Genomic DNA, 144,179 nt, shown 5'->3' on the forward strand with positions numbered 1-144,179 from the left:
TGTTTACATGAAACCTCCTGTGTTCCATTTTGCACCCATTGCCCCTTGTCCTATCACTGGACATCACAGAAAAAAGCCTGGCTCTCTTCTCCTGACACTCGCCCTTAACATATTTGTAAACATGGATGAGGTCACCCCTCAGTCTCCTCTTCTCCAAGCTAAAGAGACCCAGCTCCCTCAGCCTTTCCTCATAAGGGAGATGTTCCACTCCCTTAATCATCTTTGTGGCTCTGCACTGGACCCTTTCAAGCACTTCCCTGTCCTTCTTGAACTGAGGGGCCCAGAACTGGACACAATATTCCAGATGTGGCCTCACCAGGGCAGAATAGAGGGGGAGAAGAACCTTCCTTGACCTACTAACCACACCCCAGGTTTCTAATACACCTCAGGATGCCAGTGGCCTTCTTAGCCACAAGGGCACACTGCTGGCTCATGGTCATCCTCCTGTCCACCAGGACCTCCAGGTCCCTTTCTCCTACACTGCTCTCCAGCAGGTCAGCCCCCAGCCTCTACTGGTATGTGGGGTTGTTCTTCCCCAGGTGTAAGACTTTACACTTGCCCTTGTTTAATTTAATCAAGTTTCTCCCCGCCCAGCTTCTTTGATCACAAGGTCACAGGTTAAACCAGAAGTAAAATGTTCTGTTATTCTTTTTTTGTTGAGGTTGAAAGGTAATGGGAATGGCTTTTGTTTTCTGAACTTAACTTTCAGCAGTGACTCATTCCCTCCAAAAAAAAACTAACGTCTTGTGACTTTGCTGTTTCGGTAAGACCTGGCAGCTTTAAAATCAGAAAATTTAACCCAGGAGCATCAAATATCCATAACTTTTCTCTGCAGAATTGCCGAAGTTTGCAACTTACTCTTCTATTCACCTTCCTTAGGGATCCAGCTACTGGAATTTGTTATCTCCATTAGCATCCAGCTTTTCCTTCACAAAAAATTTCACTGTTCTGGCCTGGCCTTAATTTATGTGAGAAAAAAAACTTAAAAATGGGAATTCTATAAGTTCCAGAAGGTAGATAAACCAAGTAGCTTATTTTTGAAGTGTGATTATATTTTTTAAAAGTTTAATAATATTTATGAGATTTTCTCTTGTTGTTGTAGGTCTTCACACTGTCTTCAAGTGGAGCTGTCAATACCATAATTTTGGTTCTTAAAGCCACTGTGGCAGGCATCAGGACTTTTTATCTGTGGAACTGGAGTTGTTGAATTTTCTCATGGAGCTGGGCCCCAAGTTTATGTACTCACCCACAGCTGACCTGTTTATTTTTCTGGTACGTTAAATTTGGAAAGCTCTCCAGCAGAAACCATGTTGGTAATTTGCATTGCAGACCAGTGCTTATCAAGAAAATAAATCAGTTGTGTGAGTCCTATGGTTCTTACTTTAATACTATTGTCCACATCTTCCTTAGTGCCTCCACCTAGTTTTAGTCATGATGCATGGTGAAATTTATATTCAATTGCCATTTGTGCTGCAAAAAATGTTCTGATGCTCATGTAATCTGTAGCACTGATACTTTCAGATATGACGTAGTGATGCAGCCTTTCTTATTAAGGTGCCCACTTCACCCGTTTTAACAGCTGCAGGGTGCTGTGCAGCTTGCTCAGGCTGCTTCCATGGGATGTGGTCTCCTGCCTGTTCCTAGTGGGGCAAGAGGACAGGAGCATGGCCTGAGGGCCTCCTGGCCAGCCACAACAGGCATCCATCGACAGCAGCAATGTCATGTCGCCTGCCAGCAGCACCACCCCAACTCAGTTCACAGCACAGAGGGAATTTCTGAATATATTTCAAAGCAAATCCATCCATGGGATAATTTCTTCATGTGGGTTATGACAATGGGGAGACCTGCCCTGGAGAGGCTTTAACATGATGTCTAGATTAGCAAGTACTTCTCAGCTCTCATATTTCATCTGTGCTGATCTTCTGATTGCTAAGAATTTAGATGGTGAGAGTTCTGTCCTGTTTTTATTGGTAATAATTAAAGTAATAAGAACAGAAAACTCTTCCAGAATGGAAAAAATCTATTTGCTCAGACCAGCTCTCTGAAAGCTGTTTTTTTAAGCTGGCAAAATAAATGTTTTTCATTGCAACTCAAAGCCTCTTACACTTTCAGTAAAGGTGGGTGTCCTCATTAAGGTGCTAGGCTATCCAGCCCTTAGGGAATTTAGTCAGAAAGAGACAACATAATAACCCAGGACAGAGATCTTTTCTACTGTTTTTGTATCTTCCCTATCGTTTTGGTCTAGCTGCACCAGGAGAACAGGTAGATGCAGAAAGCCTGTCTTCTGAACCAACAACATGCATGCAACCCAGAAAAACACCGTTGAGGGCTAGGTTGCCCACCCATTTTACTTGTCACTGCTTTTGTTTGGCTGCAGTTCTTATGCCCATCACTCTGCCAACTCAGCTGCTTGCTGTACACAGTTCATTTTATTTAGCAGGAGGGTAGAGGGCGAACACAAAATATGCTTAACACTAGCATTGTGAGAGGTGCGTAGGTGCTTGCGTCTCTTGGTCCTCGCAGCAAGTTTTAAGGAGAAAAGCAGTTCTCTAAAAGCATGTACAGCATCTTGACATTTCAGGGCTGGAGTGGAGCTTGGCAGAGAAAACCTGGACAGGAGCCAGGCTGCTTCAGCAGAGCCTACCTGAAAGTGATCCTGCTTAGTCCTGCTTTAATAGAGTGTTTTGCTGAAGTGGAAGCTTTTATGGCAATTTTCCCAGTGAAACTGAAGTAGAATAAAAAGATAAGTGATATATCGCCTATTGGCTTGACAAAGTAGAACAAATACTTTTTCTTCTGGATAATAATGAGATATTAAGAGCTTTGGTTTATATAATGTGTAAACACAGGCTTTGATTTATTAATTCAAAACAGGTTTATTATTACAAGCAGGTCAATTCTCTTCATTGAGGTGGAAGGGAATTTTTTATCTTTTCACTTTCTGTTTCTAGTGGATTTTCACACATAAAGAAGCCCTTCCAGGGACACTTGTTGCAGAAATGCTCACCAGGTACATTTCCCCATCAATCACCATCTGAAGCGTCATCTCTTCCACAATTCCCACTAAGGTCCCATGGCTTTGGTGGGGAGGAAGGTCCCAGCCCTTGCTAGGGGTGTTTTCCTCCTCTCCAGAGCTGGAGGATGAGAGGACAGAGGGACGCAACCCACCCACGGGACCTTCCCTACGCTGCCCTTGGCATCACAAGTAAACAGGCATTCCACCTTCCATCCCTGCCTCCCATGGTCCAAGCCAGCATGCCCCTGTGCTAGGCAGTGGGGGTCAGCAGGAACCATTGACCAGCTCAGGAGGAGAGGCAAGGAGATGCTGGCACATGGCCACCTCGCCAACCCCCTCAAGGGTGGCAGAGGCAGAGAGATGCCAATAAGGAGGACTCCTGCTGGCAAAACAGGTAGTGCTCTCTTTGTGTGCTTCCCAGCTTGACTGACCCTGCAGCAGCCTCTGATGCTATGTGCCTGGGGGAATACTGAAATATAGCTCGAGCCTTGCCTCTTTGGTGCACTCCCCAGCTTGTGCAACACAGCCTAGGTGACAGCCCAATGTGACTTCAAAAGAAAAGGGGGGGGGACACGACCAATTATAAACATTTAGTTCCAGGCTCTTCTACCTTAAGTAAAAATGGTCACTGCAAGTTAAAAATCTATTTCTAAGTCAACATCCTCCTTAAAACTTTGGCTCTATTGCATTTCCTAATCAGTGTTCCATTATTAACAGAAGAATAATTTTTGGATGATGAGTCCCGTCTGCTGACTGCCTGCATATGTGGCCTGGCAACACTGATCTCCAGAGAACTTCTCCGTAGCCTCTGCACACCTAGCTGACCATCCTCCCAAAGAAAGAGCAGATGCAGCTTCTTCTGCATGCACTGGGCTGAAGCTGAGCTCCTGTATTGCAGCTTCGGTGCTAGCCTGTCAGGTCCAGCAAGTTCATTTTCTGAAAGGCAGCAGCTGGCCCAGCTGAGCTGTTTCTGGAACGCAGCTCACCCATGAGTCATCTCTCCTGCAGCCCAACTCGCTGCACTTCTCTTTTTGACAAGTCATTTCTGTCACTCTGACCGTTGCCCCGCTCTCAGGTTTGCTAAGCCCATCTAACTGAGGAGAGACTCTTCTAGAGGCAAGCAGATAAGCAGTGTTAGGGGCTGAACAAGAAACCTTTTGTGGCATACTATAAGCTGACATCAGTTTTAAGTCACTTGTTCACAAAATTTGCCATCATTGCTGGGGTGATGGTGGGGCTACCAGGGTACTGATGGGGCATATTTATGGGGAAACGGCTGCTGTGTGCAGCTGAAAAAGTGCTGAGTCGGTATTCGAGTGCAGGGGTTCTCAGAACCCTGGGCAGAGTTGCTGTATCACTTTAAAAGAGGTCGTTGGAGGGGAGGGAGGCGGAAAACTGTTGGCTATTAATAGGGAATATGAGTAGGAGCTTTATTTTGAATGGCTTCACTAATTAGAGGCATGCAATGCAGAAGCAAGGCTCACTATGCGCTCCGCCTGCTGACTTCCCAAGCGCAGAACAGAGAGAGGCAGACTGATAAAAAAGCATTGCTGTGCAGGGGAGTTTTAAATAGGCCAAGCTGAAATGCTGAAGTTAAAAAGTTACCAGGAGATCAATCAACCTTGATCTTTGGAGAGACTGTCTCTGAATGTAGGCTAGTGGAGTCCATGCCAGATCAGACTCAGGAAATTAAGTTACCTTCCCAGCCTTACCTGCCCTCTCTGAGGTTTCCCCATTAATCCTATTTCTCTCAGACTGTCTTTTATGTCTGTGTGGATAAGCTCCTGAAGATAATGGCTGTCTTGTCTTGCTCAGTTTTACAGCGCCAGATATAAATGTATCTCACTTTCTCGGGAATGCTGCTCCTGTGCAGTGCTACAAGAAATAATATTGCTCTGTACAGTGCTTCTCCAGTTGCAGAATTTAGTGGTATTTGTGTTTTCAGTATCTCAGAGAAATAAACAACAAACCAGAAACAGCCTTTGAGGTGATTTAAAGTGAGGAGAAGTCTTGTTTTCTTAGCTCTCTAAGTTATGACATGACACCTGGACCCATGAACCCAACTGAACTTAAGAAGTACATTAAATTAGTGGGGCTATTTTGAAAAACTCAACTCAGATGCTTGTGGTTACTATTTGCCTATTTGCACCTTGCTTTAAATAATTACATGTGGGGTGGCAAATCCTCTTTCTAATGAAAGAAGAAAGGAGTACTCCACAGGTATGCATGTTATGGTGCTGATAAGCAGCAAGCAGCCCTGCAGGAAAGTTTTAGTATGCTGGTATCAAAAGCAGAGGCGAAGGCAGGCAGCTGCCAGGCTGAGGCAGAGCTCCTCCTTTCCAGTAAAGTTCTATGGGAATGCTGACTCACCTGCTCCCTGTATAACAGAGGTGGAGAAAAAGCAATTATGTGTAATTTCACGTGTTTCTCTTCCTCCTGCACCACCATTTCACTTGTGGAGTGGATCTGGCTGAAGAGTTCTGTGTTGGAAAGCCTTACAAAATTGTACCTTGGGCTAGATACGTAAAAGACTGATAAGCAGGTGTTAATAGTTCCCAGTCAGTTTCAAAGAAAGGGTAATGTTTCATTGCTTGGCAAGCCAACACTAAATGCACATAAACCAGTTGTAAACAGTTTGTGAAATAATTGCAGAGAACATTTACACAAAAGCTGTTAGCAGATCTGCCTTTGGTATTTGCACAGGTTTCCCCTCTTTTTTTTGACTATTTGAAGTTTTCATCACGCTGTCTGCCTCCTCTTCCTAACATGGGAATCATGCTCCTTAAGAACATGACAGCTCATCTGTGAGTACTTGCTTGTCCACAGGTGCTTGTCCATGGCAAGTTGTCCAAAGTAGTGAGATTTTTAATATCTGGCCCTTTCAGGAGCAACTTCTCACCTCTCCAAGCAAGAAGTCATAGCCTGTCCAGCTGAATGGCTTCTATCCCTTGGCCAAAGCCAAAGGCTGCTGCATTAAGCTGTTTCATGTGCAAAAGATCACAGACATGGAAGTTAGCTCTGAGAAAAGCTTCATTACTTGGCCTTTTGTCCCATCTGATCACTCATGTCAAGTCCTTCAACCATATTGTTGCTCTTCTGCCACTTGACCTGGCAGCATGGCTAAACTATGATATCAACCAAAAAAAGAAGATCAAGATGCACTATTTGTTTTTCTCTTCAAGTCACAGGTTATGGGTTGTGATACTCCTGATAACCAGAGGACCTGAGAAAAGACAAGTTGCTCAAAATGCCTTTGTCCCTCTTTATTAGTGGTTCTTGTGAAAGACTCTCTACAAGCCCGGTGCTGTGAGGTTACTCTTCATCTCATCTCCCTCTTGACACCAAAACTCAGATGCTGTTGCTTGCATGTAAAGCTGCTGGTTATTTTGCTAACTTGAAGGAAATGCCTAAAAGACAAAAGCCACCGGGCTTGGAGGGCTCATTGAGTGTCCATTATCACAGGGCTCCTTCTGTTTGCAGGCCATCTCTCTTACTCCGTGTTTATAGTAACAGGGAACAGCAGAGGCACAGCCCAGACCACCTAACCTGACATGGCTCTCTTTATTTTGGCAGGCCAAAGCCACATAATCCCAGCTGGAAATTAAACCCCTGGAATACAGCAAGCCCCAATGCACATCCCAACAGTAGGTGAGGGCATGCAGGTAAGACCTGTCCTCGCTGCCCAACACAACACTGGTGAGGCTGGCAGGGCTGCCTGTGCCTTAGAACAATGTTGAAAACCTTGGGCTAAATGCTTCTTGATGTTGTTTTGTTTGTTTTCCCCCCTCAGGATCTCACTTTAATCTCATTAGATCTGAGTTTCAGTTTTCCCATCTCCCAACCAAAATCTCTGCAGGACCTCAGTGAGCTGAGTTGTGCAATTTTTGCTGTGTCCATGCTCCTATCTCTCATACATGACTCCAAGACCTGGAGTAAAAGCGGCCTGGAAGTGGGCGGCACCTGCAATGCTGTTGACTTATGCCTGTAATCAGTATTTGGAGTGTTTTGCAACATTCTGCAAGATGGCAAAACAAATGATCCTCTGTTTTAGAAAGGAGGTAAATGGCAAACTCCACTGCAGATACTGTATCTTTTGCAGCTATGGAGAGACTGGGACACAGTCAAAACATGGAGCTTGAGCCAGAGGAAGCTTTGCCTCTGTGATTTTACATTTTTTCAACTCTTATCTTTGGGTTCCAGATGTTTGTGATATTTTGCTCCAATCTTTTGCAGGACCCTTGCACAGAAATGCTTCATCACTCAGTGCCAGCATTTGCACATACATCCATGCTGAAATCTCATTTTCCAACTTAAGCTTGATACCCACCATGGTTTTATTCCCCTATTATCACAATTCATCTGCAGGTGTCATTATGAGCAATGTGGCTTTCAGCTTAAATCCAGAGTAAAGTCAATGAGTTAATTGGCTCCCCATGAAGCTTCCCAGTGCTTCGTACTTGTAACCTAAATGCTAGACAGCAAAAAAAAAAGTGGTTGGTTTGGTGGGGTTATTATCAATCCTGTGAAAAGCAGGTTTGTCTTTCTTTTCAGATCACCTCTGACATTAAAATGAATGAATCCTAGAAGCTTGTGCTCTCTTTACATTGCTTTCACTCTGCTCTGCTGCACACAGGTTTCAACACCGTGTTAATCTCTGGGGCACTGGAGACCCCCATGATGATCCGTGCACGAACAAAGCAGCCATGGCAGCTGTCACCATCACCATCTCCCTGGTGAAGAAACGTGCATAGGAGTAATTTGCTCTGATAAAGTTCTGTGTTTTGCTTTTATTTTGTTTTTCAGCTGGCCTTCCTGAAATAAAGAGGCCACATTTGAGACCCTGGTTTGTCACTGCCTCTTTTCCCTGGCCCTTAGCATCCCAACCAGCTGCATCATCCATCTGCTGCCTGACCCGTGAAGCTCAGAGGTGAGGTGCAGAGGAGCTGCAGTGCTGGGGAGCCAGCTGCAGGGCCAGCCCCACCGCAGCCACAGGCAGTGGCCAAGGCAGGCAGGGCCATGCAGAGCACCTGAAAAACCCTGAGGAGAGCTCATCCCCTTGTACATGTGGCATGAAAGGAACATAAACAGGAAGCATAAAGCCACAGGAAATTCAACGACTGAAGTTTCACCATTCATAGAAGCATTATTTTTTACTAGCTCTATAGCTGTGTCTTATGTGAGTAAAGAGCATTTGTTTTCTCACTCTGTTCAGATCTCGGGTAGGAAAAATATCGTTCCTTTAAGCTATGAATTGCCTTATGTTCTGCCTCCTGCAGTATTCCAACCTGACAATGCTGAGACCTGAAAGTTTACACCAGGGAATGCTAAAGTCCAGCCATAGCTCCAGCCAGAACTTGGGAATACTGGCTTGATGGGAATAATTTATTGATTTAAATGGGTTTATAGAGTTTAGCATCTGTGAAAGTTGCTGTCACATTGTGCATGCACTCAGATGTCAGTAATAAGACATCCTTCAGTTTTTCTCTGCCTTTCAGTCACAAGGACAAGACTGGTAAGTACTATTTTGTTCTGAGTTAAGGAAGAGAAAATTATGTGCCTTGTAGCATCTCTCAGATTATTCCTTTTAATCCTTCACAACATTTTTTTCACTGCTTCTCTCAGCAAAATTCTCCCATCTACAAGTTACACAGATGAGCAGTTTTTCTTCCAAATCTTTCAGCTTTCAGCAGTGAGCTCCATACTTATCTCCTCTTCTTGTTCTAACACACCTCTCCTCAGGGATTTCTTCATCCACAAATCCCATTCCATTCCCTGTGCTGTTGCCTGATGGATCTACTCTCTGCCAGATCTCCATTTTCCTGTCAAACTAAAAACCAGGTGGTCCTCAGAGGCGGGACAGAGAGAAACCTGAAGTTTCCAGGTCTGTCTGTTCTGAATAGTATCTCTCAGTCCATCTGCCTGCACGGTGACCTGGCAGGGAGCCAGCCTGGGGGGACCTCAGCACCTCTCCAAATGCAGGAGCAGCCCGTTAGGGATGCAGACAGAATTTGCCTTACCTACAAACTTGCCTACGAAAGAGCCTGTGACCATTGCTTTCCAAGGCACTCATACAGCTACAGCTCTTGCTCAAGAGCTCCACATCTTGGCCACCGCCAATATTTCGCTGGAGCTTCCCGCAGGTGGTTTTCCCCAGTCAGCTTCCTGGAGGTGGACGTACTGGTGGCTTTCCCAGCCCACTGCTGGTCATCGCAATGTTCCTCTTGCATCTCTCCACTGCTTTATCATTCTCTTCTAAATACGGTTTTCTGATACAGCCTGCCTGTCTTTGCTTTGAAGGCTTTTCCTGGTCCTCATTGCCCACCAAAGCTATCCTTGCCCACTGGCCAAGCCCCACTGCTTTCTTCCCAGTTGTCACCTCCATTTGGACAATGCTCTAGAGCAGCATCCTGCACAACTCCTGGCTCCAGTTCCTCCAGTCTCTCCAATTTCTCCTTGAAACTCTTAATAGTAACTGCAGAAAACCCCACAGCAGGTTGATAGCACTGCCTTTTACACTGCCCAGCACTGTCTCCTTGCCCTCTTTTTCTGCCTGACTGGACCTGCCTGCTGTCCTTCACTTGTAAATTCTTGGAGGTTGTAAAGTTTGTGGCTTTCCAGGAGGCAGTAGCTTTCCTCCACTTGCCAAGGCAGCACAGGTCTGGCAGGAACTCCTGTCCAAACTCATGGCTGATACGATCAGCCATTCCCAGGGACATTTTGTGCCCAACTTGTAGTGCTACCCCAGCTCTCAGCTATCACCGGAGCCCCAGACTGCTGGGTCTCCCAACTCTCGTGCTTCTCCTTCCCCACCTCCTTTGCCCTCTCTTTCTCCCAGGCTCCATCACACACTGACATCTGAACGTACATAAGCACCAATGGTTTATCTGGAGGTTTTTACTTCTGCTTTCTGGGGCATTCACCTGGGTTTGGGGTTTTCCTGGTTTAGTCTTTTTCCTTGCAGAATGTTTAGCTCCAAGCTAAGTCTGCCCCATGCCTGGACCATGATCTTCCTGGACCTTCCTGAACACTTGCAGCCTTCCTCCTCTTTACTTTTCTCTGCTTCCTGGCCTGTTCCCCCTTGTCCCTCACCCCCAGTTTTGCAAGCCAGGCTGCTTCCTCCTTTCCCCTCTTCCTGGGACCATTTTCTGAGTGTTTTTTTTAGCCACTTCCCTTTTTCAGGCTTGCCATGCAGCCATAGTTGACTGAGGGTACAGCATCCTGGGCACACACTGGAGTAACCCTCCACTTCCAACTGCCTGCCACAGCACATTTTAATCTCATCAACAACTGCAACAACTATTTATAATCAGCTCTCTGATTACATTCCTAAGGTCAATGTCCAACTGAAAAGACAGAGTAGCTGATACACTGCTGCAAAGCCTCCCCTACCCTGGAGGTTTCCAGAGCTGCTGGGTGGTATTTAAAGGCTGCAGTCAGAGGTGCCACCTGTCTCTCAGGTCTCCCACCTCACTGCTGCCCCTCTCGCTTCCCCTGCCCTCCCCACTGCCTCCCACAGAGGTACCTTTGAGAAAGCATAATAAATAAGTGCCTGCACTGACATGCCCCAGCAGTTGAAGCCCTGCACACCGTATATCCCAGCAGGGTCTCCCCATGTCACCCAGCCTTGCATCTGGCCCTGAGGAGATACAGCCTTTGAAGCACCCCGCTGGGACCAGTGGCACAGGTGAGGATGCTCACAGGGCTCCTGTCCTCCCTGCTGCTCGGGGTTTCTGCAGTGGCTGTTGTCCTGCCAGCATCACAGACCCAGATCACTTTGGGCAGCGACCTGTTGTTTTTTAACTGATTTCTGCATGACCCAAACCCCACTGCTTTTCCATTACTGCCTTACAAAAGCGAACCAGTTACCACTCTGGGCTTGCCTGCAGAAATGCAGAGTACTGTGGAAAGCCCTGTGCAGCACTGGCCTTTAGACCTGGTCTATAGTTGGACCAGGAAGTCCCACTACAGAGTGTGCCAACCAAGGGGGCTTGTACATCACGTACAGCCCCCAGGAGGATTGCAGGCATAAAATATGTAGCAGGAGGGGGGGGAAGAGTCTGATTTTAATTTCACCCCTAGATACTTTCACTAAGTAGTGCTTCAGCAAGCTGCCACTAAACTAAACGTGAGGCTGAATGGAGAGGGCCACACACGTGGCGTTCCCAACCTTATCAGCAATCTGGTCAATTGGACCAGGAGAACCTGGGTCAGGTGAGGAAAACATGGTCCCCCAAAAGCCTATCTGGGCTCAGGACCTCATGCAGCAGCATCCTCATCCGCTGAAGGTCAGTCCTCACCCAGAAAGCTCATAGCCTCAGCCACAGAAAAGTGGGAGAGCTGAGCTCAGGGAACCTGCTGAAGACAAGGAGGCAAAGAAGGGTGAAAGGGCTCTGCAGGGAACCACTCTACCCAGAGAAGGTTACATCTGCATTTAGCAGGCCTTTCTGCATTGCATCATGCAGGAGAGGTGCGGACTGTGTGTTTGAGGAAGCTGCTTTTAGCTGAATGGGATAAAAGGGAACCCAAGATGTTCTGGTTTTAGTACCAGAAGTAGACAGGGAGAGAAAGAGGAAACTCTTGTCTGTTAAGAAGGATCCTACAAAAATAAATCCCACTGCAAGTTAGCCATGAAAGTTTAGTATTAATTATGGTTTTGTGCAGAGGAGTGTAAACTGCAGTGCTAGTTGTTTCCACTGCTCTCTTTATAGGTCTTGTGGTTCAATACATGGAACTAATACTTTCTTAATGGCCGTGGAATGCTGTGGCAGCACTCTTCATCTAAAGCTACGTCTTTGTATCAGGCACTCTCAAACCACTCAGATACTACTACTATAGCTTTATGTATATGCAGGAAAGCCTGTTACCTGTCCTGCTTGAGAGGTGGTGAGACGGCTTTGCACAGCCCCTTTCTGTATACAGTTTTACAGTTTGAAGCTAGTAGGACCTATTAAATAATCTAGATGGGTCTTCTACAAACCCCATGCTATTGAATTTCACTAGGTAAGTCCCTATGAAGTTTACCATGTTCAGCTAGGCAGAAACAGTCTTGTGTGAAGCAGGCAGAGGGAGCACCATGGCTGGCCCTCTGACATTGGGGCCAGCAGTGGGGAGCTATTGAATCCAATGCCAATTCTTGCCTGCAAAAACTAAGCAGAAACACTTCTGAAAAATGACTGCTGCACACCTTGTTGTCTTTTGAGGTGCTTTAATTATGCAACTGTCTTAATGACAGAATGTCTTGGTCTCAAGCAAGAAAAAAAAAGTATAATCTGTTCAGAAAACCAGGCTTTAATTTTTTGTTTTGTGATTTTCCAGGAGAATCCAAACTTCAGAATTCATTTTTTTTAGACAAAAAAAATAAAATTGAAATGCTTACAAGGCAAGTTCTTTTTCCAGCAATCACATTTCGTAACGCAGGCAAATCAAGCTATTGTACCATCCTTCTGCTTAAAGACCATCACCACAGGTATGGCAGAAGCTTTTTTGGGAGGTGCTGTGGGTGTTTTTATTAAACATTACTGGACCATCAGTAGTACAGCAGGGATCTGCAGTGGGAGATGCTCTAGAGTTTAATGTGTTCTCTGGGTAAGTCTAGGACAGAAGAGACAACAGTTTTCGCTTCAAAATAAGCTGATTTTGGTTTACTCTGATACACAATGAGAAAGACGGAGGTTTTCGTGGGAAGCAGCAATGCAATGCTCTCACTTACTTCAGGATACAAGTCCCAGGATGTGATAATAAACACCCAAGCTGTTTTGGAGATTATTATCCTATCTGCAGCGACACCCTGTGGTGATGAAGCAGTAGTTTATCTGACCTTGTTAACTCGGAAAAACCACAAAAGTTCCGCCGTCACTATCCTAATGCCTGCCCTCATTAGCAGGAGGAAGCATACAGCTGAAAAGTATTTTTTCCTGGTAACATGAAGCATTCCTTATAGGATACGAGGAGATAAGTCTTCTGCTGTTAAGTGTTATAATTTAGTCATTATTATTTGTACTGTCAGTATTTCTAAAAGTTATTTCATATGCAGAAAATAAATACCAGGTTATAGTTAAACTGTGAATTTCAAACAAATATACAGTAATTTAGTTTAAAACATCAGGAAAAACCATATATATACACATAAAAAAAGACCTAATAACTTGTTAACCACTATGTATTTTGAGTAAGTTGCTCAGGTTTTATTCTGTTATGGAGCAGAGTACTAAAGTGTGGATTACTGCTCTCAAGGACAGGCTGTTTCCATACAGGACTTAGCAGCATCAGTGTCCGACTTGCCTTTTTTTCATCAATAAAAGCAGATTTGAAATATGCACTCTCAGAGGTTGTTGTGGGAAGCGAGCAGACTGAGGGTTTGCTTAGGCAGAAGGGAGTACTTGACCTGGTATAAACCGGGCAGCATGAACTGCCTCCTTGGTCTCAGCCTGTCTTTATTTTCTTCATCCTTCCTTTGCTTAGCAGCACACATACAGACCACATATATACACATACACATGACCAGGTATGTAAACACACTCACTGATAACACAGATAGACTCTTATGCTCACAAGAACACAGACAGCATCAATGGCTCTCTCCTGCTCCCTTTGCTGGCTGAGCAGCATGGAGGTCCACTGGTGGGACCACACACGTAGAGACACCCAGAATGCCCCATAGCTAACCCTGAAGCCCAGTCTCCTGTCACTGGCAACGGGACACAGCCACACTCCAGTTGCTGGTACAAACTCTCTCACTCAGGTAGACACATGCATATAGGGAGCTGGCCAGGACTTTCCTGGTCCCCCCAAAAGCCAGCTCCTTCTGTGGCCTTACCTGTAGGCATCCCACCACCACGGGCTCTGAGGACACTTCACCTCCTGCCTGGCTATATCCTCACTGGTGCTCACACACTTGCTTGTGCATCTGCACTTGCTCCAAGTGCTGGCACCACGGCCACAAGGACCCCTATGACCCAAGGTGCTACTCTCCCAGTCCGGGCACATAAATTAGTTCACTCCAGTTACTGTGCCACAGGCACACAAGTGCACTCCAATGAGTGGCACCTGATCCCCCATGCACACACAGAACAGCCCCCTTTTTAGGTATGTTTAACAGGTGCCTACTTAATTTTTCAGTGTAAGTGTGGGTAATAAATCTGCCTGGAAGTGAAGTTTCAGTCAGTTAAAATAGACTAACACTCTCTCACAAAGCATTTCTACAAGAGACACCAGATTCCTCATATTCAGCAGGCAGTCATCAGAGAACTCACCTACAATGTTTTAAATTGCCTTCTCTGCATAACTACCGAACCTGCATTTCCCATGTCTCAATCACTAATCTTAGCACCTGGCTATACAGTACACAACACTTTAAAGTAGCTTATTTTCAAACTTTAGGTGTAAGGCAGATAGGGAAGAAAAGGGAAGGTAGCATTTTGAGACAGAGACATAATTAAAGACAAAATTAATCTGCAAAAACTATCAGATCCTAAATAAATAATACACATAGGAAAGCATAATACAATTTAGGAAACAGTATTTAATTCAAGTTCAAAAAACCCCAAATGCCTCTGGAAGTGAACATCAATTTGCTAACATTGTTTATGCTATACAATTTAAAGAGTTTTAAGTCTTGTTTGCAAGCACCCTGTAGTCATTTACCATTGTCTTCCTCCGATCTTAAAAAGATTGCCACAAGATGAAACATCAACAAAAATGTTATACAATTTTATAAAAACCTGTTCCATAAAATGCAGAGTCAAGAAATACAAATTTACTACTTGTTAACATATTTTAGCTAAAGTCTTGTAATAACTCAAACTGATATTAGAGGTAAGAAGTGAAATTTCTTCAGTACCACAAATCCAGGTTTCCACACAGATTAAATGTGGTACACACGTAGCACTAAGCAAACTCACTCTTATTTAGGATTGGGAAGAGCAAAACAGACTATTCAGAATGTAGACTTCCTTTTGCACTGGCTCTTTTAGATTTTATGATCTTAGAGGTCTTTTCCAACCTCAGCGATTCTATTATTATAGCCCAAAACATCCCCCAACAGCGCCTCCCTTAGGGAGCTGCAGAAAAAGATTTTGAAGACTGGTCCCATAGTCACTCAGCTTCAAGGTCAGAATATAAAATTTACTTTGAAACAGCTACCATGTGGATATAATTGCTTTACCTAATATTAGGTCCATACAAAAAGTTATAAAATTATCAGGAAAAAACTGAATCTATTCTAAATATGCTTCCTAATTGCATGTAAAAAATTAACTGGCGCTTTTCCACAGTTTATGCCCTAAGTTATGAAAACAGTTTAGGTTAGCTTATATAACCTAAACTTCAAGAACTCAAATTAAGAAGAAATACAGTACTAGCATATTACCATAATTAGTAAACATATCACATTCTGAATCTTCTTCCTATTGGCAAAGATACAAAACCAAACTATTTACAAGAACTGCTTCTTTTCTAGGCCCCTTCAGCGAAGTGAAATGTAGCACCAAATAGATCTGGTAAGTGATGTGACCTCCAGTCTCCTCTTCCTGATTTTGAGATACTCAGAGCACTGTTTTCAAATTTGCCTGTGCTTCAGCTACTCAAGTTTGCATTTCTAACACAGCTATACTGTTTTACTTCTAATAACGGACATCTCTAATTCCGAGACAGTTCTTTAAGCCACACACAGTAGTGAACAGCAATTCAGATTTAAAAGTGGTATTCCATACTAAACATTGCATATAAATTACAAATAAAAACATGACCTGAAAAATTACAAGGTGAAATTCTTTCAGCAAGGGAAGTAAAATTCTTTGGTGAGCATAGAGACAATGCAGGGAATCTGTTTCTTTGCATTAAAATCCTGTCTGGTTGAGCAGGACTCGTACTCTGCCACTCTGCGATTTACACGAGTTAAAATCTGCATGAGTTCAAGCTTCCTTGCATGTTCCTTCAGCACTTTACACAGTGACTGAATAAACCAGGAGCCCTCAGCTGAATTCCTCCAAGAGTAATAGCCTGTGGAAGAGAGAGATGTCAAATTCATCAGATGTAGCAGCCCCTGATACGGGACAGGATATCAATTAGGGGGACAATACATAGTTTCCAATAGCAAATCAATGTTTTAAAATAAATCTCAAAACCACTAACCAACAGAATTTATATTTTTTAATCTCTCCAGACTCCAACTCAAAAGATTTTTCTAATCCTCTCATCTTTTCAAATCTAAGAACAGGCAGGAAAACTACCTTCTGCTGCAACAGTCTTAGCCACTATTCACTTATTACTTTTTATAGAGAACACTTATACGAAGTAGAGGTGACAATCTTGATGGAGCCAAGGTGTAAAATGTATTTCAGTGTCACTATCTTCAGGACTCTGTGCATGGAACCTATTTCTGCTAGCTGGTAACCTACAGGGCATAACTGGGGGCTCTGCCACTAATACTTTTGCTTAAGGATGCAACAGAGTTGATAGGCAAATAACATGCTGGTGTTGATCACCGACTTCTGTACATGCATCTGCAGATACCTGACTGGTTTGCTCTCTCAGAACTAATAATATGTTTCACTTCCTGCTGTAAATTATTTGCACAACTCAGTTTAACACAATTAACATCTGAGGGGTTGCTAGTGAGAAAGATGTGTATTTAGGTTTGGGTTTGTAGTTTGTAGGAACTGAGAGTAGTAGCTACCTCAAAAAGTAATCAAATCAGGAGAGAAAAAATGACTGAGGGAAGAAAATTTATGTTTTCATGAAAGAGAACAAATTATTACCCACTGACTGGATACAACTGCAAATGGTCATATACAATATCAATACAAGGCAATATATAAATAAAATTTCAGGGACAAAAATTTATTTGCAAGTCTCTCACCTGGAGCTGTAGAATATGCATACAAGAAGTCTGCTTCTACAGGTATTTTTTGACACATTGTTTCATCTGATCCACTGTCTGCCTCAATACCAGAATCTAACTCTGTCCCTCTACAAGCCTATTTGGGAGAAAGGAGAATGGAAAATAAAATAAAAAATTAAGAAATAAAGGCAACAATTATGATCAGAATACTAGTAGTTTTTTTCCTTTTTAATGGCAATAATATCCAATTAGAAACTGAAAAAATGAGAATTTCGATGTCACATTTCCATTAGACAGACTCAAGAAAAGTAACTAGCACTTATTCAAAACAACTACACAGTTTGGTTAAGCTAGATATTAATTCAAAAGTGCATTCAGAAACTCACTAAAATGTTGGCTAGTGTTCAGGAAGATTTACATAATTAACAGAATTAAGGTAATGCAATCTCAGCTATTGCAAACTGCCTAGCTAACAGGGCAGACTGCCACTTTTAGACCTGAAAAGAATCTTACTCTGAAAGTAATTCCATTTAAATCAATAATTGACTTTTTTCACTAATATAGGGAAACAGTATTTTTTAAATGATCCAGCTGACTGGATTATTGTGCAGTTGTACATCACCTGAATGAAAAAAAGCTTGGGTTTTCCTGCTAAAGTTCTGCACCTGTCACCTCTGAAAAGGCTTGTTAGTGTTTTCAGTTCAAGAGGACCATCTGTACCATAGATCAATCCTTCATCACCATGGCTGAGCAACACACAAACAAAACTGCTTCGCTTGCTGTGATCTTCTTCAGAAACTTGAAAGAAAAAAGAGAATTATCTTAACTTCCTGCATTCCCCAAAACCTGAAAATCTCATGCTTCCTATGTGACAGAAGTCTCCAAGAACTAATTCCCATGTTTAGAAACCTCCAACCAATTTTCACTTCCAAACTAAAGAAGCCAGCCTACTTTACTTCAGGAGGTTGGACACAGAAAACCTCAAATTAAAGGCCATTAAAGACATGGCCACACAACTAGGCCAAGAAAACTGTGAGCAGACAGGAAGTATTCCTACAGCATCTCAAGGTCTGAATGGTACACCCTGGTCATGCAGCAATGGTCAACAGTCTCAAGATCTGGAATTGGACTGATGGGAGCTTCTGAGTTTTGGGAAAGGATGGGCAAGTATTACATCTCTTTCCAATCACAGATGCTTCAACTGCTTGGATTATATGGGAATTCAGTGTAGCATGAAAGTTGTTGCTACTGAAGGGACCTAGGTACTAGCATCACCCCCCTCTCTGTCTCACTCTTGCCTGTAACAAGGTCTAGGAAGCTTTTTCAAGTCTCTGAATTCTTCCTTGAAGACATTTAAGTTAGATATTAAATGTTTGTAAATTTAATTTTTTTCCATCTTGTGGTATGCAAGGAGTATAGAACGGATATTCTCTTATATCTTTTGCTGCCTGACATTGTAAGATGTACTTAAGGACCAAGATGATTCTTGGTTAAATCTATGAAAAGAGACAAATATGGTTTAAATGAAAGAATCCAAAAGGACATCTGAGTGGGAAACTCAGTAAGATGCATGTGTTTGTAGACAAAAAGTGAAACAGTCCCAGGAGCTTGCCAAAACACTGAATTCCTATTCTGGAAAAATAGTCTTTCAAGCAATGCACACTCAGGCATTTCTATAATCTATGGACAAGCACTGCACCTAGAGATAGGAAAGGCTGTTTTTTTGGGAATCTCTAGTTAGGCTGTAGACTGTAGTTTACACTATCTGTTTGGAGGTCTTACACCACAGGTAAGACAGAAACCTTTCCACTTTCAGCTACTGTCAACAGACCGGCTGCAACTATACTTATAAATTAACTAGGCCTGGGAGCATTCTCTGGTATAAACATTAACTGGCACTAAAGAACCTACTTTTATGTTAGCAAACAGTTATACTTAAAAACTAAACCAAAACCACCCCAAAAAAACTCCAAACCAAACACAAATAGAAAAGAACCAGGATTGCAGGTTAACTGGCCGTTAGGAATAATCCCTGGAACGCTTTTACTGTTGAACTATGACCTGGAACAGCCTTGGAGAGTGGTAGCAGGCATGAGCCACAGTCATGCCAGAGTGAACTAGACCAACAGTGAACTAAAATAGACTGTGTTCCAGGGCTACAGATACCTCCAGGCACCATTTAATTTACTGGTCTAGATGTAGCCAAGTCCAAACAAAGCAGGACTAACACAAACAGCAGCATGCAGCTCTCACTTGACAGAAGGATGTTTTGTTTCACAAGTCAAACAAAACATGAGTTGTTCCTCCAAAAGAGTAATTCAATCCACACACTTGCAGTTCTGGGCCCTTGATCAGAACCCCCCTGGATCAGAACACCTCCTGAGCCACACCACGAAGCACACAGCACAGAACCCCTCTACCCAGTTAAGAAGGTTTCTTTCCAACTCAGAGCTTCAGTGATCCCAGGGTCAGAATATAAATCAGTCTGCATTTAAGTGTCAGTGTTTTTTCCAGACTTCTTTAGATGATAAGAAAGAATATGGAGACAACAGTCAAGGCACAAAAGATGCAGAGACACCGAAGATGAATAAACACAGAAAATATGATGTACATGCCAACCTTAGCCATAAACCAATGGTAGGTGTGAAATATCATCTTAAAGAACCAGGGAAGAAGAGATGTGAGGGCTAGAGATGTATCTGAAAACAGTGGTTGATTTAATACACACAGACTGAAATAATTATTACTTACCATTTTTCAATAGTTTAAATATGTCCCTGCATGAAAGATCATTGTTGATTTTTATTTTATATCCCAACTTCATAAAAACTTCTCTGACACTTGCAGCATCTGCATCTGTACCCGAACGGGGTGACATCCCTATATAAAAGAGAAATGTATTATTTTTTTATATGATAGAGATTGAATGGTCTGAACGAGCCAAATTACCTTCTCACTTGTGTATCAATCTGAAATATTATTCCATATCCACTCTAATAGAAAAAAAATGGCACTGTTATACACGTACACCATTCCCCTCTCTCTACCTATATTACAGATTTATGTACTCCTTATTTTATGTCTACCTAGCTATACAAAGACATAAAAAAAAGGATTTAATTTTCAAAACAGAAATCATGACTAAAAGTTAAGACAGACTTGTACTGACTAACCATTTTTTCTCCCCATTCCTGTTATACCCCAACATGTTCCCTATACACATATTTGGAAGAATGCACTGAAATGAGTCACATCCATTCAAACCACTTAATTTTAGATTGCAATCAAAATAGGTCTGCATATTTACTTTGATACTTTGAAGAATAATACATGCTACTAGTTTACCTAAATTAAAGAAAAAAACTTTAAAATTTGGAAGCGGTACCAGTGTCTCTGTGGAAATTCTTATTGTTTATTATTACACATTCCCCCATCTCTGGATAATCCATTCTGTAACTGTCGTCCGGCAGAATTCCAGAGTCCATAGACTTGCTAGGAGGTAGGTTCTTCCTGTATAGAAAACAGACAAACTTTAGGTGTTAATTTCTGATCTCTCTTTTCTAGTTTCAAAATAATAATTAAAAAACATTAGCTTAGCAAAACCAACAAAACTGGCAATATTTACTGCTTGTTCCCTCGGCAAGTTGGCTGACACCAAGCTGTGTGGTACAGTCCACACACTGGAGAGAAGGGATGCCACCCAGAGTGACCTTGCCAGGCTTGAGCAGTGGGCCCATGCCAACCTCACTGAGTTCAACAAGGCCAAGTGCAAGGTCCTGCACCTGGGTCAGGGCAATCCCAAACACGGATACAGGCTCAGTGATGAGTGGATTGAGAGCAACCCTGAGCAGAAGATTTGGAGGTGCTGGTGGACAAAAAACTGAGTATCGGCTGGCAATGTGCATTCACAGCCCAGAAAGCCAACTGTATCCTGGGGACATCAAAAATGTGGCCAGAAGGTTGAGGAAGGTGATTCTCCCTCTCTACTCTGCTCTTGGAGTATTTTGTCCAGTTCTGAGGCTCCCAACATAAGAATGACATGGACCTGCTCGAGCAGGTTCATAGTAGAGCCATGAACATGATCAGAGGGCTGGAGAACCTTCCCTATCAGGGCAGGCTGAGAAAGTTGGGGTAGTTCAGCCTGGAGAAGGCTTAAAGGGAACCCACAGAAAAGACAGGGAGAGACTTTTTATGAGGGAGTCTAGTGACAGGGTTATGGTTTCAAACTGAAAGAGGGTAGACTTAGGTTAGACATTAGGAAGAAATTCTTCACTGTGAGGGTGGTGAGACACTGGAACAGTTTCCCAGAGAAACTGTGCATGGTCCCTCTGTGGAAGTGTTCAAAGCCAGGCTGGATGGAGCTTTGTGCAACCTGGTGTAGTGGGAAGTGTCCCTGCCCATTCAGGGGGGCTGGAACTAGATTATCTTTAAGGTCCTTTCCAACCCAAATAATTTTCTGATTCTAAGTAATGTCTGTGAAATTAATTGGCAGATCTGATTTGACTACTGAAGACTGCACTTGCCCAGAGGTTAAAATAAATAAAACTGCTTTGTATAGTTATGTTCCCAAATAAAACTTTTGTTTCAAGGTAGGTAAAATGTGCACATCCACAAATAATTAAAAAACAAAAATGAAGAGTAATTTGTAGTAATATTCTGTGCGGCTTAAAATTTAAAGACAGCTTTTCAAGACAGCTAATCACGTGATAATGATTTTAAGCCAAGTCTAACTGCATCTCAGCTGTTTTGCTTTTTAATTTCCTCGATATACACATGGTCTGTTCTGTCAGAGACTGTATATTTTCAAAGTCAGTACAACTCTCTAGTTGTTTATGATTATTATTTACCATAATTGAAACTTTACCCTTAGCACTATTTCTTCTATGGCTCTCACCTTCTGTTACAGCACAAGATCCATCAAGACTTAAATTGAAGACTTAAACCAAAAGTCCCTCACTTACCCTTTGGAACCAGGAATAGATTTTGCATCTGTCAGATGTTCCCCTAAATACGGTCCATCTCCTGTATCTGCCATTATAGCTCTCAATTATCAGCTTGAAAACATAAGAAAACAAAAATACAGGAGAGTTAGTATTCATATGAAATAATACCTTCTGATTGCTTAATTTTTGCTAGGTTTCCTTGAAGCCTTACATAATCAGAGAGCAATTTTTTAGAATTATAGAGCAAACCGGAATGTTACAAGGGGATATTAACATAGAATAACCCAGGATTATTAGTTTTGGTAGGCAAAAAAATAGCATTTTAGAGTAATCCCTACATATCTTATATTTGGCAGAAGAACATGAAAAATTTCCCTAAGCTATTGTGTTCTAAAACAACTCTGGAAAAAACAGTCTGCAGATCCCTATGACCAAATAATCGAAAATTATTTTATGAGACACAAACAAATTGAAAATCTTTGAAATATTTTAATGTCCCTACATGCACTAGTAGCATTTTAGTATTATGAATATTGTGTCATATATGGATCCTTCCATCTCGGCAAGACAGAAATTGAGATTCAAAATCAAGCAGTACAAGTTATTGGATTCGTGCAAACACTTTACAGAAGATTACATTTTGGGTCACACTATTTTGGGAAACAAGTAATTTTTCTGCATTCCATTTCAAATGAAACATCACCGCATGCAATCCTAATTGGTGTATGTGAAGGCAACTTCAATATAAATAACATAAAACCACAACAATATAACTTTAAAATAGTTGATGAAGTGAACTCTATGCTGTGGGCTGCTGCTTTCTTTCAGTCAGAACACAGACAAGAAATTACGATTGATAACAAACCAAAAATCAATTTAAAACCAATAAACCTTCCTCCTAGTTACTTTGTATACACTCATGGAATACATTACCGCAAGTGACCTTTAACTCACAGTTCAGGCAAGGATTAAGCATCATAAAGTTACATATAGGATAGGACAAAATAATAAATACTTAGAAGCGAAATAAGCACTTAAGACTTCATGAAACAAACAAGGCACCACAAGACATGAATTTTAAATAAACCGAGCAGATATATTTATTATAAATAGGGACGTATAAATAACCAGACCAAGTAGTAAGATTTGCTGGTCAGATATTATGAAGATACTTATTTAAGGACTAGGCTTTTTAGTGGCAAACCACATTTGCCATCTTATACCATCATGTTATTATTACAAGTCTCTTGCCTTCATATCTATACTCTAGCTAGTACACCATGACACCTGTTTTCTGTGGCAACAATTACTGATGCAGCAGAAGCACTAATCTGGGTAAGTATAACCCTCTTTCTTTCATTGTTTCTTAAAAGACATTTACTTACACTTTTAGTGACTTCAAAATATCTTCAAGGTTACTCTGAGTACTACTTCTTTGTATCCTGGCGCACTGATGTAATGAAGAAATCTTCTTGCTCACAAAAGTATCAAATAAACTTGGTATTTTAGACATAACATTTCTAAAATACATTACTGTTTTATATTTTAGAAATGAATGAGTTAAGAACTGCATCTACGATGCTAAGCTTGCCTGCCTAGCACTATGATCTGGATTAATTCATCCTAAATTCAAAGTCTAACTCCTTAAAAGTTCCCTATGTTTAAAAAACACAAGCGCTTCCAAATTCAACTACCTAAGACCTGTGGCATAACAGTGATCCAACCCTATGAGCTCCCTATCGAGCAGGGAGCATTAGCATTGACAACAAAGTCTAGTCTAGAGTGACAATTGGTGTATCTACTGAGCTGTGACTGAAACAGAACCTCTGATTGACAAGAACACTAGAAGTTCCCCTGCTCCAGCACAGCCCAGCTTTCAGGTGTTTCTAGGCCTCTTTCAACCCTGTCCCTACCACCATCATCCTGAGCTTTGGTTCCCAGCTTTCCCAAACACTCAGCCTGACAATTTTGAACAAAACTTCATCAGGAATACATACAACCAGAGAGACCCACAATTCTGAAGCAACTCATTCTGTTTTGTCCTCCGGTGAAGCACTGTGTGCAGAAGCACAACCCAAACCCTTCACTGTGGCTGGGATTAATAGGAGAGACAGGGAAAAGGTTAACTTTCTTCCTCATTTGTTCTTCATCTGCCAGCGGTAATGCAGAACCACACCATATAAAAAAACCACAGCATTGTGTACCAACTCCATTATCTACACTAGGCAGCAGGTGTCCTGAGAGCAGTGTAGCCATGTCGGCATGGAATTCAGCTTCTGCTAAAAGCCCATCTGCTCATCCCAGCTGTCTGGCACTGTGAAGATCTGCAGTGCCAGCACTGCAAATACATGAATCAGCTAGCGTAAACTAGTAAACATCTGCCTACATGACCTGTGGTCACTTCCTGTCTATCATATGAGACAGCCTGGACTACCAGTAAATACTTAGAGCTTACATACAGGGGAAGCTGACAACTCTCTTTGGCCAACAGATGAGAACTGAATCATAAGGCTGCCCTGGGTTCACATCAGGCATGCTCCAACCAAACTGCTGCATCCCATTGGGACTGGTTTTAGTAAGCTGGTGGCAATAACACTTGTGAACAGCAGCTGACTTAAGTGGGCAAACTGGAGGCCTAACACTGGGACCACTGAATCCTGCTATAACACAAATGTTAAAGCATGCTACAAAACATAAGAAAGACTTTCAACGTTTAAGTGACCTCAAACTAAGTCTAGTCTCCTTGACCCTTCTGCAGCCTTAAGACTCTGAAACTGCTGTCCTTGATCCCATGCCAAAGAAACAATGAAATCTGTAGTAGCTAGCAAAACCTGCAATTACAACAAACTACAGGAGTTGGTTTCTGAAAAAGGCAGAACAGATTTTGTAATACCGTATCATAAAAATCTCCCTTACTAAGAAGCCTTTGCAACTTAGCTCATAGCCTAGTTTCAATTGTTTAATAAAGCGTTAAAGATTACTGCATTCAACCACATCACGACTGGAGCTTGTCTAAGGGTCTTTACAAAAGCTAGAAAGATAGTGAAGAAAAACTGGGTACAATACATTAGGTATTTGAAATACATGTGCTTTATCTTCAGAATAGAATCTGAAACAACGCTAATATTCATCCATTTCTGAGCACCTTAAGGCACTACGTCACCTGCATTTCTTTACAGAACAAAAGACACGCACAAAGAGGTATCGGTTTTGTTGCTAGGTTCTGAAATGCACGTTTCAATTAACAGTATGTTTTCTGCTCTAAAGCACTAGTCAGGGGAACAACAACGCTCCCTGGAGGACACTGCTGATTCTAACAGATACTAAGAATTGCCTCATCTTTGTTTAGATAATGCAATGATGTCATGTTCTGTCTAGCAGAACACATTTCCCTGCAGAGGATGATCTCATGCTATAAGGTATAGGGGGAAAAAAAAATCAGGACAATGCATTAAGAATTTAATTTAAAATTTTTGTCCTGCTCCTTGAAATTGTGTTCTCTGAAAGATTAGGTAAAATGAGCTTTTAACTATAAGGAAACCTAAAAAGTAGCTCAGATGAGCAACAGTATTTTTCTAATCTAGCAGAATACATTCTCAAGGTTTTAGGAAGCTTGTTTTACAGTATTTTTATGAAGAAAAAAAAAGTTTCAAAAAATTCTTCTGAGACAGAGATAGTGAATACAAAGATGATGCTACAATGACCTTTACAGGTACTAAGTAGTAAAAAATAAAGTGGTTCAAAAAGGTTCAAAACTACACTCAACAAGATACCAAAATTGACCACGCTGTCTCTGTGTAGAAATAGAAGCAATAATATATTTTGCCTTATATAAATGTGGTTGTTCCAATGCTTTTCTTTTGACAGGAAAATGATATATACACCAATGTTTTTACTCCTTTCCATCCTGGATTTACTTATTCTACCTGAACCTAATGAAAATAAACTCCCATCATTATATATCACCAATACCATAAGAACTATCACACTGGGGTTTTTTTTTTGAAGTAACATTTATTTGAATTGTGAACCAACAAGAGAAAATGATAGGGTGGTAAAAATAATATCAAAGCTTCTCAGACAGGGAAGGAAGCAAATAACTGAACTGTCTCTAGTTATCAAATATGCAAACTACAGGAGACAACACATGTTCAGTATATGTCAGCTGCTACAAAGCAATTATTGTAGCGGTATTAAAATACATGTGCAAAACAGAAACCAGTATTGTAAAACATGTTCTTAAAGACTGGAAAAGGGCAGTACCCCACCTCACATGACTGCAAGAGAAAATGTCAAGCATTCAAGTACATAAATATATACATGTCACGTTGTGATACTAACAGACATGCAAATTCAGACTTTTTATTTATACAATGCGCAATGATAACCAATAATTATCTAATTAATAATAGGAGGAAAATACATTAGCTGACGGTATGAAAAAAAAAACCCACAACAACCAACAGAAACATTTGAAATAAACCACTCAGTTTGCTGTGTGGCACTATCCCCCTACTACACACTGGTACCACTGACGGAAGCAGGCCAATACCCCTCCACAGTACTTCTGGTCTGAATGTGGTTGCTGGAAAATGCTGGCACTGGGCCAGCACTCTGATCTTCCAAAAGCAAACAGACTTCCAGTTAGTCAGCACTCATCTCCAAAACCAGCAAGGCATGACTTTATTCTGCCAGCAGATGGGACCCCTGCTTACCGATTTACCTATTAACCCCATCACCACCACGACAGGTAACAGCCACGTCAGGCTCCTTTACGTCAAGGGCAAGGTGTGCTATTTTCAAACCTACCAACTGATGAGAATCATTACAGTAGAGAATTACCAGCTGGAAGGTAAAAGACCAGACTACCAGCGATGTCCTTCAGCCCAGCAGGGAACAGACTGCCACCACCTCGGGCCGGGCCTGCTAGGTGCTGCAAGCAGCCGCACACGGCGAGGGCCTCCAGCGTGCCCCCCTGCCCCGGCAGGGCCAGCACCACCCCGGGAAGCTGCTCGGCACCCCGGGAAGCTGCTCGGCACCCCGGGCCGCTGCTCGGCACCCCGGGGAAGCTGCTCGGCACCCCGGGGAAGCTGCTCGGCACCCCGGGGAAGCTGCTCGGCACCCCGGGGAAGCTGCTCGGCACCCGGGAAGCTGCTCGGCACCCCGCCCCAGTGCCTCATCTCGGCGGGAAACCTCTCGGCCGCCGCACACGCACCCTTTGTTAGCAGCCAGCTCGCTGCAGAGCCCTTTCCCACACGAGGCTTAACTCGCGGCCTCCAGAGCCTTATTTTGGTAGATCCAAACGCCGATTTTTGACCCCGTGTTTCCAGTCAGTTAACAGTCGCCCGGAGGAACACCAGAAAGCAGCTTAAAATGTAATGCCCCTCCCCCCCCCCCCCTTTGTTTAGGCAGTTTCTCCAGAAAAAACAGGCTTAAATGAGCCATCATCCGCCTCAGGCTTCTGGGGAACTCACCCCCGAGCCCCCGCGCTCTCCTTCGGGGCGTCTGGGAGCGCCGGGGCGGCCGCTCTCCCGCCGCCGCGGGGCAGACACGGGACATCGCCGCCGCAACCACCGCCCGCAGCCGGAGCCGCCGCAGCCGGAGCCGCCGGCAGCGGGGAGCGGGAAGGCGGCGCCCTGAGCCGGGGTGAGGAGGTTCCCGCTCCCTTCCGCTGGCTGCCCGCGGGGGGCCGGGCCGAACCAGCCCCGCGGAGCCGGAGAGCCCCAGCCTGGCCCCGAGAGGGCGGGCCCCCCATCCCCGCCGCTTCGCGCCCCCAGGCCGGCGCCCCCCGCCGCCGCCACCCACCGGCTCTGCCGCCTGCTGCGCTCCGACCTCCCGTCCCGGGGCTGCCCTCAGCTCGGCGCGGCGCGGCGCGGCAGCAGGCGGGCGGGCGGGCGGGCAGGGCCGCCGCCGCACCCGCGCGTCCCGCAGCGCCTCCGGCTCCTCCCCGCGCGCGCGGCGGCTCCCGCCCCGGGGGGAGGGGCGTGAGGCCGAGCCCAGCGCCCCGACTGAGGCGGGGCGGCCGCGCTGCGCTGCGCGGCGCTCCCCGGGGCCCGCCGGGCTCCGCGGCCGCTTCCTGTGGGGTTGGCCCGGCGCGGCCCCTCGGGCCTGCGCTGTCCCGGGGCAGACAGCAGCCGCGGCGCCCTGGGCTGCTGTGCCCGGCGTGCGGGGGCCCGCGGCGGCCCTGCCGGGCTGCAGCGCGGGGCCTGCCGGTGGTCACCGCCCGGCAGCCGCCCTCAGTGCTGCTGCGTTTGACTCCATGTAAGCCCGACCTCGTCGGCGCCTCTTGTTTGGTTTAGTTCCTCTGTGTGCTGGAGAAGCGCACCTTCCTGCCAGACTGGCGGCTTGTAGAGACAACCGCCGTCTGAAGTGACTCGTGGGGACGAGAGCCAAACGAGAGGCCGTCAGAGTTCAGGGAGCTAGGTAAGTGTGGGTGTCCCGGACTGGGTCGGAGCAGCGCCTTTCCCTCAGGCCAGGGTTCATCTCTCACCGCTGCACGATGGCAGCTGGGAGGTGCTACAGCCGACCGACAGGTACAGTCTGAATGTACCCTTTGACTGGCCGCTGCCATGCAGCCCTGCACAGCAGCTCCCCGAAGGCTGCTTCCAGCTTCATCATCACCTCCCAGATCAGCCGTTTTCGTATCAGGTAGCAGGAGTCACGTAATGTAAGTTTAACATTAGAAACTCAGTTTTTCAGCTTCTTACAACAAGCACGAGGCTAGTTTTGGGGGTCTTACCCCTGTATTTCCCACAAAATTTGTCAAATCTTAATTGTCGAAGGTACTTCTGCTGGTAAGAATGCAAGATGAGAATGTAATAGCCCTTTGTTTTTGTTGAGGGAAGACGAGTACTGGTTGCTGGTATGCCACAGTTCAGCTCAACTTAAGGATAACTAAGGTAATTTTAGTTAATGTTAGGATATTTAACACTAGGGAGAAGGTTATTTAGGAAGTTCTTTTGAGGCTTAATCAGTGGCTGGGAGAAAATCTCATGGATCTATTAGTGTGGAGTAGCATGAATTCTGCCAGAGAGCTATGTTGCGTGATATCCACCAGCCAGGAAACCAATGTACTCATATTGTTTTGAGCAGTGGCTTATTTGCATGTCTGAGCTTCATTTCTCAGCAGGTGTGGATGCTGTGTTTCATCCATAATCGTTACAGATTTTTGTGTATGCTTTTTTTAAAAAAAACAACACAAAAATGTAGGGACACACATGATGAAATCACGCATTTGTGTTTGTTTCCCCTGTAGCACAAGGGAGAAAATTGCCATTTCTGAATTAGTGAGTCCATTTGTTTTATAAAATCCAACAACTATCTGAGGATAGTTGATAGTGATGAGTGTCCTCATCACTAAAAAACAGTTGTCCATCAAAGGGAGGGAATAAAAGAGCAAGTTCTTTAAGTAATCTCCCAGGAGATAGTTTTCCCAGGGTCTTCATGTGGTTGTCCTGCTGAATCAAAGACACTGGTGTCCAGACGTGTTGGGAATAAATTTTTTTTCTGGCAAGTAAGATAATAATAATTACTCCTCTTTCTTTTGGTGGGACAGAAGAGAGGACAACGAAGTGGGAATTTCCCAGTAAGCGCAAAAGGTTAGTCTGTAGTTACATGTCATCTGTAAGTGTAAAGTGTATGTGCTCTAAATAGATGTGTTAGGTGTAGTTGATAAAGGAACTGAAGTCACCTTGAAAGACCCAACACATTGGGCAGCTGAGAATCCAAGAGTTTTTGGACTGCAAGAGCAGTGACATCTCAATTTAGAGTAAGGGTCATCAGACTTCTTCCAAGTACAGATACCCTCACAGCTGTGTTTCTGAAAAAATATGTCACAGTCTTGAAGTTTAAAATGGGCAGAGAATTATGGGTACTGTCCTTCACTTCTCTTCTTTTTAATGGTCAAGGTGTGGGGAGTTACTGATGTGGGGAATGTCTTTTGCACCCAGTTAATTTACAGCAGAGCCAACGGCATCAAAATGAAACTGAGAGTTCTGCTAGCACTTCAGAGAAATGGCGATTGCTGTCTGTAATTTCATTTTTCATTCCCAAAGAAGAAACTCATTGCAAGAAAAGGAAGGGAGTGGAGGAATTTCACAGGTCAGGAGGCTGACAAGTTCTGTAGAGACAATATGTCTGACCCTGGTAAGAGAAAAAGCATTGTTATTTAGGCTTGTCATAGGCACTAAACTGTCAGAGCTCAGGCATGCTTAAGTGTACCATGGGCTGAAATGCAGGCATCCAAGAATCTTGACTGTGGAGAACTTGGGTAGCCGTTCATAGGATCTAAAATTTGGGCTTTGGGCCCTACAAGAGTATTTAAGTACTTACTTTGTGGGTCCAGCTTGTTAAAGGTTTGAATACTTTTGAGTACAGTCAGATTCATTTTTATCTTTCATTGCAACTGGGAAGTTGTTTTGAGAACCAAGGATTGGAAAGTGGTTGTGCTGGACAGACACATGCGCTTTCATCTTTTTTAACTTCTGGCCCCTCTTCCTCTGTTTCTGTTTCTTAGCAGTGCTCTACTAGTTTGCAGGTGTTCAGAGGGGCAATGAATTTTCCTAGAAAAAAAGTTAATTAAATTTACAAACAGTTATGTTAACATGTGCTTATGCTTTGCCACCTAACTTTGTAGTGTTTGGATTAGTTTATGTGACTAGAAGTTTAAAGGTTGCAAGATAGCAAGCGTTAGTGCACCTTGTGCTATTTCTTGAAAAGAGATAAGGTTGCTGTCATAAGCTTGCAAGAAAGTACTTGACACGTATTAATGGTCAATTGCAATGGTTGGCAGTGGAGAACAGAGCCCTCATTTTGGATTTCAGTTCTTTCACTTTGAGATACAGAGCTCAGAGCTAGGGTCACTGAAATCTTAATTTTTCTCAGGAACTCAAGTGCTGGACTGTCCATTCAGATGAATTATCTCATTTGTTTCTCCAGCCATAAAGCAGAAAAAACCAAGTTTTTTTCACTCCTTACTAATGTTATGTGGCTAATTAACACAAAGTTTGTATGCTTTTTGAGGAGGAACGTACTACCATTCTGTAAAAAACAATGAAACTTCTTAGGTCTTCCCTTACTGTGTCTGTTCAGTTGGGTTTGTCTTTAATAGGATTAGTATGAAGATCTACTTCCAGATCTGAGTGGAACATTTAATGATAAAATTAGTATCACGGCAAGGTTGGGTGTTGATTTGGAATATTGGCTACTCTCGGTTAATAAATAAACTATGCTCAACAAAACTAGGATCAAAACAGTGATAAGTACAGGTGCATTGAAAGTGAGTCACAAACAGAAATTGATACTGATTTGACTATTCTTAAATGTTTTAGGACAAATGAAAAGAAAATGGGAAGAAAGACTGAAGAAAGTGGAAGAACTAGCATCTCACTATGAAAGAAATCCTCTTCCTCCAGTTTATAGACCAAAACTGTCCAAGCCCTTTCTGCCATCCCCTGTTTGGAAAATATTTTATCGTCAGGCTGAAGCTTTTGATTATGTAAAAACCTGCAAAGAGGTAAATTACTTGTTAGGTGAATGTCTCTACTCTTTAGGTACTTTAAAGGTTGAACTTAAAAGTTGGGTTGACAGTAAAGTCTTTATCAGATTGCAAGAAGTTCTTTTCCTTTCTTCTTTTTTCTTCCCAATCCTGAAGCAGCATTTTTCTTTTGCTTGTTTGTTTTTTTTGTTGTTGTTGTTGTATGGTTTCTTGTCTTTGTAGGAGTCATGCTAGACTGGAGGTAGCTCTAAGAAGTACTAGTTCTAACATACAAGTTGGTATGTGGTGTGAACCTCTAACAATAGAAGTGTTTTTTGGTAATAATGTAGTGATAGATTTGTTCCTTCTGAGGGTAGGGAAGCTGTCAGGTTGGCAGAAGAGTGGGAAGGTAGGGGGAGTTGAGTAGAAAGAAAGAGGAAGGAAAAACTGAGGAAGAAAAAAAAGGAGGCAAGAGACCATAACAATACAACTCTCCAGTGGTAACCAGGTCAGATGGTAAGAAGTGATGAGCCAGATAAGTGTTAAGCAAAATATATCCTCTGTTTTTGTTTCTCTGCATTTAATAATTTTCAAATTGATCACTGCTTTTAAAGTAAGTACTAAGGTTTCTTCCCACTGTTTTACAAATTTAAGTAATCCCGACAGTCTGTTTTCCAAAATGCACTCTCACTAACTTGGCAGTGTTTTGGGGGTTTGTTTATTTTCTTTTCAGATTTCCATGTTTGGATTTCAGTGATACAGAATATAAAGAGTATTTGCTATAAAGCCATATGTTCTCATCATATCCATATGACTGTTCCTTTCAGGACATTTTTCCTCCTCCTGTTAGATGCATTTGCCACTCATCAGAAAAAAAAGACAACTTTACAGAGAAAACAGAGTTTACACTAAAGCACAGCAAAGAAAAGTTCTGATTTTTACTCATGTAACTGAAATCAGGATGACATTCTTAATTAAAAACAGGTGCTACTTGGGTTGAAAAGGGATAAGTGATCTACTTACAGTTTTCTCATAATTACTAACCTTTAACCAAAGAAAATAATGTCAAATAGGAACTTTGTAAGATTTTAACTATTTTTTTGAATAAAAAAGCTTCAATATTTTTATTTTAATAGGATGTTCATGTATTTGCCTTGGAAAAGAGCACACAAAGTAGACAGAGGTTTTACCTTGTGACAACATATAAAGAGCTTTGGTTTTATTACACGTGAGTATTTGAAATGGTACCCTATGCTTTACTTTAAGGTAGTGATATACTGGTATACAATTATCTAGTAATAGCTATTACTGGGTAGCTATCCCCAGTAACTGCTACTCTGATTAGCACAGAGCTATAAATGGGTGGCCAGAGGTTTGATCTTGTCCATGGGGAAAATCTGTATAAGGACAAACCAATCTATTCTGTTGAGGGTGTGGGAAACAGCCCCACATAAAACTAAATAACTTCAATTTTCTTTTGATGTGCAGACTGCTTTTATTTCCTGGGCATTAAGGACCCTGTCTACTGAACTTAAATCTAATAGCAGTAGAATTGCTTTTGCTGTCAGCTTTCCTTAGGGGCTCATAGCAACACGTGACACAAACATATTTCTATGGTTAGTCATATATCAGTTTAAATGGGCATTAATACAAATGTCCAGTTACCACTTTATGGTTATGTAGTTTCAAGTATTGACAATTTGATCGTGTGTTGAACTTTTTTTCCCCCAATTTCTGCTTGACAATAAAACAAAGAAAGTAAACAAAATCTAAGAGTCAGTTTTTATATGAAAACTAAGCTTGATTTTTTTTCTTAATTTGAAAATTAGATTAATTTTTAATTTAGTTCAAAAAAGTCTGTTTAATCTTATTTTTAGTGCTTAACACCTGTGAGTGATAACCTACTAAGTTTTTTTACTGTATTTTCCATCATTCCTTAAATTCTTAACAGCATTTCTGTTGACAGTATGAATGGTAAGACTTAGGGGAGGATGGGAGGAGAGTACTTTGCAAACTTAAATTCTAGGCCAGACAGGTATCTTTGTTGGTATTTGATGATGACTTTAGTTACAAATTTTTTTAAGCATTATAGGGCTGCTACTTTTTTATTTCGGGTGGTTGATTGAAAAATAAAACAATATTGCTCTTCACCAGCTTTGTTGCCCTCCTCTGTACTTGCTCCAGCACCTCAATACCTCTCTTGAATTGAGGTGCCCAAAACTGGACACAAGACTCCAGGGGTGGCCTCACCAGTGCTGAGTACAGGGGGATGATCACCTCTCTGCTTCTGCTGGTCACACTATTTCTAACACAATCCAGGATGCCATTGGCTTTCTTGGCCACCTGGGCACACTGCTGGCTCATATTCAGCTGCTTGTCAGTTAGAACCCCCAGGTCCTTTTCTGCCAGACACTTTCCAGCTACACTTTCCCAGGCCTGTAGTGTTGCCTGGGGTTGTTGTGGCCTGAGTGCAGGACCTGGCACTTGGCCTTGTCGAAGCCCAGACCATTAACATGAGCCCAGTGATCTCCTGGATGTGTTTATGGGTCGTTTGGATGTGGTATTGGTGGATATAGTTTAGGGGAGAACTTTGTAGAGTAGGGATGATGGTTGGACTCGGTGATCCCAAGGGTCTTTTCCAACCTGAATAGTTCCATGATTGTCTGATTTAGGACTTGTGGAATCCTCATTTGCAACTGATCAGTATGTGTAGTGTTTATTGTGAGAAGCTGTGACTTGGTTCTGTTTTTCTTTAGGAAAGATTATAAAACAAGTCTTATGCATTGCTATGAAGTAATTCCTGAAAAAGATGCTTGCAAACTTTATTTTGATTTGGAGTTCTACAAACCAGCAAATCCTGGTGCGGATGGCAAGAGTATGGTTGCAAAGCTAATTGAGGTAATATGCATTTATTGGTTTAATATGAAACCAAAGTATTTACCCATTTTGTCTTGATTATTCTGTAGTAAAACAAAATTAAAGCAAAGGTTCTCTCCTTGAAGTAAAAAAAGAAAACAGAGGATGATGGTTGTCGAAATGCTTGTGTGCACTGTCATTTTACTGATACGGTGGTTGCTTTTGCAGATTGTTTTATGTCCTGTGCCACTTAGAAGCTGTAAAACTGAAGGAGTGTGAAGGGTGGGGGACATGAGATGCTAAAATCCTAAGCTTCCAGACCCTTAAGTTCTGAGTCCTTGTCCTAAACATGTATAATTCCATGCTTAGTTTATAGAAGGTTTTTGGAGCTATTTTAGAGCCAGACAGTTATGTTTTCTCCTTAGTGTTCATTGGGTCATACCAGTAATTAGCTAAATCATAACAGCAAGTTAGCCTACCAGCCTTTTACATCATGATAGCCTCTATCTTCCATTCTAGGTAAGCCCGCATTACAAACATTGTTACTGTGGGTGTGAACTGCTTTGTGGTGGAAAAAAACAGAAGATAAAGACACTAATTTAGACTTTGACCTGGAAAACTGCAAATCTGCTCAGCTTGTCACTCTTAGCATATGCAGTGATTTGCTTATTTCAGGAAATAAAATCTGTGTCGAGTTTGGTTAAAATTTGCTATGTTATGACTTAGTTTAAGTTAATTGTATGCTCTAAATGAGAAAAAAAAGCTTGGGAAAAAAAAAAAGTAGAATCTGCTTTTTTTAAGTTTTATAGATACAACTATTAAAAAGGTTAGCGGAAATAGCCTAATTAATGTTTATAATTTCAGCTTGTCAGCGAGAAATTAAAAGAATTTTATGATGTTACTTGTGCAGCCAAAGATGTCTTGAATTTAGATTCCAGTACTGATGAAAAATTTAGTCGACACTTAATATTTCTACCACAAAAGACTGTATTTAAGGACAATATTCATGTTGGTAAGTGTGTTCTTTTTTCTTACACCTAGAAATAAAAGGTGAGGTTTTGACTTGGTACAGTGCCATCTCACATTTGAATATTTATTTTAATGGAATTACATGTGGAAACCAATATCTGGTCCCAGCAGAAATGACTACCTATTTCTATTTCATGAAGCCTTATTATTTTTCAAATCATCTCCTACTTCCTTTTTCTATAGTTAGCATTTGTGTTTGCAAAAATGTAATTTTTTTGTGCCTGTGTGTATTATTTACAAAATTACTGGCAAGACTGGCTTTTGGCTTGAGAATTGTTTTAAAATATGGCTACAATTCCTTAATTTTCAGGTTAATGTCAGTCTTAACAATTAAAGTTAAGATTATGAGCTGCAAATACAGTTGGTTTGTGCTCTGCTCAGGGTCAGAAATGCAGGACAAAGGTGGTTTCAAGCCACCTGTGCATAAACATGATTAAGAGAAAGCTGAAAGCTATTTTAATTGTTGATACAAGTTGGGATTTTATGGGATATGGCAACTCCAATACAAAGAATTGCCAGTTCAAAGTTGTCTTTACTCAATTTTAAAAAATAAGTGTAATACCTCCTCATTTCACAGAATTATTTTGAACATACTTTTAAAATACTGTTTATTACCACCAGCCTTGGTATAGTTAGGTTAATATTTGAACTCTGATCTTAAAGGTCTTTACCAACCAAAAGAATTCTGCAATTCTCTTCCATTACTCACTGAGGTGCTCATGGTGAGCATTAAGAAAAGTTTATTACTTCTTCCTGTACATACAGTGTGTATGGGTGCAGTATAGCAGGCTTATAGACATACATTGAACAATGAGGGCACAACAGAGTATCAGCTGAGTTTTGTCTGAGTGAAGTAGGAACTGATGGGAAACAGCTTGCCCAGTGGTGGAAAAAAATCTGTATCTGCCTACAAATGCAGAAATTGGGGTTATTTAACATTGCATTTGCAGCCTTGGTTTTGCCATTTCTTAATATTTGAGTGTTTGTTTTTTAACTTCTGTTTCTTACCATGTTTGTTTCAAACAAACAGAGTGAGGGACAGGAAGCAGAAATGCCATGTTAGAGTAACATCTTAATAATCTCAAGGGTTTTTAGAAGGAATGGCATTTAGATTTGTGAGGTTTAGCTCTACCATTTGTGTTCAGGAAGAACTGTGACAACAGCAGCAGAATGACATAGAATCATAGAACCATTCAGGTTGGAAAAGACCCTTGGGATCACCGAGTCCAGCCATCATCCTTACTCTAGAAAGTTCTCCCCTAAACCATATCCACCAACACCACATCCAAACGACCCTTGAACACATCCAGGGATGGCGACTCAACCACCTCCCTGGGCAGCCTATTCCAGTGTCTGACCACTCTTGCTGTGAATTTTTTTTTTCCCTAATGTCCAGTGTAAACCTCCCCTGTTGCAGCTTGAAGCCATTCCCTCTTGTTCTGTGGCTAATTACCTGTGAGAAGAGACCAGCACCTACCTCTCTACAATGACCTTTCAGGTAGTTGTAGAGACTGATGAGGTCTCCCCTCAGCCTCCTCTTCCCGAAGCTAAACATTCCCAGCTCCTTCAAGCGTTCTTCATAAGATGTATCAGAGAAAGATAAATTTTGTGCTTTGTTACTTTAGTGGGTTTCCACTGCTTGTAGAATAGGAAGAACTATGGGTTCATAGGATGTTGGGTTCATAATATTGGTCCTGCTCATGCCCCTGCTTTTATTCTGCTATCTGCTTGGTCACAATCTGACTGTCTTTGTGTATTCCTCTTCCTTTCTCACCCTTACATCTTTTTTTAGCTCTGCTCCTTCCTTCATTCCACTCTTGAGTAAAGCTTATACTGTATTTCTTTTTTATCTTTTTTCTTTTTTTCTCTGAAAACTCTGGTTTATAGTTTCTTACTGTGCACTGTGTGTCTCCTAGCAGGGGATTGTAGAGAGCACAGGGAAGACGGACTGTGATGCTGTCATTAAAGACACTCTGCTGGATTTCTTTCTAGCCCATTACAGCACTAGGGAAAATCTTATTTTCCTTTTGAATTGTGTAGTTATTTCATGGGGACAACAAGTGCTGTTGGATCAAAGTTGTGTAGGGTTGACACATGTTTTGTGCAGCTTTCCAGAATCATCTATGAAAGGTCTTGTCAGCATAAACAGCTGGAGGAGCAAAGCACTGCAAGGAGAGGCTGGATCTTGTAGGCCTGCCTGCATGTACAACGTGTTTTTCCCCAATATTTTTAATATACACATGCGATCCGTGGCCTAAGCATCACTTCAGAACAAAATTCAGATCCTCACTCCAACACAAAGAGGCCATAGGATTTCTCAGAGACATTTTTTTTTTCAGCTTTTTTTAACATTAAAAAACGTATTTCTCATTCTTAAGAGCAGTGGAATCTGTATTCCTAAACCTTTTGAGGAGTAGCTGACAGGGCAGCCTAAGCAGATTGCCAAAGTTATAAGCAAATGCCTGTAATTCTGGCTGCCAGCCCCAGTGTGACACAGAGGAGTTACTGCTTAGGTGAGACCATGGTGACAGCTGCAAACCCCACAGACTTGGATGGGATTACTGCAGTTTTTAGTTCAGAACTGTGGCCTTTAACTCCTCTGCCACTCTCAAACTTCTAAGTAGTACATGGATGGTAAATAATTTGTTATGACAGCAATTTTAGCCTATGATTTTGATAACTCAATTACATGAGTCAGTTCTCTCAGTAGAAGGGAGAACTGTTTGTTCTAGTCCATTAGTTGTGTTCTGCGTTTCCACCCTGATAGAAATTTGACATTTTTACTGTCACACTTGGAATATGTTTAGCGATTGTGTTATTTGTGTTCTGCCTTTGCCTTTCCAACAGGAAGTTGAAGTTGCAGTAAAAATTGATTTTTTAATAATTGAGAACTGAAATATCAGTATTTAATTCATGCATGTGACCAGACTTATTACACTCTAGACTTTTCAGTTAAAGCATATTCGGTTTGTACTTTGTGCAAAATACTCTGCTGTAGTAAATAGTAACTAAAAAAGCAGATAACTTCACAAAGTAATTCTGCAGAATCTATATGAAAATACATATATACTGTATATTCTGATAGAAGGATTTTGTCTAATATTGAACTTAAAAGGGGTAGTATATTTTTCAGACACATTCAGGTCTTGTCTTTTTTTAAAAACTAATCATTGTGTTCTGTCTAATAAAAATTACCTTGAGTTAGAGGTATTTCTGTGGGATAAACTAGAATGTGAACTCTCACATCTTGGATGATATTGTTTTGTGAGCGTTTCATGTCAGGGATCATGCATAAAGTGTATAAGCTTAAAAATAAGTATGATTTAATATATTTAGTATACAATATTTTCAATTAGGTACTAGTTAGAATTAAAATACAGGGAGTGAGTTCATAGTTTATGTAAGAAAGTGCAGGAGATCATGTAGATCCACAGGGAAGCTGCAGAGATCAAGAAATTGACGTTGATCTACACAACTGAAAAACATCCTAGATACAAAAATGCAAAATTCAAGGATCAAAATTGTGAAACGCAGGGTTTGGTTCTACATCTGACCAGTTAAAATGGGAAGAGAGAAAACAGAGACGTGTGTGAATGATAAAGAACTAACTCCCCAAACAATCTTTCACTGACAAAAAACCTTGCTATTCTGACACCAGAGTGATTGTTACTTAATTACATGTATAAAAAAAAGGAAGTGGTGAACCAGGACTTTAAAAGATACTTTCACTTTTGTGATAATGGCAATAAACCTCAGTTCTGAAAAAGGGACATTTTCTCCCTGAATTAAAGATCTGAGTAACTGTTGTTATAAACCTAAGAAATGTGTCTATTTGAACATACAGGGTTAAAAATGTCTGTGAATCATTTGTGTGCCTCAGTAGTCCTGGAATGAATTATGAGGATGGTGATACTAATGCTTGATCTATTGAGTCATTCTGCTGATGTGTAGCATAGGAGGACTGATATTTCATGTTCTTTCAGGTTCTCCATTGAAGCTTCAACAGCAGAATCCTCCTTGCCAGTATTCCTTTCACTTCATATTTTTTCTGCCACACCTGTATTTATTCTCTTCTTTCTCCCTGCAAATAATTTGGCCATGGTTTCCTTTTGTCTTTCTGTAGTTACCATCTAGCAGAGGCTGAAATACAATGGAACTTGCATTACAATACTGGAATTTTGAAAAGTCATTACAAAATACTTTTGTAAAAGTAATTTGTTGTTCAAGTAGCCCTGGTCAAACTCTGACACCAGTTAATACACCGTAAAGCTGCAAGTGAACCTTTGTAAGCATTCTGAAAGTGAAATTTATGTGAGAAGTAGTGAGAGGGACAATCACGGGATCTTCAGAATCCTAAATCTGAGCTTGGTTGTGTCATTGCAAGCAGACATTAAGTACTGTAAAAATATTCTACAAAAATGATTAAAAACTACCTATGTTTGGATTAAAAAAATAAGTTGTGTAATAGCAAAGCTGTTTGAATGCTTTATTTGTGTATTGTGGAGTTTCACTAAGTGGTACTTGAAATACTAAATTAAGCTACATTATATAAAGTACCTTTACTACTTATTTTTTATATAATTGTTAGTAACAAAATGGTCCTACATTAAACATTTGAATAAGTCTTACTATTAATAGTCTAATTCATACACAAAATGTTTGGGCTAAGCTAGCATGAAGATCTGAATTGAACTTGTTCAGTAAGTTTCTGTCACTCTAGTGGAAAATTCAGGTTCACAGAAGTTTCGGTGCAAAAGTCTTCCTCGTGTTAGTCATTAGTCAAGATCATTTGTGCTCCAGGCATAAGAGTAGCTGGAGACCTTGTCTGTCAGAGGCTTTAGGAACTGCAGTGGTATAGATGTATGGTTAGGTGAAATTCTTTTGAAAGATCCAAAAGATATTTATTTCAGTTTTGCGCGTTTATTGCGTCCTTGAATGTAGTTTGGGTATGTGGTGACAGTCTGTGTACTTCGGTTATGTCATGTTGTCTTGATTTCCAAAGAGGTGATTGCCAAGCCAGCTCACTTCTCAGTTCTCTCTGTTCCTAGTAGTAAAATAGCAAATACAATAAATGATACAATCAATATACACACAATTGTTCATTTTCTTATGTTAAAAAAAAAAAAAAGCTGTTTTAGTAAAAATTCTTGCCAAGCATGGGTTTCTTTCTTACTAACAAGAACCATTTTGTGCACTGGACTGGTCCAAAAGATTCTTTTAAAAAATTCAAGAGGGGAACCTCCTTTCCCCCCAAACTCAAACCACTTCCATCTTGGCTGTTAAATGTTTGCACAGGAACTATTAAGTTCTTTCTGGATTAATAAATGACATCTGCTTTTGTGTTTTTTTGTTTTTGAGGTAACTTTGTGAGAACCATTTTGCAGCCTGCCATAAGGCTAATGGAGAGTAAAGGTGCTGTTGTGATTCCGGAAGAAGGAGCAGGACATGTTTTCCAGTGTTCTGCAGAAACACTTGGATTAGATGGTTCTTTTTCCAAAGGCTGGCCAGCCGTTGCTCACAAAACAAAGGATATGGAAACATCACACCAGGGAGAAAATTCAGAATACTCCTTTCTAATAGTAAATGATAAAGAAGGACACCAGCAACTTTTTGTGGATCTAGGTAAATATAAGAAGTACTTTGGAACCTCTTTGGAATGCACAAAAGCTTACAAAAGGAGATGTTCCTTAATCTTTGATTACAAAGAGTAAGAACAACAGTGTTCTATTTTTGTGCTCACGGTCAGAATTTAAACCAAATATAATGTGCTGAAACTGTCCTCATAAATGCTGTACTTTAAAGGAGCCTTAGATTCTTGGTCCATGGCACTTCCTATACTGCTACATTTAATCACTTTGTTCTGAAGTTTGAGGACACTCTTAAATCTGGACTTGGTGCTCCTATTTAAATTAAAAGAGAGTGGTATGTATTGCATTTTGGCAATTTCAGTTGAATGGCAAGTTGCTTGATTGTGGAACAGGGTCTTACAGATGTGGCATTCCATATTGTTCTGCATGCATGAATTAAGCCTTCTTCCCCACTTTGGAGTGGCAGTTTTTAGGTTTTAATGTCAGAATTTGGGGCTGGGCACGTCATGCCCCAGTTGTGCTTAGCCTGTTCGTGGTATTAAAATGTTTAAAATCTGAAGCACAACATCCATAGTCAGTCTGAAGTTTTATAGCTGCACCTTTCTCCATTTCCGTATCTGGTTTCTCTGCATTTTTGCCCCATCTCAGTGAAATGAAAATAGCTTAGCACTCTTTTGTACAGCAGTGGTTTAGGTTTTTAAGGACTGTTTTTTCTCAGACTTCTCTGAAGAACCCCCACTCCTTCAAATTCTTTTCATGGCATTCAGGGTCAGTGTTACTGCTGGCCTCTTCAGTATGTCCGAGTTGTTGAAATGTTGGCCCAAAGTTGGCCCTACTTCACACCCACTGATTAAAATCCATTCAAACATAATCATGAATGGAAATTAAAGAAAACTAAATTTTTAACCTTTTAAGAATTTGATGTTAGTCCCAATTAAATATGGAGGATGGTTATGTTAGAGTTCAAAACTGGAAGGCTAAAATTAAAATAGCTGGAATACTGAGTTACATTGTGAGGCTGCCATGATAGAAAGGGATGTGACATTATTGTTTTATGAGGTCTTTTATCTTCATGAAAATGAAATGTAACCCACAAATAGTGCATGATCTTTTCTTGTTGCATTTCTTTTATGGGAGGTGAGTTGAAGTCAGCAAGTTTTTTTTGTCCATTCATTAGACCCCCAGCTGGGTCTAAGGAAAATTAATTAACACATACTCAGTATCTTAAATTCTAGCAGCATTGTTATGTTAAGAAGTATTTGTTTTTCTGTAGGAGTTTATACAAGGAATAGAAATTTCCGGATGTATAAATCATCAAAAGCAGGAAAAAATGTGATTCTGAAGATAGCAGAGGATAATAAATTTGTCCCTAACTGTGAAGACAGTGTTTCCCTGGAAGAAGCGTATTTTCTTTCCTCTTTGATCTGCAACATCAGGTAATTGTTTCATTCCAGTGGAAGTGAAAATACTTTAAAATACATACTTTAGTGGGGTTTTTTTTTTGTCTTGCAGCAGTTAGAAATAACTACCATAAATGGGCAGTTATTTAATGACTGTGGTTACAGTGTAATTTAGGAGTTTCCCGTAGAATTCCTTGGTTTTGAAGAAAAAAATTACTGGGATGCAGGTTTGTTTTTTCTTTAAGCCTACCTTGAAATGTTTAAAGAACACAACATGAGGTACGGCTTCTGAGTTGTGCCTTACTTGTCTGCACACACTCAAAATGTAACCATAATTAGGGTGGATACTAGTATATATAATAATCAAGTTTTCTGTATCTACTCTAAACCCCTGATACATCTTGCAGTGCTCTGACTGTATCTTAAAATTATCATTACTGTAGCAGAAAGGAGGTTAAAATGGTACATTGATCCTTATGATATTACCTATAATGTTTTTATTAAAACATGTTTGTTGTAACATCATTTTTTTTAATATCCTGACATGTTCGTTATCCTGCACAAATGCCAGGAGCCCTGTAGAATAAATTGTGTAGCGTATTGGCTGAGTCTCATCGGTATGGATGAGAAATTCTGCTGTGTGATCATCTGGCTAGTAATACAGCAAGGAAAAGAAGAAAAATACAGTGAAAACTTTCCCAGAGTGCATATGCTGAATTATTACACCTAGAGCAAATAATGTTGCAGGAGTAGTACTGCAGTCTTTAAATTAGTCTTTAAATGGCTGGTTCCTGGGATTTTTGGCAGGAACCGAATTTTGCTGTACAGAAGGAGAAAGCCATGCCCTCTGCTGGTAGGAGTTAGAGGAAACCATCAAAACGAGACGAAAAAGTGCTTTGGGGTAGAGAAGGGTAGTGCAGAGAATCACAGCCTGGTTCAGGTTGGCAGGGACCTCTGGAGTTTGTCTGGTCCAACCACCCTGCTCCAGCAGGGCCACCTAGAGCAGGCTGCCCAGGACTTTGTCCTGTTCTGCCATACTGTGGTAGGCTGCAAGAATCACATATTTTCCCTTGTGATCTCTCTTCAGAGTGAGGGATGACACACAAGTCCTGTCATCTGTCTTTTCAGAGGAGGAGAGGAAAATGTCTGCTTTTATAAACAGTAAAACTACCAGAAGCAGTAGAGGTACCTCAAGCCTTTTCTACTGTATAGAAAGTGCTCTTGAATTAGATGTGCTGTGACTTAGACACTTGAGTAGCTCCAGGAGAGCTTTGCTTTGCTAGCTTTCTGCATGGGGTGGAATACTGCTGGAATGCAGGATGCTCTGCAGTGCTTGGATGCCCTTTACCCTCCCCTCCTGCTCCCATAGCTGTCCTGCTTTGTCCCAGTTCCCCTGTACCTTGTGGGAGGGGTGTTCAGTTTCAGTATCTGCAGGAAATTACACTGGATTTATTCCTGGTTTTATTTAAAGATTTTGTGTGATTTCTGTACATTTTCTGTCGTCCATATAATGTGCAACAATTACATATTACAGTGACAAAACCAATAATTATATGTATCTGTGGTCTTGGTTTTACAGATTCCATGGAAGGTTATCAGGATTCACCATATCCAGAAATTGATTCTTTTGTTCGTTCTTTGGTTAACAAAGATGGGGTGCAAGGAGGTAAAGACCCCTTTACTATTTAAAAATTAGTATTCCACAGCAGTATTTTTAAAGACATAATTTTTTTTTCCCCAGGGATACGACGATGGAATTATTTCTCTCTGGAAGAAATACTTGTATATGATATTTCTGGTTACCGTTGGTGTGAAAATATTGGAAGAGCTCACAAAAGTAACAATATAATGTACGTTCTTTATTCACTTTAAACAATTTTATTTTCCTGCTCAACTGTTATTCTATAAAAACAAAACGTATGGATAGAATCAGCATCTGCTACAGCTTCTACTCTTCTCACTCTGTGGGGATATAATGGGTTTTTGTTCCCTTTTTTTTAAAAAAAGCAACTTCTCCCCCAAATTTACTTTGTGATAATTGAACTTGCACTTTTAATCTCTGTGAAGAAATCTTCGTGCTTTTTAAAATATGTGTCTAAACATACTAACATACAAGTCAGAGTATGTTAAAGCTGTTAAGTGGTACCATGATTTGTTACTTTTAGCTAGGAAGCTGAACAATCAGAAATAAGAGAAAGTAAACAGACCACTTCTAAATTCCTTTACAGTGCATCTTAAATTACATTCTTATGTTACTAAAATGGCAAAGGTAACTCTTGCCATCACTTCAGTCAAGGTGAATTTGGCCAGTGCCTCTACAAGAGCTCAGACTTACTAGTTCTAGCAAAATAAGTGTTGAAAAGTCAGGTTTTCTAAATGACATTAGAATTGCAGTATACAATTAGAAATATTTGAACTTCAAAATAAGTCTACATAACACTGGAAATAACTGAAGAAATGTGGTTTTGAGAAATACAGGTATAAAAAAAATTCCACTACACCAGATGAACTTGGTATTTCTCAAGCAAGTTGCTTGAAGCTTCGTGTTTCTAAAGCACAGCTGAAAAATCTGGGTTGTCTCATCAGTTGACAGGAAATGGTGATTTTATCTGGCTTTTATAATTAAATTATCTGTAACAGCAGCAACAAAATCTTACCTTACAGTTGGTTCCCATATACTTAAGTTACTTGAATTACTTTTTCTTCCAAGCTCAATGTAATGAAGTTGACTACATTTCATTTTCAAATGTTAGTCTTGTAAGAAATATATTTTTTAAGTTAAGAAGCCTGAAGTTTATTGAAAGAAAGAAGACTGTGCAAAACAGGAATGTAATAAGTATGTCAGAGTATGAAAGCAATATCTGTAGATATGGGGACAAACAAACTGGTGTGAGTTCTTTATTGCATTCATTCACTTCACTTATGTACTAACAACTGAACTGTTTCTTTCTTAGGATTCTGGTAGATCTAAAGAAGGAAGTCTGGTATCAAAAATGTCATGATCCAGTCTGCAGAGAAAGTAACTTCAAATCACAAAGTATGTATTCTGAGATTTCAAAGCAGTTACACTTAATACTTTTTGGAATGTTAACTTTAATTAATGCTGTATATTTGATTTAGGTTTTCCATTGCCACCTCAGCTACGTCTCCCTTTTCTTTTCAAAGAGGTATGTTTTTGTCCTATTGCTGTGGTAAAGCTCTGGTGAGTAAAGCTGCCTCTGGGAGTCACTGAAAAGCCCCACTAGTGCAGTCTGTTACTTACACCGGTGAAGAATAGTCCCCAGAACAACTGTGCTGGTGTGGTAGCTCCATATATTTCTTTTTAAGTTCTCCAGCAGCAGATCTAGCACAAAAATTGTCAGCACAGATAAAGCTAAGTTACTGAATAGCCTTACTTCACCTGGGACTAAATATTTTCTTCTGGTTTGGTCTGAACAGCAATTCCCAGTGCATAAAACACAAGACCACTGCAGGTGCAGAATGGAAAAACTGTCCAAGTTAAGCTCTGATGTGCATGTTTGACTACATGCTGGGCCAGCTAAATAGAAGTGCTCCTGGAACACTTGAGTCAGTCAGATTTGCATCAGTGACCTTCAGCATTGTTCACTTAACTCCATTTAGTGTATTAAAGCAGTTTATGTTTACCCACATGGGTACAATGTTTAAACCAACCTGATACTGCACCTAGATTCTAAGCCCTGAACATAAAAGCTTTTTCACTGAGTAGGCAATGAAAGTTGCAAAGAGGTCAAACTCTTAAGTTTTCGCTTCTAATTTTCACGCTGCAGATTGGCACGTTAAGCTCTGCTTAAGCAGAACAATAGCTATTAAGTGTTATTTCCTGGAAAGTAAACTTGAAATGCATTTTCAGATCCTGACAGGATTTTTAAAGAGACACTGAAATCAGTTTTGACCTGTATGATTTTAAGAAGCTGTATATAACACACTACTTGTATTTTGCTAGAAAAACAGCAGATTTCTATTCCAATGAAAATTGGCTCTTACAGATTTCATGGTTATAAATTAACCTGCTGGAAAATCTGTCTTGTTGGCCAGCTTTCTGTGGGATCCATTGTATAGGACAGGAGGAGTTTCAGGCTTTCCGGCCAGAGCAGTTAAAGGCATGAAGGCCATTTTCACATGGACTAAATAGTAATATTTTTTCCAAAAGGAAGAAGAATATACACTGACGGATGAAAGGGGGAACACAGAAGAAAAAGTAACACCACATTCTAATGCAGCAGACTTGACAGAAAGCTCAGAATCTCTAGAAAAAAGCTTGTCTCAAAACTTCCTGTTGTCAGACAGTGAGTGGGACGATGCAAGCGATGATGCTTGTCTCCTAGAAGCTACTGAAGATGTAGAACTAGCTGAAGCTGCAAATGATAGTCTGAATTATGACATGGAAGAAATTCCTGATGAAGTTCTTTTGGAAGTTTTAAGGAAACAGGACACGTGCAATAAAGAAGAGAGCTAGGCACCTTTGGCAAGCACAAGGTGATCACAAAAGATTACACAGGGACTGAAGAGTACTGGACTGAAAACTTGTCATGAATGCTGCAGCAAATTTAAGCACTTTTAACACTGGCTTCTGTATAGTGTCTCTTTTCTTAGCTGTATGTCTGAGTTTTACTGATAAGCCAAGTAAGATAGATTACTTCCAGAAGTGGAAGAAAATTATTTATTTAAAATACAAATTTAATAAAAAAGATTTGTCTAACAATGTTTTAACCAATGTCTGTGTGTTCTCTTTTAAAAGTATATATTGCTTTCAATATCACATTAATAGCCTAAGATTAGAAACAGACACTGTCAACAGAGCACAAGTTTTACTAAAATTGCTGTTTTATTAATTTCATTGACCATCTGAGTAAGTTCTCACACAGACCATCTGACAGTATAGAGTCTCTCATTAAGCTGCTGACTTCTCTGAAGCAAAATACAGCAACAATGATTAAACAAGTTTTAAGCACTGACCATTCTAATGGATGTTCCTAACAAATGTCCAAAAGTTGATTAAAAAATACTTAATGTTTCTTTGATGACTTTCCTCTTTGTACAGCCAGAGCCTCTTCCAGTTTCATATTAATATTGTGAAAGTGTCTTTCTGCTCCTAGAATTCTCCGTGACTCCACCAGAAGAGCAGGTAGGCTGGAAGTTCCATACTGTTGTTAAGGAAATAAAGGCAACATTTTTAAATCTTAGAGGAAAACAAATACAGATAAGTAGATGATTTTTCTATCTGAAATGATGCCATTTGATTTTTCAAAGGGAAGAAGAGCCAACTTTAAGGTCTTCTGAAATGGCAGAATTTTCTCACACACGGCAGACACATAGCACTGTCTACAGAAACCACCACAGCAGGTCCTGAGCCATGGTAAAGGCAAAGGAGTTCTGAGACTACATGAGAAGTTCATCTGGTCATGAAATACAAGTGTGGTTCCTAGCATTAAACACCTTACAGAACAGACAGGCAAGTTCCAGAGCTTTCCCTGCCTTTCAACAATAGCAGCAAAAGAAAGTGTTTACTTGTCACCATTAATCTTTCTTCAATTTCTATTAAAAAATATTAGACCTGAGGAGAACCATTCTGCTTCTGTCCTTTGAATTCCTTGACACAAGACAGCAAAATCCCCTCTGAAATACTTCAGTTTTTAACATGACACCAAAAAAAGAGAGATCCTGCATTACAGTTACAGCAGTGGTTCTCAAGTTGCTTCCACAAAGACAATGAACAAAATACTGCTATTCAGTGTAAGTTAAACATTAAGAGAAATGCTCATGTGTCCAGGGAAAAAAAAAAAACAAACAGAGGGGCTGATCCAGAAGAGTTCAGAAACACACACAAAATATGTACTTACTACCACTTCTTCTTTTGGGTTTTCTTCTCTATAATCCAAACAGTCTTGCTGTAGCTCCTTTAAATCAGTAAGTAATTCAGTTGCTTGCCTCAAGGAAGTTTTCCTTTCCTGGATCTCTGCATATTCTCTTTGTAGTTTTATCAGTTGTTGTTCAGCTCTGAAAAAGATGGAGGCTTTGTTTGATAACTATATTGCATCTTTATTTCATGAGTAACTACAAACATATTTCCTCTGAAGCCTCAAAGGAAAGGATTGTCAGATATACAAAGCATAGGTTAGTGTTACCTACTGTTTCATTAGACTAACTAGCATATTTCAACAGGAGCATGGCTCCAAATCCACAAAAAACCCCTACACTTTTTCTCACATCTCACTTTTGAGTCTGACAAAATAACCACTCTCACTCTTAAGCAATTAAGTTTTTCAAGTGAAGTTTCTTAAGTACCCAGTGTTCTGCTCCTGCACACACCTGCTTGCAGGCTGAGGTCTTCAGTGCTTACACTGAAGCACACTCAGGAACTACAAACTAATTACTACTCTGCCTAAGAAAACCAGAGCTCGATTTGTTAAATTAGCACTCAAAAAACTGAGCATCAACAGCCATTTTTATTTAACAGTCTTGCAGCAAAAATGTCTTTAAATGATCAAAGGATGAAAACACAACAAATTAAAAAATGAGAAGACAGCTTTCAGTCTTTTGAGGATGTTCAAACCCATGTTGCGAGATGCTTTGAATGAGTTCTTGGAGTGAAGTTTGTCCACAGTACTGCAAAAAAAACCCAAGACTCTCATGGCCAATGAGAAATGCCTTTTAATCTGCCTTAGTAGATCCAAGCCCATGGTTCCCTACAGAGTTAACATTACAGAATGGTTTAGGTTGGAAGGGACCTTAAAGATCATCTAGTTCCAATCCCCCTGCATGGGCAAGGACACCTCCCACTAGATCATGTTGCTCAGAGCCCCATCCAACCTGGCCTTGAACACTTCCAAGGAGGCACCCACAGCTTCCCTGGGCAACCTGTGCCAGTAGCTCACCACCCTCACACTAAACAATTTTCTCCTAATGTCTAACCAGCTTCACTATAAAGCTTGTCACTAGTAACCCACTGGATTTAGGGAACTCTAGCGGTTCCTCCAAAGTACGTAATTTCTTTGTTGTGTATCTCAGTGATACTTAAGATTCATCCCAAATTAGAGAAGGGGAATTGTGCAGCCACATGAGATGGAAGCAAACCATGTATGCAGCGGTATCCCTGCCAGTCTGCAGAGGTGAAGGACATTCTCCCACCTCTAAACCAAAAAAGGCCTCTGTATTAGCTTTGTAAATTTATGATTCATCACTTTTGCATTTCCAGGGGAACATTAGTGTTTTTCTTGTGAACATACGGTCTGAAACACCAGTTAGTAGTTACCTAAGTGAAGTTGCAAGAATGGCTATCTAAGGCAACTGAAATATGGAACGGAGAGGTTAACTGGAGCTTTTGCCAAAACAGAAATCAATAGAGAATAGAAGCAGAGTTGGAAGAACAAAATCAGTTACTTTAAAAATAGCAGACTCCTTAAGCTCTTCAGGCTTTTACTGTTCATTATTAGAAACATACCCAATTAGCTCTTCTCTGAGTTGCAAGAGTTGCTGCCTTTTCTTTTTGATGTCTGTTATTACCTGAAACAAATAGTGAGGAAAGCCTTTGAAACAGTGTCTGTAACTTCAAAGGCAAACAATTAAAATTTCATTCGCTTTTTTTCTTTGATGCTTTATACTTCTGATTCTGGGTGTGGAAGATTGTGAGATATCAGACCTTATAAGCTGTCGTACTTTGTATTTCAACCACTTTCAAGCTCTTTAAAATGTCAGACTTGTCACCACCATCCAAAATTTCTCTTCAGGAACGTTGGATTTATGAGCATACAAGAGGAGTGTGTGACATTTTGAACCGAAACATGACCAACGCTGGGAGGTTTTTGTTTGTTTCTGTTTTAAAAATGCAGGCTAATAGAAATGTATGTTAAGTCCAATTGCCATGCCCAGGGAGATGAGCATAATTAAGCTTTCTTTAATACAACATCCAATAAAAAAAAACCAAGCTAATAATAAATTTAAATTTAGCAACTGCAAATCTGGTTTTAAACTAATGTATACGAGGCAAAATGAAGGTAACTCCGAGTGGCTGTGAATGCTAGATGTGTATTCAAATGTTCATTTCACATGCAGAGTAGCTTATATCTACCTGAAATTAACAAGACTTGAGCACATTAATGGCCACTTGCCAGAATAAATATGCTGTTGACTTGTTAAAAGCTATTTTGTCACCGAAAAGCTTGTGGAAGAGCTTCATCTGGGCAGAAGGCCTCTAGCACACAGTGCCAAACCTGCTCTTGAATCTCCCTTTGCTGCAGGAGATTCACTTCTCCTGATGAAACCACTCCAATATCCTTCTGCTCTTACACTAGTTCCTCCTCCTGTTGATATCCTCAGTCACATTTTCAGTCACCTACTACTTGCTCTGAATGAACAGGGGAACTGCCTTCCTCTGAACAGAAAGTTTGCACATATCTAGGGAATGTAGCTCCTTTAAACAAAGCAATCAAATTCTACTCTCACAGGTCACCATCTTTGCTGCTCTCCTAGATTTTATATTCATCTGAGTTTCTTAAAGGTTAACTCTCAATATTTAATTTGCTCTCCAGAGGCCTCACCACTGCTCATTAAAATAAATAAACAAATATGTTAATTAACATCCATAGATACCTCCACATCCTAACATGCATTCCTTCTTTTTTCTTTCTGTATGGAGTCTACAATCGATCATATTTACTCAGATAATTTCCAGAAAAAATCTGGTGGTTCCTCATCCTCTATTTGTGCAGCTCATTCTGTAGTACAGTCCACTTCTGTGATTTCTTTTTTTTTTTTATTTCTTCTAGTCAACTTCTTGACATTTCAATAACCACCTCTATATGCTGTACAACCCAGTGATATATATGTATTTACCTTAGCATTTTTTTTCTTCGTATTCTTTAATTCCTGAATGTCCACTATCTACAGAGGAAAAAAAGAATTACAGATTGACTATGGATCTTGATTTCATCCCTATCTTCCTAAAAACATTGTTGCAAGAATTACTTTGGAATAACAAAAAGCTATTTAAAAAAACCCATTACACTAGTTCAAAGGAAGACTACAAGTGTATCAGTTGTGTGTCAATTCTTTCTTCTCATGCCAGAGGAAGACTGTTCCACAAAACTAGTCATCTTGCACAAGTTGGTGCAATTAACACTCCTTGTACCAATTAGCATAATACTATCTAGCACAGTTTTTCTGTAAGTTTATGTAAAATGTATAAATCTAGTAATTCTAAAGCTCTAGTAATTCTAAATCTCTCAGAACTACAGTTTTAGTACTTATCCACTGGACTTACCACAGCTCCTACAAGTTGAATTTTACTCGTAATCAGTGAGAAAAAATGTTAGTCTTCTAAGCTAATGAGCTTTTTACAGTTAGGTTCAAACTCTTAATTAAAAAAGGATTCTTTTCCCTGATCTATGTTAGAGGCCTTAGCCAGGCCTCAACACTGAGACACAGTATAAAGATTAAATCATCAACCTTGTAGAACTCTAGTCTGTAAGTTTTTTAAACAGTGTTTGCTCATTCAACTGTTCCAGCTCTCCAGTTTTACTACACAGTGCTTTAGACATGACAAATACTATTGCTTCCCTATTCTCAAAAGCTGAACATTTTGCAAGGTACTTGCAGGACAACAGTGCTGTGTCTAAAGACAATTCTCATAAAAGCCAGCACAGAGGCTGCACAAAACAAACCATTTTAATATTATTTATCATGACAAGAGATTAGAAAATTTCAAGTATCATAAAATAAAGGTGAACAGGACAATGTAAAACCATAGGCATTTTGACTACAACGTAATACACAGCTCTATAATCACTACCACAACACTGATTTTATTTATGGTGTACTTACGAGATCGGTGATTTGGTCCTTGAAAGCAGAACAGAAGCCACTGATAGCTTTTTTGCAAGTGTCTGATTCTATGCTTTGTCTGGAGAAGTCAGGGGGACAAAACACAACACATTTGGTTTAGTAAAGGAGAAATCTCATCCAAAAACATTCCTTTAAGTAATGAATAAAACCCAGCGTTCAGCAGCTAGTAGCACAGGCAAGTGCGGATCTTTCACGTATTAGCAGTAGCTTAATTTCTACATTGACAAACATAACCTGTGTTGTTCCTGTGTTTGGAAAAATACCAAATTCCTGGAGACCACCTGAAGATCACATATGAGAAATATTTGTATCACAGAAACCTAGTGATCATTAAAATAACATCAGAATGTAACCAGGCACTACTGCATTCCCTAAAGGACAGCTCACTAGCAAAAACACGGGTAATTTTATTTTTTAAAAACTCTGCGTATTCAGCCATAGGGAAGCAGAATATTTACTTGTAATTTGCTGCTATCTTCTCAAACTCAGCCAGAACAACATCCAGTTCTGTAATATCTCTGGGAGATCTCTTCATCTCTTTGGGACACCAAACTTGTACAGAACATGGGCTATCCACTGAAACAACAAAACAAAGATAAGCACTGTACAATTCAGGTACGTATTCTAGAACAACAGAAAAGTTACTGTGCCCACCATTAAAATAACCATCTAAAAGTTATTAATATATCAAAATTAAACTTGAGAAGAGAGAAATACCAACTATTGAATGTGTCTTTGGCTGAGCAACTATGACAGACTTATCTGGAGATACTTAAGACTTTGGATGATCAATTATATACAACTTATTACATACAACTTATTTTTTATTCTTCATCATTTCAGACAAGTCCAGAACACATAATTACATCAAATGACAAACTATACAGTGTGCTGTAGATACAGCTGTTTGTGCTACTAAAACAACTTGCCTGAGTTTGGGCAACCTGCACTCCTTAAGGAATCATGAGTTGTTATATTGTATTTGAATACATTTTGTACTAATACCATATATGCCTCAAAAAAAGTGATATATGTTTCTTTAAACTTTGCAATAGTATTATTAGCTAATTCCACAAAACCTTAAACCATGTTTCTTCACACACTCCCAAATGTAATTCTAGTACTTGACTGTGACTGGGTACAGTTCAAAGGAAGCAAGATGACAACTGAGAAACAGTTTCTCTATACCAAAAATTGCCACTGTCTTGAAGTTCCCTATCTCAAAGGTCTCTATACTAACAGCTGTGCCTACACTGTAAGTCAGTGGCACTCCAAGCTCTGCTCCACAGCCTGGTGCTCCAGGCTTCCAGATGAAGGGACATACTCAAGTGTCCTACAGCTCTGTACCCATGGGAGGGATAATGCAGACCTGTGCTTTACCCCTTCAGGGGAGTAACAGGCAAGTCCAGGGATGCAAACCATGGGGATGAGAGCTGCATGGCACAGGAGCTCCATGATGTAGCCATTGCTAATTGTCTAGATTGTCCAGAACAAAGCTGCAACGAAAACCTCCCATTTCTAGAAGCATTATGCTGCTATGTCTCGGAAGTGAAAACCATTAAGCTGTGGAAAAGCACTCATGTTGAAAGAGGAAAAGCCATATGGGAGTTTTGAAGGGTCTACCTTACCAGAAGGATCTGACATATTCTCCTCTGAAGGCCGCTTCTTTTTTGCCTGGAATTCAGTAGTTTTCAGAGCCTTCTGTGATACAAAAAGCAGATTAACTTAAAAAAACAACCCCTAGGTTTACTAATTTAAAATTCTAAGAGATGGCAAGTAGGCAGAACATGGGACAGTATTTCAGCCTTTGATGACTGAACCATCAGTCACATTTCTTAGGGTTATTTCACCAGAAATGCAGCACAGTGGTAGCACTGCTGGGGGGCAGCAGCTGCCTGACTGTCCGACTGACACCTCAGCCACTGGCCGTGCAGCAGGAGGAACATTTTAAGGAGCAGAAGGCCCCTCAGTTCAGCACAGCCCTCACCCTGTACTGACAGTTCTCTGATCAACAGTGCCTCCTTACCTTCTTTTTCACCCACATTCTGTCCCAATCCTTTCTCTACTTATACTTTGTCACACAGACACAAAGCAGTAGTTCCACAAGAATGCTTCAGTTTACTGATGGAAGACTACAGTTCTGTACTGAATGTTACAATTCCAATGAATTTCAGTATGTAAAAAAACTTCTGTGCAAACTATGGCATATCTTCTTTTATCCCAGGCCTGCTTTCCCAGATCTGCAGAGAGTTAACTCTTACTCTGTGTGCCTGGAGTGCTATGTGAGCCAAAAGCACTTTACATTAATTGCAGTCTATGTGTGCCAGTCAAAAAACAAGTGTTTTTTGTCTAATTCTAATATATTAAAAATTAATTTTATCAATAAAAAAAATGCAATTCTTTCATAAATATGTCCTTTCTTCAATACTGAACAAGCATAAGGGATTTATATTCATTTACTATGCCATTCTTTAAGAATATATATTCCAGATATAACAGAAATATTTGAAATAAGAACAGAATCCAAAATGAGCAAGAGAATGGGCTACAGGTCACAGGGACAACTGGCTAATATACTCCCCACTGACATGATGACTCTAAGCATTTCATTTGGCCACCTCACAAGAATGCTTGGAGGATTAATTATCTGGGACACAATTCAGTACTAAGGAAGTACCAAGAAACAAATTAAAGGTCTTGCCCTCCCCTACTCTCTAACGCAGGGATGGCATGAAGTAAGTTAAATTGACTGATATACTCCTGCAACTTTCTCTGTACCACATTCTCCTTAAGGGGTTCATCTTCAGGATCAGCTGTGCTGGATTTCTGATCATCATCACCAGACGTTGTCGAGCAACACATTTTTTTACTAGGAAAAGAAAAATATCCACATGTAAACCCACTACATCCTGAGAAAGAATCTTCAACCACATAAACAAAAACATCTTAGGCTCTGGGGGACATTTTGTACTGTATTGTCATTCAGTTTGTGTCTCCTAAATCAACTACATACGAAGTTGAAAATGGCATATAAAGGGAATAAAATCTTTATCCCTCAACAGCAACCCTTGTGACAATTAGAAATCCATTAGTAACTGACCACTGGGATAGCCATGTTATTTTGAAGATATGTTAGTAGGAAAGGAGAAGGCTTTCCTAGTGGTTGGGTTAGAAATAATAAAAAAAAACCCCACCCAAAAAACCCCACACTCTCATAATGCTCTATTATTGTCTTGCTGCTTCATTCAAATAAGAACTGCTTCAGAGTAAAACCAGATTTGATTTAGCAAATGAGGAACATACTAAAATTTGTATTAAAAGATCTTTTAAAACTATTTTATTTGTTACATGTAGTCTATCTGGCTTTTACCTATTTTTTAACATTTTAACTTTAAAGACACCAGCATTTAAATTACTAACTCTTATCTCTCAGATATTTTTTAATCATTTAATTTGGGGGGGGGAAAGGACTTAAATCAATGTACTGCTTGCAGAAGTTAAACACTAATTTATTCTCCCATTTCTTTTCTACATTCCCCAATCTTACTTATTATTTTGGTTTCTCATCTGGGAAATTTTAAGTTAAAGCATCTTTTTAATAAGCAGTCTGGAAACCTGACAAACATAAGACTTTTTCCTATTTAATCTAAAAATCTAAAGATTAAATGCTGGCAGCAATTCTCTTTTTTCACCAGACCTTCTTCCTGTACTTTTCCTTTGTTGAGCTGAAACATGACCAAGGGACTTGTTTTGTGAATGCTCCTCTCCATAAGCATCCACAGCCGTGCTGTGCAAAGGGTGATCTGTAAGAACAGAAAATAAACTGTATGGAAATTGTTCCATCTGTACAGGCAAAGAACACAGGCATGCTAGCACTGTCTGCCTTCAGCATTTAGTAAGAATTTCTGTGCTTTGCTCACTAATGCAAAGGGAGTCTCAGTAGAAGTGTTACTTAATGATTAGGAAAAAATATAGAGTGAAAAGCTTCATAGTTTCTGTACTCATCCACCTCCTGTTTATTTACAAACTGAAACCAAAAGTGCAAGAAAGCTTGGCCCAGACCTATGACATATAGCAACAAAACATTTTTTAAAAGCTTATTTCAAGTCTCTCTTTGCTATGGCATACATCAATCTTCTATACATTTAAACAACTGCTTCCTAAATTTTACCTTTTTGTTTGTTTTGAAGATGGATTTTTAACTGCTTTATTGGATACTATAAGATGACAGTTACAGCTGCTACAGGAAGTTTGTAAATGTAAAATGCTTGAAGGTAGCTACCAGAACAGATTAAAACTCTGAGAACCTTAAGCTTTTAGCCTGCCTACCATGGTATATATTTCTTTTTTCAAGCACAAAAATTGCCACAAAAATTCAGCATTGGCTTAATTAACATTAGTGGGCACCCTTTTTATAGTTTTAACACACACCACAGAAGTGAGGAAAAGAAGAGCCTTTAATTTGGCAGCCTTACCCACATGTCAACCCTTTTGCTAGATTGTTCTTTACAGCTCATTTTCAACGCTGTTTCTATAGTTATGTGGATATTTCCTTTATTTTCTCAAAGTAATAAATACTACACCAGAGACACAGCTCTTAGCATTTTCTCTACATCTTCTAATTACAGTTTTTCAAAGACTCTTCTCACCAACATTGACATATAAGAACTATATATATTTAGTAACAGAGACCTTCACACAGGGGCATCTATTCTATCTAAATTGATTCTCCTCCAGTGCACTGAGGCAAAAGCCCAACATGGAGCATGAAAGTGGTTTCAACGCTTCACCAAAAAAGTATATTTTTATGATGTTACTTTTAAGTAGAACAACATCCCTGTTAATGCCTAAGCTTGCTGCCATACATACTCTTACAATAGCAAACCATTTCACTCTGTAATTTAATTGAGTAACTTAAGATCTTAAACTTCCCTTTTAAATTGCAAACCCTACACAACTTCAGTGTTATATTGCATTAAATTCTGCCATTCAGACTATAAAACTTAAACAGCCAGCATTTTTCTTTCAACTTTTACACATGTATTGCAGCATTATTCCTGTTACTTCCTCAATGGCAGGAAACACCACCACTCTCAAAAAACCCTCTGTCTCTCCTGCCCGTAATTTTCCCTGGCAAAGAAACTGTACCTTTCCCTAAGTAAGCATTGAAATATTTTGCCCATATGGTTTGTTCATAAAAATCGTATGTTAAATGACACTGAAATTAATACTAACCAAATGAATCATCAAGCTCCTCAAGCTGATTTGCTTCTGCTACCTTCAATATCCTTGAGACATCTGGTTCCTCAAGTGGAACCGATTTCCAGTGAGGACGGGGGTTGGTCTGGGGTTCCTGGATGGATATGAAATTAACAGCTAGTTCATCCAGCGTTTTAGGTGTAAAGCAGATGAAATATAACAATGAATTTTACAAACATTTCACCAAAAATACATTTAACCTTGACCATACTGACTACTGAGCTACAATATGTCCAGTGACAGGACAAGGGGCAGTGGGTACAAACTGGAACACAGGAGGTTCCATGTAAACACCAGAAAAAACTTATCTTCTGTGAGAGTGACAGAGCACTGGAACAGGCTGCCCAGAGAGGTTGTGGAGTCTCCTTCACTGGAGACATTCAAAACCCGCCTGGACACGTTCCCGTGTGATGTGCTCTAGGTGACCCTGCTCTGGCAGGGGAGTTGGACTAGATGATCTTTCGAGGCTCCTTCCAACCCCCAAGATTCTGTGATTCTGTGATATAAAGCAATTAAAGAATATGTTTTTTCCTCAGGCTATGCTTTTCTTCTCCTAAGAGAAGAGATGGCAAAACCAGTTATATTCTGCTATTTGACATTATGCTGCAGCATCAGCTTTCTATTTATTTTATAAAACCAAGCATGTAAGCTTAGAAACATTATTAACAGTCCAGTATCTGGTTTCTATGATCTGTGACCTTTTTCTTCTCAGGCTTTTAAATATTTCTTCTTTCATCTCTCTTTTACATTATTGTCCGTGCTAGTTCAATTTAACGATTCTCACTTTAAGAAAACAAAATGCTACACATAACTTCTTGTGAAGGTGGAATTTGTAAATCGAGCCTTACTCAGGAAGTTCTGCAGAGCAGAAGAGCACGTTTATCTGTAAACGTGCCACCCGCACCCTGAGCAACTTTCCTCTTACTTCTTTCTATGTGTGCTCTGTAAACTGCTCTCCTGAATTTCACACGGCTGCCTTCAAAGCTTTCCCCGCTCGAAAGCCGGCAGCTCGTGCTGCCTGATGCTGCGCTCCCTAGAAGAGCACCGAGAACGAGAAGCTCCGCAGGCCCCGCACCCGCCGCAGCCCCGCACGGTCCCGCACGGCCCCGCTCCCCGCACAGCCCCGCACAGCCCCGCGCGGCCGCAGCAAAACCCGCGCCACGTCAGCTCTGTTCACACCAGCAAAACTCACCAGTGATTTCTTTCCAGAATGATTTCTCTTCGCTTTCTTCGAGGACATTTCACTATTCACTTTAACACACAACGCAGAGTGAAGCCACTGGCAGGTCGTCCCCCATGCAAATCCGCCTGCTGCCTCGAAACCTGAGGGGGGACAGAAAACCTTCCATAATTCAACGCACGATTCATGACTTGCTTTAAAAGCAGTAAAACCGGCTGCGTGAGACCAGCCCGACACCCACGAAATACAGCGCACGGAAGGCAGCGACGCGGCAAAACGCTTTTAACGCCTTCACCGTCGCTTCACAGATGCTGCTCCTCTCCTGCCGCCGACCAGGCCAGGCCCCGCCTCGCCGGGCGCCCAGAGGCGGCCCCGGCCCGTGCAGGCCCGGCCCGGCCCGGCGGCTCGGAACGGGCCCCCCTGCCCTGCCCGGCCCGGCCCCCCCGGCCACCCCCGCCCCCCGGCCCGGCGCTGCGGGGCCCACCCGGCGGCCACAGCCCCGCCTCCCGCCTTCCCGCCGCGATTCAAACGCGCGGGGCGGGCGGCGGGAAGGGGCGGCGCAGGCCCGGAAGGGGAAGCGGGAGCGGCGGGGCCGCCGGGACGCGCCCGCTCCGGCCCCGCTCCGGCCCCGCTCCGGCCCCGCTGCCTCTGGGCGCCCCTGCGGCCTGGGCTGCGATCCTCTCTGCTTTACAACCTGCAGTACCGGGGAACCCGCCGTGTTTTCTTCTTCCCCCCCCGGGCCCCACGCCCGGAGGCTGCGCACGGGTGACGGGACAGACAGCGCTGCTCGCCCGTGTCCGTGCCTGTCTGGAAAAACAGGTGAAGAGGGCAAACTCCGCAACGATAACCTGACATCTCAGGTCACAAACTTGTATTCTTGTGTGTTTTGAATTGGTTTCTTACATGCTACAAGGGCGTGCCAAGACAAGTAGGATTCAGGTTGAAAACTTGTTAATTTCAAATCTGTCCCTTAGAATGACAGGAAGGACAGCAATTCGGCAAGCCTGAGGAGTGCCACATCTCTTCATGCACAGGTGAGGGTGTTCTTACAAAGACCATCTGCTGCTGCCCCACCACGCTGGGGCTCTGAACCAGGATAGAACCAGTTCTCTTTCCAGTGATTTTCCTTTTGAGGTAAGTCTCTTCTAAGTAGTCACATTTGCTCAGATGAACAGCTTGTCTTGCAGTCACTGCTTCTAGGCCTGATAATGCTCCGTGCTTATAGTGACTGCTAGAGAATGGTATGTAGGACCAAAGCCACTGCTTCAGAACCAGCTGGGAGGAGAGGGGTTATCTGTGACCCTTCTTTGGGGAGGAGCAGACCAGACAAGTGACCAAAGGAAGTATTCCATCCCAAACATGTCATACTTGGAATAAATTTGAGGGATCAAAAGGGTCAAGCTCTTTTCATCCAGGGCTGGCTGGCTGCCTGGGAGGACTCCATCCATTCATCTGCCTTTGATCCTGATCCGTGCAGCGTGTCCCTGAATCCCTGCATTCCAGCACCCAGCTCCCATCTGCTGCTGACTCCAGGAATCAAGTCCAGGACTTTTCCAGGGCCTTGGTGGTCACATTCTTTTCCTTTTCATCATTTATTGTTTCATTTAAACTGTGTAGTTTAGCTTCCAACCCATATTTCTGTCCCTTAATCTCACTTCTTCCCCTATAGAGGGTAAGGAGAGGGGTCAATAGAGAGCATCTGTCATTCAATTGCCAGCCCAGCTTTAAGCCATTACACCCTTTGTCCCACCAAATAAGTCAAAGCCACAGTGAAATATCACTTTGGGATTACCAGGAAGAGTGGTCTCTTTATGCTGCCTATAGCACCCAGCCCATGTAGCAGTCCACGTGCCAAAGGTAACAAGCCATAGGACAGCCTATCTACAGCATAGCTTTGTTTCTGTAGTGATAATTCTTAAAGGTCTTTTCCAACCAAAACAATTCTAAGATCACCAAGTCCAACCATTAACCAAACACTGCCAAGTCCACCACGAGACCATGTCCCTACGCACCGCATATACACATCTTTTAAACACTTCCAGGGATGGTGACTCCACTACTTCCCTGGGCAGCCTGTTCCAGTGCCTCACAACCCTTTCACAGTAAAGGAATTTTTCTTCATTTCCAATCTAAACCTCCCCTGGCATAACTTGAGGTAATTTCCTCTTGTTGTATCACTTGTACTTTGGGATAAGAGACCAACCCCCACCTTGCTACAACCTCCTTTCAGGTAGTTGTAGAGAGTTACAAGGTCTCCCCTCAGCCTCCTTTTCTCCAGACTAAACAACCCCAGTTCCCTCAGGTTCTTCTCACAAGACTTGTGCTCTAGACCCTTCACCAGCTTTGTTGCCCTTCTTTGGACATGCTCCAGCACCTCCATGTCCTTTCTGTAGTGAGATGCCCAAAAGTGAACACAGTATTTGAGGTGTGGCCTGACCAGTGCCAAGTACTGGTGGGCACAAGCACTTCTCTAGTCCTGCTGGCCACACTATTTCTGATACAAGCCAGGATGCTGTTGGCCTTCTTGGCCACACTGCTGGCTCACGTGCATCTGACAATCAATGAATTGCCCCAGGCCCTTTTCCACTGGGCAGGTTTCTGGCTACTCTTCCCCAAACCTGTAGCACTGCTTGGGGTTTTTGTGACCCAAGTGCAGAAGACAGCACTTGGTCTTGTTGAATCTCATACATTTGGCCTCAGCCCATCAATCCAGATCCCTCTGTAGAGCCTTCCTATCCTCAAGCAGATCAACAGTGCCTCACAACTTGGTGGTACACTAAGTCCCCTCATCTAGACCTTAGATCCAGCTCCTCAATCATCTCCATCAGGAGAAGTGTGGTGACAACTTCACTGTCTTTCCATGCAGCACACCCATATATTTGAATATTATATTAAGTGACAAAAATTCGGTTTACGTGTCCTTCAGCAGGGAAGAAATGCATAAGGAACATATAAAATTACTCAAAAGGAGAAAGTCTACCATGGCTAGGAACATAAGTGTGCTTATTCTCTTACAGTAACTTGTGTTAACACTGAGCTCTACGTATTGTCTTGGTGGCAATGCTTCATCTACCCTGGTCTATCTGTCCATAAAGTCTTTCCTACCATACCAAATTAAAGCCAGATGCACAGTAAAAGGGGGGAAGTGGAAGAATGATCACACAGGAAAGACAACCAGTACCACCCAAAAGCAGCATAAGAATTTAAAAAAAAAAAGCCCTCCAGAGTTCACTCAGAAGTTGTTTATGATGATGATAAGAATACTACCTAACTCTCAGAAACCATACTGAAGAAAAAAAATAAAGAAGATTTTGTTTAAAAATACTCATGGAGCAAGTTACATACAACACCATCCCTTTCTTACAGATATTGGCCAGAAACTTACACGTGAATATCAGAACAAAGCAGAAAGTTACCTTCCAAAAGTAAAGTGTCAACAACCAGCATTTATCCTCCATTTGTAGCAGTGGAGTTTTGCAGCTTGTCAGTTACCAAATTACACCTTGGTTTGTTAGTCAGCAGTACCTTCCCTTGATAAACAAACATTTCACTGAATTGAAATGCAGAAACATTTATTTTGGTTTCCTTCATTGGTTTTGAAAATTGTTTTGGTTTTATAAAACATAGAAATAGCCAACACTACGCAAACATTTGAATTCCAATGTAACAAACTACTGCTCTAACATTTGACTTGGATTTGTGTACCTTAATTGCACACATGTATGAAATTATGCTACAGAGTAGTGCATTACAATCACACACAAATCTTAGTGCAAACCTTGTTGTGCTTGTATTTTACATATATCCATGTTTTCAGGAAACAGCAATGTATGCTAACGCAAAACCAACTCTGTTAAGGATAGCAAAAGACTTATGCTGTAATAAGGCTTATTTCTGCTGATTTCTCAAACAAAAAGGTAACTAGTTGTTTTGTAATTTATCTGGGAATTAGGTTTTTATCCCTGAACAAACACCTAATCCTGTACCAACACACAGTTCTGTTGGCATATTTAAATACTTCCAATTTCTGCAAAGCATCAGGCAAAAACCTTACACCTGACCTATTTTGCTATTCAGTGAAGAATACTCAGTGGCTCATACATGAAGCACAGAAAACTAAGAGGTTATGTCAGAAGCTCTTCTGCCTATGGAGAACCTGGCACATTTTTTAAAAATGCATTTTAAATACATGTTTATTACAGGGGAAAAATGTGGCTAGTACAGGTGCAATGTTTACCTGGCTGTTAGCATAGCCTAGCCTCCTGAATGGTGTTGGTTTTAAGTCTCTAGTGTTCTTGCCAGAGTTATGATCTATTATTCATTTACAGGGCTGGCACCACTCTGAAACTGTGTTAACGTAGCAAAGGCTACATGTGCTAAAATAACTGTATCCACACTTTCAGTGCAGGACCACCGCGTGCAGACTTACTCTGAGGTATTCATCCATCTCCTTGGGGTGGAGTACTGACTTCTACCTTATAAAAGTTCATCTCAGAACTGTCTGCAGATAAAAAGAAGGGAGAAAAAACACTGACTAATGCAAGCTGTGATACCAGCTATACAACCGCAGGGGGTTGGTTTGGTGGTTGTTCATTTGTTGGTTTGCTGTGGTTTGTTTGTTTGTTTTTTTAACATATTAAGTAATCCTTCTGAGGATGCAAGATACTTAGAGGCATTTTCAAAACTGCCAAACCCTTTGTGGAATTGACAACTGCAAAATACACTGCAGACAGCAAAACACACTGGCAATAAGAAAACCTTAGCTCCTTGGTGAAGGACAGTCCCATTTTTGGCCAAGGAAGTCTTAAATAACTTACATATAGTTACCATTTATAGTTAAGGCTCTTTTTGGAAATTGTAGGTCACCATAAAAACAGTATACAACACAACTTGACAGTAAGGCAGTGTTGCATTTCTTCAGTGTTCCTATGGTAAGTACCCATTTTTGTACAAGTTAATGATTGCACAGATTCCTTCCCTATATTTGCTGTAGTCAAATTACAGATATGAAGGCCGACAGTAGACAGACGTGTGCCACTCTCCTCGTTCTGTTCTCAGTTACATTTTGGCATTAGCATAGAGTTCATCTATCTGCGACTGGAAACACTTCCTCAGTTCTGGTCTCTTTGCCTTCAGTGTTGGTGTCAGCAGGCCGTTTTCAATAGAAAACATTTCAGTGTGCACAACGATGTCTTTGACCTGGAAAGTAAAGAGTTACTAGCCAAGCTGCACCCTTGGAATAGACAGGGCTATTAAAAAGATCACCCAGACATCATAACAAAGCCCATTACTTCAAAGGTTTTCCAGATACAAATTCCAACCAGCTTCTGCAGTCATTTTTTACTGGTATCAAGAAGTTTAAAGGATTGTGTTCAGTTCTTACTAGCATCTTACCTGTTCAAATGACTTCAAACCAGATTCTTTCCCAACCCTCACCATGTCTTCCAGAATGTGTTTTTTGACATCCTGTGGATACAAGAATACATTGTAGAGCTTGAAAACGTTGATGCAAAACAGCTAACTCTGTGGTCAGATATGACTCACCTTGTTTTTGCATAGCTCTTCATATGAGCCTTCAAATCCCCTTTTCTTGGCCCAGTTGCGCAAAGTCTCAGGATCAGGTACCACAACAGCAACTAAGAAGGCCTGAAAAGGGAAATTTTGTCAAGCTTTTTTTTTTTTCTTTTTTTAAAGTTAACACTTTACTTCCTACACACTTCTTACTACTTGGTGTTAGGTTTCAGACAGCTGTTCTGGCCGTGCTGTAAAAGTCAGCAGCTTTCTGCTGCTTGAACACAGGAGTGCAGATCAGAAGCTGGCACTTAAGAGCACTACACTCTTGTTAAGATCCACATTTCAATTTCCACTTGCAACAAAATGAACATATTGTTTTGTTTATTTTCCCTGCACTGTTAGCAACTTATGTACGGTCATTAATGATCAGTTAAGTTAATCCAGCTCTACCACCTGGCCTGAAGCTACATCCAGAAACATGTTATAGAATTGCTGGATTTGAAAGTGAATTCAGAACCCAAATGTGTAACGTTAAAAACAGATTCTAGTCCCAAAGTTTAGGGTCAGAGGAGGGAGGAAAGGAAGACTCTTCTGCAGTCTCTACTTGTATTAATTTTTTTAATTACCTGAGGAATGCTTACCTGCAAGCTCTCTCCATGGACAAACACCTGACCCAGTGCTTCACATCTCAGATACACATTTTCTATTTTCTCTGGTGCTATGTACTCTCCCTGGGCTAGTTTAAATATGTGTTTTTTCCGGTCAATGATCTTCAACGTACCATTCTGTTGACAGAATTAACACTCAGAAGAGGCACTTCAAGTGAAAATCCAATCTACACAGCTTAAGCATACCACACTAGTACAGTAAAATTGTACTAGAGCCAGAGTAATGTTTGAGGAAAACAGGCTCTGCACCCATCTAACCTAAACTATTGGTACTGCTAATAGTCTTCTAGCTCCAGACACACAGATTTATCTACAACAGTAATTATCCTTCTCATAAAAGTACTTCTCTTTCACCTAATTCCTGGTTTTCAATACTAAATATGTTATATTTTATTTGTTCAATTACTGCTAATAACTACAGAAGGACATTTCAGCTATGTAAGTTAACTTACTGGTAGCCATTTCCCAATATCTCCTGTATGAAGCCATCCATCTTTGTCCAGAGCTTCTGCTGTTTTTTCTGGATCTTTCAAATAGCCACGAAATACATTTGGCCCTTTCACACACACCTGAAAACAGTAATTTGTTAATGTATGATACTATAAAGGAAATTTAAACTCTATTTGCAATGAATGCTTTCTCCAGTGGTTCTCAATAACCCTCCACTAACAAGAGAAGGTGAAGTTCATGCAGTACAGAAATCTCTACTCATTGTTTTTGGAGAACATTTTCCATTGGTATAAAGGATAATAAGAAGCAACTGGAAACATCTGTTCTCTTCCAGCCTAGTAGCAGTGTTCCTACCTGCTATCTGAATAATCTGAATTTATCAGAGGAAACTTATTTGTATGTATCTGAAGAAATTCTGCTGGATCCAGAAATATTACCACTCAGCCTGGAAATGTGCTCATTTCAGCTTTGGTAAGCAGCAGGAACATTGTGAGAAAAGTAATTATGAAAAAGCTGTATATCAAGCAAATCACACGTTTGTTGTCCACGAGTAAACCAGTTAATACCTTGGGGCTTAGAGCACTCAAGACTCCTCTACAGAAGAAATGTGCAATTACCTTAAATGGAAGGTTGTCTGGATTTATGTACCAAGTAGAAAACTAAAAACAACTTCTCTGGATCTAACTGGATACATGGGAATTATCAGGATCAAAAAAGGTGCTTACATGGTATGAGAAAATGACCAACAAGATTAAAGGTTTATAGGTGAAGAGGCTACCAAATAATCAGGTCAGACCTTACAAGTAAAATTAAAACAATTAGTAGAGCATTTGTCAGTAAGATAACAGAAAAGTAAAGCAACTAGTCAGGAACATGGAGCAGAGCCTGAAGTATCCAAAGATGGTCCTATATTCAAGTATTTTCTAGTCATTAGAACACCCATGCTTGTGTAAGTTTTCTTCAGCGGGGAAAAGGACAGGACCATTGTTATTCAAGGCTCAGCAGGACAATAAAATACCTCCTTAAAAAAAGAGGATAGAGGCAAGATAAACAAGATTGAAGCAAAACTTAAAGATGCCCACTGCACACAAGTGTTGGGGAATGAGAAGTCTACAAACTCTGAAAGCTCTACACAGGAGTCCTCAGAAACAAAGGATTCAAGCTGACATATTAGCTTGGGAGTGGCTTGGCATACATGGATGACAGGAGACAAATTCTGGAATAGTATCAGAACTCTAGAACAAATCTAGAAGAATAGGATAGAAAACCCAATTTTAAGTTAAGGTCAAATAAATATCAATAGGGGCTTATAAAATACTAGGCCAACTCTTAGTCTAGAGGATTAGTACAATTATAAAATGGGCAAGGAACTGGCTACAGAATCTTCAAGCAGTAGTATCAAATCTCAGACTACAGGAAATTACTAATGTAGTTCAGAGACCAACTACTGAAAAACTCATCCCAAGTATTTTCAGTGCTTACCTCAGTATAAAAATACAGGCATTCTGGTAAAATACAATATAGCAAACAGATGTTATCAATGTGAGAGAGATCAGAGTATTAGTGAGGGTTCTGATGCTTGTGTAGAGATGGTACCAAACAACAGACCTTGGTTTGGTCACAGGTAAGAACCAACTAATTTCTGGTATAAAACAGCTTATCTGGGAGGATAGGAGCAGAGTAGAACTCTGTCCCAGTCAAGTCAAAGGCTGACTGATCAAAGATTTCATTTGTTATGGCTCCTACAGTCACAGGAGGGCAGTAGGTGACAACTTTTCTCCATTGAGACAGCAAACCATTTATCTGTATCCTGCCAACTGTCACTAAGCCTTCATCTGCATGTGAGCATATGCAATTCAGTTTACAAATTTATCCTTCTTGAACATGGATAACTGGCAAAAAATTAAAAACAAGGCTGACAGAACAGAAAATATTGAAAGCTTACTCTCAGGAAGTACAACTAGAAGTGTTTAATCCAGCAGAAGCTCTGATAGACAATGAGGAGGAAGATCTATTTTAGGCAAAGGATAGTAAGAAACTATTCTCTGTCTGTGGGCTTCAGTTCAGTGAAACTGGTTTGCTAAATTAGTAGCAGTTCACACTGAGGAAGTTAGGACCAAAAGACTAAGATGGTACCTGATATATTAAGGGGCTACCATATTTATTCAAGTTCAAAGTAACTCCTAATGCAGCAAACCTTCACAGTGAGTGGAAGCAAAGCATTTTTAGAAATTTATTTAAAAGCTATGTAACAGTTTCTCAGTTGGACAATTGGCCTGCCTCTAGCAGACCAAGCTCTAAAAGCATATTTGAAGAAAAAATTACTGATGAAGACTAAACATGGGGTGATAATACAAGACAAAGGAATCTTGACATTGCTTCCCACTTGCAAACAGTTTCACACCACTAAGCCAAATTAAATCCTTAAGTATTTTTGAGAATTACAGCTGAATTATTGGTCTCTGGTGTCATCCAAATTACAACCAAAACAAATAAAGATTATATATTGCTTGCAGTCAATTGATTACTTGCTTAAGATACTTTTGATTTCTCACCCCCAAAATGCCCCAAGGCCTCTCAAAAGCATGAAAGACACCACAGTTAATTTGCTTTAAGGGCTTGGGGAAAATAAAATACTACATGGACATCTGTTCAACTTATGTACATAAAGGTCAAGCTATATATATTTTACTTGTAAAAAATATTGAAAAAAACAGTATATAGCATTATATACAAAGTTCCTCAAAATGTAATTTGTAAAACATACATGTTCAATTTGTGCAGGTTGCAGAAAAAAAGTTCAGAAGAATGTGCAGGCTGTTGTCACAAGTCATTAGCAGCCTTCCTGGCATTTTATCTCAATTTCTCTTAACAATGCTCCAGCCACTTTAAATCACCTATCTCACACATCACAAGCTAAGTAACAAGCTATATGCATTAGCTAATCTGCACTTGGCTGTGGGGGTGGGGGGGAAGCCCTCTGATAGCATTTTACTAAAGAATACATGTAGTATGAGGTAGCTTCTCAGCTGTTCTGCAGCTGTAAGATGGGATGTTGGTCATACAACCATAAATACATAGTAATTTGTTATCCCACAGTAAGCTGCTTTTTGTCTTCTTCAATACACTAATTTCCATCTTGCTTTTCTAAGTCATTAGCTGACACTGCCTGCATGCAAGACAGGAGTCTGATTTTAGGCCACATTTAGCACTTTTATTAAACTCAGACAGTTCCTTGTTATTTCAGGAACACAAAAATGTTTACTAAGAATTCCTAAGAGGCTCATATCGACCTTTTATAGTTACTTACCTCACCCTCTCCTTTGGCAGCAGAGTAATTCATTTCTTGTACATCAACAAGCTTGATGATACTGCATGGCATGGGTGCTCCAACATGACCTATTAAATAGAGTAACACTTCAATAATCTGAACTGCTTTTTAGTCAGGTTCTTAAAGCAATAAGCTGGTTACATGCTAAAGTAAAAAAAGATGGAAAACTGAATGCTGGTAATGCACTACACCAGTATCAGCACAGTAGTAGCTTAAATTTGCTGAGACTGAAACATTAACTTCAGATATCCCTGGAACATTACAAATTGAACCACGTATTCAGGCTTGCTTTCTTATAATGAGAATCCTCGCTCTATGGACATATGAAAGTAGCAGAAGTCCAACTGTAGTTTCAATTATCAGTATTATTTCACTTAGGGGACTAGAGATGTAACAACTGACAGAAATTTAGACTGTTTGATCTAACATTAAAAAAATGCCATTTAATTTTCCAGTGTGGTTTCATACACAGCAAATACCTGTAAAAATTACAAGGGTTGATACTGTGACCTCCCCTCTCCTATATGCACTTCAGCTTACAAGGACAACGCTATCCTAGCTATTTAGGGGTACAAACTTCAAGGGATCCCTTTCAAAGTTTTTTACTTCTCTTGAAGAAAAATAGAACTTTATGCTTCATGATAGGTGTACTGCAGACTAATAATGTAATCAGGGACCTCTATAGCATCCTGAAATTTACTAGACAGGCACACTATTGAACACCTGACCTGCTGTCCAGTCGCCAGGCAGTGACAGTGAGCACCCAGCTGTGCATTCAGTCTGTCCATAACCTTCATAGAACTAGAACATTAAATCAAATTATTACATTTAACTTTTCAACATAGTTTCTTCATTAAAATGAAGTTAATATTTTGCCTCTTTTGTTATTTAAATTTGCATTTAGCAAAATCCCCAGCATCTTCTAGAAAAAGAACATCATTATATTTTAGTTTTATCACAACACAATTTTAAGTGCCAATATTCCAACTTCAGTTCCAGTATTTATGTTTCACTCAATTTCACATGCTGTGTCTAGATCATAAGAGAAAGCAACAGAGGAAGCAAGAAGAAGAATCTAAGAACAGTGACACTAGCAATAACTTCATTCATATAATTTAAGGACAGATTTGTCCAAGACAGCTGGGAACAGAGTCCCTGTACACCACCACAGTGCTGTGATTATTATATAAAAGACAGGCAGAATGCATTGCTACACTATAACACTACTGAACAACTTCAAGACTTCACAGAAGCCACACATCTTAGTCTTTTCTATCCTTGCAATATATTTCACCACATTTGTTCCATCCTGTGCCATTGTTATTCATATTTTACCTCAAAAAAACATACAGTTTGCAGAGGCTCTGAAGATATATGCAGTGTGTTAAATCAGACTTTCCCCAGTCTTATCTTCAAAGCAGCATTACTACAATATCATGTTGATTAGATTCTCTGAGGTAGTTATGAATACTTCTCTAAGCATTCCCAGAAACTTCAGGAACTTAATTCAAGAATATTAATTATTGCTTACAGCAGCCCCCATTAATCTTAAGACAGTTCAGTTGGTTACTTTAGTTATAATACTTTGGCATGAATACAGAAATACCAGGGGACAGAAAAGCTCTGGAAAGGAATATGCACTTGTGTAGCCTCCAAGAAGAATGCCAGAAAGAGTTAATAATATAAATAGACTACTAGAAACGCTCTAACATCAAAGCTCAAATGAGGTAGTAGAATCTTTAGGTTTTAGGATTAAGGCCAGGAAACTCACCTGACAGCCAAGAGCTGCTCTCAGGAAGGTAAGTACACTTGCAGATACAGGTGCTGCTCCTGTGACCATCAGCCTCACTTTTCCTCCCAAACTTGCCTACAACAGACACAAGATACTGTGGACACCAAAAGCATTTTAGAGGTATTTCCAGAGTATTTTTCTGTCCCACCCTCAGACACTATTCACCTACAGTGTTATCCATAAATGTTAAAAGTTTAGTCACCTATTGCAAGCTGTCTTTCTCAGAGTTTTTAGAAATGGCATCACAAACATACAGTATCTAGAAAGACGGTGCTGTGGTGTTCTGATTCAGACTCTGACAAAAGTCTAAAGAGCTTTAAGTCATGTCTGTGCTGCAGTGGTTTTATTTTTAACTGCCTTATATCAGCTTCTCATACATCCTGAATGCTATAGAAAAAAAAAACAGCCACAGGGGCATGTTGTACAACCAAGGTTAGGGCCATATGAGTGAGTGCCAGATACAATAGCAGGCATAACTTAGTAATGACCAACAGTGAGAAGACAGCAGGGGCTACATGTGGCACTAAGTAATATTTAGCATTTCTCCTTCAGAAGGACAGCGTTGGCTTTCAAAGTGGTGAGAGAAGCACCAGACTGTTGTAGAGAAACCTCCCTATTACAGTTATGCAATATTTCACAACAAAGGAAACTGAAGAGTTTTGATTTTTATTCTGAGTAGCCATGTTACCTTTAATCAGTGATTAAACCATATCAGACTATAAGCATTCGTATGAAATACAGCAATTGCAAACTGATGCCTATAAATTAGTAATAAGATAGGATATATAGTGATATTTCACAATTTCAACACAAAAGCATGTTAAACCATTGTTGTGTAACACAGTAGGCACCTTCTCAAAATAACTATGCACAAATAAATAATGTACTAAAATAAAAGTTCCACTATCCACCACACAAAGACTCTTAAGTCAGGAGGCTATCAAACATACCTGTATTTTGCGGAAGATTACTTTATCCCAGAAACTGTTATTTCTAACTATACCACTTCTGAGTTCTGCTTCTTTCCTCTTGGAAGCAAAATCCAGCATCCACCTTTTTAATGAAGTATCTGCCTGTCCAAAAATCTATTAAGAAAAATGATCTGTGGTTAGAAGCCTCACAGACTACCAGTCCCTTTCTTACATAAGCATGCATAGAGACCCTTAACAGGGAAAACCAAATATATTAAACAACCTTTACTGGTAAGCACCTTAATTCTGGTAAGAAGTACTTACTGATTTTGATTTTGGCTTATCTACCTCTGTTCAAGAGATATCCACCAAAATCAGCACTTAACTAATTCTTGATTCCCATTCAATTGTGTAATTCTTTTTCAACATCCAGTTGCTTCATTAACATTTATGAATGAAAGTGGATGTTTTACTTTTCTATTCCAGTTTGATCAAAAGCCAAACTATTTATAATCATCAGCATAAAGAGCCCATTATTGTAATATGTAAAGGAACACAGGGTTTTCTGAGGAAATGCAGGTCCCTTCAAAAATACCAGAGAGATATATCTTGTATATCTAAACTTGCTTTTTAGATCGGCTTTCAAAGGCTCCTTCTACTTGTTCTCAAAGTCAGAGCAGACTCAACAGCAGACCACAGATGACTAGATTGACTTGGAAAGAGACAGACCAAGCAGCTCTACAACATCAGCCTCTCACTCCCAGCAATCTCCTACTTAACATTACATGCGAGGCTACTGCAAGGCTGGGTGAACCAGTGTAACAGAAGTGCAAAAGCCTCAAGGCACCAGAGTCAACAAGCAAGATACATCATGAAAGAAAAGAGTCCCAGGCTTTGGCTCCATTTCTCCAATTCCAGTACAGAATGTGTGAGCAGAATGAGGGGCTAAGTTTTAAGTACTACAGGCAAGGCTTAGAATTTCCTTCCCTTCAAATATATCAGAGTTGCACTATTTGTTCCTAGGGCCAAACAGAACCTTGTATTACTCGCTGTTCCTGTAGCCTCATGATTAGAGCAGTGTCCTAGCTAAGACATCTTAGATGGGTCTGTCATTTCTCAAGCAGCCACAGGACTTCTTGTTGCATTCTTCAACTCCTCTGGCTGTATCCTAAGAAGAGTCAGTCATCCACACACAAGGATTATTTAAAAATCCTTAATTCAAGAAAGAATCTGCTGCTGAATTCCTATCTCAGATGACCCTAAGCAAGCAAGCAGCAACCACAGGAGAGACCGGGGCTGCTGACATGCCCTCTCTCCAGCACTCTCAACTAGCTGATGGATGGTTCTCCCTGCTAGAACATGTTGGCTGCCATGTAGGAAACTTGTGGGCATCCACACAAACACAGGCAAACACCTGACGATGGTTTGCAGATTTCACTTCATGAGTCAGATGCTAAAAAGTGTGGCATGCAGATGGTAAGCCTCAACTTTGTGTTGTAGACAACTTAAATAACTTGCTCAGAGCAAAACAGTAAGTCATTAATCAACCTAGAGAACCAAGTCCCCTAGTCAGCATTTTCAACACTAGTATTTGCTGCCTGAAAGTGTTTTAATACACCTAGTACTTCTCCCTGCACTTTCAGCTCTAATTTTCTCAAAAGATACACCAATTAGTTAGCATGCTGGTTCAGCATCCCAGAGTACAATAGTTTCTCCTATCATGTCAGCACAGGGTTCATTAAGTCCTTTACAACTTGGCACAGGTCTAGATGCATGCCTGTGAACTTACCTTGTCAAACATTCTGTTTAACAGTCTTGGTACTACAGGAAATACAGTTGGCTGCAGTGTTTTCAGATCATCCATAAGTAGTCTGATATCCCCTTGAAAGAATCCTATCCGAGCTCCATGGCACAGAACCACACACTGTTTAGGAAAAAAAAGTGGAAAGTCTGAAAACACAGCATATATAATGTGTTCTAGCTCAACATGTATGAGAACCCTATGCAGAGTGGACAGTGCAGTATCTACCTTAAATCCTCTCAGCTTCTGGACAAGTTCTGCAGCATTCTAAGAGCATAGGATGGGACTGGAAAGACCAAGCAGCAAGACATGCCTGGTGTACACAGGCCAAGGACTTTGACAGAATGAGATACAGCACAAAAGCCCTATCCAAAAAGGGACAGTTGGCCCACTAAGACAATGCCAGCCACCCAGATGCAGCAGGAGAGTGAAAAGCAGAACTTTCCTATTTAAAATATTTATCAGGCTTATTTTAAAATACTAGAAATTTGTTTGTTTCCTGCTATATACTAAAAAAGTCAGCACATACTATGTACTGGTCCAGCAGGAATTTCTGAAAAGCAGGCAGCACAAGGCATTCTCCTGTACTCTGGTTTTCCTTCCTGTTTCACAAGATGATCAAATAATAACAAATCTGTCTACGTTCAAGGTGCTCTTTGGAAGATTACAGCAGAGCCACTGATTTTTGCATCACTTTGGACCTGGACCAAGGAAGACAGACTTAATTCCATCACCTTCTGTATTCTCTGTGTTATAGTCCAGAAGCTCCACCTTCCACACCTCTATTCTATTTCTTCTTATTTTGTTTCGGTTTTATTTATTTTTTAAAAATAACATCCGTACTCTTCTTGTGTTTCTCCATACCTACTTGTTTTACTTCTGCTTCCTCTGTAACACCTCTTCCTTCATTCCTTGCCATCCATTCTCATCCTTTCTGCACATGAGATATACTAAAACATAACTTTTCTTCTACATCTGTGCTTTGCCACCATAGCTGTAAATGCATCAGTTCAGATAGAGTGAGCAGCAACTGCCTCTGCTATGTGGGAACACCTTTGTCCTGTTAAGTTCACTGATCCTCTGGGTCCACAAAAATCAGCAAACATGAACTTTACAAGAGGCAGACTCTCAAGACTGCTTCTCAGAGAGCCTGTGTTCATATCTAGCCCAAGGAGTAGCAAGTATTTTCTCCTTTCTATTGACCGTGTCCTTGCTTAATCTCCTTATGTAAACCTATAGGTAAATATCTACATTGTAAAGACCTCTAACAGCAGAGGAACACAGATCCAGACACTTTCTTCTCATTTTATCCTTTAGAACACAAGTTTCCATCCCATTTCTACTGCATGATCAAGAGCAGTGCTGTTACCTACAGAACTTGTACCTTTCAGTGCAAGGCAGGCATCAGTAAAACATATAGTGAAGTGTAACTGGTATCCAGGTTACTAGGCGAAAGAGTGCTGAAAGCCTAAGGACACCTGTACACCACAGCAACACTCTATTCCTAATCTTCATAACATACATATATACAGACATACAGGCATTTGTACGTTTTAATCCATGTGTATAAAGACACTTTTTTGGTAGAAAGCTCAGGATTCCTACCTGAAAACACAGGACAGTTTCTGGCCCCATGAGCCTTTTCACACTCGCACAGAGGCTGTGTATTTCCCTACATAAATTGGGACATGACTATCTTCAATATAAATATTTTCAGTCTCACCCAAGGGAAAGGTGTTAGTTCAGCTTCAGTAAGTATGGTAATTAAATACTTGTTCCTCTACTGTATGTAAGAAGTTTGAGAAAATTGCATCCTTTCAGTTATGCATAACACCTAATTATGGGCTCAGAGATTCTTATTAAGGCTGCCAGTATTCAGACAACCTGAGACCCCTCATCCTCAAAAACTAAGCCCCAGGTCTTGCTATATATTAAAATAATTTATGCAAGAGAAGCCATTCTCATTTCCAGGAAGAGAACTCCACTGAAACAAAATCCTCTTTTTATGGAAGTTTCTTGGAAGCAATGGGAAGTTTAACAAACTTAAAATTAATTTCATGTAAACAAGCAGGATGCCACACTTTTAAGTTTGCAGATGGCATAGATTTTTGATAGTCCACTGATTATATTAGAGGGAATTTCTAGGCAGTGTACATTTGGTAAGGAATTGTCTCATGTTCTAGCAAACAGGTTTCTTATTAACACTAGAGCTAGGGTTAATGTTTATATTTCAGCATGGAAACGAATTGTCTCATCCTCACAGGATATTGTTTATGGGGTATTTTTTTCCTGAGCCTTACTTCATTCTTTCATACACATGTGCAAGAGTCAAAAAGGAATAGCATGTACCACTGGGATTTAGGAGACAAACATTCTATAAGAAAAGCAAGCTTCTCAGTTCTAAGATCAATACAACAAACAGATACTCACCTCAACAATTCTCTCAAACATGTGAGCCAAGGGCAGGAATGATATCAGAACATCATCAGAGCAAGGCATAAATGTTTTCTGAAAGTTAGTAAAATTAAATTTAATTCTCATTGATGTTCTATTTTGCTTAAGTTAAACACACACTGCAGAAATGTTAATCTTTTAGAGTTGAGTACTGTGACCATATTATTACAACTAATCATTCATATGATTATAAACAGAAACAAAGTCTGAAAGAAACCACAAAGTTCCATTGCATACTTTGGGAGGGAGGAGAAACTAAAAAGGTTAAAGTAGTACACCTTGGGGGCTTAAAAAATACAGACTTTCATCTTTGATCAGAAAGTTTCCTATCCTATTTACTCTAATGATGACATCAAAAGTACCCTGCATGATCTAACTGTGAGATCAGTTGCTTAATTTAAAAAGTTTAAAAAAAGGTTAGCATCTACACAAACCCTCTGATAAAGAGCTTGCACTAATGACAAACACTGTGACTCTGCAGCAGAATGTAATTTAGATCCACATCAAGATCTTTGTAGCATTTTGCTTGCATGAAACCAAATTGTACATGTGTCAGGTTCTTGACCCTGAATGAAGAAACTGGCAAACAGACTTCTGACCTAGCAGAGTGCTGTCGAGTTACATTTGCACTTGACTCCTACTAACAGTTAAGACCAAACTGAATGAGATTTCAATGTTGGCTTTACTCCTGAGATTCTTCCCTTCATGCAAATCCACAATTTTAACCTTTGTGGTTTACCTCTGTAGTTTTCACAAAAGCTGAAGCATTGCTGACTATGTTTTGATGAGTGATCATAGCTCCTTTGGGGTTTCCTAAGGAAGAAGCACATCAGGATGCAACAGTGAAATTTTTCAATCCTTAAAGTTACCAAGCAGCGGTAAAACTAATCCAACAGCATTTAAATCAATCAATTCCTTCTTTGTTTAACTGACACACAAATAAATTAATATAAGAGAACTTGCTAACACACTTTCAAGAATAGCTGGTAATAATTTAGTAAGTTTGTGTCAAAGTGTTCAAATTCCATAAGGAGAGAAATTGCCAGGATTCTCATGTAAGCTCACTCAAAATTCAATACTTCTACAAAGATGCAGCTATCAAACCCAGACTAACGTCTGTTTTCATATCTGCTTTAAAGAAATGTAGCTTGTCATTGTACTCTTCCCCTTTGCTCCCTGTCAGTGTTAGATATTAACTCACAAGTGTCAAGCACATGACATCTAGACATTAGTCTTTCTGCTTTGGTCTTACAGCAAGGTTGTGTAGAGCTAAGGAAAAAGTTTTGCTAATATAGTGCAAAGAAAAAAAAAAGACTACAGAAGAACTGAAAGTCTGGAGTCTGATGCAGAGTCCTTTTATAATGGAAACACATTTTTGGGCTTGGAAATAAATACTGAATCTGTAACGACTCCAACCCCGATACTGCCACTTTGTATTGATCGATGGGATATATCTAAAGGGAGCCTTACTATAAAGCCTCCCCAGCTACTACTTGCCAAAAAGAAGTAGAAGGGCTTCTGAATTAATTTTGTACATAGAGGATAATAAATTCTGCATAATGTAATGAAGTGTACCTGTTGTTCCACTGGTGAAACAGATGACTGCTAGATCTTCTGGCTTTGGAGGCTGTGAGAGTAAAGATAGTATTAGTATGGTTAAGATATGAAGGAAAAATATTTTCTTGGACAAAAGCATGGAATCATTAAGGTTGGAAGGGACCTTAAAGATCAATTTCCAAGCCCCCTGCCATGAACAGGGAACCCTACCACTAGACCAGGTTGCACAAAACCTCATCCAACCTGGCCTTAAAAACCTCCAGGGATGGGGCATGAACAACCTCCCTGGGCAACCTATTCCAGTTCCTCACCACCCCTACAGTGAAGAATTTCTTCCTAATATCTAACCTAAACCTCCCCTCTCTCAGTTTAAAGCCATTGCCCCTTGTCCTATCACTATCTTCTCTGATGAAAAGCCTCTCCCCAGCTTTCCTGTAGCCCCTTCAGGTACTGGAAGGCCACTATAAGGTCACCCCAGAGCCTTCTCTTCTCTAGGCTGAACAGCCCCTATTCTCTTAGCCTGTCTTCACAGTAGAGGTGCTCCAGGCCTTTGATCATCTTGGTGGTCCTTCTCTGGACCCTCTCCAACAGGTCTATATCTTTCTTGTGCTGAGGGCACCAGAGCTGTACGCCATACAAAATACTGAAATACTAATGTTACTTTTGAGCTATGAGAGACAGGGAGATTGGCTAGTTTGATCTACAGAACACTATCAATCTTCAGATTAAGTAATTTGAACTAATTTCATACTTACCATAGGTTTTTGCCTGTGTGCTCTTCCCAGCTCCTACAGAAAGGAGAGAAAGGAGAGAGAGACAGTTTGGACATGAGCACATGACTTTTTTTCTTTTATGTTTACCACAAACATTACCAAACACCATTATATTCCATTATTTAGACTGCCTATTAAGACATTTTAACTTTTGAAAAGGTAACAAAGGCTTTAAAGGATGTTTTAAAGATATATAGAATAACTACCATGTTCTACAAATAAAAAAGTGATAACTAATCTAGAATTCCTGTGGTGTGTTTTTTTCCAGTTAGTAAACTAGAAGTCACTCACTGGAGAACCTCAAGGTTAAGCAGTGTTATTGTTGTCCCGAACAACATTATGACAAGCCTCAGCAGGCAATCAACCCTATACTTCATGCAGAAGATACATGGCACTGACAACCATTGAACAGATGAAACAAGATTTATCTCAGTAAGCACCTCACATCAACATCACTGCATGTGAGAAGACTGAATTTCCCCATGAATGGTCATTGTTGGTTTGTACTACTTTTACACAGGGGAATGAAGAGCACAAGATTCTCTCCTCTAGAACCTCTTCCCCTTCCTTCTCCCCTCCTTATTCAGGCCTGACCATTAATGATGGCATAATTCTTTAGGTAGAAGGGAATGGATACCAAGAAGATCCTTTTATCTAAGGATATCATCACAGAACTACAGAATCATCAGAGCCAACTCAGATGGTCCCCGATGAAGGGATCTCCAGAGATCTAGTCCAACCTTCCTGCTAAAGCAGGATTGCCTAGAGCACATTACACAGGATTGCATCCAGATGGATTCTTATTATCTCTAGAGAAGAAGACTCCTTTGTCAATCTCACAGTAAAGAAGTTTTTCCTCGATGGTGATTAAGAGGAAAGATTTGAAAGCTGATGTTGAGTATCTATAAGCTTTAAAGATTCAAATAAAGGCTTATTATCATATTGTGTATTTAAGACTAGAAACAATACTATCTTAAGGACATACACAAATTAAAATACACCTTCTGTTAAGTACAGCTTTAGAAGCATCCTTTGAGGGGAGACACATCAACTTCACCATTGCCTTTACATTCCAAGTACACAACAATAACACTAGGCATTCTTTTACTAGCTCTACACTTTCTTTAGTACAATGTACCTCTTACATTACCCAAAAGAGGTTTGAGAAAAACAAGTGTCCAGAAACAGTTAACATTCCCCCACCTATGAGTCTGCCCTTCGGAAACAGTGCTTTTATGCAAGAATTTGCCACTGTGATAACACAGCTGTCTGCTCAAAACAACAAAACAACAGGATCTGCCTTTCAAGTACCATCAGAAGCTCAATACTTCTCTAGAGCCTGTTTTGAGTAAGATCCGATATTGACTGAATGTACAGCTAAGACCTCCACACACACTTTTGATCTCCCAGAACACAACATTTGCTCAACTTCAACACCTGCCCTTATTGAAGAACCATTTATTCACAGCTAGTCAGGTCTGAGTACCCACAGCATGCACACAAATATCAGGCAAAAGATATCAAGCTTATGGCATCAGGGAGATACACAGGGGAACTGGTCTCATAACCTGTAACACACAGCTGAGCAAAAATTGAAGTTAGAAATCCAGAAAACAAGTACTTAAAGGTAAAAATAGTAATTCTGTTATAATCTAAGCTCCTAAATATTTTGGAGCTGTCCTCAGGAAACACTGAAATCCTTTACCTCTTATTAAAAAAAAAGTGACAAAAACTTAATCCTGTTCACTGAAACACTATTACAAATTTTTCATCAACGACCTGGATGAGGGAACAGAGCGTGCCCTCAGCAAGTTTGCTGGTGACACTGAACTGGGAGGAGTAGCTGACACACCAGAAGGCTGTGCTGCCATTCAGAGAGACCTAGACAGGCTGGAGAGTTGGGTGCGGAGAAACTTGATGAAATTCAACAAGGGCAAGTGTAGAATCTTGCATCTGGGGAAGGACAACCGCATGTACCAGTACTGGCTGGGGGCTGACCTGCTGGAGAGCAGTGTAGGAGAAAGGGACCTGGGGGTCCTGGTGGACAGGAGGATGACCATGAGCCAGCAATGTGCCCTTGTAGCCAAGAAGGCCAATGGCATCCTGGGGTGTATTAGAAAGGGTGTGGTTAGTAGGTCAAGAGAGGTTCTCCTCCCCCTCTATTCTGCACTGATGAGGCCACATCTGGAGTATTGTGTCCAGTTCCGGGCCTCACAGTTCAAGAAGGACAGGGAACTGCTTGAAAGGGTCCAGTGCAGAGCCACAAAGATGATTAAGGGAGTGGAACATCTCCCTTATGAGGAAAGGCTGAGGGAGCTGGGTCTCTTTAGCTTGGAGAAAAGGAGACTGAGGGGTGACCTCATCAATGTTTACAAATATGTAAAGGGCAAGTGTCAGGAGAAGAGAGCCAGGCTTTTTTTCTGTGATGTCCAGTGATAAGATAAGGGGCAATGGGTGCAAACTGGAGCATAGGAGGTTTCATGTAAACATCAGAAAAAACTTCTTTCCTGTGAGAGTGACAGAGCACTGGAACAGGCTGCCCAGAGAGGTTGTGGAGTCTCCTTCACTGGAGACATTCAAAACCCACCTGGACACATTCCTGTGTGATGTGCTCTAGGTGATCCTGCTCTGGCAGGGGGGTTGGACTAGATGATCTTTTGAGGCCCCTTCCAACCCCTAAGATTCTGTGACTTTGTGATATTAAGTTAGCCTGACTTCTGAAATTCAGACAAGAAGCTCCTGGAGCACCTATTAATCTAAGTATCCATAAAGAGCTGTTTTAAGCAAAAGCTACAAAGTACTACTGGAAGTCATTACTTAAGCATCTAAACTTCTAAATAAAAGGTAATTCACGCCCAGTTTTGCTTCTCTGTTGCTAGAAGATCTTTTAGCCTCATTTCAATCTAGCAGTCTTACTGAAGATCGTTGGCTACAATACAGTTAATTATCTTTTAAAAGACACACTAGCATTGTTTTTTATCTTTACCAGAAGGTGGCCCTGTTAACATAGTAATTAAAACTGCTGTGAAAACAAGTTCAGTGAAATGAAGTGTTTCACACCAGTTACTGACACCTGCACAAAGACAAGCACACTTATTTGGAGATACTCAAGTCCTAGGGAGCCAAGCCTTCACCAGAACTCCAGCTGGAACTGGGCTAAACCTGGTTTCATAATTTCACTGTGAAGATGCACTTCACGCAATTTGATCCTGAGACAGAGTTCTCCAAATAATGAGTAAGGTTATGAAATAAACTTGCATAAGAGACCTATGCAGACAAAATATTCTGTAGATTCAATGTACAGGGGAAGAAACCATTTTTCACAAGAACAAAACCCACACAGGCTCTTCCCAAAATAAGTATTTCTGAAGTATTAGTCACAGTATCCAATCATAATGCTACTGCTTCACATGGGCAGGCCTTAACACTCAGATCTGACATTCAGCCTGGACTATGTTAACAAGCTTTCATTCCATCATCTTGGCATATGTACTTCTACATTTTGAGCATTGTTAAACACTCTTAGCAAGTTGTTTTCCTTCAATCCAGGTGTGAGCTTCAATCCAGGAGGTAAGTATTTTGGAACTAATCACCACATTTTGTTCACAGTCCTAAAATCTGTTCAACAGACACTGTCTTCTTCCTCCACAAGTAAATGGGATTAAAACAGTAAAGCAGGCTAAACGTGCTTACCTCTAATTCTCTCATGCTGAAAACTTCTACCCCACACTTTTTGCCACGTTCCACAAGATCTGTGCCAAAAGACTCCATGATAACAATGGTGTTGAGTATTGGTGTCTCCCCTTTTTCCACACTGGTTAGCAGAAGTTTGGCCTTGTCAGGTTTGTCACAGAAAACCAACGACAAGTCAGCTATGAGAGAGAACAACATTATCTATATGAGACATTGAGTTTACATTAGATCATACATACTTCAGGACCATTGTAAGAGAAGACTCTTCCGAGGGAGGCTGCAGTTCTGCCCTCAGTCAGCTCTGCCATCACATATTCAGTTGCTGAACGACTGAAAGTATCCTACCTTTGTTCACAATGTAAGCAATTGCTTCAGTTCCCAAGGTATCATAGAGGGGCACCACCACCATGGAATATGCATAGCATCCTTGTTCAATGATAACCCACTGCACAGAAAGGAGAGATACCAGTTACTGTGTTTGCTTATCATAACAGACCTCCAAAACAGACTCATACTTGGATTCTAACATGGAAGCTAACATGACAGAGCTCATTTGGACATGTCTTTCTGAAAAAAGAAGTGGCAGTTTGTATAATTTGTTTATTTTTAAGACCTAATATGTTTTTATCTGTGGAAGTAGGAAAGAAAAAATAGACAATAAGGAGCTATGGATAAGAATCCAATCCAATAAAATTCAGTTCTGACCTTAAAAGTAATTTTAAGTACTTTTGAAGAGCAGTTAATGTTAACTATCTCATTAGTTTACCTATTAATAAAAGGAGACTGAGTACACTATTTTTTTCTTGGTTTTAGGTTATCAAGGTAGCCAGGCCTTCAATATTTTATATTACCATGGTATATGAATGAGTTAAGGACTTGCTTGTGTCTTGAAACACAAACAGATATACATTAAATATACACGATACATTAAATATATATATATACACACACAGTATTCCTACCTCTACACTATCTGCCACTATTTGATGGCAAGACATGCAACATATGCAGTTAAACTAGAAGTCTTTCAGATATCCAGCCCCACGAAGTTTTTCACCATTTTTCAAGACTAACCATTCTTCTTTAAAGGAATCTAAACTGAAGAGTCCTATAAAAAAATGCAATTACATCCCTGCAAGCTGCAATAAGGAAGATTTGCCTGCTAATGAGAGCAGTACTCAGTAAACATAATGAACATTGCAACTTTATTGTTTGTAATACAAACTGACAATACTTTACAGCAAACCTCATTTTATCCCAAGTACCACCAGCTAAAACAGTAATGGAATTCTTTTTCCGGATACTAGCTATTTGGTATAGCTTGTAAATAATGAGCTGCACCAAAATACAGGGTAGCATGCAACTCCTGAAATGGGAGCCTCTGGACTCCTGAAGAGACCAGTGGAACTGGAACATTTCAATGTTCCCCATCAAAGAAGAGTGACAAATTTTCATACACGGTACCTTTAGTCAGTTACAGGAACAAAACAACATGTACCTTTAAAAGTTATCAAAACTTACAATTAAACATGGATTGCATTAACAAGGATGCTTGTCTCCCTTCCCCATCCCAAAACTTTGCCACACTTTCCTGTGTTTTTGCAGGACACTAGCCAGTTACCTCACCCCCATATGAGGACAAGTTTAAACATTATTGAGCTAGCTATTGCATTTAATATTAATACAGAGGCTATATTAACAAAGTTGCTACATCTTGGATTCACAAACTGTTTATCACAGGCAAGTTTCCTAACAGAAGCTCTCTACTGATGAGACAGCCTTAAATGCAGGGAATTTTTCTGAATGTATTTATGCAAGAGGCAAATTGCACACCTCTTGTCCAAAAAGACTTCTTATAAAACTAGTACAAGGTCAGCTAACAGGTAACTAGACTTTCATGCAGACATTAGACATACTGGTAAGTCCAAGCAGACAGACCTATACGAGCCATGAAAGGGTCTAGTGAATATGTCTTCCTAGACGGAATCCACCTGTACATGTAACAGTGGTGTAGCTGTTCAGCAGCCTGAAGTTTAGTAGTTATTTTAATAGGACGGTGGTCTACTACAGTAGACTTCAGAAGCTGCACAGAGTGATAAAAGCCTCCTGTTGCAGCCTCCAACAACTCCAGCATTGTTCTCAATACAACAACCAGCATCTTTATTTTCTATACTACCATGACATATTTCTCTCATTTTTTCTTCTGAAGCTGAATATTTAAATACAAGTATCAAATCTCAATACTCGAGTTTTCTCCCAAAGCCCAAGCAAGCAACTAGTACTGAATGCAGACAGCAATCTCACAGTTTCAGTTTCTCTGACATGGCTCTGATCTTCTAAGGGACACTGTGTATTTTTCACTGTCCTGTTTTCTCAATCCAAAACACAACTTCCTTGCTTGCAGAAGATAATCTGTTTTCCAGTTAGTCAAAGAGAAAGTAATATTTTTGTTTATAAATCCAAGTGGCCTTTTTTTTTTAGTGAACATTCCACCCAGTAACATGCTAGGATTTTCCCCATATGGGGATTTCCCCAGCAGTTGTTCCCTGAACTAAGTGTGAATCATTTCACACAAAAAACCTTCACATAATCTGCTGTCCAGATTAGTGATTATGTTGGAGATGTCACAACACCCACTCAGTAGTTTTCAGCAGGGAAAATCCCAGATTTAAAATTGTGGGTTTAAACAAATCTTTCCAGCTCATTCCTGACCCAACTCAGAGCCTGCTAGAGCACTGCAACTGAAGCACATTTTGTCTCTGTGATCCAAGAGCAGACCACTCTGTGCTCGCCTTTAGAAAATCTACCAACCCAACAGTGAAAGACTGCACCTGAAAGTCTGCAGAGAAACAGTTCAAACTGGCACAACACCAACATCTGACTCCCTTTTTACTTCCAGTTCATAATATTAAAAGCACAGGAGACAGAAGAGTCTGTAATACTGTCATTTAATAACTTCCTAGTTGGAGACATCACAGCCTTTATTACAGAAATAGAACTGTAGCTGTTAGAAATGAACAGCAGCAGGAAAATCCAAACAGCAAACTACTGCAGATAAGAGTCTGGAAAACATGCTGGCTTTTTTCTTCATCTGTACAAGACTAGAGTTAGGGGTTTGGATTTTTTTGTGGTGTGGGTCAGAGAAGAGGAAGAGGGTCAAGGTCACTTGTCACACAGTTTGCATTTTAGTAACAGCAGGGAAGGCTCTGTGACAAAGTGAAATCAGAAGAGATCCAACGGCAAGCTGTTGTCCAGCATGACCAAGATCCGGATACAACTTCTACCCCTGTCAACACTGTAGATGGCTCTAGATGATAGCCTCCAACTGAGAGGATTTAATCAAGAGGGACAGCATATTTTTGACAAAACTTAAGAACCAGTCCCGTCTTAATACAGGTTTGGATTGAACTAGCTTAATGCAGCAAGTACCAGCTCAAGCTATTGAGCACATAACATAGGTTAGATAAATTCAATCCCATTAAATAGATTAAATAAACGAATCCAGAGAATAAATGTTTACTGAACATTTAATATTTAATAATATTTCTAGAAACAGCAATCTAGAACCACCCTATGGGTTCATAACATCATTTTGCTTTGTCAGGTGATCTTTAATTATGTAACTTTCGTTAGGCTTTCTGTCCCTTTATTAAACTGTTATTTATTTTTAGTTTTTGCCTTTGTCAACACTTCTCCCTCCCAGAAACTTTGTGCTGAGGTCCTCTGGCAGAGATAGTACAATCACTTTTAGCCATCTTCTGTTTGCCCAAATACTTAATCCCTAAGTGTTTCTTCGGGTTTTGAAAGGTTTAAACACCCGTGGCTTCCAACCACTTTCAATTACCTTGTACTCTAAAGTCAATTTTTAAGAGACAGCAAATGGTGATTACATTCACCAAGTACCACATGAGCTTCCCATTAAACAGCCCTCTTTTATAAGCCGGAGAGAGGAGCAGAGAGTGAGTTAAGTTCTTCTGGATTCCCTGATTCCCTTCCTGCTCTCCAGTCTTCTGCATTCAGCTCTGGGAGCAAAAAACCAATATAAGACACTGGCAGTTGTGTCAATCATCAGTTTTGGTTTGTGGGTCTGCAGTGGTAGCCTTTAGCCTTTTCCAAACGCCAAATGGACTCTTAGTAGGGTAGCTCAGTATACTGCCAAAAAACAACCGATAAAAAAGCGGGACACTTCAGTAACAGCTAGACCACCAATACACACACTCAATTAAATTACCTCTGGTCTGTTTTGTGAAAAGATTCCTATGTACTGAGCATGAGAGGGTTTGAAGCCTCGGTGAAGTAATGCAGAGCCTACACACTCAGCTCTGTCTGACACCTGGAAGGGCAAAACAAGAGAAGACAAAAAGTTTGAGAGCAAGCTCATCACTATAAACTTCTCAACATTATTGTACTTCTAAGTCCTACAAAACGGCAAATAATTGGCACGAAGTGGACAGAAATTTCCTAGGCTACTTCAGATGCCCCCTGTGACTTTGATAACCTAAACATGGTACTGCCATTACACTGAACTGATTGCAGATATTACTTGCACTCAATATGCAGCAGCAACTACACTTTACTTGAAAGTTTTAAGTCCAAGTTTAAATATTAAACTCCCATACACAGAAAAGGCTGTTTAGTTGTACTTGTATTAAACCCCAGCAGTGCCCCTGAAATGATTCAGCATTATATTTCTGCCCAATTAGAAGCACTACATATGCCATCCTGCTTCATTCATTGCCTATGGGAACAGCATTACACCCTTCAAGAAACTGGAGAAAAAGGAGGGAAAACACAGCTAGTTCTATAAATAAAGCTTTGGAAAGCAATTTTCTAAATTCTTTCCATATAGCACATGACGTGAATCCCTGTTATTCACATTACTCAAACAGAAAAGCTTTAATAAAGAGAGGTTGCACCTAAGTGTTGTCAAAATCACCTTGAAAAGAGTGAGGTGTGCTACATAAAAAGGTGTTTAATGACTTCAACAGTATGAAATAGGCAAAATTGCCATTTATGCAAATTTGAAGACAATAACTGACTAAATCAGGAATGAGCTATAAGTGCACAGATGAAGATTTGCATAAAGATATTTTTAGCAATCATGAAGGAGCACGCCACTAGTTAGAAGCATATCCATTAGGACTCTATACATCCATCATTCAACACTGAGGAGACAAGTCAAGAAGCACAATAACTAAGAACTTTAGATATGACATTCCCTGGTGTAAAATGAGCCTCTCAGAAGCAAGCACCTAAAGCACTACTAGCAGCCTGAGTTCCTGAATACTGCTTCAAAGCTGCAGCCTTTCAGAGGCTGTGTCCCAGTTCTAAATAAGTCAGTAATAAGATGCTAAAAGCTGCCAAAGTAACCCAAAACAATTCTAAAGGAAAACTGTTAATAAACCAAGTGCAGGAGATACTCTTCTCTCCCTTGCACATACCCAAGGCTGATCCTTTAAAATGCTCTAATAGGAATGAGAACCTTTCTGCAATATTTTACCACTTTTTAAAAACACCTATAAATAATTAAGATTTGCTGTATCGCATTACTGGATGTTGTATCAATGGTCTCAGCAAGCAGCTGCAGGTCTAGCACTAATTTAAAGAGACTACTTACCTCTTTATAGGAGATCCACTCATAGGGCTGGTTTGGTTTTCTAACACCTAGACATGGACCATTATCTAAAAAAGATAATTAAAAAAATAAATCACAATTTAATACCTCCGACTCCTCCATCCTGACACTGCACTAACTACACTCCCAGTGTTAAATCTCTAGATTCCTTGCAGATACCTTCAGAAGACAAACCTTTTTTTAAAGGGGGGCAAGAGGTGGAAGCTGGGGAAGGACAGAAGCAACAAGCTTGGTTTAGTCAAGGAACAGAACACAGGACTGACCTTACTCATACCACTCCGCTTCACAAGAGCTCATTTAAATTTGCCTTCAAGAAAGCTCCCTTCCAATTCATTCACCATATTGGTAGGCAGACACCTTCTATCTGCAACTACATTTCAAATGAGCCCAGACCTTTAGTACTTGACACTGTTGAAAAAAATATCTTTAATTTTAGACTTACTTGATACTTGCACACCCCTTTGGAAGATATCATAAGCTGTTCTCACATCATCATAGTAGTAAATCAACAGTTCATTGCTGTTAAGAAGAGAGGACCTTCGAGCATGCTCACCACCCTAAGAAAACCAATTAGAAAGGTTAGACACACTTGTTGATTATAAATGAAAAGGAGTTTCCTGGAGGAATAAAAACTTCTCATCCGTTAATTCTGTAATGAGCCTTGGTAAATTCTGCTTGAGAGGACTTCAGTTCTTTTTACCAGCAACAGAGAGATCTGCAAGGTTTCCCAGGACATGTTTTCAAGAGACAGACCACCGTCTACTAAAAACCTGGCATGCAAAATCTTACTCCAGCTACCTACGATAGCACAGAACAAATGAGAACCATAAAATGCCCTTTGACACTCCTTACTAGACATGGGGTGTTTCCTAAGAAATGTTTTACTCTATTATTGTAGTATATAGCATAATTAATTCCATCAAGCTTTCTAAATCACTCCAGTCTCAGAGCTCTCTCTATACAATATAAATGCTGAGATCTTAATCTACTACTCTAAGATTACAAAACATAATCACACTTCTAACTGTGGTTTCAAAACCTAAACGATTTTAAGGGCTGTAAACAGCACCCTAAAACAAGTGTTCTCCTGAGTGAAATACTCTGTACTGGATGAAAACTGAGTCCTTTAATCCAATTTAAAGTTCCATCTAACATAAAAGGTTTCCTCATGATCTAGTTAGACACAGTCAAGACACTAATACCTTGAGGATTAAAATCACTGTTTTTCAGCAGGTGAGTGTTTACACAGGCTACAACTGGAAGCCAATATATGAAATCACACTTTTTCATAGCCTTTTTTAGAGTGACTGATTAAATAATCTCATTTTTTAATCAATTGAGTTTCATAAATTGCTATTACTCAAGTATTACTGGGTCACATTTATCAATCCTGCTATGATGACAGACACCCACAAGCAAGCTCTTAGTAGGATGAGCCTACCTCATTAAACAGAGGGTCTTGAGTAAACATTGCATAAGATTGTCTCTGTCGGTGGTTGTAGTCAACTCCTGGCTCTTCCACAAAGTCAAACCCTGGACTAACTAAACCTGTGCCTGAATTGTGCCGTCATCCAGAACGTCAAAAACCTATTAACATGCAATCATAGGCTCTTCTTGGCCATTGGCTTATTCTCCTGTTTTCAAAGTACCCTGGAAGACCAGAAAGCATCTGTTCATGTAAAATCTAGACAAACACAGGTTTACCTGCAGAAGGTGTCATATTGCCTGTGGCCAAAGACAGGAGCTAGCACATTAAAAGCACATCAGAGGGAAAAGAACATTTTAACATTAAAACAAGTCTAACTTGTTTTAGCAGAACACTATGTGTAATGCAGTGCATGCCACTCCTGCGAGAGTAAGCAGAAACGTACAGTGTGAACATGACCCAGAAAAAGTTAATGACTGGCTTATCTCTAAAAGTTTGTAACATTACAAATTCAAGAACATACTTGCACTCAAACTAACATCTACTCTACAGGAAATGAACAGATCACTAATACACATCTCTACCTGGAAAGAAAAGCAAGACCACTTGATTTATTGTGCTGGTTTCACAGACATTGGATAACCAAGGGCATTTTCCCAGTTTCACCACATCCAGAGCTAACCTGAGGAAGATCACACAAGGCAGTTTGTAACCACAGGCATAAGTAATGTCAACAAGTGCAATGCATCAGTACCATGCTTGATGTGCTACAAGTCCTGCATCAGGTGAAATATCCTAAGCCATTCCTTGGCAGCAGTCAGGAAATATGTTTTATCCTCATCTGAGCTACTACTGTTTTGTTGACATGGCCTATTATTACTCAGCACCACAAAAGAAGTTATTGCAGGGCCTGAGGCACTAACCAATTTTGAGAATGAGACTTAGACAGCACACTGCTTAGATAAAAGACTGACTGCACAGTCCTTCTGAAAAAAAAAAAAACAACACAAAACCAAGCAAACTCTAAAGCAGACTACTATGAAAAAGATCCCATCAGTCCTCATAATTTTTCAGTGAAGGGAAACATAACCAACTCATGGTTCTGCTTACTTTGCTCTTTTTCCCAAAGTAAAGTGGAATTAACTTAATTTTTATATAAATACATCTAGATACGCTAGATCTTCCCTTATGCCACAGTTTGAGGTAATGCTCAAATATTGCAAATGCAATATTATGGTACTGGTCTACACTTCACTTGAAAATACTAGTTCTTTTTACTCTAAGAGCCTGTCCAAAGGTTCCTTATCCAGAATAATTTGTGCAATATCAGGCAAAGTCCTGTTTCCAGCAAACTTCATGAAAATTAACTGGTCATTACAAACACTAAATATCTGAATCCCAGAACTGGAATGTTTGCCTAATTTCACACAAGTAACCTAACAAATCTGTCTGGTGCAAAGTAAACACTCAAAAGGGTTGTCAGTTTTACCAAAGTGTTTTTAAGGAGCTAGGCAATAAAATCTTATTAATGCAAGAAAGGCCTCTGGTTACTCATGTAAGGCAGCCTTTTCAGCAGCTCAGGGAGTTGCAGAAAATTGACCCATTACACAGCAAGTGCTGGACATTAAGTAAAACCTTGACATCGGTTCAGAACAGCAGCAGCTGAAGGAAACACTTTATTCTACAACAGAGTCATATATTATTCTATCAATGCCTATTTGGGTCACATAACAAGATAGCTCTTTTGTTCAAGTCACAGGTTTGCTCCTCGTTGACACAGGCTGCTCAGGATTAGCAGTAATATCAAAACACACTGTTGGCTCCACCATGCCTCTAAAGCAAGAGATACAATTCCCATTTTGCTGAGAGGGAAAGTACACCAGCAAGTGGTACTTAGGTCACCAACATCCATATTCTGAGCAGCAAGAAGTATAAACAAGAGTTTTCAAAGCAGCCATATAATTTTAAGCATGCTAATTTTTAGGTAAGCACACAAGAGCTAAAACTGATCACTTAATAGGGAGAAAAGTACACTTCTAACTAAGTGTTTCTTTAAAGACAAGGCAAGCTAAAGTTCTAGTCACTTATCAAAAGAAGGCAACTGAGTTTAAAAGTCCTCATAAATTGAATATCTCTCCATATTTGAATGTCTCTTCTTAAGGGAAGGAAAAAGCCAGAGTCACAAATCCACACTCTTACTAGTAGAAAATACTGACATCCTATTGTTTATTTATATGCTATCCTTTTATATGCTTTAGCAGAACTTGAGCCAAACAGAAGTATTTGGGCTTTTAAAGCAAGATTTAATGTATTTGACAGCCATACACCTGCACTCAAATCAACAGCCAAAGTTGTTCAGCTATCAGTCACCACTGGAAAAAGCAGTCTACAAGTAGATAGATCTAGGTGTGCCTATAATTACAGACATTAAAGGTGCACAAGCTTTGCAAGACAAAGGACCAACATCCTATTTTCCACCATTACTGTAGCACTCAAATGCCTAATACAGTGTATGATTGAGTATAGCGTGAGTCTCAGCAAAGCAGAATCACACTAGTCAGGCTTTATTTAGTATTACTCCTCACTAATCTTGTCTCCTTTCCTACACAGAGGGGATTCAAGTGGATCCTAAAAGATTTTCACCTACAGCTCTGAGAAATTCCCCTGAAGAGAGATGAGGTTGGGAGCTCTGAGGGCAAGTGGGTTGATTTTTTTCCAGTGAAGCTTAACTGTAGTATGCATACTTTAAAGAATGAACTCCACACTTTTGATTGTGGCATCTACTGTAGAAGAGTTGATACTTTCTGCAACTCTTTGTACCGATATTCAGCTAAACATTAAATCTCTATATTCTCTCAGTAATGGTTAAAACAGGTCAGAGGGTGCAGGCCTACCAAATTAAAGCTTTCCAGATAAGGGAAGTGATCTGTAACAGCAGTAAATAGGATATTTTCCCTCCCATATAAAGTTATGAAGACTTATTATCAGAACATGTAGAAACCCCACTCCAGTCACCAACTTCATTTACCTTTGTGAGAGGCCAAGGAAATAAGTCAGAAGAATTAAGCATTAAGAAGCTTATTTATAGTTCAAAATTATTACCATTAACCAACAGGTGTATTAGATATTAAAACAGTGAAGAAGAGAAACATCTTCTGCCACGTCTGTTTTGGAGTGCATAGCTTAATCCTTAGACCTTTTAATATTGTATTGCTTAGCCAGAAAAAAGTTTTAAGACTTCATTGGAGAGTAGTATTTGATAATTTTCTTCCGTTGAAGTGACTACCTTAATGCATGTGTAAGAAAATGAAGTAAATGAAGTATAATTCTAAGCAAAATGTAATGACAAACTGAATCCCAAGCACTGTATCACACTCTTGTTATACAGTACCAATTCCGACAGACACTTAAAACTTGCTTCAAAAACACATGCTCATTGGACTACAGTTTGGTACAGTTTACAAGCTTACATTAAGGGCTGTATCTGAATTGTCAATAAACAAAACTCGAAAGATCTTGCTCATTTCAACACATTCTCAAAGTGTGAGCTCTTTTATCACCAAGACATACTAATGCGCTCAGCTGTTTTTCATTCAAGATTTACTACTGTTCAGTCTCCCTATTAAAATGTATTTTCAGAAGAGGCAATGAAAAATAATGTTGTTATACCTATCTTGCTCTGATGTTACTTAGCACAATGTGGATCAATGATGCATCAAGTAGTTCAGTGAAGTCTCATACTACCAATTATTTCATTCACAGAACCCAACAGTGCCAACAATTTAGCTTGAAAAAGTAAAGGCAGTGAACTGAGACTGCTGTCAAGGGTCTCAAGCAGATAAGCATTTGTTTTATGGCCAGGTAAGAGTCACTGTTTTACCATTCTTCAATGCAACCTGCCCCACCCCCAAAATGTGATGAAGTCTGCACTGCCTAGTGAGGCCCTCCACAGCTGGAAAGCTTTCACTGCTAGTTTATTCCAGCCACCAAAATGTGCTGCTCTGCAAGCCTGTCTCACCCACTGTCATTCCTCCATTTCAATACAATGGAAAAATCACACAGAAAGTGTCCCATTTGTGGCATTTCATGGAATTTTACCCACTCTAAGTCTCAAACTACTGTGCCGCATTTGTTTACATAAGTTTGTAGTCACATCTACTCTTAACTACAAGGGAAAGATATGTTATAATTGCACTTGATAATGGACAACTGGATGCAGTCTATTTATATAGAAGAATGTGTTGTAAAGGGGGATTTCAGCTGCAAGTATTTTTATAAATAAAGAGACTATAGTGATAGTTTCTGGCTATCAAGAATAATGCAAGAAACTGACAGCCTTATAGTCCTACAATTTATTTTTTTTTTAAGTATCTCCCTTGAAGATCATGACTTTTTAAAGCTGTCTTCTTTCAAAAAAGGAAACACTTTGTCTACCTTGAAATAGAGGCACTCTTGAAAAAATGAAATTATAAAAACCTTGATTCTGTGAACATGGAAATTGATATAACTGCTGCTCAGGAAACCTTAGCCATGTAATAGTTGTCTATATTTGCTTCTAAGCAACAGCTCCTCCCAGTCAGACCGTTTCCAAATTTAACTTCACTATTAAAAACCAACCACTTAACAGCAACTCGGTCTGCCTCTAAAAAGCATAAAACAAAAGCTAGGATAGCATATCTGGAGTTTAGCAGGTAGTTACCTTAATTTCAACTTACTTTATGGCTGGGATCTCTTGGCAGGACTAACGTATCTTTCCACAGTTCCTTTCAGGACAGTTAGTACCCTATTCATGCTTGTAACCCAATATAAAGGCTCATCTGTCAGCTATTATAAACTAAATATTATAACAGAAAATTATTAGCCTCATTGGTATACACCAGCATACATACTGTGACCTCAAGATCTAACTGAACAGGCCATCACCTAAACACATGTCCAGGAATTGAAAACTATACTGTGCCAGTTCTAGCATTAAGAAGTTTCCTCCTACCAGTCAGATCAGAAGCTCAGTTTTCTCAGCTGTCTTTTACTCCCATGCTAGTTACCAGCATGATGACCTCAACAGTCAAACTGGTTTTCAAATTCAGAAAGCTGAAGAACTGATTTCCAGCCATATTAAAGAAAACTAACAAACAACAAATACAAACAACCCAAAAAACAAACATGCCCTGAAATGTATTCCCCACACACTACAAGCTCAGAAACACTCACGTAAATGAGTGTTTGGTCTCTCTCAGTGCTGCCATTAAGCTTCAAAACTGAGTGAACAGCAGCATCCATTAAGTGTCACTTACCTCTACTTCCACGGATTGCATTGCTAGATCACATGGTGGTTTTAGTGCCTTCGGCCTTGTCGCATACCAGTAGGTGGTGAGAGCTGCGAAAGCACCGAAGCCCATCAGCGTGTTTGTCGGAAGGGTGCGCACGTACTGTCTGACATCCCCAAGTTCTGGCATTCGTAGGTATCTAAACAACTCATGTGCTTGCATGGCAGCTCAGTGGGGCTGTCCTGATGCTGGAATCTGTTAACATGAAATAACGTTACACACAAAGATTTTAAATCCCCTTTCAATTCCCTGGTATTGTAGGAGAGCAAGGTATGCTTTGTCCTGCTAGCTTCCCATTATCAAAATTATTTGATCTGCCACTATCTAGGCAGGCAATACCTTTAGACTCCTGTGCTGCAATTAAGCAAGCTATTTTGGTTCACACTCTAGAAAAACAGGTGGGGTCGACAGGGAGCAATTTCTGTAGAGATTTTAGGCTACTTTTAAAAGCCAGTGCATTTTAACAAACCTTTTATTTTTTCTGAAGGACAGCAATTAAAAATTGCTATTTACTTGTAGAGTACCTGCACTGTAAGACTTCTTAAGCATCAAACAGGGAAGTCAGGGGTATAAGATGTTAACTTTCCTGCATTAACCTAACAGAGAGCATCCTAATGCTATAGTAGCATAGCAGGAGCAGGACTTTTCATCTCTTTAAGTCCATCAAATAAGCACTCTCTCTTCCTACTCTCCCTTCAGTTGTGCATAGAAAGCTTGTTACAGGAAGCTGCCTTCACAGCTGATATCCTCCCATAGCCTCTCTATGCTAGCAAGCTTCCTATTTCTCCCAGCAGCATGCCAGCATGGTGCTGCCTGTCATGCGGCAGACAAAGCAGCATCTGAGGAGGCCCAAGGCAGCAGCACACAGCAACATAATCAAGCACAGGAAGCACATTTGATTTGTCACGTTCACACAGAAGGAAGAGCCGAAAGAGGCTGCTCCCTGCCAGCCCTCGCTGACATGGATATTCCACAGCAAGAACCAGCTGTGGAAAAAAAAAAAAAAAAAAAAAGAGGGGGATTGCTGTCAGCTCAACTGGTGCTCTCCTCTACAGCCAAGGTCTCCTGGGACGTTTGTCACATGCCAAACCCACCAGCTGCTGCCCACTAGGTGAGAGGTAAGCAGCAGGCAGCTGGCCTGCCTGGGGCCAATAGCAGCCTGCACCCAGCCACCCCACTGCCGGTGCAGGGCCCCTGCCTGCCATTCTGCCCAGCTGGCAGCAGCCCTCATGGGTGCCTGCCACCCCTTCAGCCTCCTGCCACTCCAGGGACGGCAGGCAACTGTCCCAGTCAGATGGGGGGGCAAAGAAGCACTTTCCTGTGATAAGCTCTACCTGCTTGAAGAGCACAGACCTATGTTCTCAGGTAGTTTAGCTCCAGCCATTATCTGTGGATAATAAAATTAAACAAAGGACGAAAGAGTGTCAAAATGTGTGGTTAAACATATTGTGTAACAACACAGCACTGCAGAATGCCAGTACAGGAGATTCCTAAATCCAAACAGGCAGAATTATATTCTCCTTAGTTTTTAAAACCACCCATAACAGGTTAAGATTTCATATTTCTACACGAAAACCTCTGGTTTCCAGTCTGCCCTTGAAATCTTTACTGCTGCAGTAATTTATTCAACCAGGCAACAGAAGAGTTGTCTAGTTCAGTGAACGTCTAACCAGTATTTGGACAAGGATTTGCTACGGACAGCAAAAAAGCCATAAAAATAGTTCAAAGGGCCCATGGTGTCACAATGTTAGCAGAAGGGCAGGCTGAAGTAAGGTCATGGATGGGGGCAGTGTCAGGATGGAATCAAGTTCCATCTCTGGAAGGGTCCCAGACCCATAGAGCACTCCCTAGCTTGCAGGCACTACCTTTGTTTCCCACCACTTTCCTTTGCTTTCATGGCATCACCTCAGGATACAGGGCTGCACCACCCAGACATGCAGCACAGGGCCACTACAGAAATACCTTTTGGTTATTTGCACTGCAATACACAGCAGAGTATGCTCAAAATCCACAACACACCAGACTGCAGTAATGGAAGATAGAGAAGAAATGTCAAGGAACCTCTTCACCTTCCCTCGGCATAAATAAAACAATCAATCACTGACTTAATAAGTAGGATTACCATGCTGTTGCTTTTTATGCATCAAATTACGCTCATTAGCATTGAAGGCATTAAAACTATCTCCTAAGTTTTAATATCAGAAATTAATGGTAGAAATAAAAATCACTCCAAATGGGAAGCCCTGGCTTACAAGTTAATTTTGGGTATATTACAGACACAATGTTATGAAACTAGAAAGAGGGGACTATGATGTATCTAAGAGCTATGACCAAGCTTATTAGCTCTTTTCTCCTCAAGGCTCTCAATAAGCACCTTTGACTCAGCATTAGTCACGTTATATCCACACACGCTATACGATTCACGAATGCAATGTAATTAGAGAGTTACACTTTCAAAAGGCAGTGGTGCCATTATAGCTAACATGAACTGAAGTAAACATGATCATTTTTCATTCACATAAGAGTCCCATTGTAGTCGCAGAGCTACTACGATTTCAGGCTAGGTGAAGAGAAGAGATGCACATCGCTACTTTCTATTTCCTTGTGCAGCTGTTTGTAGAGCAGCCTGTAACACAAAACCTTTCTTGAGCAGTTACTCTGCAAGTTATCAGTTACGCAATGATACATTTTACTGCTTCGGTTTATACTGAGGATGACTTTATTACTCCTTCTGCCTCATCAGCACAAAAAAAAAAATGAGGTTAGGACAGAATTTTCTGCAAGACTAAGCAATTTCTAGCTTTAACACTACCTGCTAAGTCCTACCAGCTCTTGTTTTCTGTATTTAAGACAAAGCAAAAGATGCAACAGAGAGTGTTACCATATTCACACTGTTAACATATGCATCCAAATATGCCCCATCAAGAAAGGAGGCTTTAATGCCTCCCAGCCTTCTTTGACCCATCTCAATATTTACTTGGCTTATGCTTCAGTCACATCAGACATCCAGAGGCTTTACTGTGACCAGGGTGAGCAGTTCAGAGCCTTCAGATTGAGATACAAAGATCCTCCCAGTGGAGCTAGGACCTGGCTTTCAGTCCTTTTACTCAAGGAAGCACCCAGCTAAGTCTGTTCAACCAAGACAAGTGAAAAAAATCACACCCTCTTCACAGACTCAGGTCCTGCAATTACTTCTCATCCAGACAGAATCTGGACCACCAAGAACAGACCCAGATACTCAGCCCCAGTGCAAGACAGGACAAATTATTGGAAGCCACAGCTGAAGATCCAAAAATGATGATCCAGGATAAGAAAAGTACCAGTCTGTGATATTCAGCTTGCTGCATGAAGCAAAAACTTTGGAGCAGAATGGACAACATTTGAGGTCAAAAGCACTTTTTCCTCAATGCAACCACTAAATCTTGGTTTGTTTGTAAGTGTAGAACAAATAATACACAGATGTGGAAAAGTGGTTTTCACAGCAGGGCAAAACATCTGCAGAAATAACTGCCTGTCCTGGCTGCCTCATCTGAAACGGCAGTTCCCAAAATCCAGCCCACAAAAGTATCCCTCCGAACTCATCCTATCAGTTTGGTTAAAGAGCTCAGACAAAGCCAGCTCTCTCTGCTCACACACACACACACACCCCAGCACCCAAGACTCATTCTTTACAGCAGAGCCAGTATCTCAAGGCAACATCCCAAGTTGGCAGGACTCCGCCGTTCTTTGCTGCTCCTACTCTCCGCACACAATGGGCTATTTACAGCGGGCAGCAGCGTGCCTATTGTCTATCCATAGCCAGACATCGTTCGAGTGCAACGGAAGAGAACAGGAGAGCAGCCGTCAGCTTCTGTATTGCAAAGAAAACAACCCCAAGAACCAATGGCCTCTCTTCCTCTCTATCCTAATATTTAGATGGACAGCACAGTAGCACTGCAGTGGCCTGACAAAAAGGCAGGTCCACCACATGATGTAAAAGGAGTGGTTGTGTTATTTCTACAGCCTCTTGCAGGCAGGAGAAAGCTACAAGACAAATTGTCTATTTCTTATTAGTATGTCCCTAAGATGTTTTCACTATGATATGCTGGACCAGAGGATCAGCCACCCATATACCTCTGAGTTATCCTGACAGCTACTTGCCATTGCAGTTTGTTTACTTACTGTTTCAGGTTATACTGCGCAGTTCTCACAGATTGTTTTACTTGAGTCTTTCTCCACTCATCCTTTGAAAGAGCATGTAGAGAATGACATTCTAGCTCCTTTATTGCATATAGGAGAGGGTGTAACAAATAGCTTTGGCTATGAACAAGAAAAATCCTTTTGTCTGTATAAAATACATAATCCTAATCTCAGAGTGCATTTACAATCAGCTTAAATTTGAGTCAGTCCAACCTGTCCCAGATACACACTCCCACAAGCCTCTCGTGCTGGCCAGGCACTCATCTGGTTGTGCAGTCATATTAGGGAGGTGATCTGGAAAATGACATTTTCATGGGTGAGTTCTGATGGCAATTCTCAGTCTCGATGACCAGATAGTCATTTACTCCCAGAATGGAAACAAGACAGCACAGCTGGGGAAAGGGATGGATATTGTAATACTGCACCCTTAAGCACACAACTACAAACACTGCATGCAAGTCTTCCCAGGATTTTCTCCCCATGCCCTGCAGTCAAGGTACTACCTTGACTGAGGTCTTGCAACCACCTCTGACAGAGCTGTAACCAGCAAAGAAACCACAACGACCCTCAAGAAACAAAGGAACACTGATAATAGAGACCTGAAGGAGAATTCTCAGTTTAAGCCCTGTATAACATGAATAGAACAGCCAGATGTCTCCTGCAGTGCAGCCTGTCATGTGTGACACTGACAGGACAGTGTCCCTAGCCACAAAGGACTTCCCTGAACAAACCAAGTACTGCTGAACTGTCTGCTCTACTACTCTGCCACCCTTCTCCTCCACCTACACACTCCCCTCCTAAACAAGAAACTGTCTAAGAAAACTCTCATCTTACCCAGAATCACACAGATTGTCCACAAAGACTCCAGAGTCATAAACTCTCCTTTTAAAGCAGTAAGTGACAGATTAGACTTTCCTGCAACAGTGAAGAAGGAGTAACTAAAAAAAAAAGCTGAGGAACCCATCCCATGCACAGAGAGAAACCAGCAGGTCCTTAACACTCACCCCCCACCTCCAGTCCTCCTTCAGCCAGCCAGTCTGGCTGTGAGCAACCAAAGGGGATCACACAGTGTTCAGGTTGCCTCTGCTGGTTCAGTTTCCGATTCTGCTTTTGGGACAAGACAGGACCAGAGGTAAGTAGCCTACATGCTAGATTCAGCCCCATCAGGTGGCACATGGTGATTTACTTCATAAGCTTCAACTGAAGTTAAGACTCTTGCTGAAACCTCTAAGGAGCACTACAACTGATACTGATGTGTCAAGGCCCTGTCTCCCTCTACAAGGAAAGTCACAGTCCCATCCCCAGACATCTGCTGCAATCCTCTTGCAACCTAATGGAAGACCTGGATTCTTGCCTCTTCGTAGTGTCCAACAAGTAATCCAAGTGCACACCAATGAGGTCATTGGAGTTTATTCAAGTTCAGAAGCTGAATCACATGACAAGAACCTGCTCGATGCCTTTTGTGCAATTACAGTCCTTTATCAGCTCTTGGTAACCCTGTATATTCAGGAAAACCAATACTTCCCACTAAAACCTTGGACAGTGATTGATTTAGGTTCCCTTTGATCCATAGCTGTACACACACAACATGTCCATGCACAGTCTTAAGAGTTTCTCATCTTCAAAGACCACAGAGGATACTTACAAATATCCATTTTGCAGCCTAAATTACTATCCATTAGAATCACCTCCCTACAACTCTGATTTGCTAGTACATCATGGCACTGCTCTGTTAATTTACCCTCAATCCAAACGGAGTTTAAATGAAAATCACCCTACAGAAGCAAACTGCTACAAACCAGAGGCTTTCTGGTGGCATTAACAGCTAGAGTAGATCATATCAACTTACTTGTTCAACTCCTCCCAAGCAAAGGCTACTCTTTAGAAAGCTTGGTATGCAACATAAGAACTACATATGCTTGAAGACTGCAAGAATGAGCTTCTTACTCATACTTTTGTCACCTGAAGTCTAGCAGAAAACAACCTGGGTCAGGCATACTAAGCCACACTGCATTACACTAGATGGTATTAACACTCAGATGATTTAAAAACAAAACAAACAAACATAACCCTTAGCACTATGAGGCCAGACAGATCAGCAAGTACTTATGAGAAGCAACTGGTTCACTGTGTGTTCACCAAGTGACCTCCTGACACCAGCATCACAAGAAAGAGTATGACAAACCAAGCAACCCCTTGACCTCAGGTATTACAGTATCACTATTTCCTCTGAGTCAGTGATAGTAAGCATTTTCTTCTAGCTCTCCTAGGAAACTAATCCATCCTTACCAGGCTTATTTGGCTAACGCAGCCCAACTGCAGAGGCAAAGTTTTGACAACGAGGCACGTGCAGTATCAAACGAAAAAGCTTAAGAGGTCTGTGGTTAAGAACTTGTATTAAAAAGCCAGAAGTCCTTTTCTGCAAACAGAACATCATGCACTTCTGCTATAAGCATTAAACAGTCCAAACACAAAAACAAAAAACCATTTTTCCTCTAATTCTCTCTCAAAAACCATGCAAGCTGTTTTCAGTCAGTTTTGGACAAACAACCAGTACTAGAGTGAAGAGTGAAATCCTAATCAAAAAGGAGTATTTTACGATCATATTTTACTCTCTGTAAACTGCTATCTCCCAACATGAAAGGCCTCAAGAGAGCGGAAACCTCATGTTACCAAGTGTCCTTGTTTCAGGACTCAGGCAGGATCTGCAGAAATGCAAGCCCCCCATCTGCAGCCAGGTTCAGCCTACTGCCTGTAAAGGTCACTGCTGTACAGCAGCACTTCCCCGAGCCACTTGGTATTGTCAACTCCCACATAAAAACATTTACCAATGAACAAACCACCTTTCCTCCTATATGTGAGGATTTCTAGGGAGTTACTGCTGGTTATATTTAACACATTAAAATATTTAACATATCTAAACTCGTAATTTAATACAGCAGGGAAGTAGGATGTGGCAGGCAGTTTATTCATCGGACTACCAGAAGCCAAATTTATCAAGCAATGCATCCCCTTAGGCCAGAATCTCTCTCCCTCTCTGCTGCACATTTGTAAAAAAATTGGTGCTATGAGCCTTTTTGAGTCTAGCCATTTCAATCAACTGTAGCACTCAAATTAAAAAAAAAAAACAAACAAAAACCACAGTAACTTACAAATATCTTCTATTGCTCACATTAGTCAAAACAGTGTTTTCTCAGAGGAGAAAGAAAAGAAACCGCTTACTCTTCCCCACTGGAATTCAACACAACGAGAACAGAGCAAGTCTAACCCACCCCCATCTCCTCAAAAAAATCTCAGGAGGTATTAATTACTAGGGGAGCAACGGGGTAGGAGAGTCAGCTACAAGGACTTTACTAAAGAAACAGTAGAGTCACTTACCCAGATAAGTATTTTAAAGTTTTCTCTCTTTCCACTTGAATTACTGGTTTTGTTTTTCCACTGATACCAACCTTGTACTTGCCCTTGAAGCAAAAGGCTGCTTGGGCATTTGCTTCTCAAGAACTGAAGACTTACTTCCAACCTCATGTTGGTCAATTTGTAGTTGCAAAACAGTATTTACCAAATTTAGAAGCTGCCTTTTAGATTCATTATAGTCACACAGTCCTCAGAATAGGATGAGGCCATTCACTGAAGACCGTGAATTGAGTATATTACACACAACAGCTACTTGTAATGACATGTTTTAGATCTTCCCCATCAGCCATCCTCAGACATTTTCATATTCCAATACAGGCAAGCTAAATATCCTTGGACTTTAAAAAAACTGGCAGTAACAACACAGTTCTATGAGGACCTTTGTATTTCAGTTTTTGTATTATTAATACTGCTGTTCTTACAAGAGAAAAATAAAGGTATTTTTAAGTAAACTGAATGTCTCCTTACACTCAGTATTTCTTGATCCAAGAAATCTGATCCAAACCTATTGAGCGAAAAAATCTCAGCTCGTGAGTTTAAGAACAAGTTCTGAAGCTGCGTGGTGAATACAAACACTCCCGAGCAGGCTCAGGAGACTGCAGGGTTCTGTGTAAAGTAACGTGGTTAAAACAAATTCTGCTAACAACACATGGCAGAGCTGTTGTCCAGGTACAGATACAGAACCAAGGAGCTTCAGTAACTGTTTCTTTATATGTCACTCTTCCCTAAGACGGGACATAACCATCGTATCTCAGACTCTAAGGAAGGCGAGGCATATGTTTAGATGGATTGCCAGGTCCAAGAGGGTGCCTGTAATACCCCAGACACCTCGCTGGACTGCCCTTTAGAAATTCAGAAGGCTCCAAGTGTTGCCATTCCTGTTCAACAGGAACAAGAAACGTATGCACCCTAGCACAGAAACACCACGTAACCAAGCTAAATCGCTGCACTGTAGCACTGCAAGTCCTACCTCACAGCAGAGAGGAGGCCCGCAAGTCAAAGCCACTCAACCTTCCATTTTAGGCCGGTTTGCCTCACGCCACATTCCCATACGTGCTCACAACTGCTTAAACAAAACAAAACAAAACGAAGCCGCTCCGAGGACAGGCTGTATCCATGCCCGTAAGCACAACCCAGCTGAAGATGGGGTCCCCCGACCGACCGACCAGAGCCCCGCGCCCCCGGGCCGCGGCAGCCCCGCGCTCCCCACCCGCAGCGCCAGGCCCCGCTCCCCGCGGCCCCCGCTCTCTACCCCGGGCCGGGGAAGGGGCAGCGCCGGGGCCAGAACAATGCGCTGCCCGCCGGAGCTGCCGCAGCGCGGGGAGGAGGCCGGGGACAGCTGGCTGCGCCTTCCCGACGGCTTCTGTGCCGAGGGGAAGCGGGGAAGGCTCCGCAGGACGCGGATCGCACCGCGGAGCAGAAGAGCCCCAGGGCGGCAGCCCGAGGAGGTCGGCGGGGCCGCCCCGCCCGCTCCCGGCCGCCAACCGCCGGGCCCCGCAGGTGACAGCGGCCCGCAGGCCGCCCCAGCCCCGCGGCGACGGGCCGGGCAGCGGCGGCTCCGGCAGGCCCGGCGGAGCCAGCCCCCCTCAGCCGCGGCCGGGCACGCTGCGGCCGGCGCGGCGCTGACAGCCCCGGCCTGGCGCCGCGGCCCCCGGCCCCGGGCAGCTGCGGCGCCCCAAGACGCCTCGCTCACCTCCCGGCGGCGGCAGCAGCAGCAACGACCACGACTGTGCGCGGAACCCCCCGGCGCCGCCCTATTTAAGCCGAGCACGGCGGGAGCGGTGTGTGCGTGTGCCGAGCCCGCCTCCTCCGCCCGCCCTCCTGCCCGCCGGGCGCTACGGCCCGGCCCACCCGCCCGGCCCCTCCGCCGCCCGGCCCTGCCCGGCCGGTCCCCTCACGGCCTCCCGCGCCCGCCCTGCTGTGCCCGGCAGGGTCTGGCAGCGCCGGCCCGCGGAGCCGCAGCACTTCGTGCCAAACGCCGGTGAGGGCGGAGGGAGGGAACGCTGCCCGTGTGGGCACGAATGGCGGGGGAATCACAGGTGAGCGGGGCACCGGCACTGCGGGGGCGTTACTTCGTCCCTAGAAACCTGCGGTGGCAGCTTGCAGGGGAGGTTTTCCTTACGGCTGTGCAAAAGCTGCCCGCATCTGGTGTAACGAGGCTGGAACGCCGTGTTTCCGCATGGAAGCATTGGAGGAGGACAATGACCTTGTGCCGCTAAGCCCGGTGAGGGGGCTGCGGGCCTGAGGTGCACCCCGGGGCGGCAGGGGCGCTCGGGGCCCCCGCAGCGGGCTCTGGCAGCCCGGCCCCGCAGCGGGCTCTGGCAGCCCCGCAGCGGGCTCTGGCAGCCCGGCCCCGCAGCGGGCTCTGGCGTGGCCCCGCGCTTGGCCAGCCCGCCGGACCTGCGCATCCTCAGCCTGCAACTCCACGTCCCGCTGTGCCGCGCTGCCACAGCTGCCTCCCGCGTCTCGTGGGCATTACTGGGATGGTTTTAAGTGTCTGTGGGACTAAGTCTATACGCATTCATACATAAATCTGTAACATTTTATAAAATATTCTGAGGTACTTTTATAAAAGGGCAACTGCTGTTTTCTTGGTGCTTCAGTTTATACTGGAGTATAGCAGGCTTAGGACTTCCTGCAAAATACAGGTTTTTAACAAATGAGCAAGCCTATATCAATGTTTTAGCACAAAGGAGGACAGTGCTTGTGAAACTGCTGATAGACACCACTTAACTGCACTTGGGTTCAATTGTGGGTGGACTCAGAAATGCAAAATAAATTACCTCCTCAGTCAAGTAAGTGGAAGCACATAATCCAGGAATGCATCTGACTGACTGCAGCTGATAGTGGACACGGAGTCCACACCACTAAAGTTAGTCCAAATAGAGCACATGTCCACACCACTAAAGCTAGTCCAAACAAAGTCCCAAAGCACAAGCAGCACAGATGTCAGCTGCTCTGTCACAGGAGGGCTCTGCTGGTTTGTTCCAATTGCACCAGAATTCATGCTCATGTAGACACAGCCAGACTCTGCCAAGTGATTTTTTGCATTGTGTCCAGGGATTTGCATGAAGGACCAAGTGATGTAGAAATACACTACCATCTCAGGCACTGGTGATTTCATGTTTTGTCCTGAATGCATCTAGCTTTCATCTGCCAACCACCAAAACTCATTATGATTTTATCTCCTGTGCTAATTAATCCTTCATTATCATATCTTCACATCTGGGTTTCTAAAGTTCATAAACCACATGTTTTAGAAACTTCAGTGAACTAATTTTCTACTGTCTCTCACTAGAAAGAGGGTTTCTAAAAAGTCTCTGTCTCTCATATATACCTTTTCATTAATCCTGTAATCAACATTAAATTGTGAAATTCCCAGCTATGCAATATTTAAATAAGTATCTCACTAAAGCCAGGTATCACTTGTCCACTCCTTCTTGACACTCACCAGGTTATACATCCAGGGACTATGTTAGTCTCTGAAACTGGCATTTTTCCAGCTGATCAGAAAAGAGAGGGACCCAGCCTCAACCAAACTACTAAGAGAAACATATACAGGAAACAGGAAAACAAGGAAGTCGGAACTGTACATTAAAAAAAATCTACAATGACAATATTGGAGTGTCGTACACAAGGGAGCTAAGGAACCTGGCTCCTGGGGATCAGCATGGACTAGGACCCTTTAACAACTACATTTGCATTTTACATTACATTTGAGATGTCACCAACTCTTTTTATGGATGTACATGGCATACCAGCTCTGAATCCCTTTCACTAGGGAAATCTGCTCTTGTTAAGTACATCAGATAAACCAAATAAATAAAGACATCTGAAAGGAACTTCTGGCTTTCCTGTTTAAAGGGATTTCCCTGTATTCTAGTCTGTGCCCACTGCCTCTTGTCCTTTCACTTGGCACTGTTGAGAAGAGTCTTCCTCCATCTCCCCTCCCCTCAAAAAAAAAAAAAAAAAAAAGGTATTTATACACACCAGTAAGATCTCCCCTACACCAAAGCTTTCCCAGCTTGCTCAGCCTACCTTTGTATGACAAAAGCTCCAATCTCTTTACCATATTCATGGCCTTCACTGGCCAGTCTCCAGTATGTCCATCTCTCCCTTGTACTGAGGAGCCCAGACTGGACACAGCTCTTCATGTGTGATCTCACTGGCGCTGAGTAGAGTGGGAAGAACATCTTTGCATGGGGACCATCTTCCTGCACATGAGGATAGACCACTGTTGAGCTTGGAGAAGGCAATCCTTGAAACATCAACCAGCTTCCTTGGACCCCTCTTCTCCTCAGGGCCATTTAATTAACAGGGCAATTATCCTGTAAACAGATTCTCCAAAATATTTCCATTTTTGCAATGTATGGATTTTATAGAATTTTCATCATCAGCATTTGCTTCTACCAATAATATTGATATTGAAGGACTGTTCTTATGTACATCTTCTGGCTGTCACTGACAATGTAAATTAAGCATCTGCCAGAAGAAAAATCACTTAGCTGTGTTCTTTTTACTTGGATTTACAGGGCGTGCACATCACTCTACGGAACTGGGTTATCCCAAGTGTATGATTTGAGAGCCATCCCAAGTGTATAATTTTTATACAAAACAGACTGCCTAGGTATCTACCATACTGTATCTGCATCTGCTTACACTTGCACGGAATCTCAAGAGAAGAAAAACAAAGAAATTTTATGTAAATAAGCTCTTCAACACGTCCAGCATATATTGCAATTAAAAAACATGAGCTTCAGAGTCCATGGAGCAGGCATAGTTCCTTATGTTTTGTCAACCCTCTTCTGAGTGGGAAATGGAATCATGTTTGTTTTACATTTGTGACTGTTTCATACACTTGAAAAAGGGAATAAAAATGCTGGTAGGAAATGCCAGGGAGCAAGACGAGGGAGTGAGGTGACTCCACAGTGGGCAGTGGGCAACTCTGGCAGAGGCAATTCTGTCTCCCAAGGCACAGGGCACCCATGGAGGTGACACCAACTGGTTTTGCCAACAGCCCCCATCAAATTGAGGTTAAAAGTATGGGCTAGGGTCCACACAGAGACCCAGTGAGGAGCAGCAGGAGCCAGCACCAGGACTGAAGGCAAGGATTGAAGGTACATGCCTGGGGCTCATTCAGGAGACACAGCTTTAGAAAAGCTACCCACAATGTCTCTTCAGGCTCCATCCATGAAAAACAAATCAGGAAGCTGGGAGAGCAAGGGACAGGGCTGGGAATGGCAGAGCCCAGGCCTGGGCTTAAGTGGAGTCGCTGGACCACTGGGGAGGGTGTAGGTCCCAGGTGAGGCTGCTCAGGGTCATGAAGGTCTAGAGGAGTCCTCAGGGTGCTGGCAGTGACACTAGTGCTGCACACTGTCAGAAATATATGGCATGTGTCTGATACACGTCACCTGGGGTGTTCCTGCTACCCATTGAAAGATAGTGGTGACATGGAGACCTAAGATGCTTTGAGGTTATATGACAGCTAGGGCTGGAGAAAAAAAAAATACTGTGTGAAGAAAAGACTAGCATATGATATTGTAGGCTCACAACAGATGAACTGGTTTGTTGAGCACAGCTGAATCTGGTTATTTCTATGCCATTTTTTTTCTAAGTTTCTGTCAGTATACAGGTGCATTTTCATCTAAGAAAGACATGATATTGAGCAAAACAGCAAATATCTCAAAGTAAGAAATCTGTCTTAGGTCAGAGAGAAAAATACATTGGGGGGATTCCTGAAGACCACAGACATCTATCTTACTTGCAGACAAATGAACACAAACTCAAACATGCTGATGTCACGAATGAGCTGTATTGGCAGAACTCTGGGTAAAGGTTGTGCAGAGCCACCCTAAACCATGCTTTGGTCACACTCATTATGTTACCTTAAATAGTTCTTCAACTTAGAAAGAAGTAGTCATTAATGTATTGAGTTCCATGAAATACAGGTCTTCTGAACACTGAGATACCTAACCAGGGAAAGAAAATGTTTACAAAGTTCCCTGTGTAAAAGCACAGGAAAAAACGCAACCCAAAACCAAACCAAACATCAAAACATTTGCAAAACTTCTATTGCATACCAGAATTGAGACTGATATATGTATATATATTTACAAACAAAACTAGAATGGCAACTTATGTAACAACTACATGTTTTTTAACGTAATGATTTTGTTGGGGGTTGAGGATTTATTTTTTTTTTTAAATACAGGAAGGTTTTTTCAGCTATGCTGATTATTACTTCCACTTTCTGTTACTGTTTCTGTTAAACAAATATTTCTTCTCCTGTCCTCTACCCCCTTGAAGATAAGTAAGTAGCTTATGGTTTTGTATCTTCTGATGACCAGCAGCTATATGAACTGACAAAGTCTCAATTTAATTCACACTCAGCACATAGGAACTGCCCTTCCCACAGCACTGGGTTGCCCATTTGTTCACTTTTCCTCTTGTGAAGTATTTTCCCCAGTCACTGTTCCTCTGCATATCTGTCCTTTGGAGGAGGGTCAAAGGAATCACATAAAAAAGATAAAAGTTTACATTCTTCTAAAATCTGCTTGGGAACAGAAGCTGCAATGTACAAAGCTACATTACAGAAATACAGAAACTCACAATAAAGTTCCATTTGCTTAACTGAATATTAAGTAAAATATTACACAGAGATAATCAGAGCAAGAAAGTTCAGAAGTTAAGTATTTATTATGTTTAAACTCCAACTAAGAAATGAAATGTCAAAAAATAAACCACCATTTCCTCAGCAGGAACATATCCTGAACACAGTCTTTTCTGTCTGACAAAAGGAGTAAGTTGTTTTATTTGCTGCAGTTTACAGTTCACCAGCACACACTTAACACAAAACTGAACGGCAGAGCCCTAAGTAGTGCCAGACCACAGTCTATTGAATGTCCCTCACCAACAATGACCTCCAAAAGCACATTCTTCATGCACCCACACCTCCTCACAACTATTTCTGACGAATATTGATGCAGAAGCACAAGCTCAGCCCCAGGAGCCAGCTGGATGTCATGGCAAGGACATTGCAGGTTGAGTATACTCACTTCCCCAGTCCTGTCAGCTAACCAGTGCGCTCCACCACTGCAAGGATTCTTTTGGGCTCTTCCAACTCAATGTTAGTACCTACAGGGATTAGAAAAGGAACACAGAAAAAAATTAATGAGGAGCAAGCCAAAGAGTTTGTACATAGTGATTTTGATGCTCTGATTTTAAATTAGTGCCTAGTATTCAAAAGAGCCTCAACAAACCTTATTTCTTACAAAATACATCTGCGTACTGGAACATACACACAAATGCTTTCACTTGCTTTTTCACATACCACCTATGTCACAACACCTAAACTATGTGTGTAAACAGAGCTCTGCTTTTGGAAGCAAAGCTCCACATCTCATTTGCCTAAGCCCATCAAGTGCCAAACAAGACAAGCCTGCAGATGCCAGCCCAAGATCATGGGCAAGCAGGCCTTGGAGGTTATTAGCTGCCTACCTTCAACAGAGGGAGAAGACCCACAGGAGCCATGCATGTAAGCCACTGAGCATTAAAAGACACTGAAGCACAGGCTTCTGGAAAAACACTACAATTCCCATGTGCTGCAAGCCCTATGCCAGTGCTTGGCTCCTGTGGGAAAGGGAGACTAAGTGCAGGGAGCTCAGGTTGGCAGCCAGAGTAGCTAAGGCTTTAGTTAATGCTCCTTCTTGGCTACAAAACTGAGGCTGCACACTCCTTCATGCTTCAGCACAAGGCTGTGTTTAGACTGGGCGAGAGCAAGAGCCAACACACAGGTTAACACTCTGGGGAAGATGAGCCCTGGGAATGTTTTTAATAAAAGTCTTGTAGGCCATGGATAAGATCAGCATGGCCAACATACACCCCATTCAAGTATTCCACAACAATGTACGTCAGTAAACTACATCTTCATTTGGGATAAGAGCCAATTCGGGGATTAAAGGAAAAACTTGTCAAGGCCCTTCATCATAAATCACCTGTATTGTCTCTGGAAATGGGTGGAAACAATTCCACCCTCCACACTGTGATGGTGTGATTCATCTAGTTGTGCTGCACAGAAAAACAAATAGGTCTGGCTTGTGAATAACAAACCTTCCTATGAAAACTCCCAGTTACAGGAAACAAACAGACAAGAAAAACAGGCTAAATAGGACTCTCCTTGGTAAAATGGTGTTAATAAGTAGAAAATAAGCATAACATGTCAGTGTTATCAAGAACCCACAACTTTTCTCACTTTTACCTTTCCTATTGTGTCCCCCACCCGTGAGGAGAGGCAGCAAGCAGCTGCATGGGGCTTAGTTGCTGGCTGGGGTTAAACCACACCACCACCTTGGAGAACACACTTTATCACACCCCTGCTCTTCCCTGGCTACAGCCATGGCCTGCCATCAGTGGCACCCTCCATTGTTCCATGCAACAACTGCCAGTGCAGAGAGATCCCTGGTATGGGATGCAGAAGCCTCTGTAGGCAGGGCAGGGAGGCCCTGTTTGGGAAGGTATTATTATTATTATTATTATTATTATTATTATTATTATTATTATTATTATTATTATTATTATTATTATTATTATTATTATTTCTTTGAAGGGACTGTGGAGAATGAGGGCCCAAGGGTATTAGTGCAAAGCGCTGGGTATATTTTTTTAAAAAAGGCAAGTTTAAAATAGACTTCCAGCTGATAGGGTTGAAATATATGATTTGGCTCATTGAGGAATACAGCAGATATCAGCTTAGCTTGACCAAGTTAATGACAAGCTGAAATTATCTAATAAGCCCAGACAAGGAAGTTTTTGCTTACTTGTTTTTGAGTTTAGGTTATTAACTGCACACCTACATGGTTAACTGCAGGTGCTGGTCTTTTCACTAAACCCATGGTGTCTTAGAGTAAAACCACAAACTTCACAATTATTTAGCAAATCTCAAATGTGGTAAAAAGTTTGGCACCCTATACTTCCCTTCAGGTTCTGATGTGTAAAAAATAAAAATTGCAAATGCACAGGTTGCATAGGCTCTTTCACTTTACAAGAGTGCAAATGCAAACTTTCCTCTGCTCTCTGACTAACACACTCTAACAGGCAATATAAAATGGAGGTAACCTTTAGATAACAATTTAGAGATTAGGCAGTAACAAATTAGAAAATTTAGACATTTTAAATAGCTGTTAATAAAAAGTAAAGGAAAAAAATAATGCAAGAACCAGTAACTGTTCTGGAAAGTGGGATAATATTTTTCCCCTCATGGCAACTGCTTTATCCTCTGTAATAGCCCAGCCCAGCTCTGCCTTCAGCTGTCCTATGACCTTCTCAGTTGAGGCTGCAGGGCACCCTGCAGGTGAGCACGAAAGATCCCCACATTCTTTACCCCTCTTGGAAAGAAAGCAACGTTACACCAGGTGCATCCTGTAGCAAGTCCCTCTTACTGTGCACGGACTCACACTGAACCGTCAGTGGTAACTGCAAAAGCTGAAAGTTATCTTTTAGCTTTGTAGAAATAAGAGTTCATTAATTTTCCTTCATTACACTCTATATTATGTGGTTTTTTTCTGTTTAAAGGCTTGAAGGATGCAGCTTCCTCTTATCTACCTCGCTAAGCCCCCAAAAAACCAAACCCTTTCAAAGCCCAGGCTATAACCAAAGTCACAAACTATGCTGAGTTATCAGAGATATTTGCTTTTGCAGGGATGAAAGGACCTTTGTCGTGTTCCCAGAAAGTGGTGGAGGGCATGGCTTTGCCCCATGCAGAAGGAGTTTTCCCTCAGATGAGAAGGCCATCCAAGCTTGCCTAGAGTGCCACAAAAATGTGCCAGCATCTAGCAGCATTGTGCAGACATTCAGAACACAAAGTAAAAGCTACATCATCCCAAATTTTGGGAAAATCTACCCAACTAAAGCATGGGAACTGATGTTTGATGACATTTGTTATTGCCTACACCAGCACAGAACAGGGAACCATGAGGACATTTCTGACAGGTTAATTTGATAAGAATTGTGAAATGGAAATACAAAGGAGCAGGGAGGGAATGCAGAAATCATCTTCAAGCTTTTTCAACCCATTGAAACAGGGCATTTAACGTAAAGGTCTCCTTATCACTATAGCAACTAGTAAGTCAGCACTCAATTTTTAGCAGTCCTTTAGCATGATTATGCACACACATGAACACTGGGGGCCAGCTAACAGGCTTATTAAACCACTTCTGGAGTTGTTAAAAATCTTTCCCCTAGCTTCAACAGAAACTAGACTGGGATATTAATAATTCACAGTGGGTGCAGTGTACTGTCTAGAACTTGCTGCTCTGTTTTTATCTACAGTAAGATGGCACTGGTTTTCCACACTCATATACACCCTTGGTATGATCAGATTTTAAATGCACACATAACTTAAGAATATGTAAGTCTTAAAATGCAAGTTCTCCAGCAAGTAAAAAATTCCATTCAGCCTCCATAAAGGATTCCCACAGAGTTTTACAGTACCAAAGCAAAGTGTCTCTGAAAATTTATAAACTATCCAAACTCTTCATGTTTTTAAAAAAACTTCTCAAGCAAGAAGCATTACTGAGCTTTTCCACTGATATGGATGTGGTGCATTGGCAGAGCAGCCGCACCCTCCCACGTAGCAGTGGGACAGTGTCTCTAGTAGTGTCTCTGCAGGACATGGAAATACAAAAGGATAGGGATATAAGAAAATATAGGAAGCTGTGGGTAGTTAGGGTCTGGTGGCTGGAAGATTTCGTGCTGTACGGAAAGGTAAGGCCCCTCTCCTAATAGCCAATAGCACTTAGTTCGCGATGTAAGCAGATGGAAGTGACACCACAAACCTAACTCATATAACGCCGCGGTAAACACTAATAAACGCCATTTGCCGTCCACCACATTGGTGTCTGTGAGCTGATGTCCGAGCGGCCTGGGGTTGGCCGCCGTGCCGTTCCTGAACCAGGTCGCCACGCCTTCCCGAAAGGCAACAGGAAGCTACTTATATCTTTCAGATAACACTCCATTTTAAAGATTTATGTAATTAATTCTGTGCATAAAAATTCTTTACAAACGAGTCCTAGTCCAACTGAAGCAAGTTCATGTTTGGTGCTGAGAGACTGTCAGATTAGTCTGACTGTCTCATCCTTACTTCTGCTGAAATCCAGGACAAGATTCCCCTGGCTTTCCACATGGAAGGACACCATCTCAAATTTGCTTAATGTTTCCTCTTTTAACCAGCAACTCAGAAGCCAGACCTAAATCCCTACTAAAATTTAAATAAATAAAAAAATGAGCTCATTCTTCTTCCTCAGACACCCTTGCTCAGCTCAATGTACACTTGCTTCTCCTTTTGGTAATCTTCTGGCACTGAAGTGCTCCAGCTTCTCAGGTAGGGAAAGTGGGGGGATATTTATAAAACTTTATATTGGGATCCTTTTTTTTTCCTGCAAAGTGGGAAGAGGGTCAAGAGTTAGAAGACATGGTCAGTGGCAAGAACCAGAGGGGATTTGCAGCCCTGTTATATTCCCTTTTATACTGTGGAGTCACATTTCTGTCTTGCTTCCTTCCACACAGAAGAATGGACTATTTTCCAAAGCAACAAATTAATTTAATTTCAGTCCTTCAGGTCACAGTAAAAAAAGCACTTGCTTGGGATAGGTTCTTTTTCGTGTTTGCAAGTATTAGAAATAAGACTAGTGGGGCTGGAATTAGATGATCTTAAAGGGTCCCTTCTAAACCAAAATATACTATGATTCTATGAAATCACATGCTGTATTTCGGGATGGTCACAAAATACTCATTTTCAACATCATGCTTTCTTGTAGACTTTCCCTTTCCTTTATCTGTTCTATTCATACACAGTTTAGGTATATAGATTTGAAGTATAGATTATTCAGAAAACTAAATGCATTTAATAATACTAGACTTGCTACAAATGTCACAAGCAACAAGAATACTTGGGTTGAGTGGAAAGAAAAAAAGAGGTTCAATCAATATCCAAGTTTGTCATGGGACCAACAAAGTGGGGAATATTCTCATCTATATGTACAGCACCTGAAAGTACATAGTGTGAATGAAATTCAGAAAGATTATGGAGAGATGGTTAATCAAAAGATCTCTGAACAACTAAGAAGCATGAAATTGGTATCACACCCTGGCTGAATGGGCTTGCAAATAAGTACACACCTTATCAGTCTTGTAAGAGCATAACTAAAGCACCAGGCATCTAATGGCATATCCATCCTAAATTTTGTCAGGTTTCTTGTCCTGATAATATGCAGAGTGCCTTCCAAGTAAAGTCAATAGCAACAGCAAAATCTTTGGATTGTGGAGAGGAGGAAGATATTGTCAGGGTAAACCCATTACTTGATGAAAATTTGTTTAAATATCTTACTCATTACTGCCTAGCTTATTTGTTTTTTCTTTTGTTCCAGTAAGAGTCTGTGCACTGAGAGTCTGCATGCCGTTGTCACACCACAGCTGCATCTTCCAGAAGCCCTTTCCTCCACTGCACTGCTACTCCAGCACAGTTATTCCATATCTCCCACAGCAGGACAATGGGCCAGTCTCGACATCAAAAGTTATTCTGTAGCATAAGAAATTATCAGCCTTACACAGGTTGTGTATCACATTGGTAAACTGGGGATCAAGCTGAAAGATGCAATATTTAAAACAACATTTATCTGAGGCTCCTGGGGACTACGGTATGTAGCCAGTAACAGGGTTGAGCTGACACATGCACTGCTGGGAAATCCAAATCCCACACTGAACAAAAAGAGCAAGCCAGAAAGGACTTTGGAGACCAACATCACCAAGTTACTTATAACCATCATATACTCTGCTCCTCTTTCTGCAGCAGGGTCCCCCAGAGAGCTGCTATCACATCTGGACTCGGAATCACAGAATCACTCCCAATTTGGCTCTCAGGAGCACAGCTGAAGCCAGGAGAGATAAATCAGAAATCAAAACCTTCATGAGCAGCTGCTGAGTTAAGTAAGGTTATAAGGAAGGAAAACCAAGGACCTTTCCACAAGCCAGGGGAAAATAATAATTCTCATGACAAAGCTTCCACCCTGTGCCTTGGGTGCAAAACCCCAATCCAGTGAAGCCTTCCAGAGCCTCACCTTTCAGTTCATCCAAGCCCTGCAGGCAGCTGACATGGTGCAGCAAAATAAAGAAAGGATTGGTATAAACTGAGTAAAAAACAACCAAATGAATAAGCCAAACAGAGACATCTCTGCGCTAGTACTCAGTGGTACAAGACAATTAGATAACTGGCAAGATTAGCCTAGAGCTTACACTCTACTTAAAGAGACAAATAAGTCCAGATGGCTTTGAATAGCTGATTATCCAGCGTTGTGTAGAATAAGCATGACCTGAGAAGCACAACAAACACAGTTCCCTCTCTGCAATCACTAGGAGCTAGAGAGGCTCAGCCCTCAGTGGCCATTTATCTCCCTGTCACAGCAGAGCACAGCATAGAGCAGTTCTTCAGACAGTGCCTCTGCCCCAGACCATGCTTTAGCTTTATTCTCCTCCAATACAGCAGATCCAAGGCCCTGCACAGCGGGCTGCGCAGAACTGAGTGTGGATCACCTGCAAGGGAAGGGAACAGCAGCAGGAGAGCAATGAGCAAAGACTTGCTTTTGCTTTGAGTTCCAGGCCATCACCACTGCATGAGTATAGAGAGCTGGTCATTATGATGTGTGGCCATTACAAGATGGGAAGTTGGTTAGTGCCATCGCAGAAAGGGAAAAGCAGAGGTGTCTCCAACTTCAGGGAATCCTTCCAAAGTTTTCTACCCTCTGCAGCATCCCACAGCTCACAGTCGGGAACAGAAAAATGCCAAATACTGTATGCCAGTGCAGTTGACTGTGCTCCAATTCATAGGAAGGTGACGTTCAACCAGCACATCCAAACCTAGCATCAACTTCCATTATACAACGCAAGGCACAACAGTTCCTGGACTAATGAGGTTTGCTGGCAAGCTTCCCTATTCTTTTTCTGCTCCCCTACTAGTTATGCTACCACTTTCCAGAAAATGCAGATCTGTTTCCATTAGGAAATAACTAGTGCAAAGCATCTACAGAGAGATTATTTATTACTTCTGAGTACTATATTGATATCTGTACCTCAAACACCTAGAGTCTTTTACCATCAAAGCACTTGACAAGCATCAGTAATAGACTCCCAGTGAGACAGGAGTGGGTACTACTGTGCTAGGTTAGACCTCAAAACAGATGGCCCCAGATGCCTTCTGACTGATAGGAAGTGCAGTTCTGACTGTTACATTTTAGCAAACTAGCAATGATCTTCACAATGATTTAGCACCTTCTTTCTGTGGTAGGTCATAATGGGTTAAAATGCAACCCTGGATTTTATTATTAAGACTTTACCACTTTAAACAAAGGAAACAAAAAATACCAAGCAGACAGGGCTTGGGTGAGATGAAGAAGAGAAAAAGCAATGCTGATTTTCAGCCCATTGTGACATTTCAACAGTGGCAGGGCAATTGATCACTATCCCTTAGGGGAGACAGCACTGGAAAACACAATTGGCCAGAGCACAACAGAAGAGGAGAACAAAAGAGTGAAAAGTCACAACTACATCTCCAAGAGGCCCCTTAGTGTCCATAGGAAGCAACCACAACTCTGACCTACCCTTTTACATCATCAACCTGTACACAGGAGTCTGGCTCTTACCTCCTGACTAGCAGAAAAAACTCCATGACTACTCAAACAAAATGTTAGCTACAGTTATATCTTGAAAGAAGGTATTCAAGTAGCTCCTACTCCCCTGGATTAGCTCTATCAGCTTAGTCAGTGTAGATTGCTAATGCTTCATTTATATGGTTACCCATTCACATCCACACCACGCAGACATGGTGTTTCCAGAGGGTGGAGCTGGCAACCTGCAAGGTTTACAAAGTAATTTAAAGATGATGGGTAGGAAACTATTTTCCATTTTAAATTGTAACTGTCTGGTAATTATAATCATAATATCCAACCTAAAACTACTCTCTTTAAGCTTCACACCATTGCCCCTTGTCCTCTCACTATACACCTGTGTAAAAAGCCCTACCCCAGCTTTCTCATAGGCCCCCTCCAGATATTGGAAAGTTGCTGTAAGGTCATGGAGCCTTCTCTTCTCTAGGCTGAACAACCCCAACTTCCTCAGCCTATCTTCATAGGGGAGGTGCTCCAGCCCTCTGATCACCTTCGTGGCTCCCCTCTGGACATGCTCAAGGAGTTCTATGTCCTTCTTATGTTGAGAACTCCATAATTGGACACAATACTCCAGGTGGGGTCTCATCAGAGCAGAGTAGAGAGGGAGAATAATCTCTCTCGATTGGCTGGCTATGCTTCTTTTGATGCAGTCCAGGATACAGTTGGCTTTCTGGGCTGCAAGTGCACATTGATGGCTCATGTTAAACTTCTGGTCCGCCACTACCCTCAAGTCCTTCTCCTCTGGGCTGTCTACAATCCTTACTCCTCCCAACCTGTATTCGTACATGGGATTGCCTTGAGCCAGGTGCAGAACCTTGCACTTGGCCTTGCTGAACTTCACGCAGTTTGCATGAATTACATACCTCTTGCTTCCCTCCTTCTTAACACACGTGCCCATAGTGATAGGAACTTCATTGGAGATTTAGCCCCCAGCTCTAAACCCACCAGGTCCAAAGGCAGCTCTCTTACATTTCTGCACTACTGATCACAGCCAGAAAAACCAGACTATCATTTCCCACATCAATTCAGCAATAATGGTAAAAGTTCACTGAACCCTTGGCGCTTGCCTTCTCTTCTGGGTAAAAAATCTACTTTGAGGTCAGTTCAATAACTTTATATGTCAATAAGTTGAGAAGGGGAAAAGTGCTTAGGGTTCATTTGTTTCCAGAGGGTGGCTATTCCCTACCTTTCCTGGCTGGAGAAAGGAACTTAGCTCTGAAATGTTTGTTTATAGGGCTGACACCTCTTCAGAAAGGACAGAGCAGACGAGTTCTGAATTCACCATCTCTCTCTGCAGCAGGGTTCCATAGCTTTGCCACTTGGCAGCCATGCTGCTGGTATGCACTTCACACCACAGCAGTCTGATACACCGAGGGCTTGAGCCACATACTTATCCATGTGCGCCATGCAACTCTAAGAAAAATAGTATTTGTTCAGGTTTTTACATGTGCTGGTATGTTTGTTTAAGGATGTGTCAAAGAAACAAGGAGTCCTGAGCTGTCATCTGTGGTACAAAGATATCCTAATACTACAGCTGCCTTTAAGGAGGAACTCCTCTTGCTTCAGAGAGTTCTTGTGGTGCAAGGCACGGGTGTGAGGTCTGACTGGATTAAGTTTTGCTACAGCAACGCTGAGACCAAACTGCCCTGACTAGGCTTCAAGCCTTCAGATATACTCAGCTAATTTACATGAGTGCAGGAGGAAAAGAAAAACTTTCAATGCTATCAGAGAAGGAGGAACAGAGTAAGAAGCAAATTAATACCTATGCACTGCAGTATGGTGAGAAAAGTTTGACACACCTGAAAAAAAAAAGTGCACAGTCTCAGAATTTTAAAGTATTTATTACAGTTTTGAAACAGGAACAGAAATAGCATCTGATGCAGAAATCAGGAATTTGGGAGATGGGGCAGTACCTGACTGACTCTTGCACAAATCTAGGCTATAAAACCCTTTTGTCCCCTTCTCTAGGTAGCACTCTGGATATACAAGAGGGGAGGATAAACATCCAAGAAAAAGATCCCTAATTCCCTCCTCATTTCAGATCAGAATTTGAGCAACAAATTTCTGGGAGAGAGGGAGACATCCACGTGATACACTTCTTCAGCAACAGCTCTGGCCTCCACTCTGCAGGGACACAGCCCAGTCAAAGCCCTGAGGACATGGTGGGGAGGACCCACAGCATGAGCACCAGCATGACACTCCTTCCAGCATGCTCCCTGAGCCCAGTTCTCCTTTGTGTTAAGGCTCACAAAACCAGAGCCCTACATTCAGCAAGGTTGCACATCCCCATCCTCCCTTTTCCGAGAGATACAAGGGCAGGCTCTGGTCCATACCATCCTGCATCAAGTCGAGCCCTGATCTGCATGGGGCTACAACCCAGGAGTGACTCTGGTCGTAACTCCTGGTGATGGATCTGCAGCAGCAGCTGCCAGGAGAAGCCACCTGCTTCCACTGCATGGCACCATGAGTCATCAGCCTCTTACGCATGTGTTGCAGTAAAAGAGAAGAGGAAGTCCTGACCCATTCTGTGTCAGCATGAGTTTCTGGTATGTTAAGAAACTTCCTGGGGGCTGTGCAGCCAGACAAGTGTGGTCAATGGGACCCTGCAAATCCTAATGGCTTAAAACTGAAGGGAGATGATTTTCAGCTATAATGTCACTCCTTGTATGCATCGGTTCTCTGATGACCACTTCCTACCCCAAGCACCATTCAGGGAGAAACTGAGAGTGTTCCAGCTACATCAGACAGCAGCTAAGCAGCAAAAGCTCTGGCACAGACTCCTTGCAGGGCTTGCTTGGAGAATGGAGGGCTAGAAACAAGTATGTGTGAGAACACCATTCTATCACTCCAACAAATGCTCTGTGGGTTTTTACTTTTCAGATAACGTGTCACGTTAGACCAAAGCCCTACAGTATGTTAAATCTCCTGCAGAGGTTTTGTCTGATCTCTTTTTGCTGCCTGGATAGTTTTAAAAAAACACACCATCTGCATATAAGCTGAAGCGGAGCCATTCAGATACACTGTACCCTTCAAAGCAGAGAGGAATGAGAGTAGTATGGGAGCTTAAAAGCCTCCACAGTGGCAGAAAGACAATTTCCCACATGGAAGGTATGGCCTGCAGCTCCAGCTATCTTTCCAGCATCTTCTCCCAGTTTTAAAGGGGAGGTGGTGGGGCTATAAACAAACCCTGGACAACTTTACAGGGCTGCCCAGAGGGCAAACGGAGTGTGACTGAGGAGAGAGAGAGGCTGGTATAACTGAGCCAACCTTTGAAGAACTCGCTTTGAAGTTGAATATATCTTCTTTCCGATTGTTAAAGAAAACAGTCAATTCTTGTTTTCCTGTAAAAAAGAAACTAATCAACTCCTAGTGCTCTAGTCAACTTTTTTTTTTTTCTTTCACAACCACATTTCCTAATTTCCTTTCAAATCTGCAGCTACCACAAAAGCAATCACAAGACACTTACATCTTTGATTACATCAAAAGTGTGTCTCTTTAACAATGCAGACCCTTCCTTGTATTTCATGGCATTATCGTCACTGGTTGAAAAATCACAGTTTCAGAGTCACCCTCCTGAGGTCAATTTTCCTGCTTACATGTACCCAGACCAAACCAGGACTGTTCCCAAGTAAGTCAGAGTGTTGCTGACTCCTTTAGTTTTCTGAAACTGCCCTGGGACTTAGCCCACAGTGGCATTGTCCAGCCATCTCAAATCTCAGAGCAGCATTATCTCCATTTCACAGATTGAGAAAGAAGGGCAAAGAGAAGTGGACTGATTTGCCCACACAGCAAAATGAATACCAAGAATATGAGCAAAACCCAGAAATGTTTCTGCCTCTATGCCTGCTACTAAGACTCCATGAAAAGTAGCAAAATAAAAGTATATATTTGCTATCTATTACTCTAATACCTACTCATTAGAGAATAAAGCTGAAAAAACAAAGATCTTTTCTTCTATTTCAAATTCAACAGATCAGATCTATGTTATAAAACTTCCCTGATGTAATTCAGGCAAAGGTGGCATAAGATACAATCCCATATCAACACAGTTTGGCAGGGGCCTCTGGTGTCAACACAATGACACTCAGAAGAGGTGGCATGGTTCATTTCACCCAGAGAAATAAGGAGTCTTGCCATGTCTGCACTGGTAAGTAAATACCCTGGCAAAACAATCCTTCCACAGGCTTGGCTGTGCTGCTCCACTCAGGATGCTCAGGCAAAAACAGCTGGTAGGACAGGACCCCACCTGGAGTACTGTGTTCAGCTCTGAAGCTGCCAACACAAGAAGGCCATGGAGCTGCTGGAGCAAGTCCAGAGAAGGGCCACAAAGATGGTCAGAGGGCTGGAGCACCTCTTCTATAAACACAGGCTGAGAGAGTTGGGGCTGTTCAGCCTGGAGAAGAGAAGGCTCTGAGGAGACTTTATAGTGGCCTTCCAGTACCTGAAGGGGCTACAGGAAAGCTGGGGAGGGACTGTTTACAAAGGTATGTAGGGATAGGACAAGGGGTAATGGCTTTAAACTGGAACAGGGGAGATTTAGGTTAGAAATTAGGAAGCAATTCTTCACTGTGAGGGTGGTGAGACATTGGAACAAGTTTCCCGGGGAAGTTGTGGATGCCCCTTGCCTGGAAGTGCTCAAGGCCAGGCTGGACAGGGCTCTAAAAGTCCTGGTCTAGCAGGAGGTGTCTCTGTCCATGCAGGGGGGTTGGAACTAGATGATCTTTCAGGTCCCTTCCAATTCAAACCATTCTATGATTCTACGAGTTTGTGCTCTGGGGATTTTTGGTTACTTCAAGCAGTATTTGGTGTTGAAGATGACCTTTCTCCATGAAAAAAAATATCCAAAACACTGGAACATCTGAAGGAATGAAGCCAAGGCTGAATGTAGAGTGGCTAATGTCATCAACACACTGAGCTAATACGTGACTGAGTTTTGACTTACCTCATACTGTCACACAAAGCTCTTCTGTGTCCTCTTCCTCTTGAAGCTCCCCAGCAGCTTTCAGCAGCACTTGCCCTTCCCTGGATTAGCCCAAAGTAGGTCAGAGTTTATCTGAGGAGGGGAGGGACTCTCTTTTCTGCTTTCTGTTAGCACACTGCAGGGGTTGAGAAGATCAGTCACTCCTTCAAGTTGTAAAAATAAGAACTAGTGTCGGGATCTATCAAATATGCTAGCATAAAGCCAGAAAAACTCTCCACATTTACAATAATTCAGAGATGAGAAACAAACTTCGGAGTTCATACCCAGATTCCCCCTTGTGCCTACAAAACCCCAGGATAGCAGCACTGAACTCGAGGAATTATTCTCCCTCTAAGCTGATGAACAGAAATCTGGATTTCCAGTGGTTGCATTTATTTTTTGTCTTTCATAAATTCTTTTTTCTCATAAACTTGAAGGTGAGCATGTCACTTGTGTTGAATTTTAATATTTATTTATTTTAATAAGGGAATTTAAGCTCATTTGAATACCCTGAGATATACTGGAAACCTGTTCAAATTAGTCTTATTCAAGGATAAAGCCTCCAGTGATTTCAAATCCGTTTATACTACCAATTGTTTTAGTGACATGAGCTCCCCTCCTGTCACCACGCATCCAAAAAAAGAAAAGGAATTCGGAATTTTCATTTTTCACTGCAAACAGGTAACATCTGCCCAGCACCATCAGGGTGTAGTGGCAGAAGCAAGTCTTTTGGCCTAAGCTTGAACAGGGTATTGGTGCAGCTCCTGGTACTTGGCCCTGCAAGGCTGTGCTCACCACGCTGTCTCCTCCCCAAGTTGTAAATGATGGAGAACAAGGGAGCTGAACAAAATGAACCCAAAAACAAATTGAGAAGACATGAATAAATTAAAAATGTACTTGCTAATACATCATCGTCCAACTAATCTGCTGTAATTTCAGGGTACGTGCATCCTGCTTTTGCAGCCAATATAGCTTACGGGGAGCAATCCTGTTGCCTGCAATCAGGTTACTTTTATGTACAATCAGGTGTCTGGATCCTGCCCTTAAACAGAAAATCATTCAAGACACATGCAGACTAGACCAAAAAGTGAAGTGCCTGCAGCAGAGTTTGCAACTTCATTTCACAGACTTGCCATCACATGGCTTTTCTTCCCACAAGCCCACATTATTATTGCTTACAATAAAGGTGTGTAATAATCTACAGTTTAATAAACAAGAATACTCAAGAATTAGTTATCCATCTACAAGGAAGAGTCTTCTTATCCACTGTCTACAGAAATTTATTTAAATATCAGCCACACACTATTTTTGGGCAGAACTTACTATCAGTTCCTACTAGGAGTCATATAGATATACACACACATATATCAGATAGATAGATAGATAGATAGATAGATAGATAGATAGATAGATAGATAGATAGATAATCAAACTGATATTTCAATGTAATATAAACTAGCAATCTACAGAAATCCCAGATTCACTAATGACGAGCGCTTTTTTTCCTGCAGGACTCCTTCCTAAGGAAAAGTCATCTCAGCTGGTAAAGCTGAATTGGGGATTATCTTTATACAGCAAGATCTTGGCTGCATGACAGAAAAATTAAAGAAGTCTGCTGATCAGCTAAATACTACAGCTCCAAGTATGTTTGGATGACAGCCAAAGTCTTGGAATTGTTTTGCCATGGAATCTGCTTTTAGACAGGAAGAACAGGAAAGTTTTCAGTCTGGAAGAGGCTTCGTGATGAAAAGCTTGGAAATCAAGCCCATTATTCACACCCAATCAAGCCTGCCCCTCCCTGCTCCTTGCTCCCCTCTCCATCCCCAGCACAGGCATGCCCATGCACCCCACACACCACACAGACTCTGCGCCTCTTACATGCTTTTGAATGTCTTTTTCAACCAGTCTCTCAATATTTAATACAAAATTATATTGCTGATTTACCATTTGAGTGAGCTATGCTTCCTCCACACAATACAGTTCATAGACATTACTGTCCTTTAATAAGTTCTTTGACAGTATTATATATATTATACCCACTTCAAACCTCCTGGCCCCTAAAGACAAATAAAGCTCAGTGTTACAAAGAGGCCCCACCTGCTTTTTCCTGTCTGCCTGCTCTGGAGTCTTGGTCTGCAGTTACATTTCAGACATCACATACTCGTATCTGACACCTTGGTTTCTGTACAGGCAAATACAGCACAGATATGTATTTCAAATGCAGATTATGTCTAAGGCTGCACTGCTTTTGTGACCATAATTCAGGGAGATCTCCACGGCCACTGCCGCTGGTGAATTCTTGCAGTCATACTCTCACTGAAGGCAGCAAGAACACAGCCGAGGGTCTAATCCTGGAAATCACAGGCAATTAAAAAGCAGAGCCTGCACACTCCAAGCCAGAGCATTCTGACCGGAGTTGGTTCACCTGGGACATCCAAGGAGTGCCCTCCACCCCTACTCAGGCCTGCAGGCAGTAGGCCCAGCAAGGACTGGATGCGGTGGAGCAGCAGAATCAGCAGTTGCAAGCACGCCTTCTCTGCTCCATACAAGTTGTTGAAAAGGTTTTCATAACACCAGCTTGTCACCACCCCAGATATTAGACTATGTAGATATTGCTGTCATTTCAGAACAATAAATCTAGTCTCACAACTCCTGCTATTAAATCAAAATTACCTTATGACAGCCTGAAGTTTTGCTAAGCCTAGTTTCTGTAAGAAGCTGTGACAGGTTAACAGTGCAGTAGCAGGCTTGGGACTAGCTCCAGAACCGTCCCTTCCTTTTTCACACTGGCATCAGAATGCAGGGACACCAAGAACTCCATGTCAGCTGCCCTTGTGCATGGAAAGGCAGTTGCGTGTCCTCAGCTGATCTGTGCTCTGCTATTACTGGCACTGCTGGGGCTGCGCTGGAGCAGTGCGCATGCCTTTCCAAGAGCCCCGTGGAAATTCATGATCTCTGACACAGGGCACTGCTATCTGATTTTAATCCAAATATGATCAAGCTTGTCTCACACCCAGTCTTGCCCTCCCTCTCTTTCTCCCTCCCACAGAACTGCCAAACAATTTAAATTGGATCTTAAGTCTGAATTTTCAAGTAAGCCACTCTGTCCCTACCACCCCATGAGTGGTGTAACAGCCACTTGACCTAGAAAATTAACTTCATGAAAAGACTTATTGGTGTAATTTACATTATTAAAATAGAGCTTTTAGACAGAGAAAATAATTTTAAATTAACCAATAGAGGCTGTTTGCCTTCAAGTTAATTTTGTTCCAAGCTTGGGAGGGCATGAAAATTGTCACACACACATTTGGCAGAGAATGTAGCAGAGGTTTTAGTAACTGAAGGTTAAGCATGACTGGGAGACATTTATACATTGCTTTGAAGCCTTTTGTCTGTGCTAGGGTTACACTTAGCAAACTGTAGGCAGTTTCACAATTACAGGTTTACCCAGCTGTCTCTACAATCACTTGCAGCTACTACAGAAATCCTGAAGTGGTCACACAGCCTCTCATGGCTTTGAGAACTGAAGAGAGTTCATTACAACCCCAAACGTAGTTAATTCACAGCTACTGAGCATCTCCTTAGCAAGTAGTGGGAGGCAAAGTCTACCTACCTTGGCTCACAGAAGTTGTTTACAGCTGTCACCTGCCTGATCTTCACTTGTCCATTCTGCCATCAGGAGGAAGAGAGCCCTTTCGGATGAGACAGCTCCTGTAGCTCTGAAAGAAACTTACCAAGTTTAATGAGGAACAAGTTATAACTCCATGACCTGGCACCTTGCAGCACAACCTCCCTGGGCTGCCCTATGCAGAGTTCTCTTGCATACAGCCAGTCCTAATGTCATGGAGAACCTGAAGTTACTTTACTGCTTCATTACTTCTTTTTGATCCTGAATATCCCCAGGAATAAAATGTTCCATTTAAATACCTTGCCTGTCTTTTGAAACATGCAGAATAAGCCATTACAAACATTCCCAAAGGCAATACCTTGAAGCATGATTTATTTCCTCTGAGCTCTGCTAACTCAGGTTGCCTGAGTCACAGATTTGCTGCCTTCCTAAATATGTAGTCTAACTATTACTCCTAGGTACAGTGCTGAAGTTCCATGTTGCAAGTCCAAGGGTTTCTGTTTCCTTCATACATACAGCCAGAGATTTGACTTTGCTCTGGCAGCCCTGTTGTACCAGTCACACATGGCTGGTCCTTAGTGGTCAGCATTTCTCAGCAGTCTAGGCACAGCTGAGCTGTGCTTGCTCTGAGGATGAAGCAGAACTTCTTGCTCTCCCTTCCAGAGAGGTCAAAATACAAACAAAAAGCGGTGGCAGAAGGGTCCTGACAGACATCGTTGCTGCAGAGAGGCTCATGGTCCTAAATCTAGGGGAGCTCCCTGATACAAGGAAAAGGAGGAAACTGTCTAGTTCAGCAATTTGCATACTTACATGTCCACAGTATTCAGCCTGTTCTTGCTTCCCTTCTCATCACCTGCAAAATACATATGTGTGTGTGTATCTCTGTATATAGCTGCTGACCTGCAGAGAAGAGAAAAGGGAAAAGCAGCCACCCTGCAGCCCATAAGTCCCCTCACCTCACTACTGGCATAACCTGAGATTTGGAGGATCTATCTGCCTGGTTCCCCTTTCCAGCCCAACTTCTTTAGGTCATCAGTTTTACACCCATGTCTGTCTACCCTTGGGCAACTGTCAACTTTTCTTGCATCCAATGCCAGATTTAGATACTACCAAATAATTTAACATACTATAAAGATGCAAAAATTCAGGTGTGACCTTGAGATCTAGTGCTATCCTGACCAAGACATTCAGTAGAAGTTTTCCCCTTCTCTAAAATCAAGTGACAACCAAGTTCTCCTTTGAAGACTACTGTGCTGGTGCTACTTAAGAGTGATGAGGTGCTCTGATACACTGGTATCAAAGTCCACAGAAACACCATATATATAGTCTGGTCTTCAAAAGGGATCACCTTTTCCAGTTTATTGATTGGCTTTGTAGTTTCTTGGGTGTGACATTAATTTTATGCTTACACGTGTTTGTATTTATCACTTTCAAAGCATTTTGACATAGTATCGTGCAAACGGACATGTTGCTGCATGAAAACTGATAGTTTGTTTGCACAAATAAATCAGATTAATTAGACTAAAATAGCTTCCAAATCAATTTCATTTGATAAATCTGTACAGCTCTCCTCTGTGGATATTACCAAAAGTGCTTAGGAATACTTAGGCTGGCATCATATCATGCACTGATAGCAGAGTATTCATGTAAAGGAATTCAACTGTTGAGCAGTTATGTATTAGCAGATACTATTTTATTAAATCATATTTCATCTCAAGAGAGGTTGGGAAAGAGAAAGGGAAGGGAGTGCTAGGCTGTTATCATTCTTTGCATCTTATTTGCACTGTTAAGTTGCTCTGCGGCATGGTTATGTTGGTATTCTTGCAGAACTAATTTTAATTCACTGCATAATCCTATTTGTTTACTTTGGTTTCAAAGAAAGGCCAAGTGGAACATGTCAGTGTATGCGTTCTCAACACTAGGTCTCTCCTACATGTCACCACAGGTATATTTTATCTCACAGCTGGCATCTACACATTTATTTTATTTCCCAAACAGTCATAGGATAACGGTTTCAGAGAGACAAAAGGAAAATACCTATTCTGTTTAGGAGTCACAAGTGAGCAGGAAAAACTTAAGAGTGAGCAAAACTATGCATTGTTTTGTTTGCAGTTGAAGTCCAAAGTGATTCCAAATTATGCCCAAACCCAACCCACTTTGGCTGAAAGAGGATCACTGCGTTTGAGAGTGAGTCAAGAAAGGGATGCTTAATCACAGTCAAGGCTTCTGCCTTTGAGCACTGCAGCTAAACTTATGAAGGCAAATATATCCTGACCTGAAAATCCAGTACAGTATCTAATTTTTCTCACACTTCTCATCTTGGATCAAACCCAAGAAAAGGAGGAGAACAGACTGAAGGATGTGGGTAGTCTCTGCTGTGTTGCTACTGCTTGCAATCCCAGGTATTTCCAATATCCTCATGCAGCCCTGTACTCTCTCTTCTCTCCTATGTTATCACCTGAACTTAACCTAGCTCTTTCCAGCTAGCCTTCTCTTTCTCAGTCTTCTCAATTTGTCACAATCATCCACAGCAATTCCATTTTCTGCTTGAGGAATCACCCCATTCCTCAGCTGCATGATCATCATCACTTAAATTCACAGCCTTTTTTTTCTTCCATTCAAAAGAAGATTGTTGAATTAAGATGTTCTTTGCAAACAGTTCTTCTCCAATTCCTCGTCTAATGTATAGCTGCTCTCTGGCCACCAGCTCCCTAAGCTTTTTCCTGAGACACTCTTCTACCCTGTGAGACCTGGTTTGCAAGCAGTGATTACACTTTGGCCCTTTCTCCTTGGCTTCACCTACTCTTATCCCTTAGCATGGTGATATTTATCATCATTCCATATCCTCTTGTACCTTTTATTCCTTTTCCCTTCCCTTTTATTTCATCTTCTGTCTAGCAAATCAGTCCTACTAGTTCATTAACACATGGATTGATGCCATAGATAATCTCCAAGAGAAATCCTGTAGCAAGGATGGTCTTTCTCATCACAAGTGTCCTCTCCTTTTCCAGAGACACCATCTCATCCTCTAACATTATGCCTTTCCACCAGTCCTCTTGGCACAAGATGTTGCTGATTTAATTTTTATTCAATTCATTAATTCATTCATTCAATTTAAGCATATTAATTTCCCCAAAACTCTTCTTTCATCCTCCCACATCACTAGATCAGAAATCTCTCATCTTCACAGGGGATGATCTTCCAGCCTGGGACAACAAATGCCATCAGTACTCAAAATCAAACCAACCAAAACAAAAAATCCAAACAAAACCATGCCCTAAAACAAACATAATCCATCAGAGCTCATTCCATAAGCAAGAGAGGAAAAAGAGAATTCAGATCCCTGAATAAAATGTCTGTGTCCTTGCAGAGGACAGTACTTCCCTCTAAATAATCCAGAGGGGAACCACCAGCTACAAACATTGTTTTTCTGCAGGACCTTTCCTAGGGTACACAAGTAGTCCTAAGAAGAGCCTCAAACCAATCCTGCTCCTTCTGTGCTGGGGCCCAGTATATCAGCTAGGTATCATACTCCTGGGCTCACTTCCAACACCTCCATGCTGTTTGGTTAAACAGGATCAGCTGCTTCTCTACATCCTTAAAAGCCTTTGCTCTTTTCTCCAACTCCTCACTTGCACCCCATCCCATCTGAGTGATGGATGTGACTCACACCTGCTCCCATCTCCTTGCATTTGTCCTAAACCTGCCATTCTCCCCTCCCAATGCAGACCTTTTAGGCTCTCCCAGCTACTGACATCCACGCTTGGTCACTGCCTTCCTGAGATGCTTCCATGTGCTCCTTGTTCCTTTCATCTCAATGCTTTCTCAATGCACTGCTACACTAAGAAGGCCTTCAGAAAAACCTTCAGAAAAGGTCTGCTGGGACCACCACTTATTAAGCTGGACTAGAGTTTCTCAGTTTCCTTCTGCCCTGCCAAAATGCCTTTAGGCTTGGACCCAGACTGAGCTCCTTGGGGTGGGAATATTTGTTTGTTCAGAACCTATTAACACCTGGTCCAAGAGCATTGTCTGACTGCTTTACATAAGGAGACATTTCCTTTCTGTTTTGTTTTTAAGTATCTGCTTTACTCAACTGTCTTATTGGTCCTCAGGCTAAGTGGATGGAAAGGACAAAACTGCATGGAAATTGTACGATGGATAAACAGATGGCAGTATTCCTTGAAGGCAACAGCCTTCATGCTGAAAATAGTTTTGCCTGAACAATTATTGTTTTAATTCCTGGCTAAGTACACAGACATTTCAAACCCATGATCTGTAGGTAATTGTATTATTTTTTTTCCTGCAGCTCAATAAAACGAGTCATAAATTTGCATCAATTTCAACAGCTTCAGGCCTCCACCATTTACTCACCACTACATTTTTTTTTTTTCTTCTGACATCTGCAACACAGGAGTTCAGCTTGTAATTTCAAACTACTCTTTCAAACTAAATCTAATTTTTAAAAAGGCTGAAAGCAAAAAAGGGTGTTTTATTCAAGCCAGTGCAGATTTGTGGGATCTCTGTTGCAGAAAAAAAACAACCCTGAAGACAAAATTACTTCAATTTCTTCCATTTTTCCCATTCTCACCAACCCCAAAAATGTATTACCACAACTGCAGTCTGGAAGCAGTTGCCTTTGCCTGAGTAGTACATCATCTTCTCATCATCTTCTCTGCATTGTTTGGCTTCCACTGCAGCCAAACAACGGACAGATTTTAATCATATATTTCCATCAACACTACTGGTGTCAATGCTGCAAGAACCCCATGCAGATTCCTTAGTGCCATCTGGTGGCTCTGTACCTACCTTTTCTTGCCCTACACCTGTCCAAGCACATCTTGGTGGCACAGCACTCCACCAACACACAAGCTTGGGCTACATGCCCAAGAGCCGCCCTTGCAAGAAGCTGAGCAGACAGGCAGCCTGGGAAATGTCCCAACCATCCCTATGGCCACATCCCTACGGCCTATGTGTGCAGCAGCCAAGACATTCCACCACCATCCATCAGTTCCTATTGAGTTTCTGGGAGCAGTGGAGGTCAGGTCCACAAGGCTTGGCATGGACACAAGCTGTATTTTAAACCCACCAACCAGCAAAAGAGACCTAAGGTGCATCCTGACTTTGCAGATGACAGTGAATCTGCACAGCTAGGCTGAGCCCAGCTCCTGTCTTGGGGGCACCAGCAATGTGGGAAAGAGGGGCTAGGCATGGCTTCTCACACTTGAGGCAGATTTTGTGACCTTTACACCTCTGAGGCTCCAGCAGATCGAGTTTCCCGAGGCCTGGACCTGTCCTCCTCACACTCCCTGTGGCTCACCTCTGCCTGACTTGCAACACTACATTTTCTACAGCATTTCGTCAGACTGCTGTGGCAACTCAGGCCTGTCCAGGCTCTTTTTCAGGCTGTCTTTGCCAACCCCATTGTGACACTGCATCTTGGAGCAACATGTACCCATCCACAAACTGCAAAACTATTTAAAGTGCTTGTCTCTGCAATTTCTTAAGCAGCAAAAACTGCAGAATAACGTGTGAGGGAAGATAGTATTTTGCAGGTAACAACCGTAGGTCCTTTGCATGCATCAAAATACATAGCAAAGTACGTATTTACTGGGAATACACCTCAACCTTTTGCTTAGTGTGCAAGGTAGGTAGAGCAGAGGGAACTGTAGCTGCTGTGGGAAAAGTTATGTAGGTAAAAGGTTAAAATCATGTCATTAGCTTTGGCTCCCGAAAGTCATCTGAGATCAGAGTTAACCATTCACAAATGCTGAGGTGCCCTGAGGGGCAAAACTAGGATTGCTCTGCTCCCACAGGCACAGGTAATTAGAGGTTATTTGGGAGAGGATCACTGAGACGAGAGATAACCTAATAAAGAAGAGAGGAGGTTACAAAAGCTGACTCTCATGTTCACAATAATGGTACAGACCGCACGGGATTCTACCTTCAAAAAACCCAAGCAAAAACCTCAGGTATCCCAGGAAAACAGCAAGCACAGTTTTTAATGAAAAATACACAGAAATGACCCTGTTCTTTGCACATTAATATTCACAATTGCACATTTCAACACTCTAACTTGCCCATGCTTCTCACTGTTGGCCCAGGGCCCACATAAGTACAATTGTACATGTCATATTTTAAAGGTGGGCCCATATATCTAAAGGCTAACCAGACCAGATCAGGTTTACACAATCCTGTCAAAGACTGCAGGAGCCTCTGCACAGATAAAGCTGCCCTTTGGTCCACTGAAATCCTTCTAACAGCCTTTAGCCAGAAAATGTCCTCAATATGTCACCAAGAAAAACCATGCTTGTCAGAACACTTTATACAATTTCAACTCAATTATCCTTTTAAAATGCATCGTACACGTCTACTGCTTGTAAAGCTTATTTGTATTACATTAGTTGTAAAAAATCTCTATATATGCTATGATTCCATATTAATTAGAGATTCAGATATTTGCAAGAGAATATGCAGGCAGAGGTGCCCTGAAGATGTTTTAGCACAATTTGATGATGGCATTTAAAAATAATATTTCTTAAACACATTTAAAGTTTCAAAATACCCATTTGTTCTTATAATCTCTTGTTGCATTTACTGAGTTTTTAGTGAAATTTTCAGGTTAAAATGCTTCTATTTTATCAAAAAATGCAAATTGCAGATTGACTCAATCATGGTAGTATGTATTCAGCTAAAACTCCTGATTTCAATGACAGAGTTTCTGGAGTAACAGCAAGGGCTAAATTTAAGCTACTTTCAAAGCAAGTAAAAAAAAAAATCAATTTAAAGATCACTTCACCTTTCTTGCCACAAGAGTCTTTACCTGCAAGGCACAGATCAAAGGAAACACCTGTTAGAAAATTCAGAAATGGCAATACTTCTGGGCATCACACCTCAAGTAATTTCTAAGATATTACATTTACACTACATTTAGTATTCTTCTTCCTTTTCACACTCGCAAAAGGGAAAAGAACTACCTGAAGTAGTAAGGAAATAGAATAAGGAGGTGTGATTGTAGGTGGATCAATATAATTTTTCAGAGCTGAGATATCAAAATAATCCAGGTTTGCCCTTTGAGGTCCCCCAGAATAAAATACGCTGCCTGGCTAAAGAATGTTTTCAGTTCCATCAGCTTCTTCCAGAGGTTGGCCAGCTCCCTTTCTTACCAACCAAAATGCATCAGTCCAGCCACACCTTCCCTGCAGCTCAATTCCTCTTGAGCCACCCCACCTCCTTTCTTTTCCCCGTTCCTCACCAGACTGGCAACACATTCGCATGCAGAACGAGACAGCGAAAGCAAGTCACTCTTGTAGGGAAGCAGATCTTTGTTAGGCTGCTGCAAAGCCAGTCCTATTGCTGTGCAGGTAGAGCTCAGACATCAAAAGACACAGACCTCTGGCAGACTCTTGGCTCTTAGTGTTCACTGAACCCAGGGAAAGAAACCAGGAGAATTGTCTTGGAGAAGACTTCAACTATGTCTTACCTACAAGCCTTGAGTGCCAGCAAAAGGGAAGGCAATCAGAATCATAGTCATGGAAATCAGTATTCTGGTAACAGGCATCTCAAAAGCACTTTATAGGAGCTTCCAGTTAAGCAAGGCAGATGAAGCCAACTGTGAAGCATTATATAAAGGAATGAGGAGTAAGGTGCCACATAAAATTGAGACCCAGAAGCAGTATGGTTTTGAGTACAAAAACAGGGAGGAAAGAGTATCTGTGACTGGTGGGAGGTAAAGAAGTACCTTTGAGAAGCTGGGTGGACCTCTAACAAGAGACATAATTTAGATATGGGACAAAAAGACTAATAGCAAGATACTGCAAGGAGACCCAGAATTAACCTGGGACAAAACCATGAACATTTGTTGGCCAGAGAAAGGCACCCCCATCACCCTGACACAGTGCAACTTTGCTGTTCGCGGCAGTACTCTGGTACTGTGAGCACAGAGGGCAATCTTAAATAGCAGACAAAAGCAGATGTGAATCAGAGAGACATGAGAGCAGTGCCAAAGTTCAAAAGAATTCACAGAATACTCTGGAAAGATGACCAATGCCAAGTTTTTTTTCTCTATTTCACATGTCAGCATCACTGAGCTCTCAGCACACCAAGCTGCTGCCTATAGGGCCTCTCTCTCCCCCTTCTCCCTTGAAAATGTTGACTTCTAAAATCCCCAAATAGAAGATTTGTGATTTAGGCTACAAACTTATGTAACAGGCAGAACGAAAGGCCAGTGAAGGGTAAAGTCCAGTGCTGAGCTGACATATCAATCCAAGTTAAATACACGCTCTTTGGCCTCTCATGAACTGTGAACTACAGTTATCGGAGAAACTACTCTGGACCAAACCCTGAAGCAAGTCATCAAATCTCCTAGCATGGGATGGTCTGCCCAGCATTTTCTCAGGCATTACTGCAGATCTCATAATTAAACCAGATTCCATTTGAAGGCACCAGGAGCCAAGTCCTGGCATGATGCATTAGAAAAAATGAACAGCAACTGTGCAGAACTTGAAAAAACTCAATGAAACACCTTAACTGGAAAGCAACAGTAGAGAGCCTATAGAAACAAACGTAACCAATGAGAAAACAGACTAAACATGCAGGGAAAGCTACCCAAAAGAAAGCAGGCACCTGTAATCAGAAGGAAGGTAGCCACCAGCCTATGCTACAGAAGTTTCTCAACTCTGGATCCTGTTTTGAGGGATGTAAGTTACCCCAAGCATTGCGCATGGTGACCTGTGACTAATGGTCAGGACTCTGCCTCTCAGGTGGGACACCTGGTGCGAGGCTCGAAGCTCCTTCTCAAATGCAGCCTACAACTGTCAAAAAGGTCAGCCAGAAAAAACATTATTTTCTACAAAAAAGTTGGTAAAAAATTAGGTCAAACAGTGGAAAAGCTCAAATCCATTGTTTATTCTAGACCTAGTATTGCTGCAACAAGCCAGTATCTACTGGAAGAGCTTTCCTCATTCTGTGGGAGATACCCTGGATTGTTTACCAAACTTCACAGCATATTTAGAGGTCATATTGTATCACCTTTCATCCATCTTCTTTTCTAAGAACCACAGGAAAATAAAAATCCCTCAGTAATAGCTTATTTAGCTGTTCAGCTATTTACTTATCGAGTTAAGTGCTTCACTGAGAAACCTTTCAAACTGATTTAAAGACTACAAATTCCACTAGAAAAGGAATGGTCTTAAATGCAGTCTTATTTAGCAAAATAAACAGGTTCCTGATCTCAGCTGGTTTTAAATTTCTAAAAATCTTAAATTTTATGACAATACACCTGATGGACACATAATACTGGCAATTGGCCTTCAGCAAGCTTATTACAAAATACACTCTGTGTGTCTTGAGACTAAAGTTTACACTGCTAAATAAAGGCACCTAAACTCCCAAAATAGTAGTGGAAAACTAAGTTCTCAGAAAAAGAGGGATAACTGTCTGACCTGAAAAAATGTATGACTTCTGCTATCACAGCTGTTGTTGTTAATGCTCAGTGATTAATAATATTCAGTGAAATTTAATAAGGATTACAAATGAAGAATTGCTTATTAAGCAATTTACTTCTCCCTTTTTCCCGGGTTGGACAATTCCCTACAATTCCCTTGAGCTTTCTGTCCAGGCTGTTTAAAGATGACTTGGTTCATGCAGCTTCTCTGAAAGATTATGCCTTAGTATAATAGATTTAATTAAAAAACCAACAACAACAACAAACAACAATCTGGTTTCTTCCTGAATTTTCTCTTAATGTCTTCTTCCTTCTGCCTTTACCTGTTTTGCCTGAGGCCACAGTTAATCTCCCTCTCCAACTGCCTGATAACACAACAGTGGCAAACACAAAGTGCCTTGAATGAAGGAGGAGGTACCTGCCACGGTTTGGTAAACAAGACAACTTCCAGTGAAGAATATCTGTATAAAAGTCAGGAAAAAATGCTGCTTCATTTTCTTCTCTGGACTCCCAAAACTTTGCAAAAACTGAAAAAGAAGTTGAATATTTGCAAAAAAACTTTCAAAAGACCACGAGCTGGTCTTTTGCATTGCTGTACCCTGAGAGATGCCACATCCAAAGTTCCCAGGTATGTTTCAAAAGTGCCAAATAACATGATACCAAGATGTCTGACCTGGCTAACAGGCTCTGCTGCTTCCCAGACATGGGATGGCACCTCATATGGCACTGTGGAGCAGACATCCCAGCTGGTGCTAGCTGTGGGCTCCCTGCACCATGCCCTGCTACATGGTACATTCCGGAGCTTTCAGATCCCTGAGGGATCTTTCTCCTCCTGACACCTTTCTGGCAATTGTTTGTGCTTGAACATCAGCATTAGAAGATATTTTTGCAGCTCAAGCAGTCTTTTACGTACTCAGTAGCTGTGAACAAAGAAGAAATCTATCTCTGTTACCAAACAGATCGCCAAGACTTTACTTTAGAGATTTTGTAACATTGAGGTTAAAGACCAGAGCAGATCAACATGTTTGCTCAAGTTTATCCCTCATGTAAATTCACTAAGTTCAGAAGCAGTACAGCAGAGGTGAATTTAACCTGTTGATTCCACACACCTCTGAAAAACTACAGCATTATTCAGATGTTTGCCTTACACAATAAAGTTGTGCTTTTCCTGAAAATATGTATTCAATGCAAAAATCAGTACCATCATTAACAAAGAAAGTTTGTACAGACATTTCAGTGCTTTAACTCTACATTTAGAAAATCAAGAAGATGAACACACAAGGGTAAAGAAAAATATTAAATAGGCTGAACATGCTGGTGAGTGAAAACAGAGGCTTTCAGAGCCATGAGACATAATTTAGTGCCCTTTGGTGCTAATGGAATGACTCAAATAGATTCACAGGGATTATTTTGGAGTTAAAAGGTACAGTGATTGTGGAATAGTATTTTTTTTGTTCTGAAATGGAACACCCAGGACCAACAGTGAACTGTAGCCATGGCCCCTTTCCTCCTGCTCATTGCCTGGCATCATGCGATGCAAATACTCCCATGTCAGCGCCTGCAGTACCAGCTGCCATGCCTGAGTACTGCTCTGTAGGCAGGAGAGGGGCATCCAGGCAACATCCCCACCCTGAGGAAGTCTAAAATATAAAATGAAATCCCTCCACATTTACATCATAAAAGTGAATGCCATGGCTAGGGTGATTCCTAAGACCACCTCTGCAACAGACCAGGAATGGTTTGAGAAGCACCCAAAGAGAGGCAAGTGGTGGCAATGCCAGCTTGGGCAGAAAGGGTGATAAAGAACCAGAAACCCTGCCTGAAAAGACAAGGCCAGGGCCACCGACACAAAAAAAACCCAAACAGCACATAATGTGTACTGAATCGGTTTGTACTTCTGAAAAGGTACCCCGCATGTATCTTTTACGTGGCTGATGGGACTGATCACACTACAGGATTTATCTTAGTGATGATCAAAATACACCTAAAGGCTCCAGTGCCAACATCAGTAGCAGAATGACTTGCTCAGCATATTTAGTCTATACGTCCAGTGCAATGAAAAGCTGGAATTTGTTTATCATATAAAAAGGGAAATATCCATAAGCTGAGGTTAGGTGAGGATCCAAGTAACAGAACTTACAATGCAGGGCCTTAAAAAACCGTGGTTGAAAATCACTGCTTAATAAAAATCGCAGAGTAGTAATTCAAAATGAAAACAACCCATTCCAGGTGCTGTCAGGCACAGTTGTGTCCATCCAGCCTCTCATGTACATCTGGGACTCATTTCTCCTGTCCCATAATCCTACAAAAACAGTCAAGAGGACAGTACAGATTTATTCCTTAATGGCAATACAAAATTAATATCCTAGGTATTTAATCCTGCTTCATAGCCTGTTAGCATTCATCAATCTATTAAATCAATGTAGTTCTTGACAGTCTTCTTCCCATCCTGCAGAGCAATGTCATCTGGCTAACATGCTGTTAAATAAAGATATGTTTATTACAGACAGAGGTACCAAAAGGAAATAAAAATGCCCTGCACTCTCCTAATTTCCCTTGCAGTTTCATTCATGCTTTTAGCTTTCAGCTACTTTGAACTACAACAAGAAAACTTAGCTGATGCATGTTACAGAAATATGACAAAAAGGAAAAACATGTAACCATTACTTCACATACCTATTCTGACTTTATGTCAAATACTGTTTATTTTGTAGTTGACTTTATACTGATGCATGGGGATTAAGAACAAAACTGAACCCACGAGCTGTGCTCCTGTTTCACACAGCAAATGCAACTGTTGCAGCACTGCCTGTGCTTGCTGGTGCTCCTCACTGTGCATTCACTCTTGAGTACACCCATCCACAGGTAAGAGGATGAAGAAGTGGAGGTAGGGATTCCAAAGCACAGAAGAGAGGACAGAAAGCAATTGGAAAATGACAGAAAGACTCTGGGAAAATAGTCTTCTTGGAAAACCTGATGATCTTCCCTGCACAGTCTACCTCATCCTTTAACATGTGCCACTGGGTATCCTATGTACCTGTTAATGGTGCTAAATAGTATTTACTCCATCAGTATAAAATGGCTGTTAGATTTTCCCAGGATGCCTTGCTAATAAAATGCAATATTTCCTCTCTGCTGATCTGCAGTGTTTTGGTAGTATCCTTGGCTTGGGACTCAGTGCTAAGAGAAGCTAAGGAGTGGCTAGCACCCATCCAGCAGACCAGGGAGTTCAGCAGTTATGTACTAACAGCTGCTACACAGCCCTGCCTGCAGCCAGCATGAGAGAGAAAAACTTCGCTTTTCACACCAGTTATTCTTCCAACTATAATTTTTATCACTCCTCACCCTTCTTCCTTGTTATTCAACCAGCTGAGTGATGGAGCCTGCTCAACAGAGTGGTGGAGTGAGCTGCTGGCGGCTCCAGTTGGCCTCCCCACTGAAGTGGGAGCTTCTGCAACCCAGCTGAGCCCCATAGGTCAGATGTGCTGTGACAGGACTCCTTCCTTGCTTAGGTTTCCAAGGGTCTGGGACAATCCTCTTTGGACTTTGCGGTCGCTATCAGAGCTGCTAGGCATACTGCAGGCTGACTGATACATCTGGAGAAGCTATTTGTCCAAGGTTACCAGGATTTTCACATTTCAAATGCTCCACTCCTAAATATACTTAAGAGATTACCCTCTATCTAGTATCAAAAGGCATTGCCGTTGGCTGATTTTACTGGAAATCATGTTTTTCCAAATTCCTGGCTGTTGCTGGAATCATTATGACTCTGATAAGAGTGGGAAAAACTCTTATCAGGTTCCTTCTGCAGAGATCTATGCTGCAGCAGGGGAAGGAGGCTATCAGGAGACCAAGGGGAAAAAAAGAGCCTGACTCTGGCTTAGCCAGATTATAGGGATCCTGAAGTTACCCTAAAGTCTCTGCTTTACCCCATTACCTGGAAAAACATGCTGTATTGGCTCAGCACTTGGCAAGACCCCTGCTCACCTTTTTGAATGGTCCAAGTGTCAGGTTAGGAGACTTGAGACCTTCCTACCTCTGCAGTTATCAGCAATAAATCGGGCTATCTCCAAATATATCTATGACACACTGAAAGTCATAGAAATGGAGAGGATGCAGTTTTCTGAAGTATTGTATTGCAACAGACAAACATAATTTTCCCAGGGAGGTGAGGGTAGAGCACTGCTTCTCATACCAATAATTTTGTTGCCATCTTAGGGAAATCACTGGAAAAAATTGGCTTCTCCAGTGCCAAGCTACTTTTAGGACTATTCAAGATAATTTCAAGACAAGGGATATTGAATTTGGGACAATCCTCAAAAAAAACAGAGTAGCTGTTAGCATGGCTTACATAGAAGTGATTCAGGATCTGAAACATGCCTCCCCTAGCTCACCATTTTTTCCACCCATTTGTTTTTTTACTATTCTCCTTCCCTCAGCTGAATGGTGAATCACTATCCTCTGGCAATCTCATGTTCATGAAAAATCATTTGCTTTCTCTTTGCTGCAGAACATTTCCTTCTAAGTCATATAAATCTGGGCTTTCCAAATTATACTGATGCTTTGTAAGGTTTTATTTTATAAAGTTGTCTCAAAGATTTTTTTTTTTACAAGATGCAGTTTTTACTCTAAAGGAAGCAGACTGACCACTAGATAAAGCAAACATATTAGTATCCAAATTTATCTCAAAAAAAGATCAGTGGATTATACAAGAGACTCTTTGGTGCTGCTTATTTCCTCCTACATGATATGAACTTTTGTAACCTTTGCCCTACATAATTCTGAAGGAAAAGTGACGAAATAGGAAGACGTTGTACATAAAGATGATGGTAAGCAGTGTTCATCAGCATAGAAGCAAGAGCACAAAAGGTGTGACAAAGCAAATAAGCTGCACTGTTCATACGTGTGATGGTCTCATGTCCCTGAATCACAACCTGGAGTGGTCTGTGTAACTCTGGATGGAATTTAAGTGCATTCATTTCACTAAGTTGTCTTGCTGAAAACAAGTTAAAGCTGTTAATCACTCAATTAGTCTTCCAGAATAAAAGTAAAGGTGACTGTCGTTCCTCCTGGGCTTATTACATAGGCCAATTAGATCAACACACGTCGCTTTGAGGATCTTGTAATTGCAGCCTCCTACCTGCAGAACTACTCAGCTGTCCCTAACCCGTTGTTTCTGATGTTCACTGATGAGCAACACAGCTAAGCACTAAGCTTAATGAGACAATTTTTCTTAATTGACTGTACTGCATTTAGTCTGGGTAATAGAGCAAAAATAACCATATGCCAGCCTGCTTTAAATTAGATCCTAGCCAGGCTGAAACGCAAAAAATCAAACAAACCCTCAAGACTGCCCTCTAATGGCAAGAGCAGAACTTGATGAGAACTTAGGGAACCTAGCATTTCGAAATAATAACTTGAGCGAAAAAGCACACATCCTACTTCTTGACCAGCAGGCAATTGCTCATTTTAGGACAGAGGGAAAAAAAAAAGAGAGATTTTTAGTGCTACTTACAAACTGTCAACTAAATAATTATTTCGAACCAAATACCATTTCTCAATGATCTATAAACTATAACGTTTCCCAATAGTAATTATGATTATTTTGAAATTATTTGCATATTATTAAAAGGCAGATACGTTTTCATTGAAGAAACAAATTTATCAATAAGCTTACTCAAAGTGAGTTGTATCAATTTGTAAAGAATTAGGAAAGACCTAACTTAGGTGATAACATAAAACACCTAACATGGCATGCTGGGATTGCAGCAACTGTATTTTTAGAGATGTATCAGGCGGTGCCCCCACTAGGGACAGTACGTACTGTCACCTGGTGTAAATCCTGAGACCTCGTGTATCAGGCTCTGTTCCATAACACAGAATTTCAGGCATCTGCTCACACACAAAGTTAATTTTCAGCGAGGTAGAAACCTTGGCTCATGGTGACGATCACTAGAGGGCAGCAGCCAACCGGAGCTTCCCTCAAAACTTCAATGGCTCGTACAGGGGGAAAGGGCCGAGCAGCCTCCCCGGTGACGATGCTCACGTTTTGGAAGGTGAAAAAGAAATCTTCCTATTTGCTACAAGTACTAAAACCCCTCGACATTAAGCTGTTTTTTCAAAAAGTTCCTGGTGACAAGTAATACAGGCAGTGCTGCTCTTTATCCATGGCGCCTGCCTCTGGCACCATGGATCGCAGAATCACAGAATGTTAGGGGTGGAAGGGACCTCGAAAGAACATCTAGTCCAACCCCCCTGCCAGGGCAGGACACCTAGAATAGTTCACACAGGATGGGCTGTGGAATCACAGAATTTCAAGAGCTGGAAGGGACCTCTAGAGATCATCTAGTCCAACTCTCCCACTGAAGTAGGATAACCTCGAACCCTTTACACAGGACTGCATCCAGGCAGGTCTTGCGTATCTCCAGAGATGGAGACTCCACAACCACCCTGGGCAGCCCGTTCCAGTGCTCTGTCACCCTCACTGTAAAGAAGCTTTTACTCATATTTAAATGGAACTTCCTGTGTTTCAAATTGTACCCATTGCCCTCGTTCTGACACTGGGAAGAGCCTGTCTTTATCTTCCTTGCACCCACCCTTTTGATGCTTGTATACATTGATAAGGTCAAGAGGTGGAAAAGGCAGGATATTTCTACCTTGCACATGTCAGGAGCAAACTGTGGGACTAATACTCCACTTCCTCCTATCTTCTCAGCCACATGTGCCATGGGGCATGATGATGACATTCTAATCTGCATTTTATATCAATTTTCGTATATATGTATAAGGTAACAGTACAGAAAATAGTACTTTTTATATCTAGGCCATATATATAATTGCTTCAGCAAAACAATGCCACATTGGTTGAACTGAGTATGGGATTTCAATGCTTCCCACTGACAAACTCTTCCCAGCTCTTCTTTCTAGCACTGGAACCTTCATGCTTCATTTTCCCTATTCCATTCCAAAACACAAGTTAGTAGAAAAAGCAGCAACTAATGTCTGAAGCTCCACAACAGGCTGGGTGCACAGCCATACTCCTATCTCTGCCACCAAGGGGAAGGGGTATGAATGTGAAGAAGAAATGGACTCTGAGACCGTGCATGAGGTGGCTACACACACTTATGGCATATAGTATAACCTTCTATCAAATGGTCCATGGGGACAGACGTGGCATTAAAGCTGGAGGGGACATGGGTACTTCTTCCTGGCCTGGTATAGTTTAAAAAATGAGCCAGATGAAAAGTGTTGGCACTGTATCTTGCACAGACACCCTTTCTAGGGTTTCTAAAAACATCCTGTTTCACTTAGCAGTTCTAATGTTATTTGGTGGTTTATACTTCTGCCTCAGGATCCATGGATATAATAAAAATTACTTTTCTATTCTAACGGTTGAGGAATGCTTGAAAACCCAAGTCATAAAGGCTGAAGAAGGAAAACATAACCATAGAAAACCACAGAAATAACCCATCTTCTGATGGCTTATTATTACTGCTGATAATTTTAAGGTCCTAACTTTTCACTCACCTTAACATTTTGGCACCTTGGCTCATGACTTCTGAACACTGGGGTTTCAATATACTCATAACTTTACCCATTAAGAGGGACTTAGCAGAGAAATATCTGGTCACCATGTGATACTTCTGTGTCAGATCTACCCAGTTTTGGCAGAAGAATGGTCCTGCAAGGTTGGACCAGAGCTCTGTTGTCCTCTCTCTGACATTAGATAGCGGTGCACTAGGGAATAAGAAGAGAACAGGGCAAGCAGTGAATGATGCTTATCCAAAATACTTCCACAGCTTTTAGAGGAGGCCTTTGAATTTAATAGTCATGTTTTGCCTGTGTAGCAGAAGAGGTCTCACCTTGCTAAGTGATTACATGCAATAAATGATTATTTTGAAGCCAGGAGTAGCAATCTAACTTCACATTTGATTTTGAGAAATTTGTGGGATCTTCACACATTATCTTAACCTCTGGGATTGCCTCTGGGCCACAAGCTCACAAACAGGAAAGGGTGGTTGGCAGTGTTCAAAGACAAAAAACTTTACTTGAAGAAGGAGAACCTGAATTTTCCAGAAGCAGGACACTTTTCAGTGTTCAGCCAGAGAAGCAGGATTTTCACAGAACAAAAACTCAGATAGCAATGGAAAGCCTTTAATTCTTGTAACATACCTCTTCCCAGCAGCAAACAGAATGGGGCCTCTCAGCTGCATGACCCAGACCTGCTTTTCTGGTTGTATCCACCTCTTCTCCCTTTGAATAAATAAGACACACCAGACACTAGATTACTCAGAGCTGCTACAGGATTCAGAGAAACAAATGATGAGTCAGCCTTCAGCAACAAAGGCAACTCCAGAAAATAAAGCCAGCAAGAAGGCTGCCCACCCACCCAGCAACAATGAAGGTGAAAAAGGCAACTGGATGGGACCTCAGTCCTTGCCTAAGAGAGACAACAGACTCTGCAGAAACCACAAGGCATGAGTTCCTTTATCTTTATTTCATAGTATAAACTTTATATTAGTTGCCTTCACAAAGTCTCTGAGATCTTACAATTCTACTTGCCACAAGCTGACACCGGACAAACCTCACAAAAGCCAAGCATCAGTGTTACATGCTAGACCACCAATACCACGTCACTGTGTCTACAAAGAAAGGGAAACGGAGGGACGGTTCCCACCAACTGTCCTCTTTTTCTGTGTTTGTGTCATGACTACTGTAAGTCCAACATTTAAATTTAAAAAGCTGGGCACAGCCTGTCCATAATGCAGTTCCAACATCCTAAATCTCTCATAGTTAGCAACAAGGGCACGTTTCAGAAATAATTCTCTGGAAGCCAGTGGGAGCAGTGGTTGATCAACTCCATCTCTGGGAAGTCAGAGCAAAGCTGGGCTGTCCCAAAGGTTATTGCTTTGCTGAAAAGAAGTTATTTATTTTCTTAGTCCATGCAATAAGCTCAGTACTGAGGGTTTGTAATAATAGGATGCTTGAACTATGGCATTATTAAATTAACAGGCTTTGCAGAGTCCATAAATCTCTCACAGGGGTCCACTTTTCCACTTCAGCTAGAAAGAAAGTAATGGCTAGGAGTTTCAAAGGACTCTAGAGGGAATTTAGCTCTGAAGTCCTATGAATTAGCATCATTTACAAAGCAGTCATAAATATAATGGCTGTTAATGAGTCTTCAGTGAGTTGAGTCACAACACAACACAAGTACACCACAAGTGGTGAAGTACAATAAACAAAAAGGCTGTGCTTCCCTCCCATTTATTCTGCTTGACACAGGTGTAGAAGCCCTGAATCTGAATGAATTGCACTCTATTGAGAATAGATGAAAGCGCTGAATCTGCTCTGTATCTTCAAAAAACTGAAATACATTTCTTTTATGCCAAACCAAACTGGGACTGAATTACATCAGGACTAACCGTTCATACAGGCAGCTCACAGAATTACAGAATTACAGGATGGCTGAGGTTGGCAGGCATCTCTGGAGGTCATCTGGTCCAACCTCCCTGCTGAAGCATGGCCACCTAGGGACAGTTGCCCAGCACCATGTCCAGACAGCTTTTGAATAGTTGTAAGAATGGAGACCCCACAACCTCTCTGGGCAACTTGTTGCAGTGACTGACCACTCTCACAGCAGAAAAGTTCCTTCTTTAGACAGAAACTTCCATATTTCAGTTTGTGCATATTGCCTCTGGTCCTGTCTCTGGGCACCACGGAAAATAGCCTGGCTCAAACATCCTAACACTCTTCCTTCAGGTATTTGTACACATTTATAAGCTTCTCCCTGAACCTTCTCTTCTCCAGGCTGATTAGTCTCAGCTCTCTCAGCATGTTCTCATTCTTGATGGCCCTTAATTATCCTTACGCTCTTTGCTGGACTTTATCCAGTATGTCCATCTCTCTGGGAAGCCCAGAAATGGATCCAGCACTCCAGGCATGGCCTCAACAGTACTGAGCCTAGAGGGCAGATCACCTCCCTCAACCTGCTGGCAACATTCCTCCTAATGCACTCCAAGATCCCATTAGCCTCTTTACCACAAGGGCACATTGTTGGCTTGTG

At 41.4% G+C, this 144,179-nt stretch overlaps 4 protein-coding genes across 14 annotated transcripts; 1 reads left to right on the forward strand and 3 right to left on the reverse strand.

The window, feature by feature from the left end:
* Positions 1 to 14,517: 14,517 nt before the first annotated feature.
* Positions 14,518 to 27,744, reverse strand: CASP3 (caspase 3). Its single transcript, XM_051618968.1, has 7 exons — positions 27,605 to 27,744; positions 21,818 to 21,910; positions 20,242 to 20,366; positions 19,608 to 19,736; positions 17,479 to 17,654; positions 16,875 to 16,992; positions 14,518 to 16,015 (listed from the first exon to the last, which is right to left on the reverse strand). The coding sequence occupies exons 2-7, from the start codon at positions 21,889 to 21,891 to the stop codon at positions 15,789 to 15,791; spliced, it is 849 nt and encodes a 282-aa protein (XP_051474928.1). The 5' UTR covers positions 21,892 to 21,910; positions 27,605 to 27,744; the 3' UTR covers positions 14,518 to 15,788.
* Positions 27,745 to 27,799: 55 nt separating this feature from the next.
* Positions 27,800 to 46,878, forward strand: PRIMPOL (primase and DNA directed polymerase). Of its 9 annotated transcripts, XM_051618957.1 has the most exons (14): positions 27,800 to 28,222; positions 29,355 to 29,397; positions 31,129 to 31,313; positions 32,411 to 32,502; positions 34,031 to 34,172; positions 34,995 to 35,142; positions 40,518 to 40,781; positions 42,021 to 42,183; positions 43,235 to 43,332; positions 43,727 to 43,813; positions 43,889 to 43,997; positions 45,102 to 45,184; positions 45,268 to 45,314; positions 46,319 to 46,878. In XM_051618957.1, the coding sequence occupies exons 3-14, from the start codon at positions 31,134 to 31,136 to the stop codon at positions 46,622 to 46,624; spliced, it is 1,719 nt and encodes a 572-aa protein (XP_051474917.1). In that variant the 5' UTR covers positions 27,800 to 28,222; positions 29,355 to 29,397; positions 31,129 to 31,133; the 3' UTR covers positions 46,625 to 46,878. The 9 variants fall into 9 exon arrangements, with proteins under 9 accessions (XP_051474917.1, XP_051474915.1, XP_051474919.1 ...); XM_051618955.1 differs by lacking the exon at positions 29,355 to 29,397 and having other exon boundaries at positions 27,801 to 28,222; XM_051618954.1 differs by lacking the exons at positions 27,800 to 28,222; positions 29,355 to 29,397 and adding an exon at positions 29,854 to 29,944.
* A 91-nt stretch (positions 46,879 to 46,969) lies between these two features.
* On the reverse strand, positions 46,970 to 59,366 carry CENPU (centromere protein U). Of its 3 annotated transcripts, XM_051618966.1 has the most exons (13): positions 59,351 to 59,366; positions 59,142 to 59,254; positions 58,460 to 58,590; positions 57,244 to 57,361; positions 55,706 to 55,811; positions 54,787 to 54,877; positions 53,637 to 53,709; positions 52,467 to 52,584; positions 51,988 to 52,066; positions 51,001 to 51,048; positions 49,610 to 49,671; positions 48,009 to 48,165; positions 46,970 to 47,312 (listed from the first exon to the last, which is right to left on the reverse strand). In XM_051618966.1, the coding sequence occupies exons 3-13, from the start codon at positions 58,505 to 58,507 to the stop codon at positions 47,175 to 47,177; spliced, it is 1,038 nt and encodes a 345-aa protein (XP_051474926.1). In that variant the 5' UTR covers positions 58,508 to 58,590; positions 59,142 to 59,254; positions 59,351 to 59,366; the 3' UTR covers positions 46,970 to 47,174. The 3 variants fall into 3 exon arrangements, with proteins under 3 accessions (XP_051474926.1, XP_051474925.1, XP_051474924.1); XM_051618965.1 differs by lacking the exons at positions 59,142 to 59,254; positions 59,351 to 59,366 and adding an exon at positions 58,932 to 59,019; XM_051618964.1 differs by lacking the exons at positions 59,142 to 59,254; positions 59,351 to 59,366 and adding an exon at positions 58,689 to 58,819.
* Positions 59,367 to 62,002: 2,636 nt separating this feature from the next.
* ACSL1 (acyl-CoA synthetase long chain family member 1) lies at positions 62,003 to 103,170 on the reverse strand. Its single transcript, XM_051618953.1, has 21 exons — positions 103,066 to 103,170; positions 93,747 to 93,974; positions 87,469 to 87,583; positions 87,009 to 87,073; positions 85,623 to 85,724; positions 81,737 to 81,836; positions 81,392 to 81,570; positions 77,681 to 77,713; positions 76,944 to 76,995; positions 76,108 to 76,181; positions 75,345 to 75,422; positions 72,903 to 73,037; positions 71,153 to 71,287; positions 70,182 to 70,277; positions 69,139 to 69,211; positions 68,390 to 68,478; positions 65,082 to 65,198; positions 64,603 to 64,746; positions 63,992 to 64,093; positions 63,842 to 63,913; positions 62,003 to 63,646 (listed from the first exon to the last, which is right to left on the reverse strand). The coding sequence occupies exons 2-21, from the start codon at positions 93,939 to 93,941 to the stop codon at positions 63,506 to 63,508; spliced, it is 2,097 nt and encodes a 698-aa protein (XP_051474913.1). The 5' UTR covers positions 93,942 to 93,974; positions 103,066 to 103,170; the 3' UTR covers positions 62,003 to 63,505.
* Between the last annotated feature and the right edge of the window lie 41,009 nt (positions 103,171 to 144,179).

The sequence above is a fragment of the Apus apus genome, chromosome 4 (assembly GCF_020740795.1).
Source record: "Apus apus isolate bApuApu2 chromosome 4, bApuApu2.pri.cur, whole genome shotgun sequence".
Classification (NCBI taxonomy): Eukaryota; Metazoa; Chordata; class Aves; order Apodiformes; family Apodidae; genus Apus; species Apus apus.

What these genes read in the sequence shown, in the direction of transcription:
- CASP3 (XM_051618968.1), bottom strand. Translation starts at nt 21,891, where the DNA reads ATGGCAGATACAGGAGATGGACCGTATTTAGGGGAACATCTGACAGAT. An exon ending in CCAAGCTTTTTTTCATTCAG is followed by an intron (nt 16,993 to 17,478) that starts GTGATGTACAAC and finishes TCTCCCAAATAG; the next exon opens with GCTTGTAGAGGGACAGAGTT. An exon ending in TGCATATTCTACAGCTCCAG is followed by an intron (nt 16,016 to 16,874) that starts GTGAGAGACTTG and finishes TCTCTTCCACAG; the next exon opens with GCTATTACTCTTGGAGGAAT.
- PRIMPOL (XM_051618954.1), top strand. An exon ending in TAAGGACAATATTCATGTTG is followed by an intron (nt 35,143 to 40,517) that starts GTAAGTGTGTTC and finishes TTTGTTTTTGAG; the next exon opens with GTAACTTTGTGAGAACCATT. An exon ending in CAAAGATGGGGTGCAAGGAG is followed by an intron (nt 43,814 to 43,888) that starts GTAAAGACCCCT and finishes TTTTTTCCCCAG; the next exon opens with GGATACGACGATGGAATTAT.
- CENPU (XM_051618966.1), bottom strand. Translation starts at nt 58,507, where the DNA reads ATGTCCTCGAAGAAAGCGAAGAGAAATCATTCTGGAAAGAAATCACTG. An exon ending in GAATATGTCAGATCCTTCTG is followed by an intron (nt 52,585 to 53,636) that starts GTAAGGTAGACC and finishes TTGTTGTTTCAG; the next exon opens with TGGATAGCCCATGTTCTGTA. An exon ending in AAGATAGCAGCAAATTACAA is followed by an intron (nt 52,067 to 52,466) that starts GTAAATATTCTG and finishes TGACTTCTCCAG; the next exon opens with ACAAAGCATAGAATCAGACA.
- ACSL1 (XM_051618953.1), bottom strand. Translation starts at nt 93,941, where the DNA reads ATGCAAGCACATGAGTTGTTTAGATACCTACGAATGCCAGAACTTGGG. An exon ending in CTGCCAAAGGAGAGGGTGAG is followed by an intron (nt 65,199 to 68,389) that starts GTAAGTAACTAT and finishes TACTGTTTTCAG; the next exon opens with GTGTGTGTGAAAGGGCCAAA. An exon ending in GTTTGAAGTCATTTGAACAG is followed by an intron (nt 63,647 to 63,841) that starts GTAAGATGCTAG and finishes TTTACTTTCCAG; the next exon opens with GTCAAAGACATCGTTGTGCA.